The sequence below is a fragment of the Carcharhinus amblyrhynchos genome, chromosome 24 (genome assembly GCF_965287045.1).
Source record: "Carcharhinus amblyrhynchos chromosome 24, sCarAmb.v2.hapA, whole genome shotgun sequence".
Classification (NCBI taxonomy): domain Eukaryota; kingdom Metazoa; phylum Chordata; class Chondrichthyes; order Carcharhiniformes; family Carcharhinidae; genus Carcharhinus; species Carcharhinus amblyrhynchos.
The window spans coordinates 7,524,303-7,668,481 of NC_137347.1; the positions used below are offsets into that span (position 1 = coordinate 7,524,303).

General features: G+C 45.8%; 2 protein-coding genes and 1 pseudogene across 2 annotated transcripts; 2 read left to right on the forward strand and 1 right to left on the reverse strand.

The window, feature by feature from the left end:
* The first annotated feature begins 3,771 nt into the window (after positions 1-3,771).
* On the forward strand, positions 3,772-18,188 carry yrdc (yrdC N(6)-threonylcarbamoyltransferase domain containing). The gene is made up of 6 exons (XM_080211459.1): positions 3,772-3,974; positions 10,447-10,642; positions 11,189-11,303; positions 11,799-11,918; positions 14,470-14,612; positions 15,561-18,188. Exons 1-6 carry the CDS (start codon positions 3,818-3,820, stop codon positions 15,619-15,621), a joined length of 792 nt encoding a protein of 263 aa, XP_080067585.1. The 5' UTR covers positions 3,772-3,817; the 3' UTR covers positions 15,622-18,188.
* Positions 18,189-20,272: 2,084 nt separating this feature from the next.
* LOC145358063 (U6 spliceosomal RNA) lies at positions 20,273-20,372 on the forward strand (annotated as a pseudogene).
* Positions 20,373-22,229: 1,857 nt separating this feature from the next.
* Positions 22,230-76,200, reverse strand: LOC145357760 (glycoprotein endo-alpha-1,2-mannosidase-like protein). Its single transcript, XM_080211225.1, has 4 exons — positions 75,720-76,200; positions 51,478-51,587; positions 27,055-27,131; positions 22,230-24,473 (listed from the first exon to the last, which is right to left on the reverse strand). Exons 1-4 carry the CDS (start codon positions 76,198-76,200, stop codon positions 23,837-23,839), a joined length of 1,305 nt encoding a protein of 434 aa, XP_080067351.1. The 3' UTR covers positions 22,230-23,836.
* Between the last annotated feature and the right edge of the window lie 67,979 nt (positions 76,201-144,179).

The window sequence follows — 144,179 nt, forward strand, 5'->3', positions numbered from 1 at the left end:
TGCTGCCTCACAGCGCCAAGGACCCGGGTTCAATTCCAGCCTTAGATGACTCTGTCTGGAGGTTGAACCCATATCTGCGTCAGTTTCCTCTGGGTGCTCTGGTTTCCTCCAACACTTCAAAGATATGTAGTCTGGGTGGATTGGTCATGGTATCTGCATGGAGATTGGGCAGAGGGGGATGGCCTGGGTGGGATGCTCTTTCAGAGAGTTGGTGCAGACTTGATGGGCCAAATGGCCTCTTTTTGCTCTGTAGAGATTCAATGGTTCTAATGGGTCTCCAGTATTTTTCTGTCTGGTTTGTCCTTTTTCTTTAGAGTATTGGCCTGTTCCAACCTCCTGGTTTATCCCAAGCGCTCAGTGACTCCCTCATATTTCTATCAATGCAGCGGGAAGAAATATCAATCACTAATTTGACTAGAAATTATTAATATTGGGGCAACTTCAAGCACCGCCAATAAATGACAGATAGATTAAAGTAAAAACCTACTGACAGTTGTAAAGTGTGAGTGTGTTATATTACTAAACTTCAGCCACACCTGACATGTGCTTTTCTCCAGACCCGTTGAAAGATGTTATTAGTAAAATAAAATGCTCTGTTCAAATTAGAAAATGGTACCGGGGAATTTAAAACGCAAAATCAAATTAAGTTTTATCTCAATGGGACAGTCAATATCGTCTGTCACTCCCCCAGTTACAGAAAGATGTGTTCTCTAAGTGCCCTGGAATTGAATCGTGGTCACATTGTTAACTGGTCATAAAGAGTTTCAAGGAGTTTGTCAGAAATAATTGAGGTTGTTAATGAGTTCCTTAATGGTGCCTCAATGTAAATCATAGAATCCATACAGTGCAGGAGGAGGCCATTTGGCCCATCAAGGCTGTGCAGACAACAATCCCCCCCCCCCCCCAGTCCCTATCCCCACATATTTACCCTGCTAATCCCCCTGACACAAAGGGGCAATTTATCATGGCCACTCCACCTAACCAGCACATCTTATGACTGTGGGAGGAAGCCGGAGCTTTCCTGGAGGAAACACAGGGAGAACGTGCAGACTTCACTCAGACAGTGACCCAAGCCAGGAATTGAACCTGGGACCTTGGCACTGTGAGGCAGCAGCGTTAACCACTGTGCCCACCTTGCTGCCCTAAACAGCTAGAATAAATCTGTTGTTAATTAGCCCTTCCATTTTGGATTACAAACAACATAAATAATACATGTTTCAGAAAGATCATAGAGTCATAGAATCCCTACAGTGCAGAAGGAGGCCATTCAGCCCATCAAGCCTGCACCAACAACAATTCCACCCAGGTCCTATCCCCATAACCCCATGTGTTTACCCTGACGCTAAGGGGCAATTTATTATGGCCAATCCACCTAACCCGCACATCTTTGGACTGTGTGAGAAAACCAGAGCACCTGGAGGAAACCCACACAAATGGGGAGAATGTGCAAACTCCACACAGACAAGGTTGGAATTGAACCTGGATCCCTGACGATGAGATGCTGCATGCTGTTTAAACATGCTAAGTAATTGATTACAGATTGACCACTATTGTGCTCTCCTAAGAAAAGCCTAAGAAAAACTAATGTCTGACTAATTCTTTACAATCCAAAGTGTGGATAGTGTGACTCTTACAGAATTGGCATCTTCAGTGAGGCGGCATGGTAGCACAGTGGTCAGCACTGCTGCCTCACAGTGCCAGGAACCTGATTTCGATTCCCGGCTTGGGTCACTGTCTGTGCGGAGTTTGCATGTTCTCCTCGTGTCTGCGTGGGTTTCCTCCAGGTGCTCCGGTTTCCTCTCACAGTGTGAAAGTTGTGCTGGTTAGGTACCTTGACCCGAATAGGTGCCATAGTGTGGTAACTACGGAAATTTCACAGTAACTTCGTTGAGGTCTTAATGTAAGCCTACTTGTGACACGAATAAATAAACTTTAAATTCACTAAAATCCCTGTTATGGGAGTGGGAGAATAGGGAAGTCATTTCCCCATCCCTCACATGGTCATAACAAGACCCATTGTCAGCTGCATATGTGGGCTTGGTCTTTATAGGTGTTTATGAGTTCCTCACCCATCATGCTTGTTGGTGGAGGTGAGTGTGGAGTCTGTATAAAGAAGATATGTGATTTCATTTGTGCTTTTTGTGCATCCAGAAATTCTGTCAGAAGAGACAATAGATGGAATATATCTTTCGCTTTAATTACATACAAGTGAGGAGGGGGGGGTGGCACGGGGTGGTGACTATCATTTGGTAGCTCAAGTTCATTAAAAGATCGAGAAAGGTCCAGAAATCAGCACGGTAGCACATCAGTTAGCACTGCTGCCTCACAGCACCAGAGACCTGGGGTTGATTCCCAGCTTGGATTACTGCCTGTGGGGAGTTTGCATGTTCTTCCCCTCATGTCTGTATGGGTTTCCTCCCACAGTCCAAAGATATGCAAGTTAGGTGATTGGCCATGTTAAATTGCTCCTTAGTGTTCAAAGATGTGTAAGATTGATTAGCCATGGTAAATGCATGGGGTTATGGGTGGGACTGGGTGGGATGCTCTTTCGGTGAGTTGGTGTTGACTCGATGGGCTGAATGGCCTCCTTCTGCACTATAAACATGCTATGACAGCCTGCTCTGTATTTTTCATACTGCTTCTAGAAGTCATGGATACAAAATATGTCGCGTTCTTAATACTAAAAAAAATTTAAAAATCTATTTGTATGGCTCTTCATGGAAACATTAACAAATTCAAAATAGAAATAAAAATAACTTTCTTTGCTCAGGGAGTGGTTGAACCAGAGAGAGGACTTATTCGCAGGGGAAGCTAATAACTGGGATGCTTTCATAAGGAAACGAGATAAGCACAGAAAAGAGGAAGTCTGAGACATGGCAGAGGATTACATGAGATATGAGTCCAAAGATGTGCAGGTTCGGTGGATTGGCCCTGCTAAATTGCCCCTTAGTGTTGCAGAAAATGTGTGGGTTAGGGGGAATTAGTGGAGTAAGTAGGTGGGGTTACAGGGATAGGGCCTGGGATAGGGACAAGATGCTCTGTCACAGAGTCGGTGCAGACTCAATGGGCTGAATGGTCTCATTCTCCACTGTTAAAATGAGATATGTGGCACACAAATAGGCCATTCGGCCCAACCATCCCATTCCAGTCTCTTCCCAGTTTTTCTTGATCTATGCTGAAATGCAGAAGGCAGATTGGTCTGTCTGAGGGGTAAACTGAGGGGCAGCTGATGAGGGTAGCACAGTGACACTGCTGCCCTACAGCACAAGGTACCCAGGTTCAATTCCTAGCTTGGGTCACTGTCAATGCAGAGGCTTCACGTTGTCCCCCTGTCTGTATGGGTTTCCTCCCACTGTCCGAAAGATGTGTTGATCAGGTGCATTAGCTATGCTTAATTCTCCCTCAACGTACCCAAACAGGCGCTGGAGTGTGACGACTAGGTAATTTTCACACTAACTTCATTGCAGTGTTAATGTAAGCCTACTTGTGACACTAATAATACACCTGTGGAGCAAGACACAGACGGATTTATATCACATATATATGTTTGCGGCGTATAGTTATTTAGTGGGGACCAGTTGCTGCAAAATGCAATGACTGCAACACGTCACTGATTGCGGAAATGAGTGTAATCAGCACGCGCGTGCGCGCCAGGCCCTGCTGTCAATCAGCGGTTGCCGGGGGAACGGGAGCCGGGGGTGTCGATCAGCGGTTGCCGGGCCTGTCGATCAGCGGTTGCCGGGGGAACGGGAGCCGGGCGGGGCTGTCGATCAGCGGTTGCCGGGGGAACAGGAGCCGGCGCCATGGCGCGGGTTCCATGCTGACCCGGCGGCTGCTGCTGACGATGAGGAGCCAGCTGGTGGCGGCGGGCGGCGAGCAGGCCTGGTCCCCGGCTCTGGCCCGCACGCTGTGGCTGCCGGCGGCCGGTGCGGGGCCGACATCCAGGCCGCCGCAGCCTCGGGCTGGAGCAGGAGGTAAAGCCGGGGGTGGTTGGTTTTGGAGGCCGGTGTTGGGTGCCGCTTGTCCGGGTTTTTACTCCGGCTCAGTTACCCATTGCCCAACCCCACGGATAGGACGGCCCAGGGGGAACCCCGGCCAAGCCTGGCCCAGGCCCAGGGCAAGGCCTCACCCACAGGGGAGAGCCTGGTCAAAGCTGGCCCTTTGCCTGCAGGTTACATCATACAGGAAGTGAGAGGGGGAGAATGGCAGATGTTTCCAGCTGTGCCCAGGGCTGAGCCAGAGCTGATTCTAATTATTATTATCACATGCATACAGTGAAAGGATATCTGAAAGTATATTTGGACTTGAGGTTGTTTTCGTTAGAGAGAAGAAGGTTAATGAGGTGACCTAATTGAGGCATACAAGATGATCAGAGGATTAGATCGGATGGACAGTGCGAGCCTTTTTCCTCGGATGGTGACGGCTAACACGAGGGGACGTAGCTTTAAATTGAGGGGTGATAAATATAGGACGGATGTCAGAGGTAGGTTCTTTACTCAGAGGGTAGTAAGGGTGTGGAATGCCCTGCCTGCAGCAGTTGTGGACTCGCCAACTTTAAGGGCATTCACGTGGTCGTTGGATAGGCATATGGATTACATTGGAATAGTTTAGGTTAGAGGGCCATTAGATTGGTTCCACTGGTCGGCGCAACATCGCGGGCCGAAGGGCCTGTACTGCGCTGTAATGTTCTGTGTATTGTTTCTTGTGTGCTATACGGACCCTTCATTGATAAAAATGTGGAGATGCCAGTGTTGGACTTTGGTTGGGCACATTAGGAAGTCTCACAACACCAGGTTAAAATCCAACAGGTTTATTTGGAATCATGAGCTGAGTGGAGAGGTAGGTTCACAAACACGGCATTTATAGACAAATTGGCAAGTTTGTCTTTGTCCATATATGTCGTGTTTGTGAAACCTACTTTTCCACTCATCTGATGAAGTAGTAGCACTCTGAAAGCCTGTGATTCCAAATAAACCTGTTTCTAGAGAACAAAAGAGAGAGTGCAGAATATAACATTACAATCGTAGCCAGGGTGTAAAGAAAGATCAATTTAATATAATGCAAGTCCATTCAAAAGTCTGGCAGTAGGGAAGAAGCTGTTCTTGAGTCGGTTGGTACGTGACCTCAGACTTATGTATCTTTTTCCCGACGGAAGAAGTTGGAAGAGAGAATGTCCATGGTGCATAGGGTTCTAGATTATGCTGACTGCTTTTCCGAGGCAGCAGGAAGTGTAGACAGAGTCAGTGGATTGGGAGGCTGGTTTATGTGATGGACTGGCCTACGTTCACAACCCATTGTAGCTGAGGCTGTAACTCTTTAAGCCTCCCTCGAGACACGAGAGGTAGCTGGCTTGTGTTACCAATATATCTCAGATTCAGAAAATGTGGCAAAACTGCTATGTCATGCAGACTCAAAACTTTCACTCTTGTTTCTCCTCTCCACAGATGCTGGGTTTTCCAGCATTTTCTGTTATCAATTTCAGGTTTTTAAAAAATATTTATGGGATGTGGGTGTTGCTGGCTGGGCCAGCATTTATTGCCCCATCTCCAACAGCCCTCCGTTTCAGAGGGCAGTTGAGAATCAACCATACTGTTGTGGATTTGGGGTCACATATAGGCCAGACCAGGCAAGAATGACAGATTTCCTTCCCTAAAAGACATTAGTGAACCAGATGGGTTTTTAACCACAATTGACAATGCTTACATGGTCATCAGTAGACTTTTAATTCCAAATTTTTACTGAATTCAAGTATTAATACCTGCCAGGGTGAGATTTGAAGCCGAGTCCTCAAAGAATTACTCTGGGTCTCTGGATTACTAACCCAGTAACAATACCTCTGTGCCACGGCTTCCCCAGCAAACTCAGTATTTTGCTTTTAAATTTCAGGTTTGTTGGCCTCCCAATGTGATCACAGATTAATTATGAAAGAGGAAGACACTTTGTCCCATCCATGAGGACCCTACCAACCGTATTAATTCCAGGGCGTTTTGCTGTCAGGATTGTATCTAGAAACCTAATCTATATATCAGCATGAGGAACTTCCTTCTGTCCATCCTAAATGTTGCTTTTGCTTTGTTCTGTTTTAATTAAAAGCAATATTCTGAACTTAGCTTTTCCGTTTCTCTAATTATGCTGCACTTTTCTGTAAGATCTGTTTGCAGACATTGCCTTCTTCCATTCCAGAAGTTGCATGATGATATAATATTCCTTTTCCTTGCTGAGTTTAAGCTTTTGCTGTTGCTATGTATTAACCTTGACAACTTAGGCTTCCCTGTTTGCTTTTTAGTTAAAATACATTTCAATCGTAATAGGGAAAGGAATATATTGAACAGTGTTGATCCCAGCCTGGCCAGTGACTGGGGCATTATAGCTTCTCTTGGTTGTTCATGGCACTGGGTGGAATGAAGAATAGCTGAGATAAAGGTGCAGGTGTCTATATCGTGGGATCAGAGAAAAGAAATACAAGAATTGATGAACAATGAATTCTCGTATTGAAATGGACAGCAGGATTTCTGTGAACATGAAAATTGACAACTGGATATTTGATTCTAAGCAACCTGCATGAAGAATCGGTCATGCACAGCACTTTACCAACTCAGCTGAAATGAAGTTACTGTGATTCGAGGGTGTGGACCAGAGTTGTGGATGGAGATGGTTATTTGGTGCACAAGATAGCTGATCCCTTTGACCAAAGCACATTAGCTTTGTGATCATTGTGATGTTGCAAGTTTTAGTGATGAATTGTTCTGGGAGCAGTAGCAGCAGCGAGCCTCTTGCTTTCATGGCCCATTTCAAAGGGAGAAAGACCAAGTAATTTTTGTTTTGCATTTGCTGACCATAATGTTGAGTGTTGCACGATTGATGGAATGGTATGCTGTTATAACTTTCTGCTTTAATAATTGGCTAGAAGAAAACTGTCTGTCTAGCTAGTTAGGCTGGTGGGCCTCTTAAACATAAGAACATAAGAAATAGGAGCAGGAGTAGGCCATCTAGCCCTTCGAGCCTGCCCCGCCATTCAATAAGATCATGGCTGATCTGTCGTGGCTCAGTTCCACTTTCCCGCCCTCTCCCCATAACCCTTAATCCCCTCTCTTATCAAAAACCCATCAACCCGCGTCTTAAAAATATTTAGCGAGGCAGCCTCCACCACTTCAACGGGCAGAGAATTCCAGAGATTCACCATCCTTTGAGTGAAGAAGTTCCTCCTCAACTCCGTTCTAAACCGCACCCCCCTTTATCTTGAGGCTGTGCCCCCTAGTCCTACTGTCTTTTTTGAGCGGGAAGAGTCTCTCCACCTCTATCCTATCCATCCCATTCATCATCTTATACATCTCAATGAGATCTCCCCTCATTCTTCTAAATTCTAACGAGTACAAGCCTAGTTTATTCAGCCTCTCCTCATAGCTCAACCCCCTCAACTCCGGTATCAGCCTAGTAAACCTCCTCTGCACACCCTCCAAGGCCAAAATATCTTTGTGCAGGTGCGGCGCCCAAAACTGCACACAGTACTCCAGCTGCGGCCTCACCAGTGCCCTATACAGCTGCAGCAAGACCTCCCTACTTTTATATTCAATCCCCCTCGCTATGAAGGCCAGCATCCCATTCGCCTTCCTGACCACCTGCTGCACCTGCAAGCTGGGTTTTTGCGACTCATGCACAAGGACCCTGAGGTCCCTCTGCACCGTCGCCTGCTGCAGTTTTTCGCCACGTAAGTAATAATCCTTCCTACCATTATTCCTACCATTATTCCTACCAAAGTGGACCACCTCACACTTGCCAACATTAAATTCCATTTGCCATTTCCTGGCCCATTCGCCCAGCCTATCTAGATCCTTCTGCAGACTCTCCACACCCTCCGCACAATTTGCCGTTCCCCCAATCTTGGTGTCATCAGCAAATTTCGACACCCTACACTCGGTTCCCTCCTCCAGATCATCTATATAAATGGTAAATAGCTGAGGCCCCAGCACCGACCCCTGGGGCAGTCCACTAGTCACCATCCGCCAATCCAAATAGCACCCGTTGACCCCCACTCTCTGCCTCCTATTTGACAACCAATCCTCTATCCACCCTAACACCCTACCCCCAACTCCATGTCCCTCGACCTTCTGCAATAACCTCTTGTGAGGTACTTTGTCAAACGCCTTCTGAAAATCCAGAAAGACCACATCCACCGGCTCTCCTCTATCCACCGCCCTAGACACATCCTCATAGAACTCCAGTAAATTTGTCAGACACGACTTCCCTTTAATGAAACCGTGCTGCGTCTGTTCTGTCAAGCAATTCCCTTCAAGATGCCTCGCAATTTCCTCCTTAATGACGGATTCTAACATTTTACCTACCACAGACATTAAACTAACCGGCCCATAATTCCCCGCCTTTTGCCTGGCACCCTTCTTAAACAACAGCGTAACATTAGCCGTTTTCCAATCTTCCGGCACTTCCCCGGAATCCAGCGACGTCTGGAAAATAACCACCAAGGCATCCACTATAACCTCCGCCATTTCTTTCAGAACCCTCGGATGCATTCCATCCGGTCCTGGGGACTTGTCCACAATCGGCCCCTCTAGTCTGTCGAGCACCGCCTCTCTAGTAACAGTAATGTCATTAAGACCCTCCAGTCCTACCACCTTTCCATCACTAACACCCGGCAAATTATTCACATCCTCCTCCGTGAAGACAGAAACAAAAAAGTTATTCAATACCTTAGCCATATCCCCATCCCCTACCACTAGGTCCCCTTTCTCATCCTCTAAAGGACCAATGTTCACCCTAGCCAGCCTCTTCCTTTTTATATATTTATAAAAACTCTTGCTATCCTTTTTTATATTAAGCGCTAGCCCAGCTTCATAGTTTCTCCTACCCTTCTTTATCAACTTCTTTGTCAATCTTTGTTGACATTTAAACCTCTCCCAATCCTCTTCTCGCCCACTACTCTTAGCTACTCTAAATTCCTCCGCTTTTAATTTAATTTAATTTCTTATTGCAGATTTAAAAATTCAGGGAGGATGGAGAAATTATAGTTTGCTCGTTTTTAAGGAAAATCAGACTGTCAGCCAAATCATTACTAGGTGCAGACTCGATGGACCGAATGGCCTCTTCTGCACTGTAAGAATTCTATGATTAGATTGAGATTTAGCAGTGACAATCTAGTGACTCTTTTTCTTTGGTTTGAGTGTGGCCTCGGGTACACTGCGAGAATGGAGTGTAGAAACAGAGTGCACAAGTGAAGAGATGTCATGTAGGAGTTCCAGTGTCTATCAAAGAGGAGTGGGCCTTCAGATGCATCATTAAAGTGACTTGTTTCTGTTTTAGATGGTCAGTGTCTTATGGTAATGAAAGAATCTATAGTTTGCAATATGTCCTCTCACTAGTTGTGCTGTGTTTTGGAGAGCAACATCAAATTATTATCATGCTTTAAAAGAGAAAAATGCTCCAAGGTGCTTCATGGTAGTGTAATTGGACAAATTATGTTTGAGGAGAAAACGTTTCCAGATGTTTAGTCGGTTTACAGGATAATTTTAAATGTCCTTTGTTAAAGTATGACCAAATGTTTATTTAAAAAAAAACTTCAATGTTCCTTAGATTATGTCTGAACTCTTCAATACTTGGTTTTTAATCTAGGCAGCAATTTAAGTTGCAGATGAATGCGCTCCACTGAAGTAGCTTATTCTGTGTTTGTTCTTCCAATCTCGGTGGCGTTCAGCCTTAACCATGACCTGGTACTGGCACTAAGTATGTGGAATAAAGATGTATTCCGGGGAGTAGAGATGTAAACTTCAGAGATGGATAGAGGGGAATTAGTAGGGTAAACACATGGGGTTATGGCAATAGGACATGGTTGAGATTGTTGCCAGTGCAGGCTCAAGGGGCTGAATGGCCGCATTTTGCACTGTACGGATTCTATTCTCTGATATGCTGAGAACCCAATTAGATGCAAGGTTGGGAAAACTGAAATACTGGACAGATGATCATCAGAGGGCTATTATTTGGCCATGATTCTGCTATTCCACTTTATATCTCTTCTAGACCTAGCTTTTGTTTCTTTACTTCTTGCATTTCCCTCTCCTTTTGCTTTGGATCTCTTGATAATCAGTCTCTCCTTTTGCACCCTAACACGCACCTTCCCTTTAGTTGTTCCCCCCTCTGACCTATCCTTTGCTCTGCCTCTGTACTTGCTTAAAACCACTTTTTATTTACAGTGATGATGAAGGATCTTTAATTTAAAACGCTAAACCTGTTTTATCTCTGCAAAAGTGCTGAGTATTTCTGATGTTTGCAGGACTTTACTTTGCAATCATTGAGCTGATGGGTTCTGGCCTTGACTTTTCTAAATGTCCTTTGAGGCGATCAGCTTGCCATTGTGTAAGAATGTTGCATGTTTGTTTTCACCAGTGAAATGTTTGATGAATCCACAGCTCAATGTGCAACTGTTCTCTACCACAGATTGGAATGAGGTCTTAGCAGAGACTGTAAAGGTTCTCCGGTGTGGTCGGGTTGTGGCAGTTCCTACAGACACAATCTACGGAATCACCTGCCTTGCGCAGAATTCTGAAGCCATCCGAAAGATTTATGAAATCAAAGGACGGAATGAGGAGAAGCCTTTAGCTATTTGTGTTGGAAATGTCGAAGATATATATAAGTGAGTGGAAGAGCAGAACTTATTGAATCCAACAATACTGTCTTATATCGTATTTACGCATGTGAATCTGTATGGTTTCAGACTGTTCGTTAATCCCTGTCTATGACTTAACACATTCTTAAAGGTTCCGTTTAGTTTCTAAGTAAGGAGATCACACTTTTCTTTGGGAAGGGTCTCGTTCATGTTTTCAAGATCATGATATAAATGGGGCATTTGATCGAAGCAAATTGGACAGTTTCGTGAAGGGTCCACAGAGCCAAATTGGTAGTTGGGTGTAAAGAGGGATATCTCATAGGATTTCACAATCCAGAAGCTCATTGAATGGGGAGACCAATAATATAAATGGGCTCAGGACAATTAGGTCTGTCCCTGGAGAGAGAAGGGATAGGAAGATGTTGAATGGTTGTATCAGGGTTAATTGAAGTTTTGTGTTGGCCCTTTCTAAAAATTATATCTTTAAAAGATTAATCACCCATTATCAGTTGGTAATGTAGAAATACTCTGCAGATATCTTGTGGATTGAAGTCTTTTCCTTTGTTTCCACAGGTACTGTAAGGTCACTGTTTCTGATCAAGTATTAAGGGATCTTCTGCCAGGACCTGTAACACTGGTGTTCGAGCGGGCAGAGGAGCTGAACAAAGATTTGAACCCTTTCACTGATGTAAGAATGAATTGAATAATCTGTGTTTGTGTTTGGCCACGTGGCTTTGCTGTATGTTTACTGAGAGCCATTTAACTCAAACTGTGATCAGATTAAAAAGATTTGCCCTTCAGAATTAAGTTTAAGTTTATTTATTAGTGTCAGAAGTAGGCTTTCATTAACACTGCAATGAAGTTACTGTGAAAATCCCCCAGTCGCCACACTCTGGCACCCGTTCGGGTACACTAAGGGAGAATTTAGCATGGCCAATGCACTTAATCAGCATGTTAACCAGACTGTGGGAGAAACAGCCACCGGAGGAAACCCACGCAGACACAGGGAGAATGTGTAGACTCCACACAGTCAGTGACCCGAGATGGGAATCAAACCCGGGTCCCTGGAGCTGTGAGGTAGCAGTGCCAACCATTGTGCCACCGTCAGTTACTTGATATTTTAAGATGATAGCTTATGATGATGAATTTATCATAGTGTCTGACTTGTTTACTTTGCTTGCAGTTGGTGGGAGTACGTATTCCAAAGCATCCATTTATTCAGGAGTTAGCACAGAGGTGTGGTGAGCCCCTGGCTTTGACGAGTGCCAATCGCAGCTCTCAAGCCAGCACACTGACCACAGAGGTGAGTATTACTCAGCAACAGTAATCACTGCTAAATTACCTAAAATTTGTTTTGGGTGCTTTCTGTATTAGATCAGTATTAATCTGTATTAATGTCTTTTCATTAATTTTAAGAAATATTTGTTGTCTTGATTCCTAAAATTCCTTTGTTCAACACAGTTCCTCTGTTTCTGATAGCCTTCCAATATTGTCCAGTGACCGTGTTTTATTGTCACAATGTGACGAAGTGTGTATTGATGTGGTCAGTGGCTGTTGACAGAAGATGATGACTTGTTCTTTGAACTTCCTGGCAGATGTCATCCCGTAAAGAAATCAATAATCCTTCCTTCCTTCCATTTCACAAGACAGAGAAGTGATCTGAATATGAGACTGTAAGAGGCCTAGTGAGAAATTAGACATTTGCAGGACACCAAGAATGAATGAATTGCTGAGCTGGTGGGAGGAGAGGCAGGTGGAAATGAACAGGAGCTGGCTTTAGCAGCCCAGGCAATATACTCCTCCTGGTTGTGATCATGGAAATGAGCAGACAACTTGCTTAACCAGGGCTCAGTGCAGAGAAGGGCCTGTGAGTGTCAGAGGACTATATAAATTGAACTATTAAAAAAAATGTTGTCTTCCAGTCTTCAAAAGAGGTAAATGAGAAAGAATATTATGGAACATTCTAAGATACTAAGCTGAATGGAAAATGTTTATCCAATGCATTCTTTCAAATTAAACTAAAGTTTTAGGATAAGGCGACTTGGATATGAATGGACATTAATCTTAAACCAAGTGTAGTATAAATTCACAAACGATGCTGAGGTTAAACTGAGGATAGAGTACATTTATAATTACTTTACTGTAGAAGATTACAGAGTGACCTGAAATAGATGTTCAAGATGATTAGAGGCTTTGATAGGATAGACAGAGAGAAGCTATATCCTCTGATGAAAGAGTAGAACAAGGGTCATAAGTTTAAAATATAAGCTAGACAATTTTGGGTTGATGTCAGGGGACATTCTTCACACAGGGCAGTGGAAATCTGGAATTAATTCCCCTCAAAACGCCGCTGAGACTGGGTCGTTTGAAGAATTCAGAATTGAGTTTGCTAGGCTTTTATTGAACAAGTATATTAAGCGTTATGATGCTGAGGTGGATGATGGGGTTAAGATACAGGTCAGTTATGATCTAATTGAGCAGTAGGCCGAGCTTGAGGGACTGAATGGCCTATTCTTGTTCAACTGAAGTTTCAGTTGTGTCAAGTAGCCTGACTAGTGCACAATTTGTTCATGTGGCAGTAGTGAGCCATTTTGTTTCCCTTATCTATGCATATCATCTAAACTCAAACTGTTATTTCACTGTTGCCTCTAGATTTCTATGGAAACAAGCATGCACAGATCTATTAATGGCTTAATTTGCATCGTCTATACTCACCCCAATTAGTTTGAAAACAAACTATTGAGTCAGGGGAAACTTTATCTCCACGAGTTACTTGTTGGGTTCCCCCTGAATTTGAAATTTTCAGTGTATAATACCTCTGGCATTGTGCGCATGGACTACCTGTGACATATCTTATTATTTGGTCCTGCAGCACATGTCATGGGCAGGTTTATGAGCGTTTCTGGTGAGTTTTGTCTTTGTGGGATTGAAGGAACTTTGCATTGAGGGGGATTGAAGCCACCTTGGACATTCCATATCAGTGTCAGTCATTCTGTGATTAGGATGTCGTATCAGAATAGTACAGCATTTTCTTCTATATTCACCACTGTATCAGGAAGTGCATCCTGTTGCATAAAAAATGTTTTTTTTCCATGCTGCCTTGGTTTTTTTTTTAACCAGTCACTTTAAATCTGTGCCCTTTGCTTATCGATCCTTCAGCCACCAAAATTGTGTGTCTTTAAATCTTTCACAATTTTATCAAATCTCCTCTTGGTCTTCTCTGCTCCAGGGTAAACAACATTAGTTCTACAGTCTTTCCACGTGATTAAGCCCTCAATCATGGCATCATTCTAATAAATCTCTCCTGTATCCTTCATGTCCCTCACTAAGCTGTGGTATCTCAAGTTGAGCACAGTACTCCAGGTGGGACAGTTTTATATTGTCAACTGTAAAGTGAAAATCCCATTATGGTCACTTCCTCCTAAGCGCACTCAACAAGTATTTATTGAATTTCCTTTTGAAAGTTACTGTTGAATTTGTATTCACCACCCTAACCAGCATTGCATTCCAAATCTCAGCCACTCATTGCAGAAGGAGCTTTTCCTCATGTTCTCTCTGGCTCTTTTGCCAGTCACCTTAAATCTTCCTAAGAGCAGTCTAGATGTAGCGACTCTTATCTCTTTTGATTGTGAATCGTCATCACAAAGCATGGACAGTTTTTCCAAATTCTGTTCCTTTATGCCAGAATTTGGTTCCCTCAGATTTGACTAAACTGGCCTCAGATGTGAATTGGCATTGCAGCAATGCACTCACCAGTCCCTGTTCATTACTGATGTCAGTTATTCTGCTTGGACCTGAGTAGAAAAGAAATGTGACCCCTGTGTGAAAAATTTTCTCCGGAACTTTTGTTTCAGGAATTTCGGGATCTTTGGCCTTTGTTGGGTCTTATTGTTGATGGTGGCTGTATTGGCAATATGATGAAGCCTGAATGTCGGTTGGGATCAACAGTAGTTGGCTTGAGCACTCCTGGAAAATACAGCATCATCAGGTCTGGCTGGTAAGCATCCATTTTATGTTTTGAATATATTTCTTCAGGGATTAAGATATGAATTCCCAAACTTTGAGATTTTCTTGAAGACTACTTTTTGTTTTCATTTTCACTAATTCCTTTACATAGGTGATGCAGTCTTGCAATACCATAACCCACCATATGTGTTAATTTAAGGGTTTTGTTTTCAGATTGAAAAGGTAGTACATATATCAAAGACTGTACATGCATTATTAAAACTTTTATCTTGGAATCACTAAATAAAGAAAGACTTTCTGGTAGCTTTGACAAAATCTCACATGGCAGTCTTATTAAGAAGGCTGATGCACATGGGATACAGGGTGATATGACATGGTGGATTCATAATTGGCATAGCGGTAGGAGACAGAGAGTGATGACTGAAGGCTGCTTTAGTGGAGGCCAGTGACCAGTGGCATACCACAGGGTTTCCGTCTGGGTCCACTATTGTTCGTCATTTATATAAATGACGTAGATGACTATGAGAGGTAGGATCAGTTTGTCGATGACACAAAGATTGCACCACATCAACAGCATTATCCTCATCGACCCTGTCCCTCTTACCTCTTCAAAAAACACCAGCAAGTTAGTTAAACATCTTTTCCCTAAGAAATCCATGCTTGTTCTTCTGAATTAACCCCACTTGCTCATGTTTATCTGCATTATAAGATAAAGGTGATAACTCATTGTGGTTTTTAAAAAAAGTACCCTCGTTCTCCACCCTCTCCCCCGTCTCCTGTATTTTGCCAAATGTGTCCTTTGGTCAACAGTGTCCTTTCAGGTTTAAGTGAGAATTTGATTAATTGACCTAATTTTACCTCTGACTCAGTAAAAGTCCCTTTTATAGAATTTTGTTGTTTGTGAAGAACTTGTGTCATTTGGGAGTTTGCTGAAAGAAGTATGTAACTGATTTAATTTTCTATTTTTGCTCCCACACAGTGCGTTTGATGCCACTGTAGAAATCCTCCAGGAGAAACATGGCCTGTCCTTGCAGTCGTAAAACTGACAGAAACTTCATTGGAAGTGGTGTCTTTCCTACAAAGAAGACAAATCTGACAATACGTCGGACTCGATCCTGCATCTGTCTGTCTGTTGGTTCCTATTGGGAAGGTTTAAGTCCTGAGATCACGCGTCTTATTTTGGTCATGTTATAGCCACTGATGGATTTTTCCATTGCAGGTTTGCCCTGTTGTTCTTCCCAGGCACCATTTATGGAAACAAAGGCCTGTTCCAATTTAAAAAAAAATGCGAGACATGAGCTGAGAACCTGTGCTACCTGTGGTCACATTCTATATGCCCAACAATCCTGCCACAATGGGGAATTTTCTCCTGGATGAAGTTAAGACCAAGCTACACTTTGAAAGCTGCTCTTTTGTTCTGTCGCTCCCTACAGCTAACTTCTTGGGACCTGCCATCTGTCTCTTGTGAGACAAGACCATCATTTTCTTGTGCATTGCTCAACCGTATATCTGCCAGTTGTGGAGTTGTGTGGCTAAATGTAGCTGCCTTGCCCATTTGCCTCAATGGGTGGACAAAACCTTGTGAAAATATAAAACAGTGGTATCTGAAATAATGAAAACTAAGAACAGAAGATTTTGATTTTGATCAGTAGAGTGTGACAGGTTAACACTCACTTTTGGGCTGCCATGTAGACTTTCAATTGAAAGTGACATTCAACTCTGCGTTGAAAATTAAATGTTAAATTATTAAGTTGAAGGAATTACAACCACCATATTTAAAAATGCTGATGATTCATAGGATGTTAAGTATTTGTTGGCACGAGGAATGCAATTAAATACCTCTAAGTTTAGGTTGGTTAGGTAAGTTTAGATTCACAATTCCATAGTTATGGAAGCATCACAGAGTTCAGGGTAAAAGGGAAAGCGCCCTCTTGTTATGCAGTCTCCAATCAACGTGAGCAGCCAATTGTTCATCTGTCCTGAGCTATAATACTTTCCTCTTTTAAGCCAAATTTATTTTTGTTAAATATGACCTTGCTGTATATGTCAAACTACTGGTGCCTTGGCTAACATCTATTAAACATTTGAAAAATGATGCAGGCAATTTGCAGAAAAATACATTGTGGGAAATCTCAAATTCTACAAGAAACTGTTCACAGACTTTGCTAGCTGGGTTAAGTGAGGATTTTGCACTAGAGAACATGGTAAATTCCAGCCAGTTAGTAAAAAGGCTCAACAGAGAGTGTAGAGAGATGCCACTGATTAAAGCTTACTCTTTAGTGAGTTTGTAACAGGACTTGTAACAATGGATGGGCTCCTGAACTTACCCGTGCAAAGGGTAGACACTTTGTTAGGGAATGACCTGGCAGGCCAGAGGATAATACTCAAAGTTAAGGACAGTGCAGAGAAGCCAAGAAGTTTGAAGAAAACCAGCATGGATTTGCTGAGGTGCAGAGAATTGAGAGAAGTTAAGAGGCCCTTCCAGGGATGATAGAGCCCCGATGGGTAGAAGTGGCTAAAGAGAAACCACTTGAACTTAGAAAGGCTGAAGCCAGGCCGCCAGAAGTAAGAGGTCCTTGAAGGATCAATAATGATTAAGAAGGGGGAAGGTATCTGTTTAGTAGATACCTTCATGTTAGATTTGAATAGGGACATGGGAAGCTCCTGCATAGACTGTGATTGCGTGAGGGTGATGCCCCACTCAGTACAAGAGTCACTGGGGAGAGCAGCAGGAGCCCTACATCCACTTAGTGCTGGTAGTATTCCAGGGGGACATGGTACAGATTCAGGGAAAGCCCATTCCCAAGACGAAGGAGGAAGGGAACATGTCCCAAATGAAACAACACGTGTGGAGACCAGAGGGGAGGATATGAGTGAAATCCAGGCTGGTTACCCACTAGTAAGAAACTTGAACAAGACCAAGTTTTTAAACCTCAACAAAACCAAAAGTGCCGATGTAAACTTCATGAAAAGTGAAGGGTCGGAGTTCCTACAAGAGGCAAAAATCAAAACTGTAAGAGTGTCTGCTTTGAGCAGTTCTATTCACAGGTTAGAGAGGTGGACAGGATGGATTTAAACTGATCAAAGCAGACCAGTCTAACAATCAGAATAATCTGCATAATAAACATGGTTTGGCTGTTCCCAGTAACAGTCATGTAAAAGGACCAAACCCTTTTGATAGTGCCCAATCTGAAGTTATGGAAGGGGACAAGCTCAGAGAAAATTTCTGTTATGATTAACTCCAAAAGAATAAAGCAAATTCAGAATGCTGATGCAAGTCTGATCATTTCCAGTGGAGATAGGTTTTGTTTGTAACCACCATCTGGAAGCAAAAAGCAATACAACAGCATGCTATCTGGAGTTTAGCTCAGTTTAGAATTATCTGGGGACAAAAACCACAAAAAGCATAACTGATGCAATTAGATTAAAAGTGTGAATGGGTGTTATTTTTAATTCTCTTAGCATTTGAACGCTGTGTAATGAAACACCCATAATTCATGTTTCATTTCCTGTTAGATGGCGATGTCACGATGATGTGATGCGTGCATGTGTAATATTAATCTTTTACTCATTGGATGGTCAAATATATATTTAACTTCTTTAAAAGGATTTTTTAAGACAAAGGCATTGACTTAAGATGGCTATCACAGGTCACCTGATGGCTGTGCAAGTTGGCCAGCTTCTGTTGACAATTAGGTCACATTACTTTGAAGATTAACTGCATTTGTACAGACTCTCACCATTTGCATTTGTATAAAACTACCTTTCAGGCAGAGATAGAAAGTCCAGCAGGACAATGCCTATAGAGGTTTCCTTCCTAGCTCGTCACGGAAGAATGCTTCATTCAGAAGTGATGGCTGGGAAAGTTAAGAAACTAATTACATAATTACAGTAGCAAAGGTCTGTCCAGACATGAACTGATCAACTACCTTCTGTTGAAGATCTCAACTCATTATTTTGGGTGGTGGGCGGGAACATCTTGAGAAGTTTTTTTTTATTACAACACCTAACCTGCTAAATTCAATCTGAAAGAAATTTGCCAGTGAAACAGTGCTACTGTGTCCCTTTCAGCTCCAGTTCAAGACCCTGGGCTGCATTTTATAGTATCTTATCGGGCTTGTTTTCAGCAGGGATTGTGTAAAATCAGGTGGCAGCCCACTCCACCCCCTTTGCACCCATCCCCACAATACAGGTGGTAGGCGGGTACAGAATCAGCAGTCATCTGCCCTATTTAAACAGATTATTGAGGGTTAGCTGACTTTATTAACAAGCCATTGACCCTGATAATATGTTGTCCATTCTTAAAAAGTAATTGGCATGGGTAGTCAGGCTGGAGTGGGCAGTCTAATTTTTTAAATTCTCAAAGGATGGGAAGGAAGGAGGTACTTCTACAAGGGCTTCTCTTTATGAATCATTGGGCAGCCCCTTCTAAAATAATCTCTCCTCCCCCTCCCTAACCCCTAATGCATTAAACATATCCCCATCCAACTCCTAACATGGCCAAACCATCCCTGCCCAAGATCCTGCACTTGCCTGTGTCTGGGGTCCTATTAGACTGCTTCCACCTTGTTGCTTTCAGTCTGCGTGGTGCATTAATGGGAGCTACCTGGCATGAAATCATTGCCAGCCATTTGAATTGGCTGTCAGTTCCTGAGGACAGGAATTCCTCTGTAGTAAGGGATTAAAAGTCCCATACAATCCCTATTTAGCCCGGAGCCTTGCATCACATTATTGCTATTGGGCAAGCCGTTGTGGAATAGTTATGCTCCATGCGATCTTGGTGGGGGAGTAGGCAATCTGTCACCCCCACCCCTGTTATATTCTGTCCTGTCTCTGATGCATTTTGGAATCGACTACAGAGAGAATTTCAATTGAAAAGAACCTCTAAGGTAATTGCATCAACTTTTGGTTAAAAAAAATTATGTTTAAAAACTGTCTCTAGAAATTGCAGCTAATGCAGGACTCAACAGCACTGGAATTCAAAGACCACAATGGGGAAGATCTATTTCAACCACAGGTACCAGCGAAACTCTCAAATAGATAACTCATTTCTAAAACTTATAACATTTTAATTTGGCTATAAAGTAGCCCACTGTATGACTTGTTATTTACACGTGTGCGTGTGTGTGTGTAAATGTCAGGGCATGGTTTACCTTTTTAAATTAATTTATATCTTTGACAGGGTGAGTTCTTAGCAGAATAAAAACGAAACCCTTCGGTGTTGAAGTGCACACACTGAATTAATACCTTACAAATTTACAAAAAACCCATTACAATCAATTCAAGGAGTTAGAATGAAAGGTAAAGTCCTTTACCTTCACTGCCCTCACTGGTTGTAACAGAATCCCATTAACAGGGTTTACCTGAGATTGTTGCCAATCCTTTGGTGAAGTTAATGGTGTCCTATTAGGAGAATAAGAAGTCTCACAACGCCAGGTAAAAGTCCAACAGGTTTATTTAGAATCGTGAGCTTTCAGACCGCTGCTCCTTCATCATTCACCTGATAAAGGAGCAGTGCTCCGAAAGCTCGTGATTCTAAATAAACCTGTTGGACTTTAACCTGGTGTTGTGCGACTTCTTACCCTGCCCACCCCAGTCCAACACCGGCATCTCCACATCATGGCTATGAGAAGAGCCCAGTGATATTTCCAGTTGCTCAGGCCACGTAATTAAATCTTGACCTACACATTGGAATTGTATGCTCGAATACTAAAATTGGAATGATACAAAGAAGACCAGCGTAGTCCCTGCACAGGATGACAAGCAAATTTATGACGCATTTGAAAAAAACTGGTGCAATGACATAGTACAAGATGCACCATAGGAATAGAGGAATTGTGGGACAGATAAAGAGCACAGTCCACCTTGTTTAACATCCACCATCTTGGTTGCCGCAGGATGCAACAATAGTGGAGTTGTTGATTAAACATAGCAATTAATATCTTATCAATTAATCTACAACAGAGTAAGGCATAACTGAAGGAAAACCCCAATCATGGAGCATTAAAGAACCTTGGTGAATAGCCACCTTTTCCCGACAATGTATTGTTACATTTACCACATATCATGTCTTCAATAATTCAGTGTATCCCAAAATGTTGTTTTATGAAATTAATCTGTTAAATTTGCAGATGAATGAATCAATATTAACAGCTTTCAGTGTCTCCTTTGGGAACCTGGTCCATGGATTGATCACTTGCTCGTTGAACTGGGGTGGGTGTACAGCAGTTAGTGCTGCTGCGTCACAGCGCCAGGGAACCAGGTTCAGTTCCCAGCTTGGATCACTGTGGAGTCTGAACATTCTCTCTGTGTTTGAGTGGATTTCCTCTGAGTGCTCTTGATCACTTCCACAGCCCGAAAGACGTGCTGGTTAGGTGCATTGGCCATGCTAAATTCTCCTCCTGTGTACCTAAACAGGCACTGGAGTGTGGTGATTAGGAGATTTTCACAGTAACTTCATTGTAGTGTTAATGTAAACCTACTTGTGACACTACTAAATAAACTTTAAATTTATGTTGTTTCCACACATGCACTATTTATTTTGTGTGCTGGGGGAAACAGCTCCTAGGCTGGTCATACATGGGCACTGGTAACTTGCTGGATGGCTACATGACTTGGCTCCTTAGCCTGAGAGATACCTCAGGCCACAGTTGCCTCAGCAGTTTGTTTTCATTCTTCTCTCTTCTCCCTCCTCCCAATACGAGTCCCACATCAAAAAGCTTCTTCTTAGGTCCTAAAGGTGAAATTTATATTTTCCAACTTGGCAAAATAGATGCATAGAGCAGTATTGTCCAATAGAAAAGATGGAGCTACAGCAACCTAATTTTAGCCACACGCACAAACTTCAGTTAAAGCACCTTTCATCAGTGGGTGGCACATTGGTTAGTAATGGGGCCTCGGCGCCAGAGACCCAAGTTCCATTCAGACCTTGGGTGACTGTGTGGAGTCTGCACATTCTCCCAGTGTCTGTGTGGGTTTCCTCCCACAGTCCAAAGATATGCAAGTCAGGTGGATTGCCCACTCTTAATTGACCCTTAGTGTCCAAAGATGCGTAGGTTAGGGGGATTAGTCATGGTAAATATGTGGGATTACAGGAATAGGGGCTGGCTGGGATTGTTGTCAGTGCAGGCTCTTTGGGCTGAATGGCCTCTTCACTGTAGGGCTTCCATGATATTGGTCTCACAATCTAAATAAATGTAAAGTATTTCACACATATGTTTACTTAACAAACACCAACCACCCTTTGTTAATCAGGGGCTTAAGAAATGAGAGCAGGAGTAGGGGAGTAGTTGGCCCCTCAAACTTGCTCCACCATTCAGTAAGATCATGGCTGATTTGATTGCAGCTTCAACTTTACTTTCCTGCCTGCCCTCATAATCTATGACTCCTTTCTAAATCAAAAATCTGACTCTGCTTAAAAATCATTTAAAGATGCTGCCTCCACTGCTCCCCCGAGTATTCTAAAATTAATGACCATCTGAGAGGTGAAATTCCTCCTCACTCCCTTCTGAAATGGAAGACCTCTTATTTTGAAACTGCGGCCCTTATGGGTTTCTCCGAGGAGAAACATCCACTCAGCAAAAAGCCCTCGAGCGCTCTCAATGATTAAAAAACATTGCACACTTTGCTTTTCATCTCACTGGTAAGATTAAAGTTGACTCCAAATGTTGTGAATATTGAGATCATCTGACCAACTATGGTAGCTTAATTATTTCATTTGCTAACCAAAAATGCAATTGTCCACATCTGGATTCCCAGTTAACCACATGTGATTAGTGGCTAACATATTGGACAACAATGATGTAGGATACTAAAGTTGCATACAACAAAATAGTGCATTTTGCTTTTTATTCTTTATTTTGCTGCAGCTAAATATATACATGTGTGTGTATATCATACTGTCAAGTTGTCTCCAGTTGTACACAAGTGCAACGATAACTGTCAGTTTCTTTTGACCTTTCTCTCCTGCTGACTACGGTTCAGGGCGATATTGTGATCGTGGCCTTCCATACCCTAACCTAGTGCAAGCATAGCTCTATAGTGTGCTATAGTGTTGGATGAATGCTGCATGTTACTTGTTTCACATTCACCTCTTGCCCTCCTACTAACCCCAGGTTTCCTCTATGGCACCCAGCTTATAAGAGGGCAGATGCGGCTGGTGTTTTCCTGGTGCTTTTGTGTAAAAACGAAATTGGACGTTCCAGAAGAGCCAAGATAAGTTGCTGTCTATTTATTTTTTTCTCTTAAAAGCCTGTGCTCTCCCCAGGCCTCCCACGTTTAGGGAATGTGGTGAATCATAGATTTTAACCTGCATCTTATACGCTAAGATACCTAAATCAGCTAATCAAACTGAAGCTAACACCAATTTGCTGCCTGGAACTTTGTGAATTGGTGATAAAAAGAATATGTTGAATCTAGTTTTTATTTTGGTGCTACAGATTAGATAAGAAATGAAGGACAAACGTGTGAAGGGTCTTACTTGACTAGCTCACACTGCGAACTCACAGTTGAATTGTTTTTAGTGCAGTGTGCATTATCACTTAAACAGACCGCGTATAACATTGAGTGAGTAAAATCCTATAACGTGTTTTTGTGTTTGTCCTTGGCTCCAGACCTCAGATGCTTTCCCCTTGATGATATACTTCAACAATGAACGCCATTGTTTGACTGATAATTAAAGAGGGACAATGGCAATGTATTGGACAGGCACCATTCTCACTTTCTACTTTGCACAAAGGAACAGCATTGAGTAATGCCATGAATAGGACTGTGAACTGGTAACCTGCTGTAACCCAAAGCAGAAATGTCTTTTTACATTTGAAGTCAATTCTTCACAGATAATACACGTACCAGTTAGCGTAGAAAGCTTCTGTGACTTTTTTTGGGGGGGTTGGGGGGGAGACGGTTGTGGGTGGGTTGGGTCTGGACAAGGAAGAGGGCATTGTCATTAGATTGACCAGTAATTGAACATTGATAAGAATGGATGTCATGCTAACCCAGCTATTCCATTATCCCACCCAAATCTTCAACAACAGACCACCAATGCCACTGGACTTGCACATAATGCCTCTTTACACAAAATACTCAACTCTGGTGTGAGAAATATGACCAAATGCGCAAGAACAAATAGTGAAGGGTCCTTCTAAAGGCATATTCTGTAGACTTCATGGATCAGAAAGGCTTGTGGTAAATTTATTTTTAAAAGTTGAGATTCAGGTGCAGGTATTTTAGGAGGAGCTTTTGTCTATAAGGTCTTTACATCAGCCACTGTTCTTTCTCTTTGCAGAAGTACTCTGCCCATTTGCGGGTCAGCTCCAAGTACAAGTTTGGTTCATGGGGCAGATAGTCCAGGTAGGTGTACTGTGCTGTCTTCTTTGGCACCGCCTTCTCTATCTGTGTGCCCTCATGCCACTCATTAAAAGATGTGATGGAGATTATCTCTGGCCTCACTGTGAGAGCAGCATGGAGGGCGGTTTCGTAGTACTTCCCACTGACCCGGTTCCTTGTGTTATGATTGTTCCATGGGCGTATTCTGGTATCTATGTATCCAGGCCCCACGCTCGGAATGAACATCAGGTTGTTGCTATCACAGAAATTCTTGATGGTCTTCCAGTTTTGGTGAGATGACCCAAATGAGAATCCATTGGATGCAAAGTAAGTGTATAATCCGTCAAATCCTGACTCCAGGATGTCCTGTTTGTGCTTCTCCTCCACTATCAGCCCAATAAATATGCCATCATACGGTGTGTTGCGGATACTGCGGGATCCCGAGGATGTCAGGAGATTGGACCAGGCAGCTGGAAGTGTCAGGTAGGAGTCATAGATATAAAACATTGGCAATAACCTTCCTGTGCTGGTTCTGTACTTGTAAAAGGCTGAATGAGACCCATACCTACAAAAAACAAAAATACATTGTGACATGCAAAGAACAAAAATCTTAAGACAACAAGATGCATTCAAGCTTCAGGAAGGATTTGGCTTACGACAGGGATTTTCTGAGCCTTGCTGGTCTTGGTCACAGCATGGCTTCATGGGTCATCACTTGTCCTCTGTTCTGCAACGGAAACTGCTGGGATAGGTGATTTGGAGCTGTTTGTGGAATGATTGTAGATGTGATAAGTGGCCTGGAGATATTGGGGGAGGCGATGGTCTAGTGGTATTATCACTGGACTATTAATACAGAAACTCAGCTGATGTTCTGGGGAACCAGGTTCGAATCCAGGTATGGCAAATGGTGGAATTGGAATTCTGTAAAAAGTATCTAGAATTAAGAATCTACTGATGACCATAAAACCATTGTTGATTGTGGGAAAAACCCATCTGGTTCACTAATGTCCTTTAGGGAAGAAAATTTGCTGTCCTTACTTTGTCTGGCCTACACGTGACTCCAGAGCCGCAGCAATTAACTGCCCTCGGCAATTAGGGATGGGCAACAAATGCTGGCCAGGCAGTGACACCCATGTCCCAGGGATGAATTAAAACTAAATTGCTCAATTTAGAATGTCATACAAGGAGCTTTGTGTTTATCAGTCGCTTTTATCACTGTGACTGAGTAGAAACATTACAGGAAAGATCCATATGATAGGCTATCCATGGTTATTCATTTTTTATTTTAATGGTGTTTTTGGTATCTTGGGGCACTCCTATGCAGTTACACGAATTTTACCGCCTCACCTGCCTGAGCGTCTTAAGATCCCATCTAAGGCCAATGGAGAATGTTTTGTGAACCTCCGGGGTAGGCGTGCCAGTAAATTTCCAGCCAGTATGTCTACCCCAGACTAGCAGTTCCAAAGCTTAAAACACAGTGCTGCTTATGATATCCAGTATAAGAAGAAGTTTCTCCCTGAGCAATCTTCACTGCCTTCCTCCCTCAGCTTCTGCATTGAATGACTTCTCGTTTTTGGTGGTTGAAACCTTCATCTCGACACTTCATGCTCGTTCTCCTCGAGTTCACTGCCCATTCCTTTTATATCCACCCATGGAAAATCTGTCTCACAATTCATTGAGAACTGCACTTACAAAATCCCAGCTGTCTTTAGCCCAGTTCTCATAATATTACTGCTTCGCTCAAACACAGACTCACCTCCATTTTTGCTTCTTCAGTCCCCTTTAGAATCAATACTCTCCCTCTTACTGTTTCCCTGATAGACCCTCATCTCTGCTCCCTTAAGTACAAGGGGCGCAGAGTTGAAAGAACATGGTGGAGAACTGAGCTAGCCATCTACTGCCAGATCTGGCTGGACCACGCTGTTCAGTCCTATTCTCATCTGCTAAAATGGCAAACTATTCCACGATCATCCTGGAATTCCAAGGTTTATTTCTCCACTGCAAACTCTCTTCTTTAACCACTCTTCCCTCCACCTACCTTTGCAAAGTGCTCACCACAATACTGACACTATCTGATCAGCTGTCTCTGCCTTTTGCCTCCCTCCCTCCTGGAGGGGGTTAGCTTATGAGGAGAGGTTGAGTAGATTGGGCCTGTACTTGTTGGAGTTTAGAAGGCTGAGGGGAGATCTTATAGAGACATATAAGATAATGAAGGGGCTGGATAGGATAGAAGCAGAGACATTATTTCCACTTAAAAAGGAAACAAGAACTAGAGGGCACAGCCTCAAAACAAGGGGGAGTCAATTTAGAACAGAGTTGAGGAGGAACTTCTTCTCTCAGAGCGTAGTGAATCTTTGGAATTCTCTGCCTATTGAAGCAGTGGAGGCTACCTCGTTAAATGTGTTTAAGTCACGGGTAGATAGATTTCTGATCAATAAGGGAATTAAGGGTTATGGGGAACAGGCGGGTAAGTGGAACTGATCCACTATCAGATCAGCCATGATCTTATTGAATGGTGGAGCAGGCTCGAGGGGCTGGATGGCCTACTCCTGCTCCTGTTTCTTATGTTCTTCCCCTAGCACACTTAAGACCATAAATCATAGGAGCAGAATTAGGTCACTCGGACCATCGAGTCTACTCCGCCATTCAATCATTTCTTTTCTCATCCCCATTCTTCTGCCTTTTTCCCCATAACCCCTGATCCCATTATTAATCAAGAACCTATCTATCTCTGTCTTAAAGACACTCAATGACCCGGCCTCCACAGCCTTCTGCGGCAAAGAGTTCCACAGATTCACCACCCTCTCGCTGAAGAAATTCCTCCTCATCTCTGTTTTAAAGGCTCGTCCCTTTAGCCTGAGGTTGTGCCTTCTGGTTCTAGTTTTTCCTACCATTAGAAACATCCTCTCCTGAGCAAACCTCCTCCAAATTCACACTGAGCCACATAAGGTCGTATTAAGTCAGTTGACCAAAAGCTTGGTTAAAGATGTAGGTTATAAAGGATATTTTTAAGGATGAGGATTTTCGAATCAGTACATTGATGGGGATCCAATGTCATCTCCCTCTAACCTCCCAATCTCGTGACCTGTGCTTCTCGAGCCTGGCGCCCAGGGAATCGAGGAGGATCTTTGGGTGCAAACACTCACTTGTCCACGATGTACTTGATGTTCTCGTGCACGGTGTGGTCGTTGCGCCCTATGTATGGCAAGATGTGAAATGCCACCTAGGAAATGTAATGGGAGACACAGTTAAAAAAGCAATAGTGAACATGGTTATTTTAGATTAAAGACAAAACAAATGGGACAATCGAGGAAAGTTGCGTTGGAATAATGTCAGTGATATTAAGAGGCCAGTAATTAGCTGTGTTTCATTCTGGATAGAGAATTGTTACAGAATAATACGTTCAGAATAGTTGGGATGTAGCAAACGAAAGCTGCTATGAACTCAAACGACCTTCATTTCCGACAGTAATAATGATCAAAATAATGGAAATTGCCAGCAGACCAGTCAGCATTGGTGAGAGAGAAACAGTGTCAACAATCAGAATGGCTGCCTGACTTACAAAGCATTTCCAGCTAGTAGTGTTTTATGGAATTATAGAATCACTACAGTGCAGAAGGAGGCCATTCAGCCCATTGAGTCTGCACCAACCACAATCCCACCCAGTCCCTATCTCCGTCACCCTATGCATTTACCCTAGCTAGTTCCTCCGACACTAAGGGGCAACTTAGTACGGCCAATCCACCTAACCCGCACATATTTGGAAATAAAAATGGGAGGAAACCGGAGCGCCTGGAGGAAACCCGTGCAGATACAGGGAGAACGTGCAAACTCCACTAAGTGACCCAAGATGGGAATCAAACCCGGGTCCCTGGCGCTATAAGGAATCAGTGCTAACCACTGTCACCGTGCTGCCCCACTTTTATTTTGGATTTCCAGCATCTGCAATATTTCGATTTTATTTCCTAAGGTGTAAGCAAGTGTTCAACTGTCATCGGTGTTGCAAGTGACTTAAGCAAGTTAGGTTGAGGTGGAGTGGCTTGGGAACAGATACAGAATGTTGTGTCAGATAGGACAGCAAGATTTATCCTCCCATCTTCAATGAGTGAGCGTATTAAATTGTGTTGTCAGACTCTCTGCAATTGACGTTAGCACCCCACTGGAGAAGGGAAACAATCAGCAAGGATCCATTGCCAGTTACTGTCCAGTGACCCTGGTTAGAATGGACGGTGATGATGTGAACTTGCCGGTGTTGGACTAGGGTAAACACAGTGAGAAGTCTCACAGCACCAGGTTAAAGTCCAACAGGTTTATTTGGTAGCAAACGCCACGGAGAGCCAGCAGAAGGCTGAGAGCTCAAGTTCCACAGCAAAGACTAGAGCACAGAATCAAGGCTGGCACTGGAGTGCAGTACTGAGGGAGTGTTGTGCTGTTAGAGGTGCCATTTTTAGATGACACGCTATACTGAGAATGTATCTGACCTCGAGTGCGTGTACAAGATCCATTAAGATGGTCCAACAGAATCGAGGGGCTCCAGGAGATGGCAGTAATTGCAGGTAACCTTCTCCTCCTACCTTGAGATGGCCTTGGAATTCAGAAACTTGTCTATCTTCCATCTGAAGGACCGTGATAAATCAATGTTCAATACTCACTTTGGTAATCTATCCCAGAGGCTCATGACACAGTGAAAGGGAATATTTCCTAGCATCTAGTTCTCTGCTTTCATGTTTATACTAATGTGTAATTCTCCATTTCCAATAAAGCTCAGATAACCAATCTACCCAAAAACAATCTATTCCTATCACCATTATAAAATATTGAATCATATCAACTTGATGTCTATGCTTCTCCTGTGAAAGAGGCTCAGTTTTAACTGTTGTAAATTTATTCATTCAGGGGATGTGTGTATGTCACTTGCAAAGCCAGTATTTATTACCCAGCCCTAACTGTCCTTCACAAGGTGGTGATGGGCCACCTTCTCAAACTGCTGAAATCTATGTGGTGAGGATATTCCCACAGCACTGGTAGGGAGGGGAGTCAAGAATTTTGACCCAGTGATGATGAAGAATGGTGGCTTATATGCCCGAGTCAGTTTTGTGACTGAGGGGAACTTGTAGGGGTTGGTGTTCTCCCACACCTGCTGTCCTTACCCTTCTAGGTGGTACAGTTATGGTTTCAAAGTTGCTGTCAAAGACGTCATGGCGAGTTAGAATCATTGAATCCCTACAGGGCAGAAGGAGACCATTTGGCCCATCAAGCTTGCATCAACAACAATCCTGCCCTGGTCCTATCCCCATAACCCCATGTGTTTACCCTGTTAATCCCCCCAACACTAAAGGTCAATTTGCCATGGCCAATCAACCTAACCTAGACTGTGGGAGGAAACCAGAGCACCTGGAGGAAACATAGGGAGAATGTGCAAACTCCGCACAGGCAGTCATTCAAAGCTGGAATTGAACCTAGGTCTGTGGCACTGTGAGGCAGCAGTGCTAACCACTGTGCCACCTGTTGATGCATTGCATTTTGCAGTTGATGCCCAATATGTGCTGTTAGTGGAGGAAGTGTATGTTCAAGGTGATGTCTTTCAAGTGGACCACTTTGTCTTGGATGGGCGTGAGTTTCTTGAGTGTTGTTGGAGCTGCAATCATCCAGGTAAACTCTTTAAGCCCTTCTTGATAGCTAAAAGACCAAAACCTAGATATCATTCTAGGGATCCATTCCTAAGCCTTTGCTAAGGCATTTACATCCTCCATCAATAAGATGTTACATGCCTGGAGTCTTCTCTTTCTTTTATTCCATCCCTATTCTAATTAACAGGATTTTATGATTCATGTAGGTAATGTTGACTTTGGCAGTGGTTGTGAAATGGATCAATACTTGTCCAATTGTCATTCCTATTTAAGAAATAGGAATGGGCAGCATGGTAGCACAGTGGTTAGCACTGCTGCTTCACAGCTCCAGGGTTCTGGGTTCGATTCCTGGCTCGGGTCACTGTCTGCGTGGAGTTTGCACATTCTCTTCGTGTCTGCGTGGGTTTCCTCCAGGTGCTCCGGTTTCCTCCCACAGTCAAAAGATGTGCAGGTTAGGTTGATTGGCCATGCTAAGAAATTGCCCCTTAGTGTCCAGGGAAGCGTAGGTTAGAGGGATTAGTGGGTATAATATGTAGGGATACGGGGGTGGGGCCTGGGTGGGATTGTGTTCGGTGCAGACTCAATGAGCTGAAGGGCGTCTTTCTGCACTGTAGGATTCTATGATTCTACAATGCCACTCTGGGGCAGCACAGTGATTAGCACCGCTGTCTTACAGCACCAGGGACCCAGGTTCGATTCTGGCCTTAGATGACTGTCTGTGTGGAGGCTGCACATTCTCCCCGTGTCTGCGTGGGTTTCCTCCGGGTGCTCCAGTTTCCTCCCTCAGTCCAAAGGTGTGAGGGTTGGGTTGACTGGCCATGCTAAATTGACCCTTAATGTCGGAGTAATTAGGAGGGTAATTATATAGGGTTGCAGGGATATGGCCTGGGTGGGATTGTTGATGGTGCAGGCTCAATGGGCCAAATGGCCTTCTTCTGAACTGTAGATTCTATGAAATACAAACACAGGAAATTGATGATGAAGAGAAGACCAACAGGTCCATCAAGCTTGCTCCAGCCATCGTTGTGCATCACGACCAGCCACTTTCTGTCCCTCTCTCCAAACATGTAGGCCGGGATTTTCCGGCCTTGCTTGCCCCGAAACTGGAAAATCCTGCCTGAGGTCGATGGACCTTTCCATGGTCTGCCCTTCGCCAATTCCTGTGCCGGAGTGGGGTGACGGAGGGGGTGGGTGGTAAAATTCACTCCATAGTCTCCTATAACAGACAAGGACAAGGAAAATCCTGCCAAGGGCCAATAAAGGATAAGAATATCTGGAAAATCCTTCTCTGGCCCCTCAGGCAATTCAAACTAGTGCAAGAGGTCACACAAAGTTTTGTTGACTGGATATCATCCATTTTACATTATCACATAAACCACTACCTCCACTGTGCTTGATACCTTTTCATTGTTCTTCTAATCTTTTGTACTTTAATGGTATTTGACACTACATAATGGCCTCAGCCCTTCATCCTAGCTTCTTGAGTAAAAAGGAAATTGCCAGCACTGACATCCCTCATCATATTTTAGTTCTAAGTAATCCATATTTATATTTGTGGATATTAGAAATAGAGTATAGTTTTAATTAAGTTTTTAGTTTTGTGTTTCCGTACTTGAAATGACTGCAGTTTGGTTTAGGTGCACGCATTGTAATGAGGATTTATGGAGTGAAAGCAAGCAGGGCTCAAAGGAAAACTAGGTTGTTGCTTAGCAACCAAGGGCCACTCTAGGACAGAAAGAACTTGTGACTTAGTTGTAAGCTAGTGCTAGCGAAGCTGGATACAAGATAATGGAGCTGCAGAAAGCAGACTTTCCAAGAAATATAAATAAATCCCAGAAATCAGGCAGTTGGAACAAAAGTATGTCTCAGTTAAATTTAAAGAATAAAGAACAAATGGAACATGGTATTATGCAGGAGAATTCACGTAGAAAACAGAGAAAGTGCTTTGAGTTAAAGAGATAGCTGCAGGAATCAGATTTAAAGTCCGCTCGATGAGAAGTCAGACATCCGACGTACATCAAAAGTTTGGTGACATCTTAATGCAGCCTGTGAAGCAGCAGTGTTCTGTTGCCATGGCTGTGTACCTGAGAGATTGTGTGGAAGCTTAAATGCATATTGCAATCCAAGGCAGGGGAGTATCAAAAGGAGAGATTGTAATCCTGGAGGTGGATCCTTGGTGAGGGCATCCAAGAGAATGCCTGGTGCGAGAGAAGATTCCCAAGGTGGGTTTTTTGAGAGTGCCATTTGGAAACTTGGGGAAGTCGGAGTTCTAGTGAGACCCATTGGCTCAAACTCATCTGGGGAGCAGACAAGCATCTGGGGAGATCTGATGAGCAATCCATAGTAGTTATTTCCGGTGGATCCATCACTTGGTGTGTCGGCCAAATGATGCTTGTTGGTTGAACAGGAGTATAATAATACATCAAATATAACTTGTGTTATCCTTACCAATCTGTGTACATCTGTAAAGATAAAGGTGGGGTGCAGGAGTAGTGTATTATAGTTAATCCTTTCTTGCTTTATAAAGGTTTTATTCTTTAATTAAAAGCCGGTCAGTAGTCCTGTGACTCTGTTCATCTATGTCTGGAAACAAACAATTAAATTTATTGAGCTGGGACCTGACTGCCCAGTAGTAACATCGGCCGGGATCTTAACAACACACGCTGGATGGTGACAATCTGATGTATCTGTTGTGAAGATTTGACAGTGTTGGTCAGAAACAATGACCGTGAGGCTGTTTCCACATTCTGTTTTGGGACGTGTGTGGTTACCTTGTTATCTCATACACCTAATGTGACAATCCGCTAAAAAGCATTTCCCAAATCTCAAAACTAAAATAACTCGCTATTTATAATTAAACGCGGAAAAACTCTTAATGCACAATAATGAATCAAATGCATAGTTATTTCTCTCCCTCTGCCCTTGACATGCTCATTTTTCAACTTTTTTTTAAACTGTTGTCAGGGGTTATTGATTAGAATGAGAACATGTCAGCGTTTAAGTACACTTTAGTCTCTGTATATTGATTGCTCTGTCCTTGTGATCCTCTAAGTGTGCGGGAAGGCAAGATTTAAAGACTTAAAAAAGATTGGGCACTCACTGGTGTGCTGAGCTGGAACATTATCCTTTCATTTCTGGGACCAGGGTTCAAACACAGTCCAGATCAATGAGCTATTGACTGGCCTGTCTGCTCCTGTGAGGATGGTGCAGTAAATAAATCTGTGGTGATCCGCGCCTTGTTCCTTTAAAGCCAGAGTTCACTGTGCAAAATTGCCCGCAGATTGGTGTGAAATTACTTTCATCTGGGGAACAGACTGTAATCATGTGGCTGGTGGAGGACACAGAATTAGCACTGGTACAATAGAGGCTGCTCTTACGAGGTGGGAAGAGGTCTGGTAATCCGCACACACATTTTCTGCTCAGAGAAAAATAAAATAGTTTTCCACGAGTCCCTTAATTTAGTGTGGTTTACCTGAATCCTTGTAAAGGGGAGAATAAAGTGGCACTGCTGCCTCACAGCTCCAGGGATCCGGGTTCGATTCCCGGCCTGGATCAGTACTTGTCTCGAGTTTGCACATTCTCTCCGTGTCTGCGTGGGTTTCCTCCGGGTGCTCCGGTTTCCTCCCACAGTCCAAAGATGTGCGGGTTAGGTGCATTGGCCATGCTAAATTGCCCCTTAGTGTCTTGGGATGTGTAGGTTAGCGGGATTAGCGGGGTAAACATGTGGGGTTATGGTGATAGGGTGGGATTGTGATCAGTGCAGACTCGATAGGCTGGATGACTCCATCTGCACTGTAGGGATTCTATGATTCTGTGAAGATTTCTGACAGAACGTTGATTTGAATGACAGCAATTTATTTGCGAGTGATTTATCTGGTAACAGTGATCATCGGTGCTGCAGTTTGGCACAAATTCAAAATGAAATTTCAAATTTGAGCCAAATTGGACAGTGGATTTATTCAATCAACCTGAACTGGTCTTAATTTAAGGTCAGATGTATCATTCCATTTATGGAGTCATGGCCAGATTAGCACAGCTTCACTCTCTCTAACCTGACTGCTATACATTGACATTGGTGCAATAGAAAGGGGGTTGCGCTGGCCTTGGTACTGATTCCCATTGAACTGTGAATGAAGCAAAGAATGAACAGAGTGCGTCGTATGTGCCAGTGAGGTGCACTGGTATTTTCATGTTTAGTTACTCGTGATTCCTCTATTTAGTGTTGCACCTTTATTTTGAACTGAAGACTTGAGATAAAAAGCCAAGGTATATATTAAACAACATCACCAAGGCTGCAGGGATTAAAAGGGATAATAAGCTAACACAGACAGTAGTTCCTGAGTGGCTATCACAGAATTATTACGGTGCAGTTCTGGTTCAAAGTGCCTGCACTGGCTTTCCAGACAAGCATCGTGGCATAGTACCAATTCCCCTCCCTTTTCCTGTACCCCTGCACATTGTTTCTATTCAAGTCACCATCTAATCCCCTCTTGAATGCCTTGATTGAACCTGTCTCCACCACATTTCCAGGCAGTGCATTCCACACCCAAACCACTCGTCGTGAGAAAAGCCTTTTGCTTCTTTTGCAAAGCACCTCAAATCTGTGCCCTCTCCTTCTCGATCCTTTTATGAAGGGAAACAGTTTCTCCCTACGCTACTCTGTCCCGCCCCCTCATTATTTTGAACAACTCTATTGAATCTCTTCGCTTTCTTCCCTCCAGGGAGAACAGTTCCAAGCTCTCTGATCTATCTTCATAACTGAAGTTTCTCATGCCTGGAACCAGTCTTGTAAACTTCTTTTGCATACTCAGGTTCTGTACGACCATAGGATTAGGGGGACCAGCAAGGTGGGTTATGGGGGTGGGGCCTGGGTGGAATTGTGGCCGGTGTAGACTGGATGGGCTGAACGGCCTCCTTCTGCATTGTAGGGATTCTATGAAAGGACAATAAATCTTGCCTTAATCGACAGATTCACTACGTGCTTTAAAATGCACTGATGTAATTATGAGGCCTCCCACCCTGATCATACTGTGCAGCGTTACCTCAGCTCTTTAAAAGATGTTTGCTTGTGTGCTTACCCCAATGTCCCCCTTGGCCGCAATCCACTGTTGCTGAGGAATCAGTAAATCGTGGCAATAGCTCTGTGTGTCCGGGGCAACACATTCACTGAGGCAAAGAAGAATGTGCCTGTGTACGTTTTAAGGACGTATCCCAGTGGGTAAAATGTAGCGTTCAGGCAGACTGCCTACAGCTGCTCCATCTCTTCCCTGATGAGTATGGAGAAGCACTTAAAGCAAAGACATGAATTTTTATAAAGCGGACATGCAAGTTAAATTATGTGTACAGAGATAAGACATTTTCCCAAACGTGGTTTGACTTATTGTGGACTGAGTTTGAGAGACTCTTTTAATCTGCCCCTAGATTTGGATGAAGTACAAGTCAAGCAGCTATGTAACATCACTCAGGCAACCTGGGGGTTGCCGGGAGCTTGTTTTAATGCAGGCAAGGTTCAGGGGAAAGCGTGTCATTAAGTAGGAACACTTACCCATCAGCCAAATGAAAGCAGCTTTGCTGGACTTACTCCCTGTTTGTCAGGATAATAAATGTGAATGCAAGATAGGCCCAGCGGGAGCAATAGAGTTCTGCCTCTAATTACAGCTCAGAAAATTAATTAAAAGCTTTAATCAGGCACAACGCATTTCCCTTACGCCAGTGAAAAGAGATCGTTTCAGAGCTTCAGATAGCGTACATTACCTTTTTAGAAGAAAACTAATGAGCAGAATATAGTTAATGATGCCATTAGGCACTGGAAGATCCTACACTGCGTGGATAGATTTCTGAGCTCACTACTGGCACTGAGATCTCAACCTTTTAGACCTCCTGCTGTACGGTACTTTCAGCAACAACTTCCCTCTGGTATCTCCTGTGAACCTTGAACATGAAGCAGGTTATTCAACTATAGCAGGAATCCCAGCTGTATGTGTTCATTTCTGGGACATGGGCGTCGCTGGCTGGCCAGCATTTATTGTCCATCCCTAGTTGCCCTTTTGACAGTCAACCACATTGCTGTGGCTCTGGAATCACCATGTAAGCCCGACCAGGTAAGGACGTCAGGTTTCCTTCCCTAAAGGACATTAGTGAACCAGTTGGGTTTTTTCAACAATGAACAAACATGGTCATCGATAGCTTCTTAATTCCAGATTTTGTTTTATTGAATTCAAATTCCACCGTCTGCCGTGACGGGATTTGAACCCAAGTCCCCAGAACATTAGCTGAGACTAGTTGCGCCTTTATCCTAACTACCCTGCACTTTGCAGCAGCAATCACAAGATATCCATTGGGAGTGGGAGCCTGACTTTTCCCAGTGCGACCTCTACGCTCTCAATAATGTAGTTGGACCTTGACAACAAGAATAACTTTCATTTGTATAGTGCCTTCAATGTAGTAAAAGTGTTCCTCATTGTCATGGGGCAGAATTCTAGAGCTCCCTCCGTAACAGCGCAGTGGCTGGCCCTTTACCTCAGGGGCTGCAGTGGTTCGAGAAAGTGGCTCACCACTATCTTTTCAGGGGCAATTGGGGATAGGCAATAAGTGTTGGCCTAGCCAGTGACACTCACATGCTTTGGGAAAAGCTGCTCTGTACAAGTCAGGGGAGAGATGGAGCAGCTGTAGATAGTCTGCCTGAACACAACAATTTACCCACTGGGATATGTCCTTAAAACGTGCACAGGCACATTCTGCTTTGCCTCAGTGAATGTGTTGCCCCGGACACACTGAGCTATTGCCATGATTTACTGATTCCTCAGCAGCAGTAGGTTGGGGCCAGGGGGGACGTTGGGGTAAGCACACGAGCAAAAATCTTTTAAAAGGCTGAGGTAATGCTGTGCAGTATTGTTATGGCGTAGTATTAGTACTGCATTGCATAGCATAGTATTATTATTGTTTCCTGATCAAAACCTCACGGTGCTTAGACGTAGCAATTCTGGCAAGTTTCTGCTCCCCAGATCTCGAAAACCTGACGCTAAAATGCTGCCCCGCGGGAGTTCGCCTCCATTATCTTGACGGCAGTTTACATCTTACCCCTTGGGAACATGAAGATTGCACTGGATGAAATAAACACAACTGCAAATAGCCTTCAGATGAAACATCCCAAGGCCCTGTTCATCGTGGCCGGGGACTTCAATCAGGTCAAGTTCAAGAGCGTACTACCAAGTTACCACCAACGCGTCTCCTGTACCACCCGAGGCCCAACCTTTTTAGATCACTGCTACACGAATATCAAACATGCTCACCGCTCTATCGCCCACCCACACTCGGGCAAATCAGTCCACAGGTCTGTGCTCCTGCTTCCAGCTCACAATCAAAAACTGAAGCGGGAGAATCCATCAAAGAAAGTCGTGGAATGTTGGTCTGAGGAATCGGATAATCTCCCACAAGACTGCTTGGAGCCAGAGGATTGGTCAATTTTTAAAAACCCTTCGACCAGCCTGAATGAGTATGTCACTGCAGTTTGCCTACCACCACTGCAACAGGTCCACAGCAGGCACTATCTCTCTGGCCCTGCACTCAACCCTGGAACATCTAGATGACAGAGACACCAATGTCAGACTCCTATTTATTGACTACAGCTCAGCCTTCAACACCATTATACCCACAAATCTCATCTCCAAACTCTGTGGCCTGGGCCTCGGCTCCTCCTTTTGCGAATGGATCCTGAACTTCCTAACCCACAGACCACAATCAGTAAGGATAGGCAACACCTCCTCCACGATCATCCTCAACACCGGTGCCTCACAACGCTGTGTTCTCAGCCCCCTACTATACTCCTTATACCCCTATGACCCCTCCGACTCGATTTTCAGGTTTGCTGTATAGTGGGACAGATCTCAAACAATGATGAGACAGTGTACAGGAATGAGATAGAGAACCTGGTGAACTGGTGTGGCAACAATAATCTCTCCCTCAATATCAACAAAATGAAGGAGGGTGGTATCGACTTCAGGAAGTGTAAAGGAGAACATGTTCCTGTTTACATCAATGGGGATGAAGTAGAAAGGGTGGACAACTTCAAGTTTTTAGGTGTCCAGATCACCAACAACTTGTCCTGGTCCCCCCATGCTGACAATATAGTGAAGAAAACCCACCAACACCTCTCAGAAGGCTAAGGAAATTTGGCATGTCAGCTACGACTCTCTCCAACCTTTTCAAATGTACCATAGAAAGTACTCTTTCAGTATGGCTTCTGCTCTGCCCAAGACCGCAAGGAACTACAAAAGGTCGTGAATGTAGCCCAATCCATCACGCAAACCAGCCTCCCATCCATTGACTCTGTCTACACTTCCTGCTGCCTCAGCAAAGCAGCCAGCATAATTAAGGACCCCATGCACCCGGAATTCTCTGGAATGAGGAGAAATGATTTGTGCCACAAATTGTTGTGATCCAGAATGCATTGAATGAAAGGGGAATGGACTTCTTGCTGCCTTGGAAAAGCAGCTAGCATAATCAAGGACTCCAAGCACTCTGGACATAGTCTCTTCCACCTTCTTTCGTTGGGAAAAAGATAAAAAAGTCTAAGTCATGTACCTATCTGATGCTGACAGACTTTTGAATGGACCCATTTTGCACTGAGTTGATCTTTCTCTACATCCTAGCTATGACTGTAACACTACGTTCTGCACTCTCTTGTTTACTTCTCTATGAATGGTATGTTTTGTATGGTACACAAGAAACAATACTTTTCACTGTATGCTAATACGTGACAATAAATCAAATCAAATCAGGGTGGGAGGTCTTGTGATTGCATCAGTGCATTTTAAAGCACGTAGTGAATCAGTTGGTTAAAGAAAGGTAGAAAAATCTCAAGGTTCTTCACAGCTTTCCTCCATCACTCTGGATTGACCACATTCATGTTTCCAGATGCCGCCAGAGAGTGGCGACTCTGTGCGAGCTATGAATGATCTGATTTGTATGGATAACACACAAAATGATACTTTTCAATGTATCTTGCAGCACGGTGGCAGAGTGGTTAGCACTGCTGCCTCACAGCGCCGGGGACCCAGGTTCAATTCCCAGCTTGGGTCACTGTCTGTGTGGACATTCTCCCCTATGTCTGCGTGGGTTTCCTCTGGGTGCTTCGATTTCTTCCCACAGTCTGAAAGATGTGCTGGTTAGGTGCATTGGCCTGAACAGGTGCCGAAATGTGGTGACTAGGGGAATTTCACAGTAACTTCATTGCAGTGTTAATGTAAACCTTACTTGTGACTATTAAATAAACTTGAATTTAACTTTAATGTAATAATAGTAAATCAAATCGAGGTCTCCTATCAGACAAAAATTGACGTAGAGGCAAAGAATATTAGGATGACTGAGCAAAAACTTGGCCAATGAGGCTGGCTTTAAGGAGTATCTTAAAGGAGAAGATAGGGTGGGGGGTGGTGGGGTTCCGGAGTTTGCACAACTGAAACCACAACTGTCAATACTGATGTGATTACTATTAGAGATACATGAGAGGCTGGAATTGGAGGGATGCTGAGTTCCTGGAGGATTGCAGGGCTGGAGGAGACTACAGAGATCGGGAGGAGTGAGGACATGGTAGGATTTAAAAACAAGGACAAGAAATAAATCTCAAAAAACCTGTAGTAACGAAATTAAATACTGCAGGAGGAAACCCAAGCACCAAGGCCTGGAATGCACTATAATAAAAGCCTCCCGTGACTCCCGAATGACCTGTTTATGAACTTGCAGATGCATTATTGTTTACATTGCAGTAGGGCTACCGTGACTGCAGGCATTTGTAGACTTTCTACTTACTGATGATTTTGATGCTATCAGTTAGATTACGCAGCCTACTGTTGTGCGCGCACGATTCATCACTATTGAAGTAAACAGTGACAAAATTCCCACGTTTGCAGTGGAATTAAAATTAAGAAGTGAGCTTAACTGAAACCATCCCCAGTTGTCACTCTTTTTTAGAAAGTTGCGCAGTTAGATTCTGCGATATGCTCTCCCTGCCTGCCATTAGAGATACTGGAAGGACTCACAGGTTGACTAGGTCACAGGACTCAGAGACTGAATAGACCGGGTCTGTACTCGTTGGAGTTAAGAAGGCTGAGGGGGATCTTATAGAGACATATAAGATAATGAAGGGGCAAGATAGGGTAGAGGTAGAGAGATTCTTCCTGCTTAGAAAGGATCGCAGGACTAGAGGGCACAGTCTCAAGATGGGGGGGGGGAGGTGGGCGCAGTTTAGATCAGAGTTGAGGAGAAACTTCTTCACTCAAAGGGTGATGAATCTCTGGAATTCTCTGCCCATTGAAGTGGTGGAGGCTACCTCGCTGAATATATTTAAGTCACGGGTAGATAGATTTCTGATAGACAAGGGAATTAAGGGTTATGGGGAGAAAGCAGGAATGTGGAACTGATCCACTTCAGATCAGACATGATCTTATTGAATGGCGGGGCAGGCTTGAAGGGCTCGATGGCCTACTCCCGCTCCTATTTCTTATGACTATCAACCTCTTTGGCCATGTTAGGAATGCACCTTCTGTGGCCATCAAAGTTGCAGACTGGGACCTGTAGCACCTGGCCCTGAAACTGGATGCTACCACTGCACCACAAGATACCTGGTGAAATTAGTACATGTTATCTCAGGAAGTACGGCCAGAATTTCCCAGAACACTACCCCCCCCTCCTCCAGTGGCAGGGGTGGCGAGCCACTGAAATCTCCGTTCACATCGTTGGAACTGGAAAATCCTGTCTGAGCGAAGTACTGGGAAATTCCGGCCTTTACACGAAAGCTGAAATTTTTTTCGTGTCCTGCTTTGATTCAGATAGATTTAAAACTCCAACAAGGGGCATACACGCAGTGGGTTGTGTGAGGGCTGCTCTTGGATGTTGCTTCGAGAGTTGCCTAGCGCTTCACATCATTACTGTACTCTTAAACTGGACCATCTGACGGGCAACATGACAGCTCAGTGACTATCACTGTTTGCTGTGCAGATACATGGATCTGGGCCGGTGTCTGCGGGAGTTTGCACATTCTCCCTGTGCTTGTGTGGGTTTTCTCCAGGTGCTCTGGTTTCCTCCCCAAAAACGTGCTCTTAGGCTGATTGGTGTAACAACTTGTCCCTAAATTAGTCTTCCCTCAATCTTCCCCAATAGGCGTAGACAAAGGTCATGGGTAGAGGAGGGCACTCATAATGTTAAAATGGCAGCGTGGGCTCGTTGGGCCGAAGGGCCTGTTTCCCGTGCTGTGTTGTTCTTTGTTCTAAGAACACGGTACAGTACATCTGGCAGCATCTGTGGAAAGAGAACAGGGCTGATGTTTCAAGTCTGGATGAGCTCAGACGAAGGGTCATCCAGATCCAAAACGCTGGCTCTGCTCCCTTTCCACAGATGTGGTCAGATCTGCTGAGATTTTCCAGCATTTTCTGTTTTGGTTTCAGATTCCAGCGTCTGCAGTAATTTGTTTTTACCCGAGGGGCGGTGCCTGTATGTTTCAATGGGTTTTTGACTGTTGTTATATGATGCATTTTGTGTGTTGGTGTCTGGTGAGGACAGGTTGGACTCACATAATCTTTGCTTCCCAGGGTCAAGCGACCCTGATTTGATTTATTATTGTCACATGTATTAACATACAGTAAAAAGTATTGTTTCTTGTGCGCAATACAAAGCATACCGTTCATAGAGAAGGAAAGGAGAGGGTGCAGAATGTAGTGTTACATGGCTGTAGAGAAAGATCAACTTAATGCGAGATAAGTCCATTCAAAAGTCTGACAGTAGCAGGGAAGAAGTTGTTCTTGAGTCGGTTGGCACATGACCTCAGACTTTTGTATCTTTTTCCCGATGGAAGAAGGTGAAAGAGAGAAGGTTCGAGGGTGGGTGGGGTGCTTGATTATGCTGGCTGCTTTGCCTAGGCAGTGGAAGTGTAGAAAGAGTCAATGAGACTGGCTTGTGTGATAGATTGGGCAACATTCACAACCTTTTGTAGTTCCTTGAGGTCTTGGGCAGAGCAAGAGCCATACCAAGCTGTGATATAACCAGAAAGAATGCTTTCTATGGTGCATCTGTAAAAGTTGGTGAGAGTCATAGCTGACATGCCAAATTTCCTCAGTCTCCTGAGAAAGTAGAGGTGTTGGTGGGCTTTCTTAGCAATAGTGTTGACTTGGGGGGGACCAGGACAAGTTGTTAATACTCAGTGTTTAGGTGTGTGTGGGAAGTGGCCCCTTACACATCCTACACAAAATGACTGATTCTGTGAGGGAAAACAGGAGTACAAAAAGGATGATCTGTATTTACTTTGAGATTTGTTACAATTTTGGGACACCCACGCACTTCCTATCTAATGAATTTCTTCTAAAGTGCAGTGACTATTGTCATATAAGTAATTATAGTAATAGCAAGATATTATAAATTGCAAATTAAATAAATGACTATTTAATTTAGTTTTTTGGGGTTGTATTGATTGAGAGAAGACCAGGGAATGCTCCACAATGATTTTCAAATACCATGATGCCTTGGTATCATATTCCAGATCAGCTAGACACTATTGAATGCAAGTTAGTCTGTGTGACAATGCAGCACTTTGTCAGCAGCGCACTGAAATGTTAGCCTAGATTATGATGTGAAGTCCCGTCTTTGGGGCCTGATTCCACAACTTTTGGATTCAGAGGCAGGAATGCGCTACCAACAGGCCTGTGATACACCATCACTGTTGACTGCAAGGAGCCTCTTCGAGAATTCTCAATCTTCTAAAAACTCCTTGAGCTTCTGGTTCAACATCACAAAAAAATACAGATCAACTATGAGATGGCACTGCTGTTTCACAGCTCCAAGGATCTGGGTTCGATTCCCAGCTTGGGTCACTGTCTGTGTGGAGTTTGCACATTCTCCTCGTGTCTGCATGGGTTTGTGCTGGTTTCCTCCCACAGTCCAAAGATGTGCAGGTTAGGTTGATTGGCCATGCAAAAAAAAACTGCCCTTACTATACTGAAATGTGTAGGTTAGAGGGATTAGTGGGTAAATATGTAGGGATATGGGGGTAGGGCCTGGGTGGGATTGTGGTCAGTGCAGACTTGATGGACCAAATGGCCTCTTTCTGTACTGAAAGGTTTCTAACTAGTCACTGCCTCATTGCTGTTTGTGGAAATTGGTTGTTTGCAAATTGGCTGCTGCATTTCCAACATTACAGCAGTGATAATACATCTAAAGTACGACATTGACTGTAAAGTGCTTTGGGGTGACCAGTGATTGTGAAGGGTGTTTTACAAATCCAAGTTCTTTTTGATGACCATCTGATCCAGCACAGCGATAAGGCCAAGGAGCTAGACATAGAAACACAGAAGATAGGAACAGGAGGAGGCCATTTGACCCTTCGAGCCTGCTCCGCCATTCATTACGATCATCCAACTCAATAGCCTGCTTTCTTCCCATAACCTTTGAGTTCGCCCCAAGTGCTATATCCAGCTGCCTCTTGAATACATTCAATGTTTTGGCATCAACTACTTCCTGTGGTAATGAATTCCACAGGCTCACCATTCTTTGGGTGAAGAAATGTCTCCTCATCTCCGCTCTAAATGGTCTACCCTGTATCCTCTGACTATGACCCCTGGTTCTGGACACCCCCAATATCGGGAACATCCTCCCTGCATCTACCCTGTCTAGTCCTGATAGAATTTTTAGGGTGGCATGGTAGCACAGTGGTTAGCACTGCTGCTTCACAGCGCGAGGGTCCTGGGTTCGATTCCCGGCTCGGGTCATTGTCTGTGTGGAGTTTGCACATTCTCCTCGTGTCTGTGTGGGTTTCCTCTGGGTACTCCGGTTTCCTCCCACAGTCCAAAGATGTGCGGGTTAGGTTGATTGGCCATGCCGAAGGGCCTCTTTCTGCACTGTAGGTATCTATGATTCTAACCCCACATATTTCCCATGGCCAATCTATCTAACCTGCACATCTTTGGACTGTGGGAGGAAACCCAGGCAGACAGGGGGAGAATGTGCAGTCTTCACACAGACAGTAACCCAAGGCTGGAATTGAACCCAGATCCCTGGCACTGTGAGGCAGCAGTGCTAACCACTGTGCCACCGTGCCGCCCATTTGTATTACTTATTACAATTACATGTTCATTTTGTAATTCAATGCTGTTCCCTTCCTCGCCAGCTCCTGAGAGGAATGTTTCTCTGCTTCGTGGTTTAATAGAGTCTCGCACTTGAATTATTAGCTGAGTGCGAGCAAATAATTCAAACTGACTGATTCCACAGTGTTCATGGGGCATGAGCACATTGTCTCTCTTGTGACCTGACGTAAGATTTCAGTAAGTGGTTGATTCTGCACAGGTTTATTAGTTAAATAGAATGGTTTTGTACTGCGGACAGGAAAACAACATTTCATTATACAAAGGGCTAAAACTGCCCTTTCACCTGAGGAGCTTGAATGAGTAAAGGGAAATTCGGGGGGGGGGGGGGGGGGGGGAGGTGCGGGGTATTGCTTGTGGAACCCCGTTATTTACAGCCTGCCAACACAAAAATATTCTATTTATTCCAATTCTCTGTTTTCAGGTCATTACATAATCACAATCCATGCTGATATATTAAACCAATGAGACCTAATTTTTACCTTCCCATTTTGTGGAATACTTTTTCAAAGTCCAAATATACTGTGTGTGTGTGTGTGCGCGTGTGTGTGTGCGCACGGGTGGGGGGAGGGGAGGGAGGGGCCTGTGTGTGTGTGTGTGGAGGGGAGGGAGGGGTCTGTGTGTGTGCGTGTGTGTGTTGAGGGGGAGGGAGGGGTCTGTGTCTGTGTGTGTTGAGGGGGAGGGAGGGGTCTGTGTCTGTGTGTGTGGAGGGGAGGGAGGGGTCTGTGTGTGTGTGGAGGGGAGGGAGGGGTCTGTGTGTGTGTGGAGGGGAGGGAGGGGTCTATGTGTTGGGGGGGAGGGGAGGGAGGGGTCTCTGTGTGTGTGTGTGTGTGTGTGTGTGTGTGTGTGTTGGGGGGAGGGGTCTGTGTGTGGGGGTGGGAGGAGGGGAGGGAGGGGTCTGTGTGTGGGGGTGGGAGGAGGGGAGGGAGGGGTCTGTGTGTGTGTGTGTGTTGGGGGGGAGGGGTCTGTGTGTGTGTGTGTGCGCGCGTGCGTGTGGGGGGGGTGGGGGGCGACATCTGTGGGGACTATCGCTCCCAGGCTGCTTTATCCACTTCTTGCGGCGCAGGAACGATGTGACAGTGGCATGTTTTTCAATTTTTTTCTAACTGCGCACGTGCAGTTCAGAACTCCAATTGTTTCGGGCACAGTAAGCCCCACCCACAGTGCAATTCATACCCGCGATTTTTTTTTCAGGCTGAGTGCGTATGGGTGCGCCTGAAAGCAGATTTCCAAGTGTGATCTGAATAACGTCCAGATTCAGCACTTAGAATGAAAATGGTAAAATCGGGCCCAATGCCTTTGCCATTTTCTTATTGCCCACTGTAAATTTATCTGTATCTGCCTCTGATGGGCCCACGTTTAGTTTCAATTATCTTTTCCTATTTGCATACCTGTAAAAAAATGTTTACAATCTGTTTTTAGGTCTCTTGCTTGTCCCCTCTCGTATTCTGTTTACTTTCTCGTTATCAATTACTTGGTCCTCTACTGCCGAATTCCAAACTCCTTCAAATCCTCAGTTCTTAATCATAGAATCCTACATGCAGAAGGAGGCCACTCGGTCCATCAAGTCTGCTTTGACTACAATTCCACCCAGGCCTGTCTCCATAACCCCATACATTAGCTAGTCCCTCTGACACTAGGGTCAATTTAGCATGACCATTAGAGCATTGGTGAATCAGATGGGTTTTTGCAACAACTGATGATGGTTTCATGGTCATTAGTACTCTTAATTACAGATTTTTACTGAATTCAAATTTTACTATCTCCCATGGTGGGATTCAAACCTGGGTTCACAGAGCATTATCTTGGGTCCCTGGATTATATTCTAGTGACAACACCACTACGCCATCACCTTTTCTCAATAATTTATAATTCTATGAAATGCTGGTTAGAGATTATTAAATATATTACTATTTACATGCATAGTACTATAGGCCACAATTTAAATTATTTCTACTGATGAAATGAAATAAAAAGGTACTTAAGGGCAGCACAGTATTACAGTGGTTAGCACTGCGGCTTCACAGCTCCAGGGTCCTGGGTTCGATTCCCGGCTCGGGTCACTGGCTGTGTGGAGTTTGCACATTCTCCTCATGTCTGCGTGGGTTTCTTCCGGGTGCTCCGGTTTCCTCCCACAGTCCAAAGATGTGCGGGTTAGGTTGATTGGCCATGTTAAGAAATTGCCCCTTAGTGTCCAAGGATGCGTAGGTTAGAGGGATTAGTGGGTAAAATGTAGGGATATGGGAGTAGGGCCTGGGTGGGATTGTGGTCGGTGAAGACTCAATGGGCCGAAGGGCCTCTTTCTGCACTGTAGGGTTCTATGATTCTATTGGGGGTTATCTTGAAATCCAGCATCTTCTGAGGAGTCACGTACGTAGGCTGGAATCTTAGAGATTGTGGGGAGCCCTGTCAGCACCACCTCAGACCATCATGGAAGCCCTGACTATGGCATTGATCAAGTAGTTAATTGCCTCCAATGGTGGCTTCCGCCCCTCTAAGGTAGGACATTCTGCCCCTAAAAGCTGCCAGCCAGTTGGACTGCCAGCACCCTTTCAGTTCCAGCAGTGCTGCTGGACGATGGCCAGTGTTGGGCCTACGGTCAGTCCCGATCCAACTACCAGAGTGAAGGCCCCGGAGTGCAGATAAGTTGCATTGGGCTCATCAGGGTTGGCGAGGCAAGCCTCAGTAAGGGATGGGAGGTGCGAAGGCAAGTGGTCTTTCAGCAGGGCTGGACCCTCCATCGCTGACAGGGTGCCTGAACAGCAATGCCATCCCCACCGCACCCCCTCAAGCTTGCAAAGAAGGTGCCAGGTTATACCTGGCCAGTGTTCCCACATGGCAAACCTCCCAATGACAATGCAATCCCATAGCCTTTTTAAAATATTATTCCTTTCTCAGAATTACAAAGCCAATGCACACAGTTGGACAGGGAAATCCTTAACCCCCATCTCCCTGCTTGCTCCAAAAACCAATGTGAATTCAATTCATGATCTCCACAAAAGGAACATCCGAGACCCAAGTTGACAAGAACAGCCATTACACTTGATCTTGGGCTTGATGTGACACTTGATCTTAGCCACCCATCAATTTTACACTCCCCTCCCCCAGCCCATTCTCCCCTCAACCTCCCAACATGCTCCCGGTCACCTGGTAAAATCCTGGCCTTATATTCCCACAATAGAATTTCCCGTGAGCCCACTTTCTGCTGGCAGTAATAGATCGCAGAATCATGGTTACCCAAAACGCATAGTAACAGGTAAAGATTATTTTGGGGTAAAGTTTAGATGCGGGGTGCAAACAGCAGTGGTTAGATGATATTCACAATCTTACAATAGAATTAATTTGCACATTCGCAAAAGCAAAATCTTCAAGTAACGGCACAATTGGGCCTTGTAACGGAACGTAATTGTATCTTTTCATTAGAAAGTCCTCCCCAAGTAACAACCTGCTGAGTTATATTCCTACAACTGAAAATGGCTTTATCACTAAAAAGAGAATAAGGATGTCCAGCCCTCCCCCTGTGAGTAATTGATACAAGATCACTGAAAATTGCTCTTGAAAAGAACAACTATACTTGAATCACTTAATGGTTACATTGGCGTACACAAGTCAGTTTCTGAACAATTTAAGTATTTTTTTCACATGAAGTAACTTCGAATGTGTGCCTCTGGGAGGCCTGTGTCCATCTAAGAAAATGATTTGATTTACTATTGTCACACGTATTGGGATACAATGAAAGGTATTGTTTCTTGCACGCTATACAAAGCATATTATACATAGAGTACGCGGGGAGGGGGGAAGGAAAGGAGAGGGTGCAGAATATAGTGTTACAGTCACAGCTAGGGTGTAGAGAAAGATCAACCCAATATAACATTATTGTTAGAGAGTTTGTAAGAGTTAGAATACAGTTCTAAAAGCATAGAGCAAGAGTAGAAGATAGAATTAGAGGGTATACCGGGGACAGCTTGCAAGAAATCACCTCACTCCTGTGCCATTTTGGTTCCAGAATGAATACAATTTGAAGACACTTCCTGAACCTCTTGTAATTGACAGAATCTCGGACCTGTGAGTGTGGCCAATCCTGGGGACAGATCCTGATCTGACAAAACGAATCTCAAACTGGGTGTAAAAAATAACGCAGCAAACACGAAAAATGGTGGCATTGGGCGGAACTTACTTAAACATTTAAAATGAGCTGATCTCTTGGGACAGTTTGTCTGATTTTGCCTGGGTCTTGCCGGTGTCCCGAGTCAAACGAATAGTAACTCTAGCCCTTTGCGTTGGGCAATCTTTTCAAAGATATCCATTGTGTGAACATGAATCAAATTTGAAGAGGTGTCGTCAGGAAGTGTTTCTACACAGGAAAGGGTAGTGGAAATCGGCAATTCGCTCCCTCAAAAGTCAATTGAGGGTGTGAACCAATTAAACGTTTTAAAACTGAGGTAAGGGAAATGGAGTAAAGGTGGTGAAAGGAGTGAAAGATCATGTATTTATTTGGGGGCGGCACGGTGACACAGTGGTTAGCACTGCTGCCTCACAGTGCCAGGGACCCGGGTTCAATTCCTGGCTTGTCTGTGGTGTCTGCACGTTCTCCCTGGACCTGTGTGGGTTTCCTCTCACAGTCTGAAAGACATGCTGGTTAGGTGCACTGGCCATGCTAAACCCTCCCTCTGAACAGGCGCCAGAGTGTGGCGACTAGGGGATTTTCACAGTAACCTTACTGAAGTGTAAGTCTACCTGTGACTAATAAATAAACTTTCACTTTCCAGTAGGATGGTGTTCTGTGCCCGTTAGGCCGTGTGTGGTGTATTATTAACCCTTTTATTCAGGTTTTAGTTTGATGTTTTAAGTTTTCTTTACGCTCTGTCTTTTGGTTCGGGCAGTTCCGTTCTTTTTGGGGGCTACCCTTTTTGCTTTCTCGCTGAGTTCGATTGATTTAGTTTATTTGGTTTGGATGAAAAGAAATGTAGCAGGCTTGAGAGGATGACCTAGTCCTGTACCTACATTCCACTCAGCAAAGTCCATTCATCACATTGATGCCTCTTTTACCCACACCCTCTATACTCTGTATTCACTTGCATTTTGAATTCCCCAAATGTCTCTTTCTTTACTTCATGCCTGCCAGAATATTGAAAATATTCCGCATTTATTAAATAGAGGTTATTATGAAAGCTTGCTTGGAATTTATTTTTCATGAGTTTTCATCTTCCTCATTGCTCGTGCCCTTCACACTTGGGAATCTTTCTAATTGCTTATCTCTGCACCCTGTTCCATCCATGAATCTTTTATTACAGGAGTGTAACAGCGGCAGAGGTGTATTTGCATAACGTGGTAACCATGGATCCTGTCCACTTCATTTCCATATCAAAACAAGATATCCATGAAAACACCTTGAGTTACTGACTTTCCTGGAATGTGTGAGAGAGAAGCAGAAACGCAGAGAAAAGAATCAACATGGAGGAAAGCGGTCAGACTGAGAATAGGTTAGGAAAAGTGAGGCATGGTGGCACAGTGGTTAGCACTGCTGCCTCGCAGCGCCAGGGACCTGGGTTCAATCCCCGGCGTGGGTCACTGTCTGTGTGGAGTTTGCATGTTCTCCCCGTGTCTGTGCGGGTTTGCTCCGGTTTCCTCCCACAGTCCAAAGACGTGCTGGTTAGGTGCACTGGCCGTGCTAAATTCTCCCTCAGTGTACCCAAACAGGCACCGGAGAGTGGCGACTAGGGGATTTTCACAGTAACTTCATTGCAGTGTTAATGTAAGCCTACTTGTGACTAATAAATAAATTTTAATAAATAAACTTTACTTCAGAGTGAGAATGCAGCTCTGAAATGGGAGCAAGAGAAACAACGGATAGAAAATAAAGCAGAGGAGGTGTTCATTGGAAGGAAGGAAGAACATAAGAACTAGGGGCAGGAGTGGGCCATCTGGCCCCTCGAGCCTGTTCTGTCATTCAATAAGATCATGGCTGATCTTTTCATGGACTCAGCTCTACTTATCCACCCACTCACCATAACCCTTAATTCAAAAATGTATCTATCTTTGCCTTAAAAACATTCAATGAGGTAACCTCAACTGCTTCACTGGAAGGGAATTCCGCAGATTCACAACCCTTGATGTGAAGAAGTTCCTCCTCAACTCAGTCCTAAATCTGCTCCCCCTTATTTGCCCCTAGTTCTAGTTTCACTTGCTGGTGGAAACAACTTCCCTGCTTCTATCTTACCTATTCCCTTCATAACCTTACATGTTTCCATAAGATCGCCCCTCATTCTTCTGAATTCCAATGAGTATAGCCCCAGCCTACTCAGTCTCTCCTCATGAGCCAACACTCTCAACTCCGGAATCAAGCTAGTGAATCTCCTCAGCACCTTGTCCAGTGCCATATATCCATTCTCAAGTAAGCAGACCAAAACGGGACAGAGTACTCGAGGTGTGACCTCACCAGCACCTTATACAGCTGCAACATAATCTCACTGTTTTTAAACTCCATCCCTCCAGCAATGAAGGACAAAATTCCATTTGCCGCCTTAATTACCTGCTGCACCTGCAAACTAACTCCTTGTGATTCCTGCACAAGGACACCCAGATCCCTCTGCACAGCAGCATGCTGCAATTTTTTTACCATTTAAATAATAGTCCATAAGTTTTAAGCAAGTGAATGGGGGGGGGGGAAGGTGAAAAAAAAGAACAAGGGGTGTGATAGGGTGGAAGGCAGGAGAGATTAATTGTCAAAAGGGATTAGGAAAGGGACAAGTGGAGAAACAAAAGCTGTACCTGCAGAAAGGCAGAATCAAGAACACTGTCTGAAAGCAAAATAAAGGCCAGAATTTCCTGGCCCTTCACGCTGGCAGCATTTTCTGATCCCGTTGATGTGAACAGAGATTTCAATGGCTGGCCATTCCAGCCAAAGATAGATAAACCAAAACAAGCAGGGCCAATGGAAGTAAAGCTGGGGGCAGAGGTTACAATCTCAAACTGAGACTTTTTTCAGAGTGCAAACAAGCAGAATTAAAAAGTGACGGCTTGAGCTGTTCTCCTTGTCTTTATTTGATCTCCCCAGTGTGTACAAAAGGCCACACTGGGTGCAATGAATCCACCTTACTAAACATGAAGGTAGAAGTCATTCTTTCTCCCCTCTCCTCTCTTCACACTGACAAACACTCCTTCCAGGTTATACAGGGCGGAATGGTGGCACAGTGGTTAACACTGCTGCCTCTCAGCGCCAGGGACCTGGGTTCGGTTCCCAGCTTGGGTCATTATCTGTGTGGAGCCTGCATATTCTCCCTGTGTTTGTGTGGGTTTCCTCCGGATGCTACAGTTTCCATCTGAAAGACGTGCTGATTAGGTGCAGAGGCCATGCTAAATACTCCCTCAGCGTACCTGAACAGGTGTTGGAGTGTGGCGACTAGGAGATTTTCACAGTAACTTCATTGCAGCGTTTAATGTGAGCCTACTTGTGACATTAATAAATAAACCTAAACATCTTTGTGTAACCACTTCTACCACCTTCTAACTAATTATTTAATGTCCCTGTCATACCTTCATCTTCCATAATTAATTCCCCACTTCATCTTGAACAGCTAATTATCTTTTTAGATGCTTATAAAAGATTTATTATTCCCTTTAATGATATCTGCCAGCACATTTTCATATTTACACCCAACATTTCCCTTTTTATCTGCCTCCCGCTCCTTCCATATTCTTTAGGGTTTTCTAAGGAGACACAGAGAGAGAAGATCAACTTGGACACAGAAGGTGTGCTGCTGAAGAGTGGATATGAGTTTAATACATCGCTGTTCGCCTATAATTCTACCTTTAGACTGTATCTGTCTGCAGCGTCCAGTATGGCAGGTACCAGGTCATCCATTGGTTCGCTGTTATCATCTTCTAATCCAGAAGGATACCAGGACAATACCAATACACCTGGAATTGAAATGAGAGGGAAGATATTGATGATTGCAAAGATACAAAGTTGAAGCCTTATTGGAGCTTTCTAGTAACCACATACCTTCAATAAACTGCTGGTTGAAACTTGATAAAGTTGTGTGATTATAGCAGTGCCCTTCAATGTGGCCCATTACCCATGAATGAGGTTTGGGGCACTGTCAGTTGCCCAGAGGTCGTGAGGCATTGCCTTACAGCATGGAAGATCTGTTAGCAAATGTTTTGCTTTTGTAAAAAAGTTCTTTTGATGGGATGTGGGTCTCACTTTTCGCTTATCCCTCATACTGAGTGGCTTGCTAGATCATTACAGATGGCAGTTAAGAGTCATAGAAACATAGAAGAAAGGAGCATGAGGAGGCCATTTGGCCCCTCAAGCCTGCCCCACTATTCACTACGATAATGGTGGATCATCCAACCCAATAACCTGATCCTGTTCTTTTCCCCATAATCTTTGATCTCATTCGCCCCACGTGCTAGTCAACCAAGTTACTGTGAGTTTAAAATCATGTGTAGACCAGACCAGGCCAATTAACTTTCTTAAAGGACAATATTTCAATATCTGGTTAATAGAAATGTTTGAAGAAAGTGACAAGAAAAAACCCAAAATCTTTTAAAATGAGTTTTGTTCAGGGCTGCACACAGACTAAACTTCAATTCCTGGAGACCCCAGGCCCTTCCTGGACAGTTGGCACCACCACGAAGTGGCCATTAATTGGTGGGCCTGCCTGACACTTTCCCTGTTACTCGTAAAATTGTGGCAGGGGCAGGGCAAGTGGGCAGCTGGCGGAAACAGCACCCATGACGTTACAACAAATTTTATGCCCCTTCATTCCCCCACCCTCCCCCACACCTGCCTTCCAATCTGTGGAGTCTCCCTTGTGTCTGTGTGGGTTTCCTCCTGGTGCTCCTGTTTCCTTCCACTGTCCAAAGACAGGCTGGTTAGGTGCTAAATTCTCCCTCAGTGTTAACCGAACAGGTGCCAGTGTGTGGCAACTAGGAGATTTTCACAGTAACTTCATTGCAGTGTTAATGTAAGCCTACTTGTGACACTAATAAATAAATAAACTTTCTTAAATAGCAGAATTATGTTTGTGACGACTAGGGGATTTTCACAGTAGCTTCATTGCAGTGTTAATCTAAGCCTACTTGTGACTCCCTGGGGGAGAGGGGGTGTGGTGAAATCCTGCCCGAGATTACCAAGCTTTCGGAAAGCTTTTGCAGTATCAGTGCGTCACACAGTGACAAAACCATTTGCTTTCACTAATGCAACATCATGCAGCTTTGCGTTCATAGTGCTGATTTTACAGTGATGTAAACGAGCGAGGATGTGGAGTTGCAGAGTGGTTTTTTAAACTCCCGCATTAGCATTGCCAGCATGGCTCTCAAATTAATATCCTAATGCAGTCGGGAGCCTCAGTGCAGTTTATGGGTCGAAATATGTTAATCATTGATGTGAAGTGTGGGCTTCACCTTCAATTAGTTCTGATTCAGATCCCCTTAGCAATGTCTGCAAGGACTTACTTTCAGTGCGAAACAGATTTTCTGCTGAGTTTACAGACATATCCGGAACCCACATAAAGTCTGCTGCAGAAAGTACAACCCCACTCTATAGAACATAGAAAAACTACAGCACAAACAGGCCCTTCGGCCCACAAGTTGCGCGGATGATATCCCTACCTACTAGGCTTACCTATAACCCTCAATTCTATTAAGTCCCATGTACTCATCCAGAAGTCTCTTAAAAGACCCTATCGAATTTGCCTCCACCACCACTGACAGCAGCCGATTCCACTCACCCACCACCCTCTGAGTGAAAAACTTACCCCTGACATCTCTGTACCTACTCCCCAGCACCCTAAACCTGTGTCCTCTCATAGCGACCATTTCAGCCCTGGGAAAAAGCCTCTGAGAATCCACCCGATCTATACCTCGCAACATCTTATACACCTCTATCAGGTCACCTCTCATTCTTCGTCTCTCTAAGGAGAAAAGACCAAGCTCCCTCAACCTATGAAGGATCACTTTAGATTCATAGAATCATAGAATCTCTACGGCCCATCAAGTCTGCACCAACCACAATCCCATCCAGGCCTTATTCCTGTAACATTTACCCTGCTAACACCTCCGCCGACACTGGGATTAATTTAGCATAGCCAATCAACCTAACCTGCACATCTTTGGACTGTGGGAGGAGACAGGAGCACCCAGAGGAAATCCACGCTGACATGGGGAGAATGTGCAGATTCCGCACAGCCAGTGACCCGAGGCTGGAGTTGAACCCAAGTCCCTGGTGCTGTGAGGCAGCAGTGTTAACCACAGCACCGCTGTGCCGTCCTAGATTGACAATAATAGGGCTTTTGAAAAGCTTTCTCGACACTCTTTGCACAGTTTATGAATGACAAGACACTTAAATCGATTAGTTTGCATGGATAATTAGCTTATTCATTCGCACAACTGCCACTGGGTCGATTTGCGGATTGTTTCTGGTTGATCAGTGAAGGTTCAGGTGGAGGTGTGTGATTAAACCCATTCCAATTCATCCCCATTGTGGTGCCATATTCTTCTGAATTTTACTGCACAATGCAGAATTCTCGCTATGGAACTAAATCTTACCCACGTTTCGGAGTCTTGAACATACTGCTTTTGTTTCATTCCAAAGTTATGGAATTCCGAATCTAAAGAAAGAGGAAGGGGATGGGTTTGGGGGGTGGGGTGGGGGGGGGGGGGGGGGTGGCGGGGGAGGGGAATGGGGGTTGGGGGGGCAGCAGTCGGAACTGTTTCATGGGGCGTCACGGTGACACAGCGGTTAGCACTGCTGCCTCACACTACCAGGGACCTGAGTTCAATTCCCAGCTTGGGTCACTGTCTGTGTGGAGTTTGCACATTCTTCCCATGTCTGCATGGGTTTCCTCCAGGTGCTCCCATTGTCTGAAAGACATGCTGGTTAGGGTGCATCTACTCAAACAGATGTCAGAGTGTGGCGACTATGGGAATTTCACAGTAACTTCATTGCAGTGTTAATGTAAGCCTTACTTGTGACAATTGAATAAACTTACGTTATGTTCATGCCCTCAATACAAACTTCCACAGACAACAATGGGAACGAGCTAAGGACGTGTCTGGTGACAACAGTATTGGTAATAGTGGCTGTAACTTTAACCCAGAACCTTAATCATTAACCTTAACCGCCAACTAATAATCAGAACCATAGACCCTTGCCAATGACCCTAACACCATGCATGACCTTAACCCTTAGCCCAAACCACTAACTCCAACTCTGATTCCTAACCCTAAACAGCACGGTGTCATTAGTGTCTTAGACAGCTGGCTGCAATGTCAGTAGTCATTGCATTATTCAGTGGGGAAGAGTGTGGTGTAACAGTAATGTCACTGAGCTAGTGGTCCTGAGGCCCAGGCTCATATTCTGCAGTTACACGTTCAAATCTCTCCACATAAGATCACAAAAAAATAGAAGCAGGAGTGGGCCATCAGATCTTCAAGCCTGCGTCACAATTCAGTACAATCACGGCTTTTCTGTGTCAGTTCCACATAGCCCTCTATTCCTCGATCTATCAAATATTTATTAATCTCCACTTTGAATATTTCTAATGATCCAGCTTCCACCACCCTTTGGGGCAGAGATTCACCATTCTTTGTGAGAAGAAATTTCTCTGCATCTCAGTTTTAAATGACCGACCCTTTATCCTGTAGTTATGTCCCCTTGTCCAAGACTCTCCCACGAGTGAAAACATCTCACCCTCAGGATCTTATATGTTTGAGTAAACGCACCCCTCACTCTTCTAATCTCCAAATATCGGAGGTTGAGGGGTGACCTGATAGAAGTCTACACGTTTATAAGGGGTTTGGACAGAGTGGATAGTCAGAAGCTTTTTCCCAGGGTGGAAGAGTCAATTACTAGGGGGCATAGGTTTAAGGTGCGAGGGGCAAGGTTTATAGGAGTTGTACAAGGCAAGTGTTTTACCCAGAGTGTGGTGGGTGATTGGAACTCGCTATAGGGAGAGGTTGTGGAAGTAGCTACGACTTTTAAGGGGCGTTTTGACAAGTACATGAATAGGATGGGAATAGAAGGATATGGTCCCCAGAAGGGTAGGAGGTTTTAGTTCAATTGGGCAGCATAGTTGGTGTGGTCTTGGAGGGCCTGTTCCTGTGCTGTAATTTTCTTTGTTCTTTGAACACAGATCCAGACTAGTTCGACTCTTGATAGGACAACCCCCTCATCCCAGGAATTAGTTTGGTGAATCTGCTTTGGACTGCCTCCAATGTTACTATACTGTTTTTCAGGTAAGGGGACCAAAACTGTACGCAGCATTCCAGGTGAGGTCTCATCAACACCATGTATAATTTTTAAACTCCAACCTTTTTACAATGAAGGCCAAAATGCTGTTTGCCCTGTCTATTTGTTGAACCTGCCTGCTAGTTTTTTGTGATTCATGCACTAGAACATGAAGATTCCTTTGTACTTCATTCACCTGCGGTCTCCCTCCATTTAGATAATAATCTGCCTTTTGATTCCTCCCGCTACCTCACACTTTCCCACAATGACAGCTTGTGAAATTTAAATTCAATTAATAAAAAAATCTGGAACTGTCAGCTGGTTGCAGGAGGCCATGAAACTATCATTGAATGTTGTAAAATCTCAGCTGGTTCACTAATGTCCTTTAAGGGAAGGAAATCTGCCATCCTTAACTGGTCTGGCCTACACGTGACTCCAGACCCACAGCAAGGTTAGGGTTGGTGGGGTCTGCCTTCTAATCAACACTTCTTTGTGCTAGACATAGCAACACTGGTGAGTTTCTGCTCCCTTGACCTAGAATACCTGATGTTAAAATACTGTTCCTGCTCCCTTCCAGGGTGTACACCTCTATTATCCTGATAGCAGTTTGCATCCCATCCCATGCAGACTTGAAGACTACGCTGGACGAAATATACCCCACTACGAATAGCCTTGACATGAAACATCCCGAGGCCTTGTTCATCGTGGCTGGTCGGCACAGTAGCACAGCGGTTAGCACTGCTGCTTCACAGCTCCAGGGTCTTGGGTTCGATTCCCGGCTCGGGTCACTGTCTGTGTGGAATTTGCACATTCTCCTCGTGTCTGCACGGGTTTCCTCCCATAGTCCAAAGATGTGCGTGTTAGGTTGATTGGCCATGCTAAGAAATTGCCCCTTAGTGTCCAGGGATGCGTAGGTTGGAGGATTAGTGAGTATAACATGTAGGGATATGGGGGTAGGGCCTGGGTGGGATTGTGTTTGGTGCAGACTCGATGGGCCGAAGGGCCTCTTTCTGCACTGTAGGGTTCTATGGTTCAATCAGGCCAAGTTCAAAAGCGTCCTACCAAGATACTACAAACATATCTCCTGTTCCACCAGAGGCCCAAACATCCTGGACCACTGCTACACAAATAGCAAACATGTCTATTGCTCTATTCCTGCCCACACTTTGGAAATCAGACCACAGGGCTGTGCCCCTGTTCCCGGCTTACAAGCAAAACCTGAAATAGGAGAATCCATAAAGAGAGTCACGCAATGTTGGTCTGAGGACTCAGTTGATCGGGGGCTGCTTAGAGTCAGTGGACTGGTCAGTATTTAAAAAGTATGCGACCAGCCTGAACAATTACACCACTACAGTAACTGACTTCATTCGTAGAAGACTGTGTGCCAAAGGAGCAAATCTCAACGGTAAACCATGGATGAACAGGGGTATCCACTGCTTGCTGAAGTCCAGATCTGAGGTGACCCTGATCTATATAAGAAATCCAGATATGATCTAAGGAGATCTATCAAAGATGCCAAAAGACAGTACCGGACCAAGCTAGAGTTCCAGGCTAGCCACATGGGCTCCCACCACTATGGCAAGGTCTGCAAGATGAAGGCGTGTAAAATCCCCGGCACCAATGCAACCCTCCCTGATGAGCTCAATGCATTCTATGTCCATTTTGAGCATGAGGTCTGCAAGAGCACGCCCTCCATCCTGCAGGCTCGGACAAATCTGTATCTGAGATCACCACTGCAGACTTAGAGCAGCTTTCTTAAAAATCAACCCATGGGCCTGGATAGAGTGGATGGAAAGGGCCCATTTACTTTAGCAGGGAGGTTAGTGACTGGGGGCGGGGAGGGGAATAGATTTAAATTAATTGGTAGAAAGATTAGGGGGGAAATGAGGAAAAATATTTTCACCTTGGAACTCACTGCCTGTATAGGTAATGGAGGCAGAAGCCCTCAACTCATTTAATTAATATCTGGATATGCACCTCAAGTAACCTGCAGCACTCTGGACCAAATATTGGAAAGTGGGGTTAGACTGGGTGGCTTGCTTTTCAACCGGTGCAAATAAGATGGGCTGAGTGGTCTCTTTCTGTGACGTAAATGTTCTAGAATCCTACAGCCTGAATTTTCCAGATGGCAGGGTCAGATTTCCCATGATCTGAAGAATCACCCGCAGTCATTTCGTGCTTGAGTGAGGATTGAGTGGCCTCAGGCTGGACCTCTGCTCTTCACTCGAGTGAAAGTCCCACCTTAGAAATCTGCCAGCCAATCAGATTGGCTGGCTGCAGTCAGAAGGGGGCTTCTAATATAGAAGTGCCCCCATCACACCTTTCTGCCCAAGAATCAGGCCTGGACTTTTCTGGGCTATCCCCATGGCCGATAACTCCTCCTATCAGCCTTGAAATGAAGGGGAAGCAGATTTACTTGAGGAGGAACTTCTTCACACAAAGGGTTGTGAGTCTGTGGAATTCCTTGCCCAGTGGAGCAGTTGAGGCTACCTCATTGAATGTTTTTAAGGCAAGGATAGATAAATTTTTGAACAGTAAAGGAATTAAGAGTTATGGTGAGCGGGCGGGTAAGTGGAGCTGAGACCACAAAAAGATCAGCCACGATCTTATTGAATGGCGGAGCAGGCTCGAGGGGTCAGATGGACGACCCCTGCTCCTAGTTCTTACGTTCTTAAAATGGTGGTCCTTGTTTGGCCACGTTTGTTATAGGGTTGAAAGTTTATTTATTAGTGTCACAAGTAGGCTTATATTAACACCGCGATGAGGTTACTGCGAAAATCCCCTAGTTGTCACACTCGGGCGCCTGTTCGGGTACACTGAGGGAGAATTTAGCGTGGCCAATGCACCTAACCGGCACGTCTTTCAGACTGTGGGAGGAAACCAACATAGGCACAGGGGGAAAGTGCGGACTCTGCACAGACAATCACCCAGGTTGGGAATTGAACCTGGGTCCCTGGTGCTGTGAAGCAGCAGTGCTAACCACTGTGTCTTAACTGGAGCAAGGGCAGGCTTCTTGTCTGAGGTTTTGCCCAGCCCAGTGTAAAAGTGCTTGCATGGTCGATGCGGGCAGGAATGCCCCCCAGCAGTGGATGAGTATAAAATTCTGGCCTATGGAATGCCGATAAAGAGTTTTATTGGAACTGCTCAAACAGATTTTACACAGCGACTGGCCAGCAGAGATTTAACTGACAGCTGCAGCCGGGTTTAGTTTTACTGTTTAAAGAGTGGGGATTTAAAATCTTTTTGGATAATGACAGTTATATTGACCTTATCCGCCCTTCAAGGGCGTTTATGTCAACTCCATCAGTTGACGCTGCAGAGTAAGGTCCTTACCGCAGCCAACACAGGGTCTGATCAAACTCAGCACTCAGTGCAAATGGTCCTGCTGAGTTGGGTTTCCCTCCTGCGTGAATCACACCCTGTTCCCTTGCCTCTATCAGCAAACATTGTATCTGAAATGGGGGAGAGATATCCAGATCCCACCACCATCTTTACCCAAGAAAACCCAGCCCTTTCTTTGAGTAGTTTTTAAGAATTATTATTCAGTCGTGGGATGATATGTCACTGGCTGGGTCAACATGTGTTCCCCATCCCTAACTGCCCTTGAACTGAGTGGCTTGCTTGGCCATTTCAGAGGGGATTTAAGAGTCAATCACATTGCTGTGGATGTGGAGCCACATCTAGACCAGGTCTGGTAAGGACGGCAGGTGTTCTTCCCTAAAAGGCATTAGTGAAACAGATGGATCTTTACAACAATCGACAATGATTTTGTGGTCATCATTAGACTTTTCATTCCAGATTTTTATTGAATTCAAACTTCACCATCTACCATGGTGGGATACAGATTATTCCCCTTGGTTTCTGGATCACTGGTCCAATGACAATATCACTACCCCATAGTGATAAAGGAACATGAGCAATTAGCTTGCTCACAGAGAAAACAGCCATGAGATAATTGGATGATTTGGTTTTGTGGCATTGTTTCAGGGATAAACCAGAAAGGATCAAGAGCTTCAAATTTTTAGGTGTCCAGATCACCAACAACTTGTCCCGGTTCCCCCCCAATGCCGACACTATAGTTAAGAAAGCCCACCAATGCCTCTACTATCTCAGAAGACTAAGGAAATTTGGCATGTCAGCTACGACTCTCAGCAACTTTTACAGATGCAACATAGAAAGCATTCTTTCTGGTTGTATCACAGCTTGGTCTGGGCTGCCCAAGACTGCAAGAAGCTACAAAAGGTCATGAACGTAGCTCAATCCATCACACAAACCAGCCTCCCATCCACTGACTCTGTCTACACTCCCTGCTGCCTCGGCAAAGCAGCCAGCATAATTAAGGACCCCACGCACCCCGGACATTCTCTCTTTCACCTTCTTCCATTGGGAAAAAGATACAAAAGTCTGAGGTCATGTACCAACTGACTCAAGAACAACTGTCGTCAGACTTTTGAATGGACGTACCTTACATTACGTTCCCTGCACCCAGCTATGACTGTAACACTACATTCTGCACTCTCTCCTTTCCTTCTCTATGAACGGTATGTTTTGTCTGTATAACGCACAAGAAACAGTACTTTTCACTGTATGTTAATACATGTGACAATAATAAATTTAATCAAATCAAAATCAATATTGGCCAAGGTTCCAGGGAGAACTCCCCTGATGGATACCATTCCATAAAATCTTTTCTACCCACCTGAGAGAGCGTGTGGGGCCTCGGTGTAACCTGAAAGACAGCACCTCCAACACTGCAGCACTCCCTCAGCACTGCGCTGAAGTGTCAGCCTAGATTATGTGCTCACGCCTCTGGAGTGAGACTTGATCCCGCAAACTTTGACTCAGAGGCAAGTGTGCTGGTGACCGAGCCATGGCTGAGACAGGAGTCACTCAAGGAGTGTTGGAAGATAAAAAATTAGAGGCTATATTCCCCCCTGAAGTTGAAGCAATCTTCTCACTCTCCACAACTTAGTAAACAGTGGGATGGAGACTTTGTTTGCTTTGGTCTCCCTGGGGAATGGCTTGCTTAAATTAATATCTGAAGATCTAGAATTACAAATCAATCTCCACAGAACCAGGAGAGATACAAGCAACAAAGAACAAAGAAAATTACGGCATAGGAACAGACCCTTCAGCCCTCCAAGCCTGCACCAACCAAGCTGCCTGCTTGAACTAAAACCCCCTACCCTTCTAGGGACCATATCCCTCTATTCCCATCCTATTAATATACATAACTGTCAAAATGCCCCTTAAAAGTCGCTGTCGAATCTGCTTCCACTATCTCTCCCGGCAGCGAGTTTCAGGCACCCACTACTCTCTGTGTAAAAGATCTGCCACATACATCTCCTTTAAACCTTGTTTTCTCGCATCTTAAATCTATGCCCCCTGGTAATTGACTTTTCCACCCTGGGAAAAAGCTTCTGACTATCCACTCTGTCCATGTCCCTCATAATCTTGTAGATTTCTATTGGGTCGCCCCCTCAACCTCCAGTGAGAACAAACCAAGTTTCTCCAACCTCTCCTCATAGCTAATGTTCTCCATACCAGGCAACATCCTGGTAAATCTTTTCTGCACCCTCTCCAAAACCTCCACATCCTTCTGGTAGTGTGACTACCAGAATTGAGCGCTATATTCCAAGTGCGGCCTGACCAAGGTTCTAGAAAGCTGCAATAGGACTTACTAATTTCTAAACTCTGGCCGGCGAAGGCAAGCATGTAGTATGCCTTCTTGACTATCTTCTCCAACTGCGTTGCACTTTCAGTGATCTGTGTACCTGTACATCCAGATCCCTCTACCTATCAATATTTTTTATATGTTAATATTATTATAATATGACAGATAATATTAGTCACAGAAGGGACATATACCGGCAAGGCAAATGTGCTGGGGGAATTCTCTTCATGCTGCTCCCTCCATCACTCCTTTGAAAGTGCGGTAAAATTAAAGTTTCTGCTGAAACTATGGTGACAAAAGTAGCTTCTTTGAGGCTATTTACTGTTTCAGAGTGACCATTTTAGTTTTCAGTAAAGAGCTTGGAATCCATCTTGGAATGGGCCACCACAACTTTCAAAAACCATTTCTTCATTGTACTTAACAAATGTAAGCACGCGTGGGAAATACATCTCTACCGGTACAAAAATTCCACGCTTACAGCATTGTCTTGAGGGAATTTTGATACAGTAACTGGGGAGAAACGGATCCACTGGTAGGAAGGTCAATAACCAGAGGACATAGATTTAAGGTAACTGTCGAAAAATACCACGGGTGGAATGAGGAGAAATGACTTTGTGCCACAAATTGTTGTGATCCAGAATGCATCAACTGTAAGTGGATTTCTTGCTGCCTCAGAAAAGCAGCCAGCATAATTAAGGACCCCAGGCACCCCGGACATTCTCTTTTCCACCTTCTTCCTTTGGGAAAAAGATACAAAAGTCTGAGGTCGCGTACCAACCGATGTAAGAACAGCTTCTTCCCAGCTGCTGTCAGACTTTTGAATGGACCTACCTTGCATTAAGTTGATCTTTCTCTACTCCCTAGCTATGACTGTAACACTGCATTCTGCACTCTCTCCTTTCCTTCTCTATGAACGGTATGCATTGTCTGTATAGCGTGCAAAAATACGAATACGTGTGATAATAATAAATCAAATCAAAATCAAATTGAAAGGCAATTTTCAATATGGAATTGGATGTACATTTGGAAAAGGGCTTTGGGGAAACAATGGGACTAATTGGATAGTCTTTCAAAGAATCGTCCCCAGCATTATGGACTGAATGGCCTCTATTTGGTTCTGCATGACCACAACAACTTGCAGTGTGGCTACGAATGCTGCTTGGCGAATATTTGTGTCCATGTACTTGGGGCTCTATTTCACAGGTGTTCTCAGCAGATTTCTGGAGTGACAGATTACTTTTGCTTAAATGTTTGTTCTTTCTTCTGCTTTGCCGACTCTGAATTTGTGATCTTCAGTAATTCTCCCTGTCGTTGCAATCTGCTCCTATTCGTCTTCCTGTATGAACTTGTACTAATGCTAATCCACTCGGTACCAGGACACTACATTAAACTGTGGCAGTTCCATACCCATCACTCTGGCTGTCCTATTATATCTGAGTTACGGTGCGGACTGACTCCTCCAGCAGGGGACAATCTGAAGAGGTGTGGAGTGAAATCCCACTCTATGGCACGCTGCCTGAAGTAATCTTTGACAAACTGTAGCCCATTAGGTGTTTCATGTCTGGAGAAAATTGGTTTCATGCAATTTATCACCATTTTGCAAGTGGCGTTGCGCAGTTTGCTCACCTCTGGGTAAATGGAACATTAATTAGTCACAAGCGAGCAGGCTTTCCCCTGCCAAGTGAACAACGCAATACTGACACTCTTCTACGCTTGATGTGAGCCTCAATGGTTTAGTCTCCATTTTAACCACAATGATCAATCTCCTGAGCTGTTCTGAATGAAAACAGGGCCTCCAAAACCCAATTTCTATGTCTCTTCTCGCTCGTGTGTCCTCATTAATTTATTTCTCCCGTTTGTTTTGCATGATCCCATTCTCATTATTCCGTCTTTTGCTATTAATTCCTCTTTTCCATTCTGATAATTTTTCGAAACCTTTTTTTTTAAACTTGTGACCATCCTTCGGTCGTTTATTTCAGTATCTCAGGGGACCAACCCCTTTAAGCCCGAGATCTGATTCGCTTTACACTAGCCACAATAACCATTAGCCATGCAACACCCTAGTCTGTTTTACTATTTGCATTCTGGTTTGCTGCTCCTGCTGCTGAAACAGCGCTGTACATAAGAACATAAGAAATAGGAGCAGGAGTAGGCTATCTAGCCCTTCGAGCCTGCCCCGCCATTCAATAAGATCATGGCTGACCTGAAGTGGATCAGTTCCACTTTCCCACTTTCTCCCCATAACCCTTAATTCCCTTGTCTATCATAAAACCTATCTATCTGTGACTTAAATATATTTAGCGAGGTCGTCTCCACCACTTCAATGGGCAGAGAATTCCAGAGATTCACCACCCTTTGAGTGAAGAAGTTCCTCCTCAACTCCACTCTAAACTGCGCCCCCCCCCCCCCTTATTTTGAGGCTGTGCCCTCTAGTTCTGGTTTCCTTTCGAAGCAGAAAGAATCTCTCTACCTCTACCCTATCTAGCCCCTTCATTATCTTTTAAGTCTCTATAAGATCCCCCCTCAGTCTTCTAAACTCCAACGAGTACAGGCCCATAAGAACATAAGAAATAGGAGCAGGAGTAGGCTATCTAGCCCTTCGAGCCTGCCCCGCCATTCAATAAGATCATGGCTGATCTGAAGTGGCTCAGTTCCATTTTCCCACTTTCTCCCCATAACCCTTAATTCCCTTGCCTACCAAAAACCTATCTACCCGTGTCTTAAATATATTTAGCGAGGTAGCCTCCACCACTTCAACGGGCAGAGAATTCCAGAGATTCACCACCCTTTGAGTGAAGAAGTTCCTCCTCAACTCCGTTCTAAACTGCACCCCCCCCTTATCTTGAGGCTGTGCCCTCTAGTCCTGCTGTCCTTTCTGAGCGGGAAGAATCTCTCTACCTCTACCCTATCCATCCCCTTCATTATCTTATACGTCTCTATAAGATCCCCCCTCATCCTTCTAAACTCCAACGAGTACAGACCCAGTCTATTCAGCCTCTCTTCATAACATTTGTACTCAACATTTGGGCCTTAATTATGCTGGCTGCTCTTCCGAGGCAGCGAGAAATCCACTCCCCTTACAGTTGATGCATTCTGGATCACAACAATTTGTGGCACAAAGTGCCCAACATTTGTACTCAACATTTGCCCAGTGTGAATGATACCTATATGGGGGAGGGAACGTAAAATTGAACAGATGGGAACATGCCTGCAGAAACCCAGATGCAAGTTCGTGCTTGGGTGGGCAGGGCATCAGGTGGGAATCCCACTCTATCATCTATTAAAGTCCTTGAGTGGCCACTTAAGGGCGTTTATCCACCCAGCCTCAATTATTAGGTTTGCGGGCAAGAGTATGGGTGCGAGAGACTGACATCTTGGGTGGGATATGGTGGTGAGGGTCCACTCTGTAGCCACCTCAGAGTTGGGGCGCACTTCACTCTGGCACCTTGGAGCTCTGGGACTCCCTCCCCATCTGGTGTATGCCCCAGCTCTGAGTGGCTGGATGTGAGTCCCACCCACTGCCAATCAACACTCAGGTGAGCATTAAATGGCAGCGGGAGTTTGGGAATCAGGGGTAGCATGTTACACACCGACTCTCGGGAGGGCGACTGCCCCCGCCTTCTCTCAACCTGGCCCCTCGCCTGAGGTGTGGTGATCCTCAGGTTAAATCTGGGACAATGGTGAATTCACCTTTACCGTACCATAAGTACCGTGAACGCTGAAACATGAGAAGTTCTTCATTCAGTCATCCGAAAGGATCTGACTTCAAACTGGAATCTTTCCCCTCTTATCAGGCTGGATTTTTATCCTGACAGCGGGTAGTGGGAATCAGGAAAAGTCTTGGCTTGGCCCACCTGCCTCAGAGGAATAAGACAAGACGTATAAGATGATGAATGGGATGGATAGGATAGAGGTGGAGAGACTCTTCCCGCTCAAAAAAGACAATAGGACTAGGGGGCACAGCCTCAAGATAAAAGGGGGGCGGTTTAGAACGGAGTTGAGGAGGAACTTCTTCACTCAAAGGGTGGTGAATCTCTGGAATTCTCTGCCCGTTGAAGTGGTGGAGGCTACCTCGCTAAATATTTTTAAGACGCGGGTTGATGGGTTTTTGATAGGAGAGGGGATTAAGGGTTATGGTGAGAGGGCGGGAAAGTGGAACTGAGCAGTGACAGATCAGCCATGATCTTATTGAATGGCGGGGCAGGCTCGAGGGGCTGGATGGCCTACTCCTGCTCCTATTTCTTATGTTCTTATGAAACACCAGGAAAGACGGGATTTTCCTTGTGGGGACAGGTCAGGTCAGCAGACCTGGGAAAGAGTTCGGAGCCACCCATAGGGGCTTCCAGGTGTAAACGGGGGCACTTAAAAGGGCCATCTTCATGCTGTGGGACATCAGCTCCGTTCTGAAGAAAGGCCCTCTAACCCTCAGCTCTCACACCCCTCATACTTCCTGCGCCTCATCCTTGTCACCTCATGCTCGCAGCAGTTCTCTATGCCTCTACAATTCTCCGTCCTTGCCATGATATTATCCCCACATCCCTCTATGGCTCCCCAAGTTTCCTATGCTAAACTATGGCATGTCCATGTCTATTCATCCATGTCACACTAGATAGAACAAATGAACCCATAGTGACAACAGGATGTGTTAAAAAAACTTTAAAAAGATAACTTTCCATTTTAATAAAACTCCATTTTACGATGGGCCAATACAAATGTCAATAACCCAGGCCCTTTAAAATATCTATACGTTGAAACCTCAAGCACTTGAAACTTCTTTATCTTTTGTAAATATTGTTCCATTGACAGAAGAGCCGGAGCGGTCAATAAAGCAATGTTTTCCCTGAAACTTGGTTGAGAGTCCAGAAACTCATTAGAGTACTGAAGCACCTGATCCCCAGGAAAAGCACTGCAGGATTGAGAGCTCTAGCTCTCTGATCCAGCATGACCTTCCAGTGCTATACTGAGGGAATACTATATGCCAGGTTGGTGCTATCTTGCAGGTGAGACATCAAACCAAACTCTCAAGTGGATACAAAACAAATCCCATAGCACATTTTGAAGGTCAGCAGGTGCATTCTTCCTGATGTCCTGGTCAACATGCATCTCTCCACTAAGATCACAAAAACAAATTATCTCACCATTGCTACACGGCTGTTTGTGAGAGAGTGGTGAATGTGTGGAATGCACGACCACAGAAAATAGTTGAGGCCAAGAATTGTGTGTTTTCAAGAAGGTATAGATATAGAGCTAAAGGGATTAAGGGATATAAAGAACAAAGAACAACAACACAGCACGGGAAACAGGCCCTTCGGCCCAACGAGCCCGCGCCACCATTTCAACATCGTGCGTCCCTAATATGGTGGGGAGGGGGAAGGGAGGAATTGGGATATTGAATTTGATGGCCAGCCATGGGCGGCATGGTGGCACAGTGGTTAGCACTCCTGCCTCACAGCACCAAGAACCGGGTTCAATTCCAGCCTCGGGTCACTGTCTGTGTGGAATTTACACATTCGCTCCATGTCTGTGTGGGTTTTCTTCAGGTACTCCTGTTTCCTCCCATAGTCCAAAGATGTGCAGGTAAGGTCGATTGGCCATGCTAAAACTGCCCCTTGGAGTTAGGGGGATTAGTGGGGTAAATTCGTGGGGTTTTGGGGATAGGGCATGAGTGGGATCGTGGTCAGTATAGACTCAATGGGCCAAATGGCCTCCTTGTGCACTGTAGAGATTCTATTCTACATATATAAAATGAATAGTGGAGCAGGCTCAAAGGGCCAAATGGCCTGCTTCTAGTTTCTATGCTATGTGCAAACTGGCTATCCTATTTCCCGAAACAGTGACAACACTCCGTAGAGTGCTTTGGGGTGTCCTGTAGTCAAGAAAAGCACTTTGTAAATTCAAGTCTTTTATATGTTACGTAAACACCTCACCGGCCTTTCAGGAGTTAACATCTGGTCTCAAGTGTTCTCTTTTTCATTCAAAGGAAATGTGCGTGGGTGGTAAGGCCAGCATTAATTGTCCATTCCTAATAGTGTCGGGAAGGTGCTGGAGAACTACCTTCTTGAAAGCAACTGAGTAATTTGTTATCCTTTCAGAGGACAGTTAAAAGTCCACCAGATTGCTGTAAGGCGTGGAGTGATGTATAGGTCCGACTGGGCAACAAAACAGATTTCTTGTCCTCATGTGAACCAGATGGGTTTTTATAATGATCCGCGCTGTCTCATGAGACAAGCTTTTAATTCCAGACTTATTTAATTAACTGAATTTAAATTCTCCCCAGCTGTTAATGGTGGAATCTGGGCCCACGTTTATGGATCATTAGTCCTGGCCTTTAGTCGTCCAGTAATATACATACTACGCTGTCATAGCCCCAGTCTATTGTTGGCCCACTCTGTAATCTGCTGTAATCTTGCCCTGGCAATGATTTCACCTTGGCTCCAACATTTTAAATACACTAAACACTTTTAGGACTGCCAGTGGCTCTTATTCCCTTGCCTTTCAACTGCTACACTTAAGTGACATTTCTCCAACGACCTACATTCTCCCTTTTACTATTTTCTCCTACTTACTTTTTGCTATTTTCTTTTAACAGAATTTGTGTTGTGGTTCTTGCCCCAACAATGACTTGCAGTAGCATATTCCAAAATTTAACATGCTCTGCGAAGATCTTTTTTTTACAAATCTCCCGATTTAATTATTTTTGGTGATTATTTTAAATTGGGGCTGTGCTTGTGGATTCGATCCTGCACTTTCACCCTCCTGTGCCTTAGCTAGGCAATGCTGGACAGCCTGTTAGAGCCCAGTTCTCATTCTATTTTTTCATTAATTTATCAGACAATAGACATCGTTGGCTGGGCCAACATTCACTGCCCATCCCCGGTTGCCCTTGAACTGAGTGGCTTGCTAGGCCACTTCAGAGGGCAGTTGAGAGTCAACCACGTTGCTGTGGAGTCACATGTAGGCCAGACCAGGTAAGGATGGCAGATTTCCTTCCCTAAAGGACATTAGTGAACCAGATGGATTTTTCTGACAATCGACAATGGTTACATGGTCATCAATAGATTCTTAATTCCAGACATCTTTTATTGAATTCAAATTGCACTACCTGCCGTGGCGGGATTCGAACCTGGGTCCCTAGAATATTAGCTGAGTTTCCAGATGAATAGTTTAGCGAGACCATTGCCTTCCCTCATCAGAGTACAGGAAGAACCTGGAGTCAATTCTTTCCTTAACACAGGTTCATTCATGAAATCCAGAGAACACACTCCCTCTTCCTTCTTTCCCTCAAACAGGTGGAAACTGGTTCTTACAAATACTTAAGAATAATGCCCAAACCTTTTTCCAATTAGTAATAGCTGCTCTCACTGGCAACGAGAGCATGCAATTCATTGTGATAGGATTATAACATTAACATTAATAATTGCTGACTCCCACTGGCTCTTCCCTGGTGGGGAAAGGGCAGAATGGAAGTGGATAGGCAGTGGCATTGTGGTATTGTCATTGGACTCGCTTTCCAGAGATCCCCATTGCTCTGGGCACCTGAGTTCAAATCCTGCCACTGCAGATGGTGAAATTTGCATTCAATGAAAATTTGGAATTGAAAGTCTGATGATAACTATGAAACAATTGTGATGAAAATCCATCTGGTTCTTTAGAGAAGGAAACCTTACGTGGTTTGGCCTAAATGTAACTCCAGATCCACAGCAATGTGCCCCTTCAAGGGCAATTAGTGATGTTCAATAAATGCTGGCCCAGCCAGCGACACCCACATCCTATTAATGAATAAAACTTCTCAAAAAAAAACAAAAAATAGGGCCTCCATCCTTTGTGCCTCCATTTCTGCCCCATGTGATTTTTGTGAAGGTGAGTGAAGGGTGAGCTAGTGAACTTGTCCACAGTAAAGATCAAACCAACTGAGACAATTAAAGAACTCATTTGGAAGTTGTCTTTGAATTCTCACAGGGCCAGGCAGCCTCCAGAAGCTGCCCAATAAAAAACAGGGTCAGCAGCATTTTGAACGGAGAAATTCGACTGATGAGTTTCAGTGGAGCAAACCCATCACAGAAAAACTCAACATTTTTTCAAACAATTCTCACTTTCCTACCTTCCCCTGGCTTCCAAGTCTCCGCCTGCCCTCCGAAATGTGGAAAGTCTGTACTTTCCATTTTTCAATAGAAAGAGGTGGCACAGTGGTTGGCATGACTGCCTCTGAGCACTGGGGGATCCAAGTTCGATTCCCGGAGTCTGCATGTTCTCCTCATGTCTGTGCGGGTTTCCACCGAGTGCTCTGGTTTCTTCCCACAGTCCAAAGATGTGCAGGTTAGGTTGATTAGTGTCAGGGGAACTAGCAGGGTAAATATGTGGGGCTACGGGGATAGGGGCTGGGTGGGATTGTGATCGGTGCAGGCTCGATGGGCCGAATGGTCTCCTTCTGCACTGTCGGGTTTCTATGATTCAAGTTTAAAGTTACCCAGCAAGTCAGAATGTGGTCCGCATTTCCAGTGACCCACCTCTGTTCTCGCTTCCTCCCAATGCCGGCTACAAACTGGTTGGAGGACCATCCCCCATTCAATTGGCAGATACCCTCTGCTCATGTTTCTACATTCCGTCAGGGCTGGGTTTGAGATGTGGAAATGAACCTGCCCTGTGTCTCCACCACAAAAGAAATCCGGTCCCCGGGGTTTTCTGAAATGCCTCTATCTGAACCCCAGTGGGATGTGGAAGGGTGATCATCCACTTTCCTCTCTCTGTGTCTCACTATTACTCCAAACTGTTAGGGTTACCACTCCCTGTAATTTTTTTTGTAGAGACCCATCTTCCTACAATGTAGTGCTAAATGATTCAGGTTGCTTCATAGAATCATAAAATCCCTGCAGACCAGAAGGAGGCCATTCAGCCCATCGAGTCTGCACTGACCACAATCCCATCCAGCCCCTATTCTTGTAACCCCCCCCCCATTATTTACCCTGCTAATCCCCCTGACACTAGGGTCAATTTAGAACGGCCAATCCACCTAACCCGTACATCTTTGGACTGTGGGAGGAAATCGGAGCACCCGGAGGAAACCCACGCAGACACAGGGAGAATGTGCAAACTCCACACAGACAGTGGCCTGAGGCTGGATTTGGACCTGCGTCCCTGGTGCTGTGAGGCAGCAGTGCTAACCATAGCGTCACTGTGCCACCCAAGGTGAAGAAGATAGAATACTTGACCAACCACTTGCAAAGCTGGCACATGCTTGATGGGCCGAAAGGCCGCCTTCTGCATTGTATGAAGCTATAATTCACTCTTCTTTAAACAACGTATTCAGCACATACAAACCGAATCAGCACTCCCAAACTGGCAATCACACCCAGCCATCAGTATTACTTCCATGTCTCACTAATGGTTAGTTTAAGCCAAGCTAATCCAGTCAGTTGGTAACTACGGTTGTCACCTTCTCCCTGTGCAATACACTTCAAGTGAACTTTGCAAAATGAATTGGAAATATGCTTGAAAGGGAAGTGGTGAAGAAGACAGAATAATTGACTGATGCCTTAGCAGTTAGTCATTTTCTCTGGATCTATACTGCTTTACATACCATCCACACACTTCTCTCTGAGCTCGTCCTCCCCAGGATGGGCAGCGCTTATGAATCCTCGGTTTACTGTTTATTCATTGTTTTACAAATGATGGCATTATAGTTTCTTTTTTCAGTTCAAAACTTTCGCGAAGCTAAGGCACTGTTTCGTTGACAGCCCTTTTCTCAGACAATTATCTCAAACAGCACAAATTGTGATACTGTCAGTTTGTGGATTTGATGGTCTAACCTTACAGCACGTACTGATCCCATTTCTACACCCATCAAAATCAGCATTTCTTTTATAAGTGACATTTCATTTAGGATTGTAGCCAACCTTGCAGTACCAGATCCTCCTCCCTCAAAAGTTGAAATTATTATATTTCCAGCCTCTCTAATTTTTAGGGAAATGGATGTTTTCATATCATGTCTTTCTTTTTGGTTGTGATTTACATATCTAATTGTTGCTTGAGCCATAGATTCCCTCCAGTGCAGAAGGAGGCCACACGGTCCATCGAATCTTCACCCACTCTCCGAAAGAGCATCTTTCCCAAACCCACCCCCGTAACCCTGCATGTATACCTAATCCACCTATCCGCCCATCTTGGGGCTTTGGGAGGAGACCAGGGCACCCAGCAGAAACCCATGTAGGCACAGGGAGAAGGTGCAAACTCCACAGAGGTGCTCAAGGCTGGAATTGAACCTAGGTCCCTGGGGCTGTGAGGCAGCAGTGCTAACCACTGTGCTATCCATTTGATCAAGGTTCTTCAAGATATACTGTCATCTAAAGGCTTGATGCATGCCTCCTTTTTTTTAATCCATGGGATATGGGCGTCACTGCCTGGCCATCATTTATTGCCCATCCCTAGTTGTCCTTGTTCAGAGGACTGTTGAGAATCAACCAGATTGCAGTAGCTCTGGAGTCAAATCTAGGACAGACTAGGTACGGATGACAGATTTCCTTCCCTAAAGGACATTCGTGAATCAGGCGGGTCTTTCCGACAATCGATAATGGTTTCATGGTCATCTTAGTTCCAGATATTTTTTATTGGATTCAAATTCCACCAGCTGCTGTGGCGGGTTTCGAACCCAGGTCCCCAGAATATTAGCTGGGTTTCTGGATTAATAGTCTAGCGACAGTACCATTTTTGCAACAGCAATGATGAATATCTGCCACCTTACTTCACTCCCCTCATTTTCCTTCTAGGTGAAATAGCAAGTTGTGTGTCGTTCTTTCAAATTAATATACAGCATTCACTGTTCACAATGCCGTCTGCTCTACAAAGGGAGAGGCTGAATACTGATTTGGGTGACCGTTTTGCAGATGGCCTCCGTTCAGACTGCACATGTGATGTTGAGCTTCCAGCTGCCTCTCATAACAACTTTTCCACCTCGTTGTCATGCTCGCCTCTCTGTCCTCAGCCTCTTGCAATATTCCAGTGAAGCTTAACATAAGCTAGAAGAACAGCATCTCATCTTTCAATGAGACTGTCTGTATAACCTTCTATTGAGTTCAACAATTTCAGACTATAATCTTTTCCTCCGTTTCAAATTAAATTAATAAAACATAGCTTTAAATTAAGGGGCGGTAATTATAGGACGGATGTCAGAGGTAGGTTCTTTACTCAGAGGGTAGTAAGGGCGTGGAATGCCCTGCCTGCAGCAGTTGTGGACTCGCCAACTTTAAGGGTGTTCAAATGGTCAGTGGATAGACATATGGATAACATTGGAATAGTTTAGGTTAGAGGGTCATTAGATTGGTTCCACTGGTCGGCGCAACATCGAGGGCCGAAGGGCCTGTACTGCGCTGTAATGTTCTATGTTCTGTTTCCTTTCTCTTCAGGTTTTGGTTTTAGTCTCAATGTCCCCTTATTTTTGCTTTCAGACAGCAGCTGTCCATCATTCTGCCATTCACACCTCCTCTAGACGTGACTTTTGTTTCTTTACTTGTTCCACTCCCTTCGGCCCCGCACCATCAACCCTTTTGTCATTTCACCTCTCCTAGAATCATAGAAGCCTTACAGTGCAGAAGGAGGCCATTCAGGCCCATCGTGCCTGCACTGACCATAAACCCAGCCCCTATCCCCATGCATTTATCCTTCCGGACCCCTGACACGAAGTGGCAATTTAGCATGACCAATCCATCTATCCTGCACATCTTTGGACTTTGGGAAGAAACTGGAGCACCCGGAAGAAATCCACGCAGACACAAGAAGAACATGCAAACTCCACACAGACAGTGATCCGAGCCGGGCATCGAACCCAGGTCCCTGGCGCTGTCAGTCAGCAGTGTTAACCACCGTGCCAACCTGTTTTCCACCCCATCACAAACCTTGCTCTTTTTCCACCCCCTCCCCAGCTTTCACTTGTTCAAGATCTGTGACATTTCTAACTTTGCTCTCTTCTGATAAGAAGTCATTGACCTGAAACATTGAACGGGATTTTCCAGCCCTTCCCGCCAGCAGGATCCCACTGAAGGTTCAGTGTGATCAGAACCCTCCATGGCAGGCTTCTTGGCAGTGGGACAGGCAGGCTGTGCAGAACGCCATTGACTTTGGCAGGGACTGGAAGACCCCATCGGCAGTCAATGGCGAGCTGCCTCCACCATTGGAAAACATTCCGGGGGGTATGGAAAATCCTACCCATTGACTCTGTTTCCCAATTCACGGATGCTACCTGACCTGCTGAGGAAGTCCAGCATTTTCTATTATTGAAAAACCTTGTGTCGGAATTTTTCTCTTCAGATGTAGCAAAACTGATCTCATTGCTAAGAGACTTTAATCCCCACATTTGTGATCAAACTCTGTAACAAAACCCCTCATTATGTTTCTTTGAGGCACAACCCGTGTGAAATATGTGGATAGATGGTTAAACCTGAGTGATGTTCCTCTGTAACTATTATCATGTGTAATTATATCCACTCTATATATACATACCCACATATATATATATACCCACATTGATATTAAACATACAACACATACAACACACAAGGCTCAGCCAAGGGTATTTGAAATGAAAGGACTCAGATGCACATTGGGTGTGTTATGGACAGGCAGACGAGTGGGTGCTTGAGAAAGCTGGTGTGAAGAGGAACTTGTTTCTCACAGTGATATCCAATAGTATTGCTAAAGTGCAGAAGGAGGCCATTTGGCCCATTGAGCCTGCAATGACAACAATCCCACCCAGGCCTTACCTGTGTATTTATCCTGCTAATCCACTAAGGGGCAATTTAGCATTGCCAATCAACCTAACCCGCACCTCTTTGGACCGTGTGTGTGGGGGGGAACCGGAGCACCTGAAGGAAATATAAGCAGACACGGGGACAATATGCAAACTCCACAGTCACCCAAGGCTGGAAGTGAACCCGGGTCCCTGGCGCTGTGAGGCAGCAGTGCTAACCACTGTGCCACCATGCCATCCTTATCAAGCAAGCTGATATATTTTGAATATGGAGGGGAGATTGTTTGAGGGAAGGGGTGCAACTGAATCCCTACAGTGCAGAAAGAGGCCATTCGGCCCATTGAGCCTGTGCTGACAACAATCCCACCTAGACCTTATGCCCAAAACCCCATGTATTTAGCCCACTAATCCCCCTGATATTAGGGGCAATTTAGCGTGGCCAATCCACTTAACCTGTACATCTTGAGACTGTGGGAGGAAGCTGGAGCACCTCAAAGAAAACCCATGCAGACACGGGGAGAACATGCAAACTCCCCACAGACAGTGATCCAAGCCGGGAATTGAACCCTGGTCCCTGGCAATGCGAGGCAGCGGTGCTAACCACTGTGCCACCATGCCGTCCTTATCAAGGAAGGTGACATATTTTGAACATGGAGGGGTGGGGGGGATTGTTTGATGGGGGCAATGCAACTATGAGGGGGTTAGCCTATGAGGAGAGATTGAATAGACTGGGTCTGTACTCGTTGGAGTTTAGAAGGCTGAGGGGGGATCTTATTGAGACACATAATATAATGAAAGGGATGGATAGGGTGGAGGTAGAGAGATTCTTCCCGCTTAGAAAGGATAGCAGGACTAGAGGGCACAGCCTCAAAATAAGGGGGGAGGGGCTGCAGTTTAGATCAGAGTTGAGGAGGAACTTCTTCACTCAAAGGGTGGTGAGTCTCTGGAATTCTCTGCCCGTTGAAGTGGCAGAGGCTACCTCGCTGAATGTATTTAAGTCACGGGTAGATAGGTTTCTGATAGACAGGGGAATTAAGGGTTATGGGGAGAAAGCGGGAAAGTGGAACTGATCCACTTCAGATCAGCCATGATCTTATTGAATGGCGGGGCAGGCTCGAAGGGCTAGATGGCCTACCCCTGCTCCTATTGCTTAGGAAGTCAAAAGCACTTGGGAAAGGTGCAGAAGGGAGACGGATAACATGAGAAGGTGGACTGGCCACTCTTAAGAGAATGGATTGTGTGGCCAAGGATGGATGAAAGACAAATGAACACAATGATACATCTTCAAAATTGCATGCACATCTCAGCAACTTTCTCCAGTGCAGGTTGTTAGCTTGCTTTGGCTGACCATGTTAAGGCAGAGTGACAGTGCTGGGTTGAGTGTGAGCTGCTCCAGCCTCTTACCCAGAGCGGCGGAGCGCAGTTGCTTCATGTGTTGCTCCATCAGGCGGGGGTCCCGGGAGCTGTAGGTGCCCAGCTCGGGGTAGAAGCTGGAGCCGATGTCCTCGGGCGGGCTGTGCCGGCCCCGCGGGTAACTGGCCGCCACCTTGGGGTCCCAGTGCGGCACCAGCGGGTGGTCCCAGCGCACGAAGCGGCCGTCCCAGCGCGGGTTGCCGTACCAGGCGTAGTAGAAGATGTGCAGGTCGGGGTTGGCGGGCGGGTAGCCGGCCAGGCGGGCGGCGGCGGCGGTGGGGGGGGGCAGCCGGCTGCCCGCTCTGCCCCCACCCCCCCCCGCCCCCGCCGCCGGGGGCGGCCGCTGCAGCCCGGGGCTCGGCTCCCCCGCGCCGTCGGCGGCTCTCAGCGTCCTCAGAGCCATCATGGTGCCCAGGAGGAAGATGCTGAAGAGAGACAGCGCGATGCAGCTCCTCCTGCGGAACCTGGCCATCTCCCTCCTCCCTCCCTCACTCCCCCTCCCTCACTCACTCACTCACTCCCTCCCTCACTCACTCACTCCGTCCTCCCTCACTCACTCCTTCCCTCACTCACTCCCTCCTCTGCTGCTCTCGCTCTCAGTTTACACAGACAAAAAGCCCCGGTTTAAATTCTTCCCTCATCCTTCCGGAGATGCAGCACATCCAGCCCAGTTACACACAGCCAGCTCCCTGAGTCTCAACACCCACCCACCCCCCCACTCCTCCTCCACCCCTCTCTTTCCCCTCCCTCCCTCTTTTCTTCCTCTCTCCACTACCCCGCCCCCCCTTTCCACAACCTGCCTCTCTCTTCCCCCACTATCCTTCCTCCTCTCCACTACTCCCTCCTCCTCCCTCCCTCCCCTCCACCACCCCCTCTTCTCTCCCCTCCACCTCCCCCTCTGTCCTCACCCTCTTTCCCCTCCTGCTCCCTACCACCTCCTCTCCTCCCCCCTCCCTCCCTCCCTCTCTCCCTCCTCCCTCCCTCCTCCTCCCTCCCTCTCTCCCTCCTCCTCCCTCCCTCTCTCCCTCCTCCTCTCTCCCTCTCTCCCTCCCTCTCTCCCTCCTCCTCTCCCTCCCTCTCTCCCTCCTCCTCTCCCTCCCCTCTCCCTCCTCCTCTCCTTCCCCCTCTCCCTCCCCTCTCCCTCCTCCTCTCCTTCCCCTCTCCCTCCTCCTCTCCTTCCCCTCTCCCTCCTCCTCTCCTTCCCCTCTCCCTCCTCCTCTCCCTCCCCTCTCCCTCCCTTCCTTCCTTCTTCCTCCTCCTTTCTCCCTCTCTCCTTTCTCCCTCTCCCTCACATTCCTCCTCCTGCCCCTCTTTCCTCTCTCTCTCTCTCTCCACCACCCCCTTCACCAAGTGTTGGATGGGGTGGTTAGTCTAAAGGATGCTCTGAATGCAGACATTCCCTTTGCTGGGGAGGTCACCAGTCACTAGAAACAGGCTGCCTTCAATCACGTCCAGACGCAAAAATACATCATCTTCCCCCAAGCTGCCCCCTTGAGACTCATCAATGTCCAGGCCAGTCTCTTTGCTCAGAGCCTCAGACAGCTCAGCCCTGCTATCAGAGGGTAGGATTGAAGAGGAGACTGTACTGTCACTGTTACTGCTGCTCCTCTGTGCACCTCCTTTTTGGCAGTAACTGACTGCCTTCTGTCACCTTGACTGGGAGGGGCTCCTGGATATCAGGAGCAGCGATTGTTGAGTCTGGGTGACTCTGGAGGTCAGGCTCCCCTATTCTTAGCCCACACCCCCTCCAACTCCTTTCAGATCAAGTTACGGCAGCCCCTGGGTGTGGGGGGAAAGCAGGGAGGGGGGAGAGGCTGGCTGGGGAGGGGATTTGCCAGCCCTACACAAAATCATACACCAATCCAACTCGCCATCCTGAAAGGAAATTAAAAAAAAGGATTTCAAAGTGGATTTCAAACAAAGAAAACCTTGAGGCTATCAAACCAGGCAATTTAAATCTTAATTTGTAATGCCAGTGTGGATGATTAAAAAACTGAAGCTATTCGAGTCCCCATTTTGAACCCAAAAGATGGAATTCCGAATCTTCAAATTGCAAAGCTTGTTGACACTTTCAGTGTTTCTGTTTCCCACACATTTTGCCCCACGTTTAGATTTTTCGAGTTTTAGTTTATTTATTATTGTCACAAGCAGGCTTACATTAACAGTGCAATGAAGTTACCGTGAAAATCCCCCAGTCACCACACTCCGTTGCCAGTTTGGGTACATAAGAACATAAGAAATAGGAGCAGGAGTAGGCCATCTAGCCCTTCGAACCTGCCCCGCCATTCAATAAGATCATGGCTGATCTGAAGTGGATCAGTTCCACTTTCCTGCTTTCTCCCCATAACCCTTAATTCCCTTGTCTATCAGAAACCTATCTACCCGTGACTTAAATATATTTAGCGAGGTAGCCTCCACCACTTCAACGGGCAGAGAATTCCAGAGATTCACCACCCTTTGAGTGAAGAAGTTCCTCCTCAACTCTGTTCTAAACTGCTCCCCCCCTTATCTTGAGGCTGTGCCCTCTAGTCCTGCTGTCCTTTCTGAGCGGGAAGAATCTCTCTACCTTTACCCTATCCATCCCTTTCATTATCTTATATGTCTCTATAAGATCCCCCCTCATCCTTCTAAACTCCAACGAGTACAGACCCAGCCTATTTAATCTCTCTTCATAGTCTAACCCCCTCATCTCCGGTATAAGCCTAGTGAACCTCCTCTGCACTCCCTCCAAGGCCAAAATATCCTTGCACAAGTGCGGTGACCACTGAGGGAGAATTTAGCACGGCCAATGCTCCTAACCAGCATGTCTTTCGGACTGTAGGAGGAAACCGGAGCACCTGGAGGAAAGCCACACAGACAGTGACTCTAGCTGGGAATTGAACCCAGGTCCCTGGTGCTTTGACGTACTGTGCCGCGCATTTGGTGCCCATGTTTGGTGCCCATCTGAGCCCTCAGCAATGGGTCTATCCACCTCTCCATATGCTCATGCGGTCCCTTTGCGGTGCTCCTTACAACCAACCTCTTTGATCCAGATTTGTGCTAAAGTTTCCCTTTTTGCTTCGCCTGTGAAATGCCTTGGGCTGACGAAGGGCCACTCTTGACTCGAAATGTTGGCTGTATTCTCTCTCCATAGGTGTTGTCAGACCTACTGAGATTTTCCAGTATTTTTGTTTTAGCAACTCATCATTAGTTCCTTTGGCATGTTGAATGTTGTGTATAGATTGGCCAAATGTAACACTGGGAGATTTTCCCAGTGACCCTCTGAATTGTTCCATGTTTTTGGTTTATCTAACCCTCCTTTTTTCCCCAACACATTTCCTATTGATTTCCCAATAGCAATAAGGTAAAGGGTTGCGGGGGCGAGGGTGGTAAAAGGCATTGGAGTGTCTGATCAGCCATGAGCATATTAAATTTTGGAGCAGGCTTGATGGGCTGAATGGCTTACTCCTGTTCCTATTTCAATGGAAATAGTACAGACAGATGTTAAAGGAGCTGCCTCATTGTTTCACTCTATCATAAAAGCACAGAATACCTACAATGCAAAAGGAGACCATTCAGCCGTCACATCTGCAGCAAATTGCGTGCAGGGTGTGGAAAGTCTGCAGAGGGATCTGGATAGGCTGAGCGAGTGGGCGAGGACCTGGCAGATGGAGTATAATGTTAGCAAGTGTGAGGTTATCCACTTTGGCAGAAATAATAATAGGAGGGATTACTATTTGAAGGGCGAAAATCTGCAGCATGCTACGGTGCAGAGGGACCTGGGGGTCCTTGTGCACGAGTCGCAAAAACCCAGTCTGCAGGTGCAGCAGGTGATCAAGAAGGCGAATGGGATGCTGGCCTTTATAGCAAGGGGTATAGAATATAAAAGCAGGGAAGTCTTGCTGCAACTGTACAGGGCACTGGTGAGGCCGCAGCTGGAGTACTGTGTGCAGCTTTGGTCGCCGCACTTGCGCAAGGATATTTTAGCCTTGGAGGGAGTGCAGAGGAGGTTCACTAGGCTGATACCGGAGATGAGGGGGTTGGACTATGAAGGGAGGCTAAATAGACTGGGTCTGTACTCGTTGGAGTTTAGAAGGATGAGGGGGGATCTTATAGAGACGTATAAGATAATGAAAGGGATGGATAGGGTAGAGGTAGAGAGATTCTTCCCGCTTAGAAAGGAAAGCAGGACTCGAGGGCACAGCCTCAAGATAAGGGGGGGAGCAGTTTAGATCGGAGTTGAGGAGGAACTTCTTCACTCAAAGGGTGGTGAATCTCTGGAATTCTCTGCCCGTTGAAGTGGTGGAGGCTACCTCGCTGAATATATTTAAGTCACAGGTAGATAGGTTTTTGACAGACAAGGGAATTAAGGGTTATGGGGAGAGAGCGGGAAAGTGGAACTGATCCACTTCAGATCAGCCATGATCTTATTGAATGTCGGGGCAGGTTCGAAGGACTAGATGGCCTACTCCTGCTCCTATTTCTTATGTTCATATGTTCTTGTTAACCACAATCCCACCCAGGCCCTGTTCCCATAACCCCACATATTTATTCTGCTAATCTCCCGACACTAGAGTCATTTTAGCATGGCCAATTCACCTGATCCACACATCTTTGGGCTGTGGGAGGAAACCAGAACACCTGGAGGAAACCCAGGCAGGCATGGGGAGAACGTGCAAAATCCACACAGACAGTGACCCAAGTCAGGAATCGAACCTGGATCCCTGGCACTGTGAGGTAGCATTGCTAACGACTGTGCCACCGTGCTGTCCTATTGCACTAAGCCAAAATCCGCCCCAAGGAGTGAGAAACTTCCAATGCCTGTTCCAAATTTACTTTTTGCTGGCTGAAATTTATGCTCACTGGTCATATTAAACGGGTAATCAGGTTGTCCAACGAGGGGCATACATGCGATGGGTCGTACTTGGGCTGCTCTTGGTTGTTTGAGATTGGCCTAGTGCTTCATGTCATTAGTGTACGCTTAAACTGGACCAGATGCTGGGCAGCGCGACAGCTCAGTGACTATCACTGTTTGCTGTGCAGACACATGGATTTGGGCCAGTGTCTGTGGGAGTTTGCGCATTCTCCCCGTGCTTGCGTGGGTTTTCTCCGGGTGCTCCGGTTTCCTCCCACACCCCAAAGATGTGCTATTAGGCTGATTGGCAGTAATAAATTGTCCCTAAATTAGTTTCCCTCAATGTGGATGGCCATAAAACAATAGATAAGGGTCATGGGTGGAGGGGGTGAAGTGGTAGTGTTAAAATGGCGGTGCGGGCTCGTTGGGCCGAAGGGCCTGTTTCCCGGGCTGTTTTTTTGTTCTTTTGTTCTTTGTTGTATACATTGAAATGTTATTCTAGGTTTGGTCTCTGGAACACAGAACAGATCATATATGAAGATGAGAAGAAACTTTTTCTCCCTGTAGGCCATGAAACTTTAGGTTTTATTTCGCCAGAGACAATGGAGAGAAAAGTCAATGGAAATTTTCAAGGCAGAGGTAGATAGATTCTTGGCAAATAAGGGAGTCAAAGGTTGGGGTGGGAGGGGACAGAATGTGGAGTTGAAGAGATAATCAGCTCAGCTATGATCTTATCAAATGGCAGAGCAGGCTCGAGGGGCTGAATGGCCTACTTCTGCTTCTAATTTGTATGGAAGAGTAAGTCATTTGCCGTTATTCATAGAAATCATAAAATCCCTATTGTGCAGAAGGAGGCCATTCAGCCCATAGAATCCGCACCAATAACAATCCCATCCAGGTCCTAAACCTGCAACCTCATGTATTTACCCTGCTAATCCCCCTGATACTAAGGAGTAATTTAGCATGGCCAGTCCAACTATTCTGCCCGTCTTTTGACTGTGGGAGGAAACTGGAGCACCTGGAGGAAACCCATACACACTCAGGGAGAATGTGCAAACTCCACACAGATACTGACCTGAGGCTGGAATTGAATCCAGGCCCTCCACTACGCTTCCTGAAGTTGATGACTATCTCTTTCGTTTTGCTGACATTGAGGGAGAGATTATTGTCATTTCACCAGTTCACCAGATTCTTTATCTCCTTCCTGTACTCTGTCTCATCATTGTTTGAGATCCGACCCACTACAGTGGTGTCATCAGCAAACTTGAAAATTGATTTGGAGAGGAATTTGGCCACACAGTCATAGGTGTGTAAGGGGCTGAGGACACAGCCTTGTGGGTCACCAGTGTTGAGGATGATTGTGGAGGAGATGTTGTTGCCTATCCTTACTGATTGTGGTCTGTGGGTTAGGGAGTTTGGATCCAGTTTTAGAGGAAGGAGCTGAGTCCCAGGCCAGGGAGTTTGGAGATGAGTTTTGTAGGAATAATGGTGTTGAAGGCTGACCTGTAATCAATAAATAGGAGTCTAACATAGGTGTCCTTGAGATTATAAATTGCCACTCACCATTCTGACCTTGCTCCATCACCTCCCAGTCCCTCAGTTAAATGAAAGTAGGAGAACATCTTGGCAATAGTGACCATAACATAATAAGCAATAAGATAATAATTGCAAAGGACATAAGCATGACACTAACAAAAATAATCGGAGTGAAGTAAAACTCATTTTGAGCTGAAATCGGGACTTGGGAAAGTAAAATGAGCATCAACATTGGCAGCACAATTTCTAACTTTGCAGATGGCACCAAATTGCCAGGTGGGGGAGGAATAGTCAATGTTGAGAAGAACTGCAGCAAATTACAAGAGGAATTAATAAACTTGCAAAATGGGAAAATAATTGGTAAATGAAGATTAATACAGAAAAATGTAAGATGGTACATTTTGATAAGAGAAAAAGAAAGATTGATTATTACTCAGAAATTGCAAGCATAAATGAAGTAGAGGTGATCTTGATTTACAAATACATCAATCATTCAAGATTTCACCACAGATTAGCAAGGTAAACTCCTACTTATTCACTGTAGCTCAGCCTTAAGCACCATTACTCCTACTAAACTCATCTCCAAACTCCATGGCCTGGGCCTCAGCTCCTCCTCTGTGACTGGATCCTGAACTTCCTAACTCACTGACCACAATCAGTAAGGATAGGGAACAACACCTCCTCCACGCTCATCCACAACACTGGTGCCCCACAGGGCTATGTTCTTAGCCCCCTACTATACTCCTTATACACCTATAACTGTGTGGCCAAATTACCCTCCAATTTGATTTTCAAATTTGCTGACGACGCCATAGTAGTGGGTTGAATCTCAAACAACGACGAGACAGAGCACAGGAATGAGATAGAGTATCTGGTGAACTGGTACGATGACAATAATCTCTCCTTCAATGTCAACAAAACGAGCTTTCTCTGCTATTCAGTAAGATCATGTCTGATTTGATTATGGCCTTAACTAGATGATGGCCTGTGGTATTATTGCTAGACTATTAATCCAGAAACTCAGCTAATGCTCTGGGGACTCAGGTTCAAATCCCACCACGGCTGATGATGGAATTTGAATTCAATTGAAAGGTAACTGGAATTAAGAATCTACTGAAGACCATGAAACCATTGTCAACTGTTGGAAGACCCATCTGGTTCAGTAACCAGGGAAGGAAATCTGCCATCCTTACCCAGTCTGGCTCACATGTGACTCCAGGGCCACAGCAATATGGTTGACTCTCAATTGCCCTCGGGCAACTAGGGATGGGCAATAAATGCTGGCCAGCCAATGATGCCCATGTCCCGTGAATAAATAGAAAAAAAATAGCTCCACTATTCTGCCTGTATATTCAATCATGAGACTTTCCCAGCTGTGTCAATTCTGACTCAATGTACTTTCGGACAGGAATTGGTGGATAAGTGATTGGGTGTGTCACAGAATCATAGAGTCCCTACAATGCAGAAAGAACCCAGTTGGCCCATTGAGTCTGCACCAACAACAGTCCTACCCAGGCCCTATCACCATAAGCCCATGTGTTTTCCCTGATACAGAGGGGCAATTCTGCATGGCCAATCAACCTAGCACTGTGGAGTGTGGGGAGAATATGGAAAGGAAACCCGCGCAGACACGTGCAAACTCCACACAGAGACTCATCCAAGGCTGGAATTAGAACCCAGGTCCCTGACACTATGAAGTAGCAATGCTAACCACTGTGCTACCTTGCTGCCCAAGTACAAGCACCAGTTGATATTATTTTTCTCAGGCTCAGGGAACACAAGAAAATTGCACTGAGATTAGACACATTAATGCAAATCAGAAGCTGAACGAAAGGCCAACTCAGGCGTGCAGTATATTAAATTGGAAGCCGGTGTTTGGAACAGGGCAACTTGTCTCCCCATAAAGCAGCCTAGAGAGCAACAAAGCTATTATTAATAGAGGCTTCCAGAGCATCCTACTGTTGTCACAGCAATAATCCACATGGAAGCTTCCAAAGGAACATTTAACGTAATCTATTCTAATTGTGCGATCTTTTGTAAGACCCAAGTGAGATTCAGTGATAGGTCTGAAACATATTTCAGGTATTAATGCAGCTCAGCATAGTTTGTGATTTTCATCAAATAGATTTTAAAACCATTTTGCTATCCTTGGGAGGCAGGGCTTTGTGAAGGAGAAGGTTTAGCTCATAATGTTTTTTTTATGCTTCTGTGGCAATAATTTTAAGTTTCCAATTCTGAGATTTGACATCACTGAATGTTATAATGAGAAGCGGCTGTGTGTTAATGAATAGTATTATAATCTCGGCACATACAACTCACTCCATTCATTGTGTATTGCTGGTGGAGGAAATGATATATTTCTCAATATCTGTATGTATAACCATCACAAAATCGACAGTCCTCATGGTGTATTTTTATTCCATTTTCTTCTTCATTTTTTTTTCAGGGTTAAAACTACATTCACTTAAAGGGGTAACCCAGCCTAAGAGTTACACAGTTCATTTAGACAGAGCACCCACTTTAAGTGGACCAACCCATATAAATTTTGTGGCCACCAGAACAGGTCAAAGGCTATGATTACAGTGGTGATAACTCACTCCTGACTCCCCAAAGCCTGACCACCATCTACAGTCAGGAGTGTGATAGAACATTTCCTACTTGCTTGGATGGATGCAGCTCCAACAACACTCAAGAAGCTTGACACCATCCAGGATAAAGGAGCCCTCTTGGCCAGTACTGCATTCACAACCACCGATGCTCAGTAGCAGCAGTGTGTACTATCTACAAGATGCAGCAATTCACCAAAGATCCTTAGACAGCACCTTCCAAACCCATGACCACTTCCATCTAGAAGGACATGGGCAGCAGATAGGACATGGGCAGCAGGTACATGGACACACCACCAGTTGCAAGTTCGCCTCCAAGCCACACACCATCCTGACTTGGAAATATATCACCGTTCCTTCATAGTTGCTGGGTCAAAATCCAGGGATTCCCTCCCTAACGGCGTTGTGGATCAACTGACAGAACATGGACTGCAGCGATTCAAGAAGCTCACCACCACCTTCTCAAGGGCAACAAGGGATGGGCAATAAATGCTGGCCAGCCAGCGACGCCCATGTCCCACGAATGTATTAGAAAAAAAAGGTAAATGTTCTTCATTTTGCAAAATAGGTTTGATGCATAAGTTATTCATAACAGTTTTGCAATGTTTCAGTCGGTCACACCAGAACATTTTTCTTTTAATTGCTGGCTTTATTCTGAAATGGTTGAGTGAGGCTTGTGACTTTTGAAACGTGGTGAAAAATAGATATTAGGAACAGCTTACAGATAGTATCTGCTGACACTCACAGGCTCTACGCTGCAGAAATTCTCAGTGTCTTTAATTCGACACACAACAGTAGCTTTATTTTTGGAAAACATTTTTTTGTTTGATTAGTTGGTCACTGTTCAACTTCAAAGTTATGGAAAATACATCATGGTCTATCTTGTGGTAATTCCAATGGTTCTTCTGAAATCAGGAGAGAGGTTTGAGGTTTAGTGCGGTGAAATTAAACTTTGTGTTGTAATTTTTAAGCGTTCTTTATAATTATTCATGGCAGCACGGTGGCACAGTGGTCAGCAATGCTGCCTCACAGCATCCAGGTCACACGTTCAATTATAGCTCTGTCCATGTGGAGTTTGCACATTCTCCTCATGTCTGCGTGGGTTTCCTCCGGGCGGTCTGGTTTCCTCCCACAGTCCAAAGATGTGCAGATTAGGTTGGTGGGCCATGCTAAATTGCCACTTATTGTCAGGGGGATTTGCAGAGTAAATATGTGAGATTATGCAGAAAGGGTGGGAGTTGGGTGAGCTTGGGTAAGATGTTCTATTAGAGAGTTGGTGCAGACTCAATGGACTGAGTTGCCTCCTTCTGCACTGTAGGGGTTCTAAAAGCAGGATAGATGCAGAGAGGATATGGGAGACTCCAGAAGATAGGGCTATAAATATTAGTTACGAATAAATCCAATAGGGAAATACTCTTCACTTAGAGAGGGTAGTGTGTGGAACTCAATACCACAGTAAATGGTTGGGGCAAATAGTTTAGATGCTTTTAAATGAGTGTTTGAGGGAGAAAGGAATAGAGACAGAGGCTGGAATCATAGAACCTTACAGTGCAGAAACAGGCCCTTCGGCCCATCGAGTCTGCACCGACCACAATCCCACCCAGGCCCTACCCCCACATCCCTACATATTTTATCCGCTAATCCCTCTAACCTAAGCATCCTAGTACGCTAAGGGGCAATTTTAGCATGGCCAATCAACCTAACCCGCACATCTTTGGACTGTGGGAGGAAACCCACGCAGACATGAGGAAAATATGCAAACTCCACACAGACAGTGACCCGAGCCGGGAATCGAACCCAGGTCCCTGGAGCTGTGAAGCAGTAGTGCTAACCACTGTGCTACCATGTCGCGAATGTTGCCAGCCTGCCCGCCATGGGAATTGGAGTGGGCGAGGGGTGGGCCATGGGAAAGGTCCCTTGACCTCGGGCAGGATTTTCCTGTTTTGGGATGAGCGGGGCTGTAAACTCCCACCCAAAGAGTGGAATTTTGCTATCCTGCCTGCCACGGGGATTGTAGTGGGCGGGGCCGTACCATATGGCAGGCCTTGGATGGGATTTTCCGGTCTTGGGGCAAGCGCAGCGGAAAATCCCGACCACAATGCTGATTGGCTGAGTTATGGTGGATGGGATTGTTACAAGCTCATATAGAATAAAAACAGCAGCAAAGACTTGTTGGACCAACTGTTTCTCTGTTGTATATTGTATGGAACTCTGTGTTGTGGAAGATGCTTCATTACGATTGAGAGGTTTGGTTAAATGTTGTACATCTGTTATTTCTGCATCACTGTGTGGACAACGTTCTGTGTCTATTGTGACCTGTTTATTGATTTTGCAACTAATCATTTGCCACCGGGGTAAGTTGTACATGAAGCCGTCATCTGATAGAACATTTATCACACTGCCCTTTGAAACCTAGGAGATCACAAACCAGCTTATGACTTATCCAGTAAATGAAACTGAGTCACAGCATCCTGCCTCCCTGCTAAGGTACACACTCTGATTTCTGAAAGCGAAGTCTCACTTACAGCAATGAGAGCAGAAATACTCAGCAGGTCAGGCAGTTATCAATGGAGAGGGAAAAATAAGAGGCTAACATTTTGGACCGTAGCCTTTCATCTGAAAGATGTTTGCTGATTAACAGGTTTTAAGTGAGCACAGAAGCAGGGAAGAAGGGAGAACAAAAGCTCCCTTGGGGTGAAGGACCTGTTCCCGTGCTGTGTTGTTCTTTGATTGGGTGGAAGGCAGGAGTGATTAAAGGATTGATGGTATGAGCCGAAAGGAAATGGTGAGGAGATAAGTGAAGAAGCAAAGGGTGAGATTCTGCCCCCCGCTCCCCCCCACCCCCCCCACCCCCCCACCAAGCCCCCCACCCTCAGCCTTTTTCTCGGCGGCGGGAGTCAGTGCACCGCTTGCAGGTGACGGCTTCTTCTGGTCCTGCTGTTGTCCATGAGAATTCCCACTGAAGCCACCCCTCGGCAGGGAGTGCACGCTGACGGGACCAGAGAATCCCGCCGCCATGAATGGCCAGAGAATCCCAGCCAAAAGATGTGTCCAGAGGAGATGTAAGTAGGAACAGCAGAAATGTCACCAGCAGTAACTGTCGGAGAAAACGGTGGGCGAAGGTATTCAGGTTGGCCACACATTTCTGGTATCTCCAGATTTTATTTCACTTTTCCAGCATCTGCAGAATTTTACTTCTGTATGGTGTTTTATTCATTTCCACTGATGTCCACTTTGAAGAAGTTATCCTGTTCACTCTGATGGAACTTTCATTTGTCTCTTTTACCTTGTTCATTGCTTTGTTTCCTTTCTCAGATTTGATCATGTGGTTAAAAACTGGGTGGCACGGACAAGTTGGGCCGAAGGGCCTGTTTCCCTGCTGTAAACCTCTACGACGCTATATATTCACCGAGGCTCATTTTTCAAATCACATTTCTATGCTCAGCAACTGCCTCGGACTTTGAAGTATTTCATTTGGACTCCAGCTGAAACTGCACGTTTCAGATCAAGCTGCAGTTATAAATATCTTCAATGTTCCTTAAAGCACTGTTCTCACAGTTCCTGGAATCCAAACTCAGCACCATGAACTGTCACAGGCACATTCTCAACCTCTCTCTTTAACAGCACCAACTAGCTCCACCTCAAAGCTGTCCTGGTCCACAGTTTCATTTCATTCTTCATCTCATCTGGCACTTTAAAACCTTTTTTGCTTCCTTTCAGATGTCAAGAATTGAAAGATCAACCGCTTTAACACCAGCGAGCTTCCAGATCCTTTTTTCCCTTTGCTTTCCTCTGACCCAATCCCTCCTTCCAATCTCAATTCTTGCCGTGTTTTCACAATGGCATCTGACCTGACCCCAATCAACAAATTCGCAGCAAAGGCCTCAACTTCAACCTTTTAAACCCCCACCTCAATGAATTTTGAGCTTGGCACGAAACTGAGCTCCTCATTTCTCACTTTCATCTTCTTGCCCAATATTTTAGCCAGGAAACCCCTCCCTGCACAGCAAACCCATCTTCTTAGTTCAACTTAGACCCTTCCCTCAGTCCTCTTACCCTCTCTGGATCTTTCCATTGAGAACATCTGGCATGATGTCAGCTATCTGAGTTTCTCTGCTTGCCTCACTCTCTGTAACCTACCTCTCACTGCACCTCTGACACTTCAGAGGGTTGTGCAACTTCAGGACTCTGCCTCAGAAGATGGTGGAGGTGGGGTGGTCATTGAATATTTTTAAGGCAGAAGTAGATGGATTCATGTTAGGTAAGGGAATCAAAGGTTATCAGGGGTAGATGGGAAATATGGAATTCTAAATGCAAACAGATCAGCCATGGTCTTATTGAATGGCGGAGCAGGCTCGAGGAGCAGAATGGCCTACTTCTGCTCTTATTTCATACATTCCTATCTTCCTGTAAGGGCTCTATCACATTCTCCCAGTTTCTCCATCTTAATTGCATCCTTCTGTACTAGTGAGACTGATATATCTTCCTCTTTCCTCCACCAAGGACTTCCTTCCCTGGGTGACATGGCTCATCGCTATGTCGATCCCATTTCCCACATTCCTTCACTCCCCACTTCCTTTCCCTGCCAGAACCATGACATGGGTTCCCCTCATTCTTACCTTCCACCTCATCAGTCTCTGTATTCAATAGATCATCCACCTCCATCGCCACCATCTCCAACATGATTCCACCATGAGGCGGGGAAGAGTGGGGAGGCTGAATTTTGGAGGCCAGATAGTTTGACATAAAGGGGGAGTACTGAAGAGGGGTGCTCCCAATGCGCACAATCCTCCCAGCCCCCTGAAGGATGTACCCCCTTTCCTCCTGCCTTTTCACCAGCTTTGGCCTTCTTGTTTATCCCGCCTTCCACTGCCCAGTTATATTTAGACAGTAGAGAAACATTGAGGGCCTTAAGTAGGCAAAATATAATCCAGGCCTCACCGCAGTTACTGACCGACCTGATGTGCATTTCCAGTATTTGCTGCTTTTTCGACTTTCAGCAGCCGCAGTATTTTGCTTATTTTTTTTGTTGTTTCAGCAATGATATCTGCTGCTATGGATCATAGAATCATTGAATCATACAGTGCAGGAGAGGCCCTTCGGCCCATCGAATCTGCACCGACACATTAGAAACCCACCTAATCCCATCTGCCAGCACTTGGCCCAAAGCCCTGAACATTATGATGTGCCAAGTGCTCATCCAGGTACTTTTTAAAGGATGTGAGGCAACCTGCCTCCACCATCCTCACAGGCAGCGCATTCCAGACTATCACCACCCTCCGGGCAAAAAAAAAGTTTTTCTTCACATCCCCTAAACCTCCTGCCCCTCACCTCGAAACTATGTCCCCTCATGACTGACTCTTCAACAAAGAGGAACAGTTGCTCCTTATCCACTCTGTCCATGTCCCTCATAATCTTGTTATCAGATTGCCTTCAGTCTTCTCTACCCCAATGAAAACAACCCCAGTCTACCCAACCTCTGTTCGTAACATAACTGTTCCATCCTAGGCAGCATCCTGGTAAATCCCGTCTGCACCCCCTCCAGTGCAATCACACCCCTCCTGTAATGTTGCGACTAGAACTGCACACGGTACTCTAGCTGTGGCCTCACCATAGTTCTACACAATTCCAACATGACTTCCCTGCTTTTGTAATCCATGCCTCGATCAATAAAGGCAACTGTCCTATATGTCTTTTCATCACCCTCCTGACATGCTCTTCCACTTTCAGAGATCTGTGGACAAACAGGCCAATGTCCCTTTGTTCCACAGAACTCCCTAGTATCTCACTATACATTGAATACTTCCTTGTCAAATTGCTCCTTCCAAAGCGTATCACCTCACACAAGATAAAAATATTGAAGTAAAACCCACCAGGTAACAGATAATTTCTGTTTGTGTACCAGATGTATCAGGTTAATTTATGTAAAGATTATATATAACAGAACTGATTTTCAGTGTGCATTTGTTCTTCGTTATTTCTCTTCATAGTTTTTCACTGGAACCCCAACAAGAGTGACAGGGAGCCTAAAGATCAATTTAACATTCCCCAGGTTAAATCACAAGTTCTTGGATGTTAGTCAATTTTTTAAATATATTAACATGGAAGAAGGCACCTTATATTTTCAGCGTACTCTTGTTTGTTCTGCACATTTCATCCATGGGCCGCTTTTGAGAGGTTCTCCGAGGCCGGTTCTACTTTAAGTTTTATGTGTCATGTTGGTGGGAAATCCGCAGTGGTGTGATCCCAGCGTGATCGATAATCACCTTGGCTTTTGCCGTATAATTCACAGTACAGCTGCAGTTGGTCTGAAAGTGAAGTATTGTCCCCCTGATGGGGGGAGGGTTTTTAGATGTGTGTTTTCAAATGATGTGAGTCATGAAGAGGTGACTGTTGATTTGGTTCAGCACCAACACTGAAATTTAACTGGGGGTGTGTTGCATTCTGTAGCTGATCAAAGGGGGAGGTGGAGCTTTAGTATAATCCAGTGTTGCTAAGGGAACTGAAGATTGGAGGCACCAGGCAACCCAACAATGAATTATCATCCTCCCCACCCACCCCTCCCCACCACCCGCGGTCTTCATGCCTCGTTTCGGTAGATGTAGGGAAGGCAAGTGGTGGAGATATAGCGGAGATAGTGGCTGGAATTCTTCAACCTTGACATAGCTGGGAATCTCTGGTCTCGCTGCTGTGGATGCAAATTTGGTTGAGCGCCAAATTCTTCGTTCTCACTGGCAGCACTGGCGGGGTGTACCACATCGGAGAATTGCGGTCAGTGCTTTCACCCATCAGACCCAGATGAATAAGAGGCCTTCCCACTGACCCTTCAGTCTGAATACAATCAGGGCAGGAAGAGACTCACTGATGATCATTAGAACTCAATAGATGGAGGTGGTTGTGCCCAATGTCAGAATCCCAAGATGATGCCTCATACCTTGTCCTTCAAAAAATCTCTCAGGTAACCAGGAAAGAGAGGTCTGGGGTGCTGAGAATAAAGAAAAGTAAAGTTTATTTATTAGTGTCACATTACATTATCACTGCAATGAAGTTACTGTGAAAAGTCCCCTAGTCACCACATTCTGGCACCTGTTCGGGTACATTGAGGGAGAATTTAGCACAGCCAATGCACCTCACCAGCACGTCTTTGGACTGTGGGAGGAAACCGGAGCACCCAGAGGAAACCCACACAGACACGGGGAGAATGTGCAGACTCAGCACAGACAGTAACCCAAGCCGGGAATCGAATCTGGATCTCTGGTGTTGTGAGGCAGCAGCGCTAACCACCGTGCCACCCAATGGAGGAATTATCGTCATTTTTTTCTCTGAGGATTGACTTTCCTGAGATTACGGTCTCTGTCCTGAGCAACCCAAATGGCTTGTCCCAAGAGGGCAAGAACAGAAATAATGAATAAGATTGGGAATTATATTGATGTCTTAGGAATCTCAGAATGGATAGTTCAACACATCAATTTTTAAACATTGAAAGGGGGGTGTTGCCACAACATTTCAGAGGGTAGTTCAAAATCAACCACATTGCTGTGGGTCTAGAGCCACGTGTAGGCCTATGAGAGAATTATATTTGAGGATCTGACTTCCTCTTCCCTCCCTTTTCACATCCCTAAACAAGCTGGTAAACACTCCTGCTGTTTTTGTCCTGTTGTTCCGCTTCCATACATCTCAGAAACAAATCTGCACAGCTGCTCAGTTGACAGCTCCTTCCAACTGAGTGCGCCGATCCCTCCCCGCGAACCCCTCCCTTTGTATTCACACACTGACTCTGACTGTGTACCTGCGATGATCTCAGTGGGATACTTGCAAAAGGGGAGGTGCTGAATGTTCTGTACAATTATAATCACTCGAGATTCTTATTTCACCTTCAGGGATGCAAAACAGATGTGTGAAATGTTTTCTTTCAGCATTTTGTTGACTGAGTAATGTGTGAAATAAAAAAAAACCCAAAAATACTGGAAACACTTGGAGGGTCAGACAGCACCTTGAGAGAGAAAAACAGTGTTAATGTTTCAAATCAATAACCTCTCAGCAAAACTGGGCAGTCATGATCTAACTGCTGATATATATTACAGTCTGATATGACTTGGAAAGTAAGAAGTCTCACCACACCAGGTTAAAGTCCAACAGGTTTATTTGGCAGCACAAGCTTTTGGAGTCTCGCTCCTTCTTCAGGTGAGTGAGGAGTTGCGTTCACAAACAGGGCATTTACAGACACTAACTCAACTTACAAGATAATGATTGGAATTCAAGTCTTTACTGGTAATCAAGTCTTAAAGATACAGACAATGTGAGTGGAGAGAGGGCCAAGCACAATACAGAGATGTGTATTGTCTCCAGCCAGGACAGTTAGTGAGATTTTGTAAGCCCAGCAAGTTGTGGGGGTTACAGATAGTGTGACATGAACCCAAGATCCTGGTTGAGGCTGTCCTCATGTGTGCGGAACTTGGCTATCAGTTTCTGCTCAATGATTCTGCGTTGCCGAGTATTGTGAAGGCTGTGTCCTCTGGTACCACAGTAGAAAACAGTACCACTGCAGGGAAGGCAATGTCAACTTGTTGGACTACACATTTCAACCAGTTCTCAGCCCAGGGCTCAATTTCTGCCCCACCACCAAAATGGACCCCATCAGTTTCACAGCGGACATAGAGGAATTCATCAGGTGAATGAGGCTGCGGGACTTCTTCCATAAATCCCAAGAGGCCAACAGCAAACACAGTGACACAGCCAATAAACCGGAACAGCCGGAAGAAAGATCCGCAGTGCAGCAACTAAAGAGGAAAGAGTTGGATTGGACTCCTCCGGAAGGTCGCTGCCCTTGACTTGTACGCTCAAACCATCAGGAGGTGCGCCAATGCCAGATTCATCAGCCCCACTCACTAGGCAGCCCCGAACATCACCCAAGCTCAACACAACGCCATCCACGCTCTCAAGACCAACCGCAACATTGTCATCAAACCAGCAGACAAAGGGGGGGGCCATCGTCATACTGAACAGAACGGATTACTGCAAGGAACTATACTGACAACTGAACAACGAGGAACACTACAGAGAGTTACCCGCAGAACCGACCAAAGAACACACCTGTCAACTCAAGACCTTTGATCCGGGCCTTCAGAGCACCGTCCGTGCTCTCATCCCACATACTCCCTGCACTGGAGATCTCTACTGCCTCCCGAAGATACACAAAGCCAACACACACGGCCATCCCATTGTATCTGCCTAAGAACCTCTCTGGCTACATCGAGGGCATCCTGAAGCTCATTGTACAAAGAACCTCCAGCTCCTGTCGCGACACTACATACTTCCTACAGAAACTCACACAGTGACCCACAGGGAGCAGCTGAACCAGGGGCACTCTTCATCACAATGGATATCTTGGCACTCTACACCAGCATCCCCCACAACGATGGCATTGCTGCAACTGCCTCAGTATTCAATGCTGACAGCTGCCAATCGCCAGATGCAATTCTACAATCATCCGCTTCATCCTGAACCACAACGTCTTCACCTTCAACAACCAGTTATTCATTCAGACAGATAGAACAGCTATATGGACCAAATTCGCACCTCAATATGCCAACTTTATATACAGGTTCGAACAAGATCTCTTCACTGCACCGGACCTCCAACCGATGTTATACACTAGATACTTCGATGACATTTTGTTCCTTTGGACTCATGGTGAACAATCACTGAAACAACTATATGGTGACATTAACAAGTTCCATCCCACCATTAGACTCACCATGGATTACTCTCCAGAATCGATTACATTCTTGGACACATGTGTCTCCATCAAGGACGGTCACCTCAGCACTTCACTGTACTGCAAGCCCACAGATAACCTCACGATGCTCCAGTTCTCCAGCTTCCACCCTAAACATGTTAAAGAAGTCATCCCCTATGGACAAGCCCTCCGTATACACAGGATCTGCTCAGATGAGGAGGATCGCAACAGACACCTCCAGACACTGAAAGACGGCCTCATAAGAACAGGATGTGGCACTCAACTCATCGATCGACAGTTCCGATGTGCCACAGCGAAAAACTGCACCAACCTCCTCAGAAGACAAACATGGGACACGGCAGACAGAGTACCCTTCGTGGTCCAGTACTTTCCCGATGCGGAGAAGCTACGACATCTTCTCCGGAGCTTTCAATATGTCACCTCCACTTCTAGCCTTCAAACAATTGCACAACCCCAAACAGACCACTGTCCCCCGCAAACTACCCAGCCTTCAGGAGAACAGTGACCACAACACCACACAACCCTGCCACAGCAACCTCTGCAAGACATGCTGGATCATTGACACGGAAGCCATCATTACACGTGAGAACACCATCCACCAGGTACATGGTACATAGTCTTGCGACTTGGCCAACGTTGTCTACCTGATACGGTGCAGGAAAGGATGTCCCGAGGCATGGTACATTGGGGAGACCAGACAGATGCTACAACAACGGGTGAATGAACGCCGCTCGACAATCACCAGGCAGGATTGTTCTCTTTCAGTTGGGGAACACTTCAGCAGTCATGGGCATTCAGCGTCTGATCTTCGGGTAAGCGTTCTCCAAGGCAGCCTTCACAACACACAATAACGCAGAATTGCTGAGCAGAACCTGATAGCCAAGTTCCACACACATGAGGATGGTCTCAACTGGGATCTGGTGCTCATGTTGCACTATCTGTAACCCCCACGACTTGCCTGAGCTTGCAAAATCTCACTAACTGTCCTGTCTAGAGACAATACACATCTCTTTAACCCGTGCTTGGCCCTCTCTCCACTCACATTGTCTGTACCTTTAAGACTTGATTACCTGTAAAGACTTGCATTCCAACCATTATCTTGTAAATTGAGTTAGTGTCTGTAAATGCCCTGTTTGCGAACACAACTCCTCACTCACCTGAAGAAGGAGCGAGACTCTGAAAGCTTGTGCTGCCAAATAAACCTGTCGGACTTTAACCTGGTGTTGTGAGACTTCTTACTGTGCTTACCCCAGTCCAACACCGGCATCTCCACATCATAGATATCATGGAAACACAGAGCCCAGAAGGAACCCATTTCCTCTACTGATCTGATAAATCCCAATCCCATGAATTCAGGCTTCCACTCCAGAATCTCACCCTGATCCGGATATATTCACATTAAATTTGCCCATGAAAAACAGGTCAAACAAACTTTCACCTCTTTTTAATGGTGAAGAAGTTAGCAACTGACAACACAATTTAATCCATCTCCTTCTCTGACTGTGTTCACTTCTGTGATGGTTTTATTGCATTTTAACCACAGTTGTTAAAGTCTCTTAAAGAAGAAAAACTCATATTTATAGAGCCTACTTTAACATTTTAGGACTCTGCAAAGCCCAGTGAAAAAAGAAATGGGCTGTAGTCACTGTAGTAATGTTGGATAAACAGCAATGTGCTGAATGAACTGTTTTGGTAGTTGGTGGAGGGCTAAATGTTTTCTGGGATAATCCCCCTACTACTGTGGGTGGCAGCGTGGCACAGTGGTTAGCACTGCTGCCTCACAGTGCCAAGGTCCTGGGTTTGAATCCTGCCTTGGGTCACTGTGGAGTTTGCACATTCTCCCCGTGTCTGCGTGAGTTTCCTCCGGGTGCTCCGGTTTCTTCCCACAGTCCAAAGACGTGCGGGTTAGGTGGATTGGCCATGCCCCCTTTGTTACGGGGTGGGGGTGGGGCTAGCTGGGGTAAATGCATGAGGTTATGGGGATGGGGTCTGGTCGGTGCAGACGCGGTGGGCCGAATGGCCTCCTTCCGCACTGTAGGATTCTATGATTCTACTCTTCCTAATAGTGCAATGGGCTGTTTTACACCTCCTGAGAGGGCACACACAGTTTAACATCTCATTCCAAAATCAGCAACTTTGACAGAGCAGCACTCCCTCAACACCGCAGTGAAGGGGCAGCCTAGATTTTATCCCTGCAGAGGGATCAGATTCCCCAACTTCCTGACTCAGAGGTCGGAGCACTGACATTGTTGCTCATTTTCGTAAACGCAGGCTGCCATAACTGCTTCTTTTACCATCTTACCCTGCGCTCATAGACTTTGCCTAAAGCTGCCAATGACACTCATTACGATGCTGTCATTGTCTGCACAACCTGCCCCTGAGCCAGCCACATTATTTGGTCTTCATGCCATCTGTTCCCCGCAGTGCAGCACTCGTGCTAATGACTGTTGCTTCTGGTGACTCTTCCGTCGACCATATGCCTGGCAGCTTGCAATTATACACATGCCTAGTATGAACTGGAGCAAAAGAACAATTTTAGATCAATTTCTTTATTACATTTAATGACAAAACTACACCATAGTTTAGGGAAAGCAAATCCTTGCAGGTATGTTTTCTTTTATGAGCTTAGTGCCTACACAGCTTAATTACATATTACATTTCACGCTGCAAATTAATAATTTGTCAACCTCGATCTTGCTGCTAACATATTTACTACCGTGGAAAAAGGTTCAATTTGTGAGGCAATTTTTGTGAGGGAGATGGGAAAGTATTCATGGGTAGAATGAGACACTTGTTCCTCCCTTAACCTAGAGTTAACATCAAATTTCATTGGAAGACAGGAGCAGGACTCGGCCATTCAGCCCCTCGAACCTGTTCCACTATTCATTTGGATCATGGTCATTTCTGTATCTCAACTCCTGTCTTTGCACCGTAACCCTTGATACTCATACCCAATAAAAATCTATCAGTCCAGAAAGTTTCAATTAATTCCCACTATCTACAGCCTTTGGGGGAGAGAGATTTTAAGATTTCCATTTCACCTTGTATGAAATGCGCTTCTTGTTTTTGCTTCTGAGTGATCTGGTTCTAATTGTAAGATTATGCCTCCTTGCACTGGATCGCTTTACCAAATAAATCATTTCTCTTTAGCTACGCAAATGAATCCTTATATTGTTCTAAACAATAGAACAATATATATCCTTATATTGTTCTAAACAATAGAATAATATATATCCTTATATTGTTCTAAACAATAGAACAATATAAGGATTCATTTGCGTAGCTAAAGAGAAATGATTTATTTGGTAGAGCGATCCAGTGCAAGGAGGCATAATCTTACAATTATTATTTTTCAATCAGCCATAATTTAATGCATTAATCCGTGGCATTATTCTGATGAAGTCCAGTCCTCAAGGTCTATAAAGTTTATTTACTTATTAGTCACAAGTAAGGCTTACATTAAGTCACTGTGAAATTCCCCTAGTTGCCACACTCTGGTGCCTGTTCGGGTCAATGCACTTAACTAGCACGTCTTTCAGACTGTGGGAGGAAACCAGAGCATCCGGAGGAAACCCAAGCAGACACAGGGAGAACATGCAAACTCCACACAGACTGTGACCCAAGCCGGGAATTGAACCCAGGTCTCTAGCGCTGTGAGGCAGCAGTGCTAACCACGGTGCCACTGTGCCTGATCACCAACGTAGCACATGGCAAATAGCCTCTGGTCTAAAGATGTGCAGGTTAGGTGGATTGGCCATGATCAATGTGTGGAATTATGGTGATAGGGCAGGGGAATGGGCATAGGCACAGTGATCTTTCGGAGGGTCGATGCAGACTCGATAGGCCAAATGGCCTCCTTCTGCACTGTAAAGATTCTATGGTAGACATCTGCCTGTGAATCTGTTTAACTTGTGGACTTCGGGATGCCATTGTTGCCCAGACGATCTTGTCATATGAGGAGAAACTAAATTGGTTAGAATTATATTCACTGGAGTATATTGTGTAGTTTTGGTGTCCTTATCTGAGGAAAGATGTCCTTTCTATAGAGGGAGAAGAGTGAAGGTTAACCAGGTTGATTCCTGGGATGGCAGGTCTGTCATATGAGGAGAGATTAAGTCGGTTAGGATTATATTCACTGCAGTTTAGAAAAGTGAGAGGGGATCTCATAAAAACTTATAAAATTCGAACAGGGTTAGACAGGGTAGGTTCAGAAAGGATATTCCCAATGGTGGGGAGTGCAGAACTTGGGGTCATAGTTTGAGGATCAGGGGTAAACCTTTTAGAACTGAGACGAGGAGAAACTTCTTCACTCGGGGGTGGTGAATGTGTGGAATTCACTCCCACAGGATGTAGCTGAGGCCTAAACATCTGATTTCAAGAAGAAATTAGAAATAGCTCTTGGGATTAAAGGGATCAAGGGATATTGGGGGAGGAAGGGGGGGGAGGGGCGATTAAGATAGTGAGTTTGATGATCAGCCATGATGAAGATTAATGGCGGAGCAGGCTCGAAGGGCTGAATGGCCTCCTCCTGCTTCTAGTTTCTATGTTTGATGGGTTGGCGAACAGATTTGAGTGATGTGTGAAACTGCGATGACTAGGACCACATTGCACTGCAGCCACCTTTCACCTTTTGCAGCCAGTGAGATGTATAGTCTTCCTTCACCTGCTCTTCACCCGTTGAGGGCTTTTTGAACTGCACTTTATCTGGCACCTTCCCTGACCAGTGTCGCCGTGGGTAGCCCAACCGCCGGCAAGGAGTTACCGGCAACATTGCTCAATGGATCATTCGAGCACACGAACCCCTCACCCCTATCTAGGTGACAATCCGGACTCAAATGTTCCAGAGGAAGAGGATCAATGTCTGACCCTAATGCAGCCCGACCAAAAGGAGGAATTCCAAATGCAGCTCGTAATCAATCTGGAACAGTCTCACACATCCAACACAATTCCAGATGAATGGGATCAAATAAAGTCAGCTGCACTATGTCCAGATCGTTGTGTTTGAACATTGTCATCACCAAGACTAGTTCAACAAAAATAATGCTCAAATGTGTAACCTCCCGGAACAAAAACATGTCATCTTTACTGCTGAGTACAAACAGTACAATTCAGAAAGGCAGCATTGCAACAGCACAAAGCTGATGTCCAAAGACAAACATAGAAGTTCAAGGACAGTATTAGAAAGAGAAAATCTGAAAGATCCAACAATATTCTGACTATCATGATATGTGCAGCTTTGCTGTAGCGATCAGAACCATCTATAGCCCAAAGTCAACTGGACAAAATCCCCATCGCTCACAAGGTGGTGTTTCTCTCCTTAAGGATGTCATGTGTTAAAACTGGAAAGAGCATTTTCAACAGCTCCTCAATGGTGAATCCACAATGGCAGCTGATACTCTTCTGGCTATTCTGGAGTGAAATAAAGAAAGGGGCCCCTCGGCCCATCGAGTCTCCTACTATCAAATAAATCAGTTGGACTTAAACCTGATGTTGTCAGACTTTTTACTGTATTCACCTCTACCCTGCGGTAGAATCTATGAGTGAACAACCTTCAATGGGAAAGCTGCAAAAAGCAATTAAACAAAGGCTGTGGCCCCGACGCTATTCCAGCTGAGGCCTTCAAATCTGATAGACCGTTACAAGGCAGTCATCTTTGTAACAAGGGAGGAGAAGGACCTTCCCCAATCACTCACTGGTTTCAGGATAGAGACTATTGTAACTTTCTTTGAGAAGGGAGGTCCATCATGCTGTGGAAGCTATTGAGGCATTTTCCTCTTGCCCATAGCAGAGAAGATCCTGACACACATTCTCCTGAACTGCCTACAACCTGAGGCTGAGGAGTGACTGAGGAGATGCATGTTGTCCTCCACTGAGTCCTTTCCAAAAATAGTACTGCTACAAGCGAGCTCACTCGGCAGCAGGTACATTGATAATACCAAGTGCCTCTGTGCCAGCTGCATTTCCTTGTTCCACATATTAGCCAGTCCGTTCCATACAATCTGCATGAGCCAAAACCATTCAGGACAAACCTGCCACATTTTCCAGATTGATTAAGCCGGTTTGACAAATTTAATGATGACAACTTACTTTAACAACACGCTGCGTTGCGCATTGTACTTTCCTGAATTCTACCAAAACAACCAAAAATATAGTCCACAGGTCAGAGACTGTAAAATTATTAAAAATAAGATTAAATTCATTCTTGGGACATGGGTGTCACTGGCTAGGTCAGCATTTATTGCTCATCCCTAGTTGCATTTGGGAAGGTGCCTTCTTGAACCACTGGAGTTCCTGTGGTGTGGGTACACCATGGTGCTCTTAGGGAGGGTGTTCCAGGATTTTGACCCAGCAACAGTGAAAGAACAGCTGATATATTTCCAAGTCAGGATGGTGAGTGACATCGAGGCTACTTCCAGGTGGTGGTGTCCCCAGTTATCTGCTGCTGTTGTCCTAGATGGTAGCAGTTGTAGTTCTGGAAGGTGCTGCTGAGGGATACTTGGTGAGTTTCTGCAGTGCATCTTGTAGATGGTACAAAGGTGTGCCACTATGCATCGATGGTGGAGGGTGTGTTTGTGGAAGGGATACCAATCAAATGGGCTGCTTTGTCCTGAGTGGTGTTGAGCTTCTTGAATGTTGTTGGAGCTGTACTCATTCCGGCAAGCGGAGAGTATTCCATCCTGTCTTGTGCCCTTTAGTTTGTGGACAGGCTCTGGGGAGTCAGGAGATGAGTTCTACATTGCAGGATTCCTATTCTTGTAGCCACAGTATTTATACAGTTAGTCCAGTTCAATTTCTGGTCAATGGTAACCACCACGATGTTGATAGTGGGAGATAATATCAAGTTGCAATGGTTATATTTTCTCTTATTGGAGACTGCTTGGCACTTACGTGGTACGAATGTTACTTGCCACTTGTCAGCCCAAGCCTAGACCGCACTTCTGCACACTTTCTAGTTAATCCTTTTAAGTTGTAGCCTTTTAAAGGGAGAAACATATTTAAACACAAAACAGTTTACTCAGCTGGGTTGAAAAAAGTTTGGAAATGCATTTCCTTGAAGAGATGAAAAAGAAAGTAACTGGAACTTTCTTCTCAGTCAGATGTTGTCCAGGTCTTGCTGCATTTAAGCGTGCAATGTTTCAGTATCTGTGGAGTTGCAGATAGCACTGAACATTGTGCAGTCATCAGCGAACATCCCTTCTAATCTTAAGTTGAAAGGAGGGTCATTGATGGTTGAGCCTAGGACACTACCCTGAGGGACTCCTCCAGTGATGTCCTGGAGCTGGAATGACTGACATCCAACCACCACAGACGTCTTCCATTGTGCTAGCTATGACTCTAACCAGTGGAAAATATTTCCTCTTGGTTCCCATTGACTCCAGTTTTTGCTGAGGCTCCTTGATGCCGCACTCGGTCAAACGCGGTCTTGATATCAAGGACCACCTCACCACATATACCACAGTGATCAATGAGATGTGATGAATTATGGTGCAGGTGAGGGCAGGCTCAGGTGTGGAAGAATTTCTAGTGCTTATTTCTTATTTCTTATGTTCTTATGTTCTTTGCAATTTTAGTGCAGCATCTTTAAAATATAAAATATTTTTCTAATATCCTGCTTTATTCTTGTTGTCTTTTGGGTTCCCAGATGTTGTTGATCATCACATTTTAGACTTGGAAAATCAGAAAGACTAGATGTTGAATTTTGCTATGCTGTCCATAAAAAGAAGGACCTGATTGAATTGGTTCTGTTATTCTTCACGAGTCTCTAGTGCAACTATGAAATATGGCCCCGGAACGCTTACACATTACACATTAGTTCCTAATTAATTAATTCCTGGCTCTTCATAGATATTTGCAGATCGTACAATACATCTAACATCTCCTATTTTCCTGCAAGTGTTGGTAACTCTTTAATACCTCACAACATTATTCTTCATGTGGTAGCTTCGATCGTGTGTGTGGTTTTAATCCTCCATCAAAGCCATGTTCCTATTCTTGACCAAGCTACTCACAGCCAAACACTTTCTAACCATAATTGACCATGCATCATGTAACGCCTGTTAGGGACCACATCAGTATTGTAACCACTGTTTAATACAGTTCCAGCATTACATCCCTGTTTTAAAAAAGGGCGGCACGGTAGCACAATGGTTAGCACTGCTGCTTCGCAGCTCCAGGGACCTAGGTTTGATTCCCGACTCAGGTCACTGTCTGTGTGGAGTTTGCACATTCTCCTCGTATCCACGTGGATTTCCTCTGGGTGCTCCGGTTTCCTCCCACAGTCCAAAGATGTGCGGGTTAGGTTGATTGGCCATTCTAAAATTGCCCCTTAGTGTCCTAAGATGCATAAGTTAGAGGGATTAGTGGGTAAAATATGTAGGGATATGGAGTTAGGGCCTGGGTGGGATCATGGTCGGTGCAGACTCAATGGGCCGAAGGGCCTTTTTCTGCATTGTAGGGTTCTATGATGCAGAAACTCCAAGGTATGTTATAAGGTTAGTCTAGTCCGCAACTTTTACTTTTGATTTTAGCATTAGGGTAAGAATAAGTTCGCTCCAGGTATGATTCAATTGACCTATTAGGAAGCTTTTATCAAAAAAAATTATTCAAGAATATAACAGAAGGAATTAACACTATTTTTACCAATTAAAATATGTAAAAATGACAAAGTGAATTCTTGACAGCTAGCTATCACTATTATTCCAACTTAGCAGCATCCCCTATAGATTTATTCCTTCTTTAGAACGAATTAGCACAGAAAGCAAAGATGCTTACTTGGCTACTAGATTTCCAGCCTTTTAACACCTCTGGATAGCAGGTTCCAGACATCAGAACTTCAGGCAAGTAAACGTAGTCTCTGGTAGCTAACAGTCTCCAGACTTCAGAGACAGAACAGGCTAGTTCTCTTTGCAGCTTCCAATTAGCCACTCTCAGAGAAAGATCCATTCTAATACAGCAAAATCTCAGAGAAAGAGACGTATCTCTTGGCAGATTCTAGTCTCCAACTTCAGAGAGGGGAAAAGACAGGCACTGCTCTCTCTCCCAGCCCAAAGCAACATCTAAACAGTAACTAAGTGAGAATTTGCTGTGTAAACCTAGCTCCACCCAATCATATGACCTTACCTGTCGATCAAGCTAATCAAGTCCTACTCTGCAACACCCCAGGGGAAACAGTAAAACAACAGAACAGCATTAGTTTAGATTAAAACAAACATTTTAGCAATTAGAAGAAATTATGCTGCTGTAGTAACAATACTGCTGGATACGGATAGGATGGTACTGCTAAAATCATCCTACACGGAAACATGGCTAAAATACAGTACTTAAAGGCACAGCATCGTCACACATATTTCATATAGTTAAACATCACAAGATGATTTGCAGGAGCATTGTCAACCCGAACTTGACACAAATGTTAGAACGGCTGACCAAAAGCTTGGCCAGAGCGTTAGGCTTTATGGAGTATCTTAGAAGGATGGAGAGGTGGGGAGGTTTAGGGGAGGAATCCTACAGTTTAGGGCCTAGGCAATGGGGGTGGGGGGGGCGGAGGTGGGATGTCTGTTCATGGTGACCAGTGACAGAAAGTCTGGTTGACTTTTTCATTTCTTAACCCTGGCACACTGAAGCTAATTTTAATGCCCCAATATCTCTGACCGAGATTGATTAACTCCTTAGAGATCAGGGACCAGAACTGGGGCTTATCTGGATTATATGGCCCAACACTGACCCATACCAGACAGCTTTAGACCAAGTATAGTATTGGGTGGGATTTTCCAGCCCATCTCATTGGTGGGATCCTCCAGACCCGCTGAAGGTGATTCCCCGCGGTGCTACGGGTGAACCATGCAAAATGCTGTAGACATCCACAGGACCCGGAGATCCTCCAGGCAGTCGATGGCGAGCTATCTCTACCACCGGAAAACACGACACGGAAGTGGGCAGGAAAACCCTCGCCACTATTATTGAATTTCAGTGGAGATTGTAGAGTGGGCCAACTTAAAATGAGAGTTTTTATACGTTAGAAATTGGAAATGGAAGTATGGGATGATAGCTTACTCCAGCACTTTCAATTGGACTGTGCATTTAGCTCATGAGCTGAACCTCTGGAATGAGAACAAACGGAGATGTTTGTTCGAGAGCAGACAAGTGTCGGAATGGCACCGGCTTCCATCTTAGTGAATCTCTCACACACTTCAGGCAGAGAATGGAGATCAAACGAACCAGCAGGCATCCTGGAGATCAGAAATGAAGTATAGCATGTAACCCTGAGCTGGCAGCCTCACCGTTTATTCTGAGAAATCTATTCAGTGGTCAACTTAGCCTTTGTACTCCAGCAGTAAGGCTTCCTGGGAGAGTCTTTAACAGACAAGTGAAACAGCAGCTGAATCTTTACTGCTCATACTGCTATTGAACATCGGTGCAACCATCCATTACGCTCCTGATACATTTCTGGATATTTGGCTCCATCGTTTGGTAACCCCATTGTCTTTCGAATGATCTTGTAGGCATCAGTGGGCAAATCCCATCTTTCTGATTTTGCCTCCCACGGGTAATCAAAGGTGAAATAGAATGAGCATTCATGTGGATGCACTGTTAAAAAGGCACTGTATAAATGCATGCCATATCTTCAAATGGTCAGGTCTTCTAGTGAGGGTATACACACTGCAGAATAGGGAGGAACTCAAAGGTGCCACAGTGGTTAGCACTGCTTGCTGCCTCACAGTGCCAGGTACCCAGGTTTGATTCCCGGCTTGGGCCACTGTCTGTGTAGAGTTTGCACATTCTCCTTGTGTCTGCGTGGGTTTCCTCCGGGTGCTCCAGTTTCCTCCCACAGCCCAAAGATGTGCAGGTTAGGTTGGTTGGCCATGATAAATTGCCCTTTAGCGTCAGGGGGTTGGTAGTGTAAATAAGTAGGGTTCTCAGGATAGGGTGGGATTGTGGTCAGTGCAGACTCGATGGGCTGAATGGCCTTCTTCCGCATTGTAGGAATTCTATCATTCTATGTCCGAGGATTACACCAAGTTAACCAATCCCAGTTGGTACAGTTGAGGGAATGCTGCAATTGGCTTCAGCTCCCAGGAGATAGGGAGGGGAAAATTGGGCTCGAACAAGTGTCTGTGAAATTGGCGTCCCGTCTGAAGCTGAGTTAAGCTTACAATGCCACATCCTCATCACTGTAAAGATCACCTACCTCCGACTCCATAACATTATCCATTCCTGCCCTGCCTCTACCCATCTGTGGGTGAAATATGCCACAGGCGATCGAGCTTTTAAAGAGCAGCCATCAGCAACGTACAAAGGGGAGCTGAGGTTTTTAATAGCTGGTGGCCAAATGATGTCAGAAATCTGATGGAACGCCGCCAACTTTGGTTTTCTCCTGATGAAAGGATTAGGTTTGGAGTGACAAGGCTGGCAAGGAACCGACCACACAGACTGACATTGTAGCTGATCTTACCGATGAGCTGGGTGCTTTACAACTGTCACAAGACACCTTCTCAGCTCCGCTGAATCATTGCTATTTCATTGCAGCCTTAACTCGTATGCAGAGCCCTTGAAACCAAACGATTAATGTCCCTTTAATGAGAAACTTTGCTGTGTCCTTGGGGGGTGGGGGCGGGGGGGTCAGGCAAAGGAAAATTCATCGGCACAATGGAACATTTTGGAAATAGGCTTTGACCAGACTTTAGCTGTGTGTTTGTTTGTTTATTTGCATTTGTAATAAAATTACTTAATTCCACAAGGGAGCTATTCAAACAGCAGTTCTCTTGTTTAAAATTTGCATAGTGTTGAAATTCTAATCCAGGGTTTCTCATTCAGGAGACAAATGGAGAATTTTGATGCAAGTGGTTAATGAGTCTGTGTGTTCACATTCTCAAATCCAGAGACAAAGCTGCTCCATTAGTGAAGGGATCTGTGGCAGATCCAACGCAATATTCGTCAAAAGAAATAGAAACAAACATCTTTATAATGTGTTTCAGGAGCTCAGCACATTCCAAAGAACTTCAGAAAAATTACATCCTTCTCTTTAACTCTCTGTGCTAATGTGGGAAATGTGGCAACCAATTTGTGCCACAGCAGGTTCAGGTATAAAATATGTTTGTTTTTAGTTCTGTTGGTTGAAGAATGAAGGGTACCAATTGTCCAGGGCACTAATCAGCCTCTTTCTTCAGGTACAGTGTGGGACCCTTCACATCTCCTCAATAGGACACATTAGATCTCAGATTTCTCTCTCCTCTGGGCATCACCTGCAGCAGTGTAGCACTCCATCAGTGCTCCCTCTGCACTCCCTCAGTGTTCCCTCAGCGCTGTCTCAGCCTCCCTTAGCTCTCCCTAGCGCTCCCTCTGTGCTCCCTTTGTGCTCCCTCTGCTCTCCCTCAGCGCTCTCTCTGCGCTCCCTCAAAGCTGCCATAACACTGCCTCAGTGCTCCCTCTGCCTCCCTCTGCACTCCCCCAGCACTCCCTCAGCGCTCCCTCTGCACTCCGTCAGCACTCCCTCAGCGCTCTGTCTATGTTCCCTCTGCGCTGCCACAGGGCGGCCTCTGCACTCCCTCTGCACTCCCCCAGCGCTCCCTCTGTGCTCCCTCTGAGCTCCCTCAGCACTGCCTCAGCACTCCCTCAGTATTCCCTCAGCACTGCCTCATCGCTCCCTCAGCACTACCTCAGTAGTACCTCGGCGCTCCCTCTGTGTTCCCTCAGCACTCCCTCTGTGTTCCCTCAGCGCTCCCTCTGCACTCCCTCTGTGCTCCCTCTGCGGTCCCTAGAATGTGTCCTGAAGTGGAGTGGGACTTGAACATACAACATTTTGACAATGCCTGCTGCCATTGAGCCGCAGATGAAAATTGGGTGAAGTTTAATGGTCATTAAGGTATGTAATACTGGATCTGGGTGATGGGACACTTCCTTTGCTGTGGAGTCAGCCTATCAACTCCCAGGTGAGGTACAGCAAAGGACAGGTGTACAGAAGAGAGTTCCCTTTGCTTCTTAGCCCTCAAAATGTGTCCTAACTCCCAAGCACAAATACAGTTCTGATTATATTGAGGTACATGTACCAGGCCACTTGACTCATTGTCAGAATAAGATAAAGGGAATTGTCCCAAGTATCTCGGCCAATATTTATTCCCCAGCTAACGTCACTAACACAGTTTGTCTGGCCATTAATCTCCCTGCTATTTGTCTGGCTGGATACAGATTGGGTAAAGTGTTACCTGCGTTCGAATACTGCCTACACTTTGAGAGTGTTTCGTTATTTGGGAAGCACACTGAGACGTCACAGGGCCATGAAAGGTGTTTTATAAATAAAAATTCTCCCTTCCTTAATTGCCTTTCATCTTCCTTTACAGCACTGGGGGACTGCTGTGTTTTGGATTGATATAGTAAACTGAAGTCCTGCCCGCAGGTTCCAAGGTTTGATAAAATTTAAACAATAAAATCACTCAAGGGACGTGGGCTCGGCCAGTATTTGTTGCCCATCCCTAATTGTCCCTAATTGATGGTGAGCTGCCTTATTGAGCCATTGCAGTCCATGTGGCTATCCAGCAGAGACTGGGAGGGGGTGGGGGAGAGAGTGCAAAAGGGAGGGAGAGTGTGAGGGGAGAGGGTGATGGCGTGGGGTAAGGTAGAACGAGTGATTCACATTAATTCCTTGGCTGTGTTGCCCTGAAGCTGTGAAACGCAGTACAGTGTTTGTATTTCACGCTGGCAGCTTGACAAAGAATTTACAGCTTGGAATCAGGCCATTCGGCCCACTCCATCATGTTGGTATTCAAGTTCCACACAAACCTCCTCCCACTCTTCTTGATCACACTTCAGCTCCTTTCTTTCTCATGTGTTCCTCAAGTGCATCTGTATTAGAATCATAGAATCTATCGCTACCCTCCTCACAGTTCACAATGCTTCCAAGTTTGGCATCATCTTCAATATTTGAAATGTTGCTCCGTACGCCCGGTTATAAATATAAATCAGGAAAAGCAGCGACACATTTATCTACCACCCCCCAGTCAGGAGTAAGTAAAGTCTTCTGTCATTTTGTTTTTAGTAGATTTGAATTAAACAAACTGGGCGGCACGGTGGCACAGTGGTTGGCACTGCTGCTTCACAGCACCAGGGATCTGAGTTTGAGCTTGGGTCACTGTCTGGGCCAAGTCTGCACATTCTCCCCATGTCTGTGTGGGTTTCCTTCCACAGTCCGAAAGACGTGCTGGTTAGGTGCCTGCTAAATTCTCCCTCAATGTACCCGAACGGGTGCTGGAGTGTGGCGACTAAGGGATTTTCACAGTAACTTCATTGCAGAGTTAATGTAAGCCTACTTGTGACACTAATAAATCAAGAAAAGCAGGGATCCCTTTATATAACATCCTCCAGTCAGGAGCAAATAAAGGCATCTGTAGCTATGTTTTAAATAGGTTTGAATTAAACAATTAAACTATTGTATAATGAAGTTCCAGCTGCGCTAAAAGCCAAATGATTTAAAATAAACATAAGAACATAAGAACTAGGAGCAGGAGTAGGCCATCTGGCCCCTCGAGCCTGCTCCGCCATTCAATAAGATCATGGCTGATCTTTTTGTGGACTCAGTTCCACTAATCCGCCCATTCACCTTAACCCTTAATTTCTTTACTGTTCAAAAATTTGTCTATCCTTGCCTTAAAAACATTCAATGAGGTAGCCTCAACTGATTCACTGGGCAGGGAATTCCACAGATTCACAACCCTTTGGGTGAAGAAATTCCTCCTCAACTCAGTCCTAAATCTGCTTCCCCTTATTTTGAGGCTATGCCCCGAGTTCTAGTTTCAACCACTGGTGGAAACAACCTCTCTCTTATCTATTCCCTTCATAATGTTCTGTGCTTCTATAAGATCTCCCCTCATTCTCCTGAATTCCAATGAGTGTGGCCCCAGTCTACTCAGTCTCTCCTCATAAGCCAACCTTCTCAATTCTGCAATCAACGCACTGAATAGTTTGAAATAAAATGCCTACTGGCACTAATATTAAAAGCAGTGTTATTGACGTTTGGGGACTCAGATGACTAGTACACAGGAAAACAATGTAACAGTACATTTAGAAATAAAATGGCCAAGACATTTTCTTTGAGGCCTTGTACCCCAGAATTTGGCACTACATCCCTGTCTATGGCCGTGACGGTGATCACACACCAGCGTGCATTAAAAAGACCAATCCAAATTGCAATTTGGGGAGTTAGATTTGGAATCAATAGAAGAGGAAGTTAAAGAATGGGGTCAAGACATTCCAAGGCTGCACTCCGGTTCACTGGTGGCTTCCTCGACTGGCTGTAGGGAGGTGGAGGTATCTACTGCTCCCCAGCAATACAAAGAGCAAAAGAACAAAGAACAACCCAGCACGGGAAACAGGCCCTTCGGCCCAATGAGCCCGCGCCGCCGCGTCACCCTACACCTACCCTGCCCTGCAATGGGGGGATGAAATCTGTAACAGAAGCAAGAGGACACATAGGAGTTTACCAAAGAGTTGAGCAGCAAGAGCTTAGGGTCACATGCCCAGATGCAGTTCAGGAAACAGTTAGAATCATAGAACCCTACAGTGCAGAAAGAGGCCCTTCGGCCCATCGAGTCTGCACCGAACACAATCCCACCCAGGCCCTACCCCCATATCCCTACATATTATACCCACTAATCTCTCTAACCTACACATCCCTGGACACTGAGGGGCAATTTCTTAGCACGGCCAATCAACCTAACCCGCACATCTTTGGACTGTGGGAGGAAACCGGAGTACCCGGAGGAAACCCACGCAGACATGAGGAGAATGTGCAAACTCCACACAGACAGTGACCTGAGCCAGGAATCAAACCCAGGACCCTGGAGCTGTGAAGCAGCAGCGCTAACCACTGTGGTGCCGTTAATGATCTAACCAGTTCAGGAAAGGGGAGTTTTACGTTATATGTTCACCTATATCATGATGTGTGTAACATCGCACCTCCCCTCTCTGCCCTCTCAGGTCTCACGTCCCTCCTCATACCCACTTGTGCTGGAAATGCAACCATCCTTCTCTAACTGCGCCCTTCCTCAGGTCTCCAGCTCTCCATGTCTGTGTTTTCATATCCCTCCCTGATACTCAAACTAAATCGTCCCCGTCCATCAGTTGAAAACATGTCAGTGCTATCACCAATTGGCCTGGTGTTTCGTGGCAGGAGAAGAGAGGACAGAACATGAGGGTCACAGAGAGAGAAATTGGTGGTGGCTATCTCACAACTAAAAATTGCAGAGGAGAAGGCAGTGAATATCGATGGAGGTTTGTGTGCCAGTCTGGTGGAGACGGGGAGCTTCCAGCTACTTGCTGAGTCGATTAATTACCAGTCAAAAAACATTGTCGTCTGTACTTAGACATGCTGCTTAATTTTAATGGTGAGTGCAATATTATGATCTCCATAATGATAACTTGAGACATTTTCATTTTGCAAGGATTAATTCCTATCTCTTATCTCCGACCAATCCTTCACATGTGCAGCAGTTTCTGGAGATTGTGGACTATGATTTCACCGAGGAATTGAACTCTGAAGAGTGCAGGGTCACATATACACTCGTGTGTAGCTCAGGTACTCACACTTCGATGGGACAATTCAGGCAGGGAGTTGGGTTTTCATCCACTGACTCGCGCATCAGAAGTAAGTTGGAGCAGAGTCAGAGACAGGTGGTGAGCAATGGTGAGCTAGTATTGCCCAGCTGGAGCGTGGCACAGTGGTTAGCGCTGCTGCCTCTCAGCGCCAGGGATCCAGGTTCGAATCTGACCTTGGGCTGTCTTGGTGGAGTTTGTATATTCTCCCTCTGTCTGTGTGGGTTTGCTGTGGTTTCCTCCCACAGTCCAAAGATGGGCAGGTTAGGGGGGATTGACAATGCTTAAATTTTTATATCTGGTAAAGAGAAATGTTCAGAGAAAATGACAAAAAATAATTTTTAACGCCCTGATGATTTTTCTCCAGGGTTGCACACAGCAGTGTCCTGGAGATTGATCTGTAATTCCTGGAGATTCCAAGCCAGCCCTGGAAAATTGGCAACCCTCACCCACAGCGATGTGGTTAACTTTTGACTGCCTCTGCAGAGGCCAAGCAAGCCACTCAGTTCAAGGACAATTAGGGGGAACTTATTGAATTATTCAATCTAAAACTAGCTTCAATAATGGTGACCATGACAACTATCAATATAAAAATCCATCTGGTTTACTAATGTCACCAGTGCACAGAAAAAGACCCTTTGGCCCATTGCGTCTGTGCTAGTCAAAGACAAACCACGCAACTATTCTTGTTCCATTTTCCAGCACTTGGCCCATATCCTTGTCATTGCAAGTGCACGTCTAAATACTTCTTAAATGTTATGAGGGTCTCTACCTCCACCATGCTTGCACACGATGAGTTCCAGACTCCCTCCAACCTCTGGGTGAAAAAGCTTTTCCTCACATCCCCTCTATACTTCCTGCCCTCACCTTAAATCTATGTCCCCGAGTCATTGATCCCTCCACCGAGAGGAAAAGTCTCTTTCCTTTCCGGAAGGAAATAAGCCATCCTTACCCGGTATGGTCTACATGTGACTCCAGAGTCACAGCAATGTGGCTGACTCTTAAATACCCACTGAAATAGCCTAACAAGCCACTCAGTTCAAGGGCAATTAGAGATGGGGAACAAATGCTGACCTAGCCAGCGATGTCGACATCCTATGAAAAGATAAAGAAATAAAAAATAACTGTATGGTCGTCAAAGAAAGAACAAGGAACAAAGAAAATTACACCATAGGAACAGACCCTTCGTCCCTCCTGCACTGCCCTGCTGCCCACCTTAACTAAAACCCCCTACCTTTCCGGAGACCATATCCCTCTATTCCCATCCTATTCATGCATTTGTCAAGACGTCCTTAAAAGCCACTACCGTATCCGCTTCCAATACCTCCCCCGGCAGTGAGTTTCAGGCACCTACCACTCTCTGTGTAAAAAATCTCCTTTAAACCTTACCCCTCGCACCTTAAACCTGTGCCCCCTAGTAATTGACTCTTCCACCCTGTGAGAAAGCTTCTGACTATCCACTCTGTCCATGCATCTCATAATCTTGTAGACTTCTATCAGGTCTCCCCTCAACCTCCGTCGTTCCAGTGAGAACAAACCAAGTTTCTCCAACCTCTCCTCATAGCTAATGCCCTCCATACCAGGCAACATCCTGGTAAATCTTTTCTGTATCCTCTCCAAAGCCTTCACATCCTTCTGGTAGTGTGGCAGCCAGAATTGAACATTATATTCCAAGTGCGGCCTAACTAAAGTTCCATAAAACTGCAAAAAGTTGAGAGGCTGAAGTGATAGGGATCGCTTCCTGGTTTTGGCTAGTTCTCATATAACCTGCCCCATTGTCCAGCAAGTGCCAGAAAATTGAAGAGCACCTAAACATTCAGTAGTTAAATATTCATCCTGTAACCTACTTGCATGTGATCTAACTCCCAACAATGACAATTTAAATATCCTTTGTACCTTTAATATAATAAAATCTTGCAATTACATTATACAACAAGGTTATATACTGAGCCACGTAAGGAGATATTGGCTGGAATTCCCTGGCTGTTCACGCCCCACTGTTGCTGCCACGAGGGTGGTGAATTTGACGCTCAGCTAAATCTCTGTTCACTGCAGCGGGACTGGAGAATCTGCTGGCATGAACGGCCAGGGAATCCCACCTATTGGAGCAGATGACCAAAGATGGTCAAGGAATGAGGTTTGAAGAAACATGTTACAAATCTGGATAATGTAAAGGAAGCCAGCTGGGATTTATTGAGGTCAAATCATATTGAACTCATTTCATCATTTCTTTAAGGAGGTGACAGAGTTTAAAGTTTACTTATTGCCACAAACAAGCTTACATGAACACTGCAGTGAGGTTATTGTGAAAATCCTTGGAGTCGCTACACTCTGGCACCTGTTCAGGTACACTGAGGGAGAATTGAGCATGGCCAATGCACCTAACCTGCACATTTTTGGGCTGTGGGAGGAAACTGGAGCACCCAGAGGAAACCCACACAGACACGGGGAGAACGTGCAGACTCCACACAGTGACCCAAACTGGGAATCGAACCCGAGCACTCAGTGTTGTGAGGTAGCAGTGCTAACCACTGTGCCGCCAGAGTTGAGAGTAATTCCATTGAGAGTAAGAAATGTTTGTCATGGACCACATAGTGGACTGGTCAGCAAAGGGAAAGCTGAGGTAAGCAGCATGGATAGGAGGTTATCTGGGTGACAGGATACCAACTGGTACGGACTGTAGCCCCCCACCATTTATAACATAGCTTTTCACGTGCACTGCCCACACTAATGCAATCTGCGATTTACAACCTGGTCGATCTGCCAAAATTTTATGCATCTATAACTGCGTGATTCCTTTCACAAAGGCCATTGCTGAGTGGACTTCCTGCTGCAGTGCGCATTCCTACAATATTTAAATTTTCGCACATATCTTGAAACTCATCATTTGCAAATTCACCCCCATTTTCTGTCAAAAATTTAGGCTGTGCTCCCAACCCTGTTCCAATCCAGTGGGTCATAATTTTATCCACAATACTCTTTATATATTTCCTGTGTATCACCATGGATAGGTTAAACCAGGTGGCTATATCCACAAAATGCAATAACTAGACACCTTTGATTTTATCCCATCTCTTCAGATCCATTGCCCCTACATTATTGAAATTTCGTGCCAGTGGTAGTCTCATGACTGGGGGATCAGGGCGGCAAACACATGGGAACTCCACCACCTGGAGGCTCCACTCCAACCCAGGCACCATCCTGACTTAAGAACATAAGAAATAGGAGCAGGCGTAGGCCATCTAGCCCCTCGAGCCTGCACCACCATTCAATAAGATCATGGCTGATCTGAAGTGGATCAGTTCCACTTTCCCGCCCTCTCCCCATAACCCTTAATCCCCTGTCTCTCAGAAACCTATCTACCCGTGACTTAAATATATTTAGCGAGGTAGCCTCCACCACTTCAACGGTCAGAGAATTCCAGAGATTCACCACCCTTTGAGTGAAGAAGTTCCTCCTCAACTCTGATCTAAACTGCCCCCAAACTGCCTCCTAAACTGACTTGGAAATGTATCCCCGTTCCCTTATTGTGGTTTGGTCAAATCCTGGAATTCCCTCCCTAACACGCTGGGTAGGTGCATTGGCCATGCTAAATTCTCCCTCCATGTACCCGAACAGAGACCAGAGTGTGGTGACTAGGGGATTTCCTCTAGTGCTCTGGTTTCCTTTGGGTGTGTGGATTTGCTCCAGTTTCCTCCCAAGCTCCAAAGATGTTCAGGTGAGATGGATACTAAGTTGCCCCTTAGTATCCCAAAATCCGTAGGTTAGATGGATTGGCCGCCTACCCAGTATGTCTTTCGGACTGTGGGAGGAAACTGGAGAACCTGGAGGAATCTCACACAGTGGATGTACCTACAACAGATAGAGTGCAGTGGTTCAAGATGACTACTGCCTTCTCAAGGACAATGAGGGATGAGTAACAAATGCTGGCCTTGGGCAGCACGGTAGCACAGTGGTTAGCACTGCTGCTTCACAGCTCCAGGGTCCTGGGTTTGATTCCTGGCTCAGGTCACTGTCTGTGTGGAGTTTGCACATTCTCCTCGTGTCTGCGTGGGTTTCCTCTGGGTACTCCGGTTTCCTCCCACAGTCCAAAGATGTGCGGGTTAGGTTGATTGGCCATGCGAAGAAATTGTCCCTTAATGTCCAGGGATGCATAGGTTGGAGGGATTAGTGTACAGGATTAATGTAGGGATATGGGGGTAGGGCCTGGGTGGGATTGTGTTTGGTGCAGACTCGATGGGCCGAAGGGCCTCTTTCTGCACTGTAGGGTTCGATGATTCTATGACTCTTATATCCCATGCGTGAATAATGAAACACTACTTGCATTTATACAGCCCGTTTAGTGTATGGAAATGTCCCACAGTACTTCACAATTGCGTTAGCAACAAATTTTGACACCAAGTCACATATGGGACACATTAGGATAGGTGACCAAAAGCCTGGTCAGAAGAGCGTCTTAAAGGCAAAATGAATTATAGAGTTTAGTGGGGGAGTTGCAGAGCTTAGGCAGTTGCAAGCATAGCCACCAACTGTGGAGAAGTTGGGATGGGCAAGGAGTCAAAATGGGAGGAGTGCTGAGATCTTGGAGGGTTGTAGGGCTGCAATTAGTTACAGAGATAGGGATAGAAGGTTATCAACCAACCTTCTCCCACTTCCTCTACATGTTTGAGACTTGATGCAGGGTACAGTGTGGGCAGGGACCAAGGAAGGTCATCAACCCCCATCTTTTAGAGTTGACCAATGTTGCTTTATTGGGACCTCATCCTTCTCACCCGCTCCTGCCTCTTCCATTGGTTTCCAGTTCATCCTGCAGCTCTGAGCAGCTCCCAGACCGGCTTTTGAACAAATCCTTCATCCCCCATTGGTGGGTTTGGGTTCTGTGCCATCATCCCAACCCTGAACCAGCCAAGCTAAGCTCCAGCATTGTCCAGACAGCAGCAATTTACCCTTACCTGGTTTACCCTTGCTGCACAATGTCCGCATTCACCTCAAGACTTGCCTCAGGGATGGAGAGGTTCTGCAGCTTTCTGAAGCCCAAGTAATGTGGGGGCCACTTTAATTAACCTTTAAAGAGGACAGCTGCCTGGTGACAGGACCCTGGGAGTCACACAGAGGAAATACTGAGAATAGACACAGGAAATCATGGGTGGTAAGCTCAGTGTGATTGAGGTGAAGGATGATGAATCTTGGCAGAGGATTTTACACATTATATTGTGATGCAGCTTTGGACTGTGGCGGCCTCTGGACTGTAAAGATTGGTTTAGGAGCTCCCTCTGCTGCTGACTGGAGGGATTGCATAAAGTAATTTGCTTGTTCACTTGCTGTCTGTCGCTGGCACACACATGTACACATGTTCACACACATGTGCACACATACACAGACGCAGAGACACGGATAAATACACACACACATACACATGCACACACACACACATGTGCACACATACACAGACACAGAGACGCAGATATACACACACACGCATGTGCACACATACGCAGACACAAATACACACACAAACACACACAGACACAGATACACACACACACACACACACATGCGTGCACACACGTACACAAATGCACTACCTTCCACTGGGTGGTAGGGCATTTTCTCTCATAAACAGTCATTCAGTGGCACCAAATTTGAATATTGCTGAAAAAAGAGACATGTTGCTGAAACTTTTCTTCTTTCATTCATCAGGCCAAAAGCAATAATACCAAATTTCAAACAATTGTAACAGTTTATCCAGCAGGAGGGAACAGTGTTGATTGGTTGATAAGTTGGCTCTGATTAGCTGAGGTGATGCCTTTGAGAGATCAATAAGGAATCATAGATGCCCCAGGCTTCTGGGTAATTCAAAAAAACGGTACAAGACTGAGCATGTTCCTTTTGTTTGCAGGGAATGGGTCACTGCTTTAGTGTAGCTACTAACACACTCAGGATTGCTCAGCAGGTGCTGTACCATCATGGAATCATATCTAACAGCAATGTTTTATTCTGGGGTTTGCATGCATGGATCAGTTGTATACAGTGTGTACTCTGGTTGTATACAGTGTGTACTCTGGTTGTATACAGTGTGTACTCTGGTTGTACACAGCATGTACTCTGGTTGTATAAAGTGTGTACTCTGGTTGTATACAGTGTGTATTCTGGTTATATACAGCATGTACTCTGGTTGTACACAGCGTGTACTCTGGTTGTACACAGCATGTACTCTGGTTGTACACAGCGTGCACTCTGGTTGTACACAGTGTGTACTCTGGTTGTGTACAGTGTGCACTCTGGTTGTATACAGTGTGTACTCTGGTTGTACACAGCGTGTACTCTGGTTGTACACAGCGTGTACTCTGGTTGTATACAGTGTGTACTCTGGTTGTATACAGTATACACTCTGATAATTGCAAGCAGCTGGAGAAGCATATTACCTTATTCATTCAGCCAATCGCTGGGATATATGGCCTGAGCACCTGATTAAATATCTCCTCAGAGGCCCGTGTATCTTCACCAGCTTTCCTTTATTTACAAACTCAATTCCACTCCTGGAATGCTTCAGGTACACAGTCAGAATCCAGTGTCAGTAACCCTGACACTCCTCAATATATAGATAGAGGTGAGACTCCCTGTGAGAGTCAGGAATCAGGGAGCTCATACTCCAAGAGGCCCGTCTCCTGGGCCTGGTTGAGATCATTACACCTGACATCACACTGGCACTAAAATTCATATATAGCCTTTACCCATTTGTCTGGTGGGCAGAACATCCTTTTGGACTGACAGCAGTGTCCCATTCAGGCGCTGAAGTTTAGACCTCGATAACTTGCTGAGTAAAAACAATTTCTCCTCTTTTTCCTCTTGGCCTTTTTGCCAGTTTATTTTAAATCTGTGTCCCCTGGCTGGTCGATGAACCTTCCGGTGGAAGTATTCTTTCCTACTTGCTCTGTCAGATCTTCAAATAGTTTTGGGCACTTTTAGCTAAAGTGAATGGAAATAAAAAATGCCATTGGTTAGCACGGCTGCCTCACAGCGCCAGGGACCCGGGTTCAATTCCACCCTTGGGTCACTGTCTGTGTGGAGTCTGCACATTCTCCCCGTGACTGCGTGGGTTTCCTCCGGGTGCTCCGGTTTCCTCCCACAGTTTAACGATGTGTGGGTTAAGTTGATTGGACATGCTAAATTGACCTAGTGTCAGGGTGATTAGCAGGGTAAATATGTGGAGTTACGGGGATAGGGCCTGGGTGGGATTGTTGTTGGTGCAGGCTTGATGGGCTGAATGGCCTCCTTCTTCACTGTAGGGATTCTATGACCAGTCATTACATACAGGAGGCACTGGTAACTTTAGCAGTGCGGCTACTGATCTTCTAACAATTATTAACTCGATCAACATTTGGTGCTTACAAGTTTAGCAAGTGAACTATTGTTGTTTCTGGGGAATTGATTTTAATTCACACTGGCTGAAAACTTCTGTGTGAGCCATTCATAAAGAATGTGTGGTCAATAGCGAGGAGGAAAGCCTTAGATTACAGGACGATATAGACGGGCTGGTCAGATGGGCAGAACAATGGCAAATGCAATCTAACCCTGAAAAGTGCGAGGGGATGGATTTTGGGAAGGCTAACGAGCCAAGTGGATGATACACAATGAACAGTGGGATGCTAGGAAGTACAGGGGACCAGCGGGATCTTGAGGTGCATGTCCAAAGATCCTTGAAGGCAGCAGGACAGGTAGATAAAGTGGTAAAGAAGGCGTATGAAATACTTGCCTTTATCAGCTGAAGCATTGAATATGAGAGTTTGGAAGTTGGGATGGAGCTGTATAAACTGTTTGTTAGACCACAGCTGGGATTCTGTATGTGGTTCCGGTCGTCACTCTATAGGAAAGATATGACTGCAAACACAGCGCTGTGGGGAAGGGAATTCCAGGATTTTGAGGGGATTTTGGCTTGGAAGGGATCTTCCAAATGGTATCTGCTACCCTTCTCCTTCTAAATGGTTGTGATTGTGGATTTGGGAAGATGCAGTTCTGGTCCCCTTATTTAAGGAACAATATAGGCAGTTCAGAGAAGGTTCACTGGATTGATCTTGGATTTGGAGGGATTTTCTGATGAGGAGCGATTGAGTAGGTTGGGCCTGTACTCACTAGACGAATGAGAAGGAACTTTATTGAGACATATAGGATTCTCAGGGGGCTTGACAAGATAGATGCTGAAAGATTACTCCCCCTCGTGGGAGAATCTAGGACCAGAGGGACTATAACCTTAGAGCAAGGAACCACCCATTTAAGATGGAGATGAGGATGAATTTCTTCTCTCAGAGGGGGTACTCTGCCATAGTCTCTCACTTCGCCCACCTTCGTCCAGCGGCACTGGGGCCAGTTATATTGTAGCAATTGTTCATAGAATCATAGAATTGTGTCTCATAGTGCAGAAGAGGCCACTCGGCCCATCAAGTCTGTGCCGACTCTTTGACAGAAGATTTCACCCAAGCCCTGTTCTCCAAACTCTGTGACCTGGGCCTCAGCACCTCCCTCTGTGACTGGATCCTGAATTTCCTAACTCACAGACCACAATCAGTAAGGATAGGCAACAACACCTCCTCCACGATCATCCTCAACACCGGTGCCTCACAAGGCTATGTTCTCAGCCCCTTACTATACTCCTTATACACCTATGACTGTGCGGCCAAATTCCCCTCCAATTCAATTTTCAAGTTGGCTGACGACACTACTGTAGTGGGTCGAATCTTGAACAATGATAAGACAGAGTACAGGGATAAGATAGAGAACCTGGTGAACTGGTGCGAAGACAATAATCTCTCGCTCAATGTCAACAAAACAAAGGAGATTGTCATCAACTTCAGGAAGCGTAAAAGAGAACATACCCTTGTCTACATCAACAGGGATGAAGTAGAAAGGGTCGAGAGCTTCAAGTTTTTAGGTCTTCAGATCACCAACAACCTGTCCTGGTTTCCCCATGCCAACACTATAGTTAAGAAAGCCCACCAATGCTTCCACTTTCTCAGAAGACTAAGGAAATTTGGCATGTCAGCTACTACTCTCACCAGCTTTACTGATACACCATAGAAAACATTCTTTCTGGTTGCATCATAGCTTGGTCTGGCTCCTGCTCTGCCCGAGACCGCAAGAAACTACAACAGATCATGAATGTATCCATCACGCAAACCAGCCTCCCATCCATTGACTCTGTCTACACTTCCCACTGCCTTGGCAAAGCAGCCAGCATAATTAAGGACCCCACGGACCCTGGACATTCTCTCTTCCACCACCTTCTTTTGGGAAAAAGGTACAAAAGTCAGAGATCACGTACCAACCGCCTCTAGAACAGCTTCTTCCCTGCTGCTGTCATACTTTTGAATGGACTTACCTTGCATTAATTTGGTCTTTCTCTACACTCTAGCTATGACTGTAACACTACATTCTGCACTCTTTCATTTCCTTCTCTATGAACGGTATGTTTTGTCTGTATAGCATGCAAGAAGCAATACTTTTCACTGTATGTTAATACACATGACAATAATAAATCAAATCAAATCTATTCCTTAACCACCCCCCACATTTACCATGGCTAATCCATCTAAGGGGCACTTTATCATGACTAATTCCCCTAAACTACAATCTTGGGGCACTAAGGGGCAATTTAGCATGAGCAATCCACCTAACCTATACGTCTTTGGATTGTGGAAGGAAACTGGAGCACTTGGAGGAAAACCCAGACAGACACAGGGAGAATGTGCAAACTCCACACAGACAGTGACCTAAGGCTAGAATTGAACCCAGGTCCCTGGCGCTGTGATGCAGCAATGCTGCAATGTGCCACCGTGCCACCCACGCTGTTGCTGGGGATGAGACTGACTGGCTTGGTATAGGGCACTATGCGCTTTTCAATTGGAGTCCATGCGAGAAAGGGAACTCCCTGATCCAGACTGAAAGCAGAAAAGAGAGAAAAAGAAAACATTTATATAGCGCCTTTCACAAACATTAACTTAATGATTAAATACTTTTTGAAATACAGTACAATATAGGGAATGCATCTTAGCCATGACTCACTTGATAACTCACTTGGCTCAGAGTCATGAAAGTTATAGGTCCAAGCCCTATTCCAGGACTTGAGCACAAAAATTAAGGTTGACACTTCAGCAGAGTGCTGCACTGCCAGAGGTGCTGTCTTTTGGATGAGGTAAAAAATAGGAGTAGGTCATTAGGTCTATCGAGCCTACTCTGTCATTCAATGACATGCAACAATGGTGGACTTGCCAACATTAAGGGTATTTAAATGGTCATTGGATAAACATATGGATGATATTGGAATAGTGTAGGTTAGATGGGTTTTAGATTGGTTTCACAGGTCGGCGCAACATTGAGGGTCGAAGGGCCTGTACTGCGCTGTAGTGTTCTATGTTCTATGCTCCAACTATCTCCCTATATTTCTGTGATGCCTTTAGTGTTGCAAAATCTATTCATTTCCTTCTTATACACATTCAGCAACTTGGCTACTACAGCCTTCTGTGGCTAGAGAATTCATGGTGTGGAGATGCTGGCGTTGGACTGGGGTAAACACAGTAAAAAGTCTGACAACACCAGGTTTTAGTCCAACCGATTTATTTGATAGTAAGCTCACTAGCTTTCGAGGTTACCCCCTTCGTCAGGTGAATGGAGAGTTCTGGCCTCAGACAGAGCATATAGAGTACAGACAGTGTGCAGATTACTGATTAGAATGTGAATTTTTACACCTAACCTGCTGTTCAAGTCCAACAGTGGCCGACAATGTGAGTGGAAGGAGCACTGATCACAGGTTAAAGAGACGTATATTGTCTCCAGACAGTACAGTGAGTGAGGTTTGCAAAACCTGTGTTCTCAGTCCCAAGCCCACCATTGCTTGCAAAACCTCACTCACTGTACTGTCTGGAGACAACACACATCTCTTTAACCTGGGCTTAATGCTCCTTCCACTCACATTGTCAGCCACTTTAGGACTTGAACAGCAGGTTAGGTGTAAAGATTCGCATTCTAATCACTAATCTGTAAACTGTCTGTACTTTATATGCTCTGTCTGAGGCCAGAACTCTCCATTCACCTGACGAAGAGGGTAGCCTCGAAAGCTAGTGAGTTTACTATCAAATAAATCAGTTGGACTTAAACCTGGTGTTGTCAGACTTTTTACTGTGTTAGAGAATTCCACAGCTTCACCACCCTCTGAGTGAAGATATTTCTCCTCATCTCAGTCCTACATAGCCTACCCTGTGTCTGGAGACCGTGCTGTCTTGTTCTAGACGTCCCCAGCCAGAGGAAACAAGATCTCTACATCCAGCCCTGTTAGAATTTAATACAATTCAGTGAGAGATGTCCTGCCTGCCAACACAAGAGGGCGTAAACTATCCCATGACACTATTGAGACAGGACAGTGGCGTAGTGGTTAGCACTGCTGCCTCACAGGGCCAGGAACCCTGGTTCGATCACGGCCTCAGGTGATTGTAACTGTGACTGTAGACTTTGCACATTATCCCCATGTCTGCGTGGGTTTCCTCCAGGTGCTCGGGTTTCCTCCCACATAAGAACATAAGAAATAGGAGCAGGAGTAGGCCGTCTAGCCCTTCGAGCCTGCCCTGCCATTCAATAAGATCATGGCTGATCTGTCGCTGCTCAGTTCCACATTCCCGCCCTCTCCCCATAACCCTTAATCCCCTCTCTTATCAAAAACCCATCAACCCGCGTCTTAAAAATATTTAGCGAGGCAGTCCAAGGATGTGTGGATTAGGTTGACTGGCTATGCTAAATTGATCCTAAGGCTGGAATTTTACATTCCGCCCACCACGGGAATTGTAGTGGGTGAGGAACGGACCATGGAAAGGTCTGTTGACCTTGGGTGGGATTTTACAGTTTCAGGATAAGCAAGGCCATAAAATCCCACCGTCAGTGTCAGGGGGATTAGCAGGGTAAATATGTGGGCTTATGGGGATAGGACCTGGGTGGGATTGTGGACGGTGTAGATCGATGGGCTGAATGGCCTTCTGGCTGTAAGGATTCTATGATTCGATTGCACAGAAGAGCGGGTGAGTTAACACTGGTCGCGTGGCCAACATTTATCCCTCAATCAACATGACAAAAAACATCACAAACCAGGTTCCAGATTTGGAAGTGCTGCCTGCTCAGTCCATTCAACACAGCTCCCCCATTGTGGATCTAAATTTCAATTTTCAACTCTGCACAGCAGCTCTGTGTTTGAGTCTGATTAATGTGTGCTGTTCAACGTGACAAATTGCCTAGATTGAGAACATTATTTATTCATTTTCTATCACTTTGATCTATTGCTGTGCTCAGGGAAGAGAAGGAGGGAAACGGGGTGGGGGGTGGAAATGGAGGCTTTCCCCTGGACAGGCAGCGTCTCAGCTCTTTCGAGAGAGGTGGCGTCTTCACAGCAGCGCAGAGAGAAAGGAGGCTGTCATGCGATTAGACTGCGAGTTAGCAAATTCCATTACCGACGTGTCAAGGCTTCAGCAAGTGCCGAGGCCTACAGCAATCTGCAGGGATAATGGAAATCAGCTAGTGAAGTGGGTAAAAGCAGAGGGAGGGGGGAGCGAGTGACTGATGTGCTGCAGGAATAGTTTGAGATTCAGCTGGCCATATTGTCAATAATGTCTATTTAAAATGTCTGTTTTCCATTGCATCTGAATAGGATGTCAGCATCTCTGACGGGGCTGGAATTTACTGCCCATTCTGGATGCCCTGAGAAGGTGATACAACTGCATGGCTTGCGAGGCAACTTCTGAGTCAGTCATGTTGTTTTCTTTTGTTCTTTCAATGGTGGCGTGGCCACATTTTATTGCCCATCCCCAGTTGCCTGTGGGAAGGTGGTGATGAGCCGCTCTGTTGAATTGTGCTGTTAGCGAGGGAAGGAATTCCAAGATCCCAATCAGTTCCAGTCAGTAAGGATCGGCAACCACACCTCCTCCATGATAATCCTCAACACCGGTGCCCCACAAGGCTGTGTTCTCAGCCCCCTACTTTACTCCTTATACACCCATGACTGTGTGGCCAAATTCCTCTCCAAATCGATTTTCAAGTTTGCAGGCGGCACCATCGTAATGGGTCAGATCTCAAACAATGACGAGACAGAGTTTAGGAATGAGAAAGAGAACCTGGTGAACTGGTGCGGCAACAATAATCTCTCCCTCAATGTCAACAAAACAAGGGAGATTGTCATCGACTTTAGGAAGTGTAAAGGAGAACATGCCCCTGTCTACATCAATGGGGATGGAGTAGAAAGGGTCGAGAGCTTAAAGTTTTTAATTGTCCAGATCACCAACAAACTGTCCTGGGCCCCCCCATGCTGACACTATTGTTAAGAAAGCCCACCGATGCCTCTACTTTCTCAGAAGACTGAGAACGGAATGCTGGCCTTTATAGCAAGGGGGATAGAATATAAAAGCAGGGAGGTCTTGCTGCAACTGTACAGGGTGCTGGTGAGGCCGCAGCTGGAGTACGGTGTGCAGTTTTGGTCGCCGCACTTGCGCAAGGATATTTTGGCCTTGGAGGGAGTGCAGAGGAGGTTCACTAGGCTGATACCAGAGATGAGGGGGTTGGACTATTAAGAGAGACTAAATAGACTGGGCCTGTACTCGTTGGAGTTTAGAAGGATGAGGGGGGATCTTATAGAGACATATAAGATAATGAAAGGGATGGATAGGGTAGAGGTAGAGAGATTCTTCCCGCTTAGAAAGGACAGCAGGACTAGAGGGCACAGCCTCAAGATAAGGGGGGAGCAGTTTAGATCAGAGTTGAGGAGGAACTTCTTCACTCAAAGGGTGGTGAGTCTCTGGAATTCTCTGCCCATTGGTGGTGGAGGCTACCTCGCTAAATATATTTAAGTCACGGGTAGATAGGTTTTTAACAGACAAGGGAATTAAAGGTTATGGGGAGAAAGTGGGAAAGTGGCACTGATCCACTTCAGATCAGCCAAGATCTTATTGAATGGCGGGGCAGGCTCGAAGGGCTAGATGGCCTACTCCTGCTCTTATTTCTTATGTTCAAGACTAAGGAAATTTGGCATGTCAGCTACGACTTTCACCAACTTTTACAGATGCACCATAGAAAGTATTCTTTCTGTATGTATCACAGCTTGGTATGGCTTCTGTACTGCCCAAGACTGCAAGAAACTACAAAGTATCATGAATGTAGCCCAATCCATCATGCAAACCAGCCTCCCATCCATTGACTCTGTCTACACCTCCCGCAGGCTTGGCACCACGCACCCTTGACATTCTCTCTTCCACTTTCTTCTGTTGGGAAAAAGATACAAAAGTCTGAGGTCACGTACCAACTGGCTCAAGAACAGCTTCTTCCCTACTGCCATCAGACTTTTGAATGGAGTTGCATTAAGTTGATCTTTCTCTGCACTCTCACTCTGACTGTAACACCACATTCTGCACTCTCTTGTTTCCTTCTCTATGAACAGTATGTTTTGTCTGTATAGCGCGCAAGAAACAATACTTTTCACTATATGTTAATACATGTGATAATAATGAATCAAATCAATATCAAATCAAAAAGATTTTGACCCACTGACAGCAATGGAACAGTGATACATTCCCAAGTCAGGATGATATGTGGCTTGGAGGGGAACTTGCTGATGATGGTGTTCTCATGGGTCTGTTGCCCTTCTCCTTCTGGGAGCTAGAGGTTGCGGGTTTGAAAATTGCTGTTAAAAACCTGTTAAAACAGAAGTAGAGAGATTGTTTCCCCTGGTGGGTGAGACTAGAAGTAGGGAGCATGGCTCCAAAATAAGGGGTGGCAGATTTACATAAGAACATAAGAACATAAGAAATAGGAGCAGGAGTAGGCCATCTGGCCCTTCGAGCCTGCCCTGCCATTCAATAAGATTATGGCTGATCTGTCGTGGCTCAGTTCCACTTTCCGGCCCTCTCCCCATAACCCTTAATCCCCTCTCTTATCAAAAACCCATCAACCCGCTTCTTGAAAATATTTAGCGAGGCAGCCTCCACCACTTCAATGGGTAGAGAATTCCAGAGATTCACCACCCTTTGAGTGAAGAAGTTCCTCCTCAACTCCGTTCTAAAACGCCCCCCCTTTATCTTGAGGCTGTGCCCTCTAGTCCTACTGTCTTTTTTCAGTGGGAAGAGTCTCTCCACCTCTATCCTATCCATCCCATTCATCATCTTATACGTCTCAATGAGATCTCCCCTCATTCTTCTAAACTCCAACGAGTACAAGCCTAGTTTATTCAGCCTCTCCTCATAGTTCAACCCCCTCAACTCCGGTATCAGCCTAGTAAACCTCCTCTGCACTCCCTCCAAGGCCAAAATATCTTTGCGCAGGTGCGGCGCCCAAAACTGCACACAGTGCTCCAGCTGCGGCCTCACCAATGCCCTATACAGCTGCAGCAAGACCTCCCTACTTTTATATTCAATCCCCCTCGCTATGAAGGCCAGCATCCCATTCGCCTTCCTGACCACCTGCTGCACCTGCAAGCTGGGTTTTTGCGACTCATGTACAAGGACCCCGAGGTCCCTCTGCACCGTCGCCTGCTGCAGTTTTTCACCCCGTAAGTAATAGTCCTTCCTACCATTCTTCCTACCAAAGTGGACCACCTCACACTTGCCAACATTAAATTCCATTTGCCATTTCCTGGCCCATTTGCCCAGCCTATCTAGATCCTTCTGCAGACTCTCCACACCCTCCGCACAATTTGCCGTTCCCCCAATCTTGGTGTCATCCGCAAATTTCGACACCCTACACTCGGTTCCCTCCTCCAGATCATCTATATAAATGGTAAAAAGCTGAGGCCCCAGCACCGACCCCTGGGGCACTCCACTAGTCACCATCCGCCAATCCGAATAGCACCCGTTGACCCCCACTCTCTGCCTCCTATTTGACAACCAATCCTCTATCCACGCTAACACCCTACCCCCAACTCCAAGTCCCCTGACCTTCTGCAATAACCTCTTATGAGGTACTTTGTCAAACGCCTTCTGAAAATCCAGAAAGACCACATCCACCGGCTCTCCTCTATCGACTGCCCTAGACACATCCTCATAGAACTCCAATAAATTTGTCAGACACGACTTCCCTTTAATGAAACCGTGCTGCGTCTGCTCTATCAAGCAGTTGCCTTCAAGATGCCTCGCAATTTCCTCCTTAATGACGGATTCTAACATTTTACCTACCACAGACGTTAAACTAACCGGCCTATAATTCCCTACCTTTTGCCTGGCACCCTTCTTAAACAACGGCGTAACATTAGCCGTTTTCCAATCTTCCGGCACTTCCCCGGAATCCAGCGACGTCTGGAAAATAACCACCAATGCATCCACTATAACCTCCGCCATTTCTTTCAGAACCCTCGGATGCATTCCATCCGGTCCTGGGGACTTGTCCACAATCAGCCCCTCCAGTCTGTCGAGCACCGCCTCTCTAGTAACAGTAATGTCATTAAGACCCTCCAGTCCTACCACCTTTCCATCGCTAACACCCGGCGAATTATTCACGTCCTCCTCCGTGAAGACAGAAACAAAAAAGTTATTCAATACCTTAGCCATATCCCCATCCCCTACCACTAGGTCCCCTTTCTCATCCTCTAAAGGACCAACGTTCACCCTAGCCAGCCTCTTCCTTTTTATATATTTATAAAAACGCTTGCTATCCTTTTTTATATTAAGCGCTAGCCCAGCTTCATAGTTTCTCCTACCCTCCTTTATCAACTTCTTTGTCAATCTTTGTTGACGTTTAAACCTCACCCAATCCTCTTCTCGCCCACTACTCTTAGCTACTCTAAATTCCTCCGCTTTTAATTTAACACTTTCCTTCACCTCCTTCGTTATCCACGGCTTATTACCTCTCCTCCTACAGTCCTTTTTGACCATCGGAATAAATTTCTGCTGAGCACCAAGAAAGATCTCCTTAAAGATCCTCCACTGCTCCTCAGCAGACCCTCCCTCCAACGCACTCCCCCAGTCCACATTCGCCAATTCTTCTCTCATCCTACCGTACTCCCCTCTATTCAAACAAAGGACGCGTGTCTGGGAACCCACTTTCTCCTCCTCCATCTGCACCAGAAACTCCACCATACAATGATCACTCTCTCCAAGAGGATCCTTCACCGCAAGGTCCCTAATTCTACCCGCCTCATTACATAGCACCAGATCCAAGATAGCTCGCTCCCTCATCGGCTCCAACACACACTGTTCAAGGAAATTATCCCGGCAGCATTCCAAGAACTCCTCCTCGAGCCCACCGTGTCCAACATGGGTCGACCAATCAATACGCAGATTGAAATCCCCCATAACTACGGCCGTCCCATTCCTGCACGCCGCACTTATTTGCGCGTTGACAGCCCGCCCCACCTCCAGATCATTATTCGGGGGCCTATGGACGACACCCACCAGCGTCTTCCTCCCTTTGCTGTTCCTAATCTCCACCCACAACGATTCCATGTTCTGCTCCTTGGCTCCAATATCATCCCTTGCTACCACCTTGATGCTATCCTTAATCAGCAGAGCTACGCCCCCCCCTCTTTCCTCCTGCCTATCCTTCCTAAACACTTGATACCCTTGGACATTCAGCTCCTAGTCCCTGTCACCTTGCAGCCACGTCTCTGTAATGGCTACCAGATCATATCCATTTGTGTCGATCTGCGCCACCAGCTCATCCACTTTATTCCGAATGCTTCGTGCATTCAGATACAGCGCTTTCATCCCAGCCTTCACCTGGACCCTATTTGCCGTAACGCCACCAACCGTACTCACGCCCCCTACTCCCTCTATTATTGGGACATCCTCGGCCTCTTCCCTTACCTGTACCCTCTCCTTAACTTTAGACCTCGTAAGGTCACCTACCCTCGCACCCTCCCCCCCCTAATTAGTTTAAAGCCCTGTCTACAGTCCTCTTTACTCGATTCGCCAGCACTCTGGTCCCAGCACGGTTCAGACCACGGTTCATTTAGGGCTGAGTTGACGAGGAACGTCTTCACCCAAAAGATTATGAATCTGTGGAATTCCCTGCTCGGTGAAGCAGGTGAGGCCACCTCATTGAATGTTTTTAAGGCAAGGATAGATAAATTTTTGAACACTAAAGGAATCAAGGGTTATGGTGAGTGAGTGGGTAAGTGGAGCTGAGTCCATGAAAAAATCAGCCATGATCTCACTGAATGGCGGAGCAGGCTCGAGGGGCCAGATGACCTGCTCCTACTCCGAGCTCTTATGCTCGTAAGAGCCTTGATGAGTTGCTGCAGTGCATCTTGTAGATGTCACACACACTGTTGTCATTGTGAGGGTGAGGTGGTTGAAGGTGGTGAATGGGGTGCCAATCAAGGGGGCTGCTTTGTCCTGGATGGTGTAGAGATTCTTGAGTGTTGTTGGAGCTGCACCCATCCAGGCAAGTGTGGAGCATTCCATACACTCCTGACTTGTGTCTTGTAGATGGATCGACAGGCTCTGGGGAGTCAGGAGGTGAGTTACTCTTTACAGAACTCCCAGCCTTTGACGTTCTTTGGCAGCCACAGTATTTATATGGCTAATGCAGTTCAGTTTGGTGTGGGTCTGGAGTCACATAGAGGCCAGGTGTTGGGCAAGGTCAGCAGATTTCCTGGATACTGGATCAACTCAGCACGTCTGGCGGCATCTGTGGAGAGAGAATGAGAGTTAACGGCCGGGATTATCCAGGCGTTAAAGCCGGTGGGATTCCTCGGTCCCACTGTGAGTTTCCCGCCAGCATGGGGGTGACATCAGTGGGAATTCCCATTGACAGCAGAGGGAATTTAAGAGCCGTGGGGTTATGCTGCAACTGTACAGGACCCTGGTGAGACCACATTTGGAATATTGTGCTCAGTTCTGGTCACCTCACTATAAGAAGGATGTGGAAGCATTGGCGAGAGTGCAGAGGAGATTTACCAGGATGCTGCCTGGTTTGGAGGGTAGGTCTTATGTGGAAAGGTTGAGGGAGCTGGGGCTTTTCTCTTTAGAGCGGAGGAGGATGAGAGGCAACTTAATCGAGGTTTATAAGATGATGAGGGGGATCGATAGAGTGGACGTGCAGAGACTACTTCCTCGGGTAGATGTAGCTGTTACTAGGGGGCATAACCATAAGGTTCATGGTGGGAGATATAGGAGGGATGTCCGAGGTAGATTCTTCACTCAGAGAGTGGTTGGGGTGTGGAACGCACTGCCTGCTGAGATAGTGGAGTTGGGCACTTTAGGAACTTTCAAGTGGTTATTGGATAGGCACACGGAGCACACCAGAATGATAGGGAGTGGGATAGCTTGATCTTGGGTTTGGACATAGCTCAGCACAACATCGAGGGCCGAAGGGCCTGTACTGTGCTCTATGTGCTATATTCTATGAATGGAGAATCCCACCGCGAGCAAACAATGTGCCATCTCCCGCCGGCTGGAAACACACAGCTGGGAGGCCGGAGATTCTCGCCCAAGGCTTCGGATCTAAGCGATTAGAACAGTTCTGTAGATCACAGGATCATGGAATCCTGGAATCCCTACAGTGCAGAAGGAGGCCATTTGGCCCATTGAGCCTGCACTGACCACAATCCCACCTAAGTTTTATCTTCATGACCCCATGCATTTTGCCCTAGTTAGTCCCCCTGACACTAGGGGGCAATTTAGCATGGGCAATCCACCTAACCCACACATCTTTGGAGGAAAGCAGAGCTCTCGGAGGAAACCCATGCAAACACGGGGAGAATGTGCAAACTCCACACAGACAGTGACCCGAGGTTGGAATTGAACCTGGGCCCCTGGCGCTTTGAGGCAGCCGTGCTAACAACTGTGACACTGTGGTGGCCCTTTTAGATCATGTAGCTCTGAAACATTAACTCTGTTTCTCTCCACAGATGCTGCCAGACCTGCTGAGTTTATCTAGCCGTTTCTGTTTTGATTTCAGAGTTCCAGCGTCTGCAGTGTTTTGCTTTGATTTTGAGGATTTTATGAAAGTTTAGCAGCTTGAGTCTCACTTTCTCCTGATGCAAACATCTTAATTTTCAGATTGAATTTCAGTTTGAAGAACTGCCGTGGTGGGATTTGAACTAACATTTAACCAGATTTAATCATCTAGTTTTACTGGATTATAGCCACTGTGCTACTGTATCTCCAAGTGTGTAGATAGAGGTTTTTGGAGAATTGATAAGAGAAAGGAACTGGCAAGAGGAACTCAGGAAAGATGGACCTGAGGACATCTCTAAGGAGCTGACTCTGGAACAAGTCTGTTGAGGATAAGTTCAAGTTTATTTATTAGTGTCGTAAGTAGGCTTACATTAACACTGCAATGAAGTTACTGTGGAAATCCCCCAGTGCCCGACGCTTGTTCGGGTACACTGAGGGAGAATTTAGCATGGCCAATGCACCTAACTAACATGTCTTTTGGACTGTGGGAGGAAACCGGAGCACCCGAGGAAACCCACACGGACACGGGGAGAATCTGCAAACTCCACACAGCCAGTGACCCAAGCCGGGAATCGAACCCTGGCCCTGGCGATGTGAGGCAGCTGTGCCACCATGCCACCCATAGTGATGTTTTTAATGAAATATAAGGCCGCAATTCTCCACTATTTTAACAGCATTACTGATGGGATCCACTGAGCCTTGAAGTCATTGACAAGACACAAGTCAGGAGTGTGGTGGAACGCTCTCCACTTGCCTGGATGGGTGCAGCTCCAACACTCAAGCTCAACACCATCAGGACCAAGTAGCCTGTTTGATTGGCACCCCATCCACCACCTTTAACTACCTCTTCCTCCACCACCAACACACAATGGCAACGGAATGTACTACCTACAAGATGCACTGCAACAACTCACCAAGGCTTGATTGAAGTCACTAACTACAATAAGTAACTCAAAGGATATTTGCACTGATCTTTTAACATCATGCCTGAGGAGCTTGTGTCTTCAGAATGTGTGATTGGCATTTGGGGTCTGAGTTGAACATAAGCTAAGCCAGCTAGTTTGTTCTGCAGGTTTGGTGGAAGAGTTTTGGAAATGTTTACCCCCCCCCTTTTAATTCAAACAATTTTGTTCAGCGTTCATTGGTTTCGAGGATGAGTCTTGCTCATTTTGACTGGAAGGTCAGTATGCAGCACGTTGGTGAGACCAGGGCAGCAGAATGGACCAAACTGCTGGCCAACATAAGACCATAAAATATAGGGTCAGAATTAGGCCATTCTGCCCATCGGGTCTGACCCACCATTCATTCATGGTTGATACTTTTCTCAATCCCATTCTCCCACCTTTCTCCCCGTAACATTTGATCCCCTTACCAATCAAGAGCCTATCCGTCTGTGTCTTAAATATACTCAATGATCTTCTGTGGCAATGAATTCCACAGATTCACCATCCTCTGGCTGAAGAAGTTCCACCTCATCTCAGTTCTAAAGGGTCACCCCTTTATTCTGAGGCTGTGCCCTTGGGTCTGAGTCTCTCCTACAAATGGAAACACCTCCCCCATGTCCGCTTTATCCAGGTCTTTCAGTATTCTGTAAATTTCAATGAGATCCCCGACCCCCCCCATCCTTCAAAACTCCATCGAGTACAGAGCTAAAATCCAGATGGGCTGCCAGTGGACCAGATTATGATCAATTCTTCCTGGTTAGTGATCGAATTGCGAAGGGAAGGATTGTTACTGCAACAATTGCCTGGCTGACAACAATAGTTTTATTCAATTCAATTCAACTTTATTGTCAGTGTATAGTGCACAAACACAAATACAATGAAAAGGGAGCTTGCAGGCTCCCAAGATACAAAAAAAGAGCAAATATAAGTAGTCATTATAAAATAGCTCCAATAGTCATTAAGCGTATACATAAATATAGCACAATGCCTGTGGTCTGGGGATATATTAAAGGACAGAGTTCATCTGGGTCACAGCTCTGGGGAAGAAGCTGTTCACGATCCTGATCATACAGGATCAGATGTATTTGTTGTGCTTCCCAGGGGACAAATAGTCTATGGCTGGGATGGGTGGGATCTCTGGTGATGCTGAGAGACCTCCGCAGACAGCATTTGTGATAACTGTCCTGGATGGTTCCTAGCTGGGTGCCGAGGACGTATTGGGCAGTTTGGACTACCCGCTGCAGAGCTTTCCAGCCAGGAATGGAGTGACTGCCGTACCACACCGTTCAACAAGATGCTCTGAACATAAGAACATAAGAAATAGGAGCAGGAGTAGGCCATCTAGCCCCTCGAGCCTGCCCCGCCATTCAATAAGATCATGGCTGATCTGAAGTGGATCAGTTCCACTTACCCGCCTGCTCCCCATAACCCTTAATTCCCTTATCGATCAGAAATCTACCTACCCGTGACTTAAATATATTCAATGAGGTAGCCCCCACCACTTCAATGGGCAGAGAATTCCAGAGATTCACTACCCTCTGAGAGAAGAAGTTCCTCCTCAACTCTGTTCTAAACTGACCCCCCATATTTTGAGGCTGTGCCCTCTAGTTCTGGTTTCCTTTCTAAGCGGGAAGAATCTCTCTACCTCTACCCTATCTGGCCCCTTCATTATCTTGTAAGTCTGTATAAGATCCACCCCCCCCTCAGCCTTCTAAACTCCAACGAGTACAGGCCAATCTATTTAATCTCTCCTCATAGGCTAACCCCCTCATCTCCGGTATCAGCCTGGTGAACCTTCTCTGCAGTCCCTCCAAGGCCAATATATCCTTTCGCAAATAAGGGGACCAAAACTGCACACAGAATTCCAGTTGCGGCCTCACCAGTGCCTTGTACAGTTGCAGCAAGACCTCCCTGCTTTTATATTCTATCCCCCTCGCGATAAAGGCGAGGGTGATAGAATATCTGTATTGCGGTAGAAGTTTGAGAGAAGCTGGGGGGTTGGAGGGGGGGGAACAGGTCGTCCAGCCCTAAGTCGAAAATCACTCCTTCAGCATCCTGCTTGACGGGAAAGTGAATTGTAGATCAGCTGTACATGAAGCTGAGCTTGCATCCTCCCTTCTGTCACCCTCTGACCCCAGGCCCTTTTTATAATAAACATCGGCTACAAGGATGAGGACAATCTGACTTCCACTCTGGAGATCATACAGGGTGATTTCACCGCTGATTTATCTAAGATAGGAATTAATTAAAGCAGTGGTGGCCACGAAATAAGTCAATATTTCAACAATGGGAGCTAAAATTCACTGCCACGATATAATTAGACGCAGAGTTTGATGATTTCTCCAGAAGGAAATCTATGCTTGTCAAAGAGCTCAGTATGGAGTTTGAGGCTTCAGGAATCAGTCCTCAGCTGATTCATGTTAAAACATTCAATTATCTGAACTAATTCTTTGTCTCCTGAGCAGTTGAGATAATTGAATGGTGCAGCTCAATGGAAACCTGCTAATGGCTTCCTCTTATTGTCAATGCCCACCCGCAGAGGACATCAGAGCAGTCGCCAACTTACCATCGAGGGTAAAATCGTACTGCCACAGGGTGGGCTTATTTGGGCTGGTGTTGTGGGGGGAGTGCCTTTTATCCAGATGAAGTAAAGTCCCACTCACCCGCCTTCTCCATAAAGCCAGCTGGCGTTTCAGGTCAGCCGCCATTGAACAGAATGGCACGACGCACCCGTTCTGATCCCGGGTTTGCATCTCCGCACTCCAGGGTAAGCCCAAAGCTTGGCACTAAGATCATAGAACTCTACAGTGCAGAAAGAGACTCTTTGGCCCATTGAGTCTGCACCAAACACAATCCCACCCAGGCCCTACCCCCTTATCCCTACATATTATACCCACTAATCCCTCTAACCCACACATCTTTGGACTGTGGGAGGAAACCGGAGCACCCGGAGGAAACCCACGCAGACACGAGGAGAATGTGCAAACTCCACACAGACAGTGACCCGAGCCGGGAATCGAACCCAGGACCCTGGAGCTGTGAAGCAGCAGTGCTAACTGCTGTGCTACCGTGCTGCCCCGCTCCGCAGGCTTCTTCCTGGTCTGCGAAGATGTGTATACATTGGAACATAAGAGCAAAACGGGCAGCGATTTTCCAAGCCGCATCATGCCTGGTGCAGACTGCGCTAATCCGGGAAAGTTGTGCGTGGGCCCAAAGTCGGGATGGTACCAAATGGTTTGTGATCTTCCTGTCCTGGAATCTTCCTACTCCACCCCCAGCAGGAAGACACACTGACACGAATCACTACTGGTCCCTTGAAATGTGACCCAGGCATCAGGGAGGGGGAGCTACGAGATGCGTACCACTTAGCACTAACCTCCAGGGTGCAGAAGGGTAAGTCAGCTACTGCCATGGTGTGGGGTGAAGTGGAGGGGTCTTCAAGGGTGCAGGGGCTTGGGAGGGTTTGATGGACTGGAGATCCGCAGGGCCGGACCCATCGCTGGGTTGGGCCTCGTGGCAAATAGTCTCACAGGCTGCTGAAAGGCCCTTGGGGACTGACTTTGATGCCAAATGTAAAGCCCGCTAATGTCACACTGGTTACCCTGCTAGACAGGCTCTGTTTGATGTTCCATCCCTGGCACCACTAACAGTTACAAGCACTAGGTCTGGCAGCTGTTGCCTCAAACAAGGGAGATTTCCAGCGCAGCTCCTCACACTATAAAAACTCTGCCGTGCCTCTGACAATGAGCACCGTCATGTCTAATCAGATGAACTGCACAGCGGCACAATGGTTATCACTGCTGCCTCACAGCACCAGGGGCCTGCATTCAGGGGCCTGCAGTGCCAGGGGCCTGGGTTCAATTCCCAGCTTGCGTTGACATCTATGTGGAGTCTGCATGTTCTCCCCGTATCTGCGTGGGTTTCCTCCGGATGCTCCGGTTTCCTCCCACAGTCTGAAAGATGTGTTGATCAGGTGCATTGGCCGTGCTAAATTCTCCCTCAGTGTAACCCGAACAGGCGCCGGAGTGTGGCGACTAGGGAATTTTCACAGGAACTTCATTAATGTAAGCCGACTTGTGACACTAATAAATAAATTTTTACTTTACTTTGCCATTCTTAGAGGCAGGTTTGCATTAGACATCCAGGTGGCTACACCCAGAAATCATACCGCAAGCAATCCTCAGTGAGGGTCTTCTCTCAGCCACCCTTATTGTCTATCTGAGCGCCACAGAGCTCAGTCCAATCTGCCACTGGCTGCTGCCAATGGCCAGGGGTGCCAAGGATCTGTATCTGGGTGGGAGGAACTTCCATGACTGAAACATACTAGTATAACGGGGTAGCTGTATGCACCCCGAGTGAGAAATGGGGACAGACATCCTGAGGCTGCCCAGATGCATTGAGTATTACAGCAAGACAGCTTCATCCTGGGGCACTCGGATATCCCGGGGCCTTTGAGGACTATCCCATGCTGCTGGAATGGCTCATGGGGGAGAAGAGCTACCTGCTGAGGTCATGGCTGATGATGTCAGTGTGGAGGCTGGAGACGGAGGCGGCGACCAGTTGTAAGTCGGGCAGCATGGTTCATGCAGGCTTGGAGGGCTGAAGGGCCTGTTCCTGTGCTGTAATTTTCTTTGCTCTTTGTTCTACCTCTGGGGAGGAGGAGGAGGACCAAGAGAGAATGGAGGGAGAGCCCGAGGAGGACCTGAAAGATGGAAGACAGGTGGTGGCAAGAGCAAGCATACCAAGAGGACCAGGGAGGCTCTCATTGCTGTCAGATGCTCTGATTAGGAGGTTTGGGGTCCAGTGGCTCCAATAACACTAACCCACCGCTCCTCCCTCAACCCCCACTCTGCAAGGCGAACCCACATTTCTGCCCCATTCCAAGAAACCTGCTCCATCCCAAGAAACCTGCTCCCTTCCAAGATGCTTGCCTACTCTTCCAGAACATGTCCGTGCTCCCTAGAGTAGCGCTTCTCCATTGTCCCCCTCGGAGAATCTCATTGACATCACACCAGGGTGATGGGCCTGACCGTGTTGACTGTATCAGCGAGTGGCTTGTTCAGGTGGGAGGGCGATGGTGACTCGCTATGAGGCAATCTGGTAAAGTCTGATCCCTGTCTGTCTTCTGACTGCACACAGACTTCCGGGATCATGGCTGAGTGAGGGTTGAGGGCACCATATTAAAACCCAGTGCTCCGGGAGTTGGTTGGGGAGTGGGGGAAAGTCAATCGGAGATTTTGTGTACAGACGGGAAGATAAACTCCCTGTGAGAAATGGGACAAAGATGGAGGAGTTGCAGCTTTGAGGTACAATACTCTTGAATGCTGATTGTTTACAGTGCCAATGACCCTGCCCCTAACTATGGTGTTTGCCTTTACCCGTGCCCTCATGGTGCTCCGAAATCTACTTAATCTTGCGTGGCCTACCACTAAGTTACTCCCAGGATGCACATCAGAGGTGGCCTGATGTTTCTCATGCCCCATGGCCTGTGATGTCCTTGGGAGGTGTCCAGTGGAGGGGGCCAATACCTGAGGGGCCCTGGCTGGCTTTTGGTGATGCACTGATACCATCCTGTTCACCCACTGCCCTTGACACACTCCGATATCAGGAAGGGGGGGATTCAGGATGGCTGGAGATTGCCAGAGTCTCCTAGGTGGACGGCCCTGCGATGGCCTCCAACACTTCCTTCTATCTTGTGGTGCTTGTAGGCCTCTAGGATACTCCATCAGATGAAGGAGCTGCTGGAGTGAGTTCCAGAAGCCTCTGCAACACCTGGTGCTGCCAACAACATCTGCATCATGGAGTCCTCAGCAGAGCACCTCTACATCTGGACCAAACAACAAAGAAGAACAACACAGCACGGGAAACAGGCCCCTCGGCCCAACGAGCCCGCGCCGCCGTCCCACTGTCTCAGTGACCTATTCATGATTTTAGTCTACGCCTAATGTGCGAGGATCAGGGAGGTCCAATATAGGGACAATTTAGTACCCAATCAATCAGCCTAAAAGCACATCTTTGGGATGTGGGAGGAAACCGGAGTACCCGGAGGAAACCCACGCAACCACGGGGAGAACGTGCAAACTCCCACAGACACAGGCCCAAATCCATGTGTCCGCACAGCAACAGAGATAGTCTCTGAGCTGTCATGTTGCCCTCGAGATGGTCCAGTTTAAGCACACTAACGACATGAAGCAATAGACAACTCCCGAAGCAACGTCCAAGAGCAGCCCACTACAACCTGCCGCATGCATGCCCCTTGCTGGACTTAAATGCCTGTGGAGACAAAAAAATTCATTATTAAGTTACCAAATTCATTACCAAGTTCTGCAGCTCTCTGTAATTACCCTCTGTGACTGGACCATGTTCTCAAAGCCCGCAGCCTTGGTACCCTCTGTGTCTGGAACACACTCTTGAGGCCCTCAGCCAATGTCCTCCGAGACTCGGCCATGCCTTGGACCCTGCCACCAATGGTTATTAATTCCAGGCCCAGGCTATCACCACTGTTGCAGTGTTGGGCTGGGTGCCACGCAATGCTGGCACCACCTCCTCTGCCTGAAGCCTACGGAGCTTCTCCAGCTGGCCTTGCAGTTGCCAAAATGTTGCTGACGGCTCCTCCTGCCATTCCCTGCTCTGTCTCATCATCTCCAGCAGCTTTGGGGGATCTTTTTCCAGAGGCTTAGATCTGGCTGAGGGACAGCAGACTGCCCGCTCCCTGCCTCTGCCCGATGTGCATCAGCAGCTGTGCAATGCTGATCAGAACGTGACCCTGAAGCCTGTCTGCTAATTCCACCCACTGAGATGTGTGTCTCTGCGCTGGGGGATGGTGCGGGATGCCTCTGATACCCAGTCAGTGCTTTCATCAGAGCTTTCCTCCGAGGTGTTAGCAGGGGGTTATGGGGGGGGGGTTGCGGTTGCGGTGCTGACTCCTGAGGGCCCGGACTCCTCAGGAGTTACTGCTGCAAGGGAAGAGGCAGAGGTCCAGTGCAAGAGGCAAACATCTGGAACTGACTGGAGACAGGAGACATGGATGACGATCACTTCTGTGGCGCAGGCCAACCCCAGAGGCACATATAGTTCTCGTGTGTGCCTTCCGTGAGACCTCCATCGCTCTCTCCTCATGGGGGAGGTGAGGGATCGCAACACAGGAATCCCCCCGATAGTCATCTCCCTCTCCCGGGTGCTGGGAGACAGCAGGATGGCAGGGAATGGATTGAAGTGGACATTCCAGATTTGACCGATGGAGCCGATGCCGGGGTGAGTGACAGACGGGCACTCACCCTGGCAGCTCAGATGAAGTCATTCATTCTCTTGCAGTATTGGGGCGCCAGTCCTCAGTGTCGGGCCGCTGGCACCGACTGCCGCATCCCAGGCCGCCGGGGGTACAGGATGCACCCCTCCCCCCCCCATCCCCTCTTCCGCTGCATCCAGCCGCCTTCCGAGGCCTGTCTCCATGGAGAATGGCTCTGCCCTCCACGCTGCCACCCTCCTGCTGTGACCGGCTGTGAGTGCGGCGGGAGTGTTTATATACAGTTCCCCACTGTTAACAGCATACAGTTCGGGCGAACCACACGCCTGGGGATTCCATGCTGGTGTGTTTCGCATCGGGGGTTCATTCAGTGTGGGACAATTGCAATATGAGTTGTGATGGATGTACCAGCGCGGATCTCACCGATTTTCTCATGTGAAGTAAGCCACCTTTTGTGAAATTTCTGCCCATAGGAGCAGGAGGCCATTCAGTCCCTCGAGCCTGTTCTGCCATTCAACTGGATCTCAGCTGAATTTCTATCTCAATACCATTTTCCCATACTATCCCCATATACTGTGACAAGTGGCGTTCCTCAGGGATCAGTGCTGGCGCCTTTGCTATTTGTAACTCATATAAATGATTTTGAGGAACATGTAACTGGTTTGATTGGTAAGTTTATGGATGACACAATGTTTGGTGGATTTGCGGATAGCGATGAGGAATAGCAAAGGATATAGCAGGATATCAATCGGTTGGAGATTTGGGCAGAGAGGTGGCAGATGGAGTTTAATCCGGACAAATGTCAGGTAATGCATTTTGGAAGGTCTAATACAGATAGAAAATATACAGTAAATGGCAGAACCCTTAAGAGCATTGATAGGCAGAGGGATCTGGGTGTACAGGTACACAGGTCACTGAAAGTGGCAGTGCAAATGGAGAAGGTAGTCAAGAAGGCGTACGGCATGCTTGCCTTCATCGGCCAGGATATTGAGTTTAAAAATTGGCAAGTCATGTTGCAGCTTTATAGAACCTTAGTTAGGCCGCATTTGGAATATAGTGTTCAATTCTGGTCTCCACACTATCAGAAGGATGATGAGGCTTTAAAGAGGGTACAGAAAAGATTTACCAGGATGTTGCCTGGTATGGAGGGCATTAGCTATAAGGAGAGGTTGGAGAAACTTGGTTTGTTCTCACTGGAGTGACGGAGGTTAAGGGGACGATGCAACAGTAGTCTACAAGATTATGAGGAACATGCACAGAGTGAATAGTCAGAAGCTTTTTCCCAGGGTGGAAACTTCAATTACCAGGGGGGCATTTAAGGTTTAAGGTGCGAGGGGCAATGTTTAAAGGAGATATATGAGGCAGATTTTTTACACAGAGAGTGGTGGGTGCCTGGAACTCGTTGCTGGGGGAGGTAGTGGAATCGGATATGGTCGTGACTTTTAAGGGGCATCTTGAAAAAAAAATGAATAGGGTGAGATTAGAGGGATATGGTCCCGGAAGGATAGGAGGTTTTAGTTAAGTCGGGCAGCATGGTCTGTGCAGGCCTGGAAGGCCGAAGGGCCTGTTCCTGTGCTGTAATTTTCTTTGTTCTTTGTTCTATACCTCGATGTCTTTTCAGTACTGTCTAGAAATCTATCTTGAATATATTCAATCACTGAATCTTTGCAGATCTCTGGAGTAGAGAACTCCAAAGATCCTTAGACAGCACCTACCAAACACATTATCACTTCCATCTAGGACAACGGCAGCAGATTCATGGGAACACCACTACCTGCAAGTTCCCCTCCAAGGCACTCACCATCTTGACTTGCCATGATGTGGACATGACAGAGCTGGACTGGGGTGGGCACAGTAAGAAGTCTCACAATGGCGGTTAAAGTCCAACAGGTTTATTTGGTATCACGAGCTTTTGGAGCACTGTTCCTTCATCAGCTGAGTGGCTCACCTGATGAAGGAACAGCACTCCAAAAGCTTGTTGTACCAAATAAACCTGTTGGACTTTAACCTGGTGTTGTGAGACTTCTTATTGTGCCCGTCCTGACTTGGAAATATATCACCGTTCCTTCGCAGTCGCTGGGTCAAAATCCTGGATTTCCCTCCCTAATGCCACTGTGGATCAACCCACGGCACAGGGACTGCAGTGATTCAAAAGGCCACCACCTTCTCAAGGGCAACCAGGGAAGGGCTATAAATGCTGGCCAGCCAGCGATGCCCATGTCCCACAAATGAATAAGAAAAGATGCACCATTCTCTGAATGACAAAATTCCCCTTCATCTCAGTCCTAAACGGTGTCCCCTTTTTCTGAGATCATGCCCCTTGGTTCCACACTGCTCTGGCCCCACCCCTCCCCCTTACTCTCCCCCACCCCCAACTCTCTAGCCAGAGGAAGCATCCTTTTGCATCTACCCAGTCGAGCCCTGTAAGAATTTTCTACATTTCAAAAAAGATTATCCCTCATTCTTCTAAACTCTGGAGAATACAAGCTCAGTCTCCGCAATCTCTCCTCACCTTGGCATGGAGCGAATGCAATAAAAACACTATTTTAGGAGCACTCGTGGGAAAAATGCGTAACCTAAAGACAGTTCCTTCTTCCCGTACCAGCAATGATTCCCATTTAATGACACTGAATGGATAAAGTCTACTTTTTGTCATTATAGTTTTGATACAATCACATCTACTTCAGTGTTCCACACTAACCAAACCCACATTGAATCCATCCCCTCGAAAGCTCTTAGATATAGAAGTTGTTTTTGACGTAGCTAATTGTGAGAGACAGAGTGTTCTCAGTAGAGGTTGAATTCACTAGGATTGTTTTCAGTGGAAACACGGAGGCTGAGGGGCGACCTGGTAAAGGTCTACAAGATTATGAGAGGAATAGACAGAATGGACGGTCAGAGGTTTTTTTCCAAGAGTGGAAATACCAATTACAAGCGGGCACATGTTTAAGAAGAGAGGGGAAAAGTTTAAGGGAGATATGTGGGAGATGTTTTTCACCCAGAGAGTGGTGGGTGCTTGGAACACACTGCCAGAAGTGGTGGTGGAATCAGACACATTAGCAACATTTAAGAGACACCTGGATGGGTACATGTTCAGGGAGTGAATAGAGGACCGATTAAGGGAAGAAGTTTTTTTCAGTCAAGTTAGGGTATCGTGATCTGCACAGGCTTGGAGGGCCAAAGGAGCCTGTGCTTTGTTTATTGTTCTTTAATAGTTCAGGAGACAACAGATACAAGAATTAGAGTAAACCAAAGAGATTTAGAAAAGTGTGGGAGAAAACTCTTCATACAAAGACACAGGGAGAATGTGCAAACTCCACACAGACAGTCACCAAAGGAGGGAATCAAACCCGTGTCCCTGGCACCATGAGGCAGCTGTGCTAACCACTATGTCACCATGCCGCCCTTGTCCTGTAGAGTGTGTGTCTTTGATAGGATAAGCAGTGCAGGTTTATTAGGCTCGCCTATGTCGGAATGCTGATCCAAGTTAAAATCAATTGAAGGAAAAGATGTATATTGCTGTAATTGGTCTGGGATTCATCTGTTGGGGATTTTTCTGAATTAATCTTAAGCAGGCAAAAGTACTGAGGACTGGAGAACATAAAAATGGATTTTAATTTGCAAGGTTGGGGGTATGAACACAATGCCCCCTCCACACACAGACATATAATAATCCCTGTGAGCTCCAGGCTTCATCAATCAGCGATCCTCAGAGCTCAGGGTAAATGGTTTCCTGATGTGATGATGATACGAGGAGTGATGTATTATTGAGGAGAAAAGGACTGACAATCGGTGATGGTAGACAGTAATAGCAGGTTGGCAGAGCTATCCGGGATGACTAATTAGGAACGTTTGATTAATGCTTACCTCAGGAATCTCCACAGAGCCACGAGTAAATCTGCCGCAAACAAATGATAACTCAGAGAGCGAAACGCCTGCTGATGAGAAAAGAATATAAAGGAATGTGGCTGCAAATCAGAATAAAAGATGCTTCACTCGTCGGCGGGCATTGATGAATTAATCTCAGCAACTGGGAAGTTATGAAGGATCAAAGGAATAAGGTCCAGCCCCATCTCAACGCGCCTTCATTTACAGCATCATTCGTCAATTAATTCTATCATCAAATGGAAAATTACGCACGAGTTGTAAACGATCGTATGGGCAGAATGTCTCTGATTCATTAATGATTTCAGACATGCAGGGGAAGAAGAGTTTCTTTTAGGAAAGATTAGAAGCTTCCTACGCCACATTTAGTTGGAGTTGTCGATGGATCAGTCCAACAGCTGGCGCTCAGTAATCTTGCTTCCAAACCTGAAAGGTCATGGGCCCAAAGGTCATGATGGGCTCAGAGCCCTGAGCACACCAGCTAGGCTGACTCTGCAGTGCTGCATTGTCCGAGGTGCTGTCCGTAGGATCAGTTTGTCAGCCAAGGCCTGCACAAAATATCTGTCCAGATTAGGAGTCCCAGGCTGGGGATTGAGTCCAGGGCCTAATGACCACTCATGACCCAGGAGTGTGTACACGAACCTTCGTGACCCAGAGGTGTGTTTAAAGTTCATGAAGTTTTTTTTATTACTGTCACATTAGGTTTACATTAACATTGCAGTGAAATTACTGTGAAAATCCCCTAGTCGCCACATTCCAGCACCTATTCGGGTACACTGAGGGAGAATTTACCACGGCCAGTGTATCAATGCCTTTCGGACTGTGAGAGGAAACTGGAGCACCTGGAGGAAACCCACACAGACATGGGGAGAACGTGCAGACTCCACACAGACAGTGTGACCCAAGCTGGGGATCGAACCCAGGTCCCTGGCGCTGTGGGGTAGCAGCATTAACGTGCCGGCATATGTGTGTGCGTAACTCCTAACGGTGCAGAGGTGTATATGCAAGCCCCAGAGGCGAGTACACAGCCCCCTTGTGACTCCAGATTTGAGTTTGTGAAGCCTCATGATTCCAGATTTGTGTATGTGAATGCTTATCACCCAGAGGAGAGTACACCCCCCCCCCCACCCCGCCCCCCCA

Coding starts and splice junctions, on each gene's coding strand:
- yrdc (XM_080211459.1), top strand. CDS start 3,818: ATGCTGACCCGGCGGCTGCTGCTGACGATGAGGAGCCAGCTGGTGGCG. Junction 11,304..11,798: donor ATTTGAACCCTTTCACTGAT/GTAAGAATGAAT, acceptor CTTTGCTTGCAG/TTGGTGGGAGTACGTATTCC. Junction 11,919..14,469: donor CCAGCACACTGACCACAGAG/GTGAGTATTACT, acceptor CTTTTGTTTCAG/GAATTTCGGGATCTTTGGCC.
- LOC145357760 (XM_080211225.1), bottom strand. CDS start 76,200: ATGGCCAGGTTCCGCAGGAGGAGCTGCATCGCGCTGTCTCTCTTCAGC. Junction 27,132..51,477: donor CAGACAGATACAGTCTAAAG/GTAGAATTATAG, acceptor TACATTTCCTAG/GTGGCATTTCACATCTTGCC. Junction 24,474..27,054: donor ATCAAGTACATCGTGGACAA/GTGAGTGTTTGC, acceptor TGTTTTTTGTAG/GTATGGGTCTCATTCAGCCT.